This window comes from Stegostoma tigrinum, chromosome 4 (assembly GCF_030684315.1).
Source record: "Stegostoma tigrinum isolate sSteTig4 chromosome 4, sSteTig4.hap1, whole genome shotgun sequence".
Lineage (NCBI taxonomy): Eukaryota > Metazoa > Chordata > Chondrichthyes > Orectolobiformes > Stegostomatidae > Stegostoma > Stegostoma tigrinum.
Genome location: NC_081357.1, coordinates 107,395,250 through 107,509,933, shown reverse-complemented (window position 1 = coordinate 107,509,933; position 114,684 = coordinate 107,395,250). Strand labels below are relative to the sequence as shown.

Here is a 114,684-nt window from a genome sequence, read left to right as displayed (position 1 = left end):
GTCTCCCTCCTAGTATTTGTAAACGCTTGCTTTCATTATCGTATCTTCTTCCTCGATGACTGGCTCTGCTTTACCACCCACTGTTCTAACTGTTTTGAATCCACCAAAGATTATAGGTTATTTTTGATGTACAGTGTTTCTCAGTAAGCTGCTCCCTCATTCTGAGATCCACACTATGTCTTGCAGCAACTCATGTAAACTTGGCTGTGCATGCTCTCTATTCAGTGCTGCTTCACACTATCTCAAAGCTTTGCTGGTCCTTCGTACCATTTCATTATTCTCTTCTTTTGAGATGTTAAGGAACTTGAGCTCTAAAGCCTGGTAGATACTTAAGCCCCTCTAGATTCATCCTTCATGCCCTTTCCCTCTGAATCCATCACTTGTTCTAATCCCACTTCTTGCCACATATTCACCGTACTCTCTGACCTTCCTGTCTTTGCTGAACAGTCTGTGTTCAGCAAAGAACATAGTTTTATTCTTTTACGTTTAATTATAGTTATTTAAGGGAAACAAATATTGCTTTATTCCAAGTGAATTCATGAAGGGAGCAATCAGTTAGGATAGACATACGGTGCCTAATATACTGGCTTTGTAAAACCCGCTCTGATTCTAGCATTTTTTTGTCTGTGTGTATTGCTGGCTTTTATACTGAAGGAATCCCAGTGAATTTCCCTCCAGAAATAACTGTTATAACCCATTGGGTAACTTACTGGAAATCAAGCCTTGCTATTCCACAAGTTTTCAAAATGTGAAAAGATTTTGTTAAACTAAATTTACCTGACTAACAAACTTGGTTGGAAAGAATATACTAGGTTTGTACATTTGACCAGAAGAGGACAATTTATTATGAAATCGCCTTTAACTGATGGAAACAAAAATATGAATTACTAACTGCAAACTCTGCAACTTTACCCCAGTTTAACAGCTGAAGCACACCGACACACACATGGATTTTAAAGGTGAAAGGAAAGGAAAGTACAGTCTATTGTGCCAATCTAGGGTGCAGGATTCAGTGAGAGGTTTTAGTTTGAAGTTGTTCAGTTTCTTTCGATACCTTTTTGGTGCTTGCTGGCAACACGAGATTGTTTACACCAAAGTTCAGTCTTTCAGTTACTGATTTGAATTGACACTTTAAATGGTCTGGAAAGCTTTCCTTTTTACCTTCCTTCAGCAGAAGAATTTTACAGGAAAAAACGTGGATGAGGAAAAACTAGCTGGAGCTGAATTCTGTTACTTTTCACACCCAGGAGGTGGAGGAGGAGCTATATTTTGACGCTTTTCCTTCAGAAGTTAGGTTCTGTTGTGTATTTCCATTAAACCCAAATGCTGTATTAATACCTCAGTTATTTCTGCCTTCCCAGTTCTGGCAGGGAACATCTTTGTGGTTTTTTTTGGTATTGTTGCATTTTCAGGAAGGATATCTTTTCCACTTGTAGGAAAACCTTCATAATTTCTAATGTCACGTTTATATTTTGATATATACCTGGTTTCCTTTTTACCTTTTATCTCTTAGCTTAAACTTTGCAATTCCAAAACCATCTTTTTAAAAAGAAGTTCATAACTCATAGCAAAGATATATCCTAGTGATGAATCAGCATTAGAGGAAGAGAATAGCTCAACCCTGGTTAACCAGGGAAGTTGAATATAGTAGTAGTTTGCCACATGGGAAGAAAAAAAAATTAATGGTAAACCAGAGGATCAGGAATACCACAGAAGGAAAGTTTTTGAAGGCCAAAAAGAATAAAGACACTGATAAACTAACAAGTAATGTGAAAGCTGACAATAAGAACTTTATTGCCTTTTTTTCCCTTTAAATATATTTAATGAACATTGGGCCCTAAGAGAATGTGGCTGGGGTAACCATGATGGGGTACTGGGAAATAGCAGAGGAGTTGAACAAATACTTTGCATCAGTCCTCATGGTAGAGGATACAAGTAGCATTCCAAACAAGTCAAATAATGAAGGGACTAGTGAGAAGGAAACTGCCAACTGCTCCTATTCAAAAATAGAGCGATAGTTACTTGAATATCTGTCATTGGGTCAATGTTAAGAGTTTATTATAACGAATGTGATAGCAGAGCATTTGGAAACTCTTATGATCAAACAGAGTCATTTTAAAAAAATAGTATTCAAGTTCAGAGAGCAATGAGGAAGGCAAATGGAATGTTGGCCTTTATTTCAATGAATGGACTGTAAAAGTAGAAAGGTTTTGAGAAAACTACACAAAGCTCTGGTCAAGTCACAGCTGAAATACTGTGAACAGTTCCAGTCCTCTTGTCCAAAGAAAAATATACTGGCATAGGAGGCAGTCCAGAGAAGGTTCACTAGGTTGACACCTGATATGGTGAAACTGTTTTATGAGGAAAGATTAAGTGGATTGGCCTGTACTCTGTGGAAATTAGTAGAATAGGAGCCAACTTTATTGAAACATTAAGAATTGGGAGAACTTGACAGGGTAGATCCAAAGGGATTCTTTTCCCTTGTAGGAGGTTTGAGGATCAGAGGGCATAATCTCCGAGCAAGGGGTTACCCATTTAAGACAGACTTAGGCAGGATTTTTTAAAATCCCTCCAATGTGGAAACAGGCCCTTTGGCCCAACAAGTCCACACCAAACCTCAGAACAACCCACCCAGACCCATCTCCTATAACCCACCTAATCTACACCTCCTTGAACACTATGAGCAATTTTGCATGGCCAATCCACCTACCCTGCACATCTTTGGACTGTGGGAAGAAACCCACGCAGACACAGGGTGAATGTGCAAACTCCACACAGACAGTCACCCGCGGCTGGAATCAAACCCGGGTCCCTGGCGCTGTGAGGTAGCAGTGCTAACCACTGAGCCACCGTGCCACCCTAATGGTGATGGTGGGGAATCTGTAAAATTCTTTACTACAGAAAGCTGAAAAGGCTGGGTCGTTAAGTGTATATATAAGGCTAAGATTTTTTTTATCAGTAATTGAGTCAAACATTATAATGAAAGGGAAAATGGTGTTGAGCATTGTCGGATCAACCCATGATGTCATCGAATGGCAAAGCAGACTTGATTGGCTGAAATGCCTATTACTACTCATGTCTTATGATATTTTGTTTCCAAACCCATATTCCTGAAGCTTTTGTAAAGATTGATTTTTTTTTAAAGAAAGGAAACACTATGAGCAATATATTGTTATGCATGTTTAGTCTGTGCTTACTAACCATACCAATGTATTTTCCAGCATATTTGGCTATATGCTTGAATAAAAATTAACCTGGTAACTGTTCAGGAAACAGTTTGAGCTGTCTCCGCATTTTCAAATGTTTTTTGATAAATGACAGAATGGACTTGCCTCATGGTCCAGATGGTAAACAAATACTGAAAGAAGGAGCAAATATGGGCCATATGTCCCCTTGAACATGCTCTGTGATTCAGTAAGATCATGACTAAACTTTTGCATTAATTCCATGTACACATATCTCTTAGTGCATAATGGTGTCTGTTTCTGATCTAGAGAATAATAAAAACTGACAACCCTCCTAATAAATAGGTGTCTGCTCATTTCCATGGTAAATGATCAACCTCTTCTATCTTCAGACTGTGACCCCTAGTTCTAAACTTGGAGACAACAGGCTGTCAGCAACAATCAAACCGTGTGAGAGTACTAGAAGAAGTGAAAAGTTACCTATAAACTACATTTAATGAAAGAAAAGCCCAGATTATGTCCTGTTCAGGGACTTTCCCCTGCACTCCAGCAAATTCAGCTTCTTGGCTATCAATAAGTGACGGAAGAGGTTATTGGTGCCAAGAAGCACTTACCCAGGAGCCAGCAGTTCAGTGATGCTCAGTTTGGGCAATTCTATCACAGTTACTCAGCTCATGGCCTTATTACAGTCTTAGTGCAAAGATGAACAAAAGGTCTGAAATCCAGAAGTGAGATGAAAATGACAGACTTAAATCAAGATAGCGTTTGACTATGAAAGTTAGCTGATGGTGAGAATGGGAAGTAATGTTGATGCTTTCCAGTTTAGGGTAAGGTACAGGAAATAAGATCAATGTACTACTCATGGACCAGAAAAAGAGGTGAAGCACGGGATCTAAATAATATTGGAAGAAGGAAAGTTCCACACATCACAAAACGATGGTTATTGCCAGATCCCATTTAGCCCTTTGTTTTTACAAAAGAGTTACACATTTCTGAGGTAATTGACCCTAGATCTCCTTTAGAAATGTGTGGCTGTATTTCTATTCTGATAGCTCTTCTGTTGCACAGAACCGGGGAAAGCATGTCAGGTCCTGGGAGTGTTATGTCTGGTGTTTGAGGGTGTGAGAGATAAATATGGAGTTTTTAATCATTACCCAGGTGTTAGACTATGTACTTAGAGAACTGTTTTAGTTAATTTCATTGGACCATCCAATATCTTTAACTTAAATGGAGACTTTCGGCAGTTTCTTGACATAGAGGAATTGCCCAGAGGAAGATTTAATTTCCGAGGCAATTCCTTTGAGCAACATCCATCTGCACTGAAATAATGGCCGTCTGGCCTGTGGAGAATCCTGTCTCATTATAAACTTTAATCACAGCAATATATTTTAGGTTACGTTTTCTATCGTGACATCTCAGGTTTCTTTGTGTGTATATATTCCTTTGATGCTAAAAGTATCCTTTATCAATTTCAAAGCAACCTAATTTCATATTGCATAAAATCAAAAGGAGTGTTTCTCTTTACCTTATTGAATAGTGATTGATACAGCATGATACTTCAGAGGCCAGTGGTGTATTGTGTAAGATTCTGTTTTTATTTCAACAGCACATGAGCCTGTTTCTGCTGTAGTGATGCTGGTGGATGGAAGATCTGTCTACCAGCACTATGATACCAATTATGTGTACATTGCAAGATCAAATTTAATCATGCACCAAAAGTGCAACTCACGCATAACACTGAGCAGCAGTCTAAATTACTGAGTGGAGATTGTTAAAGGTGAGATTGAGAAGTCAGAAATTATTGCACACATTGGTAGGAATGACATTTTTAGGGAAAAGAGTAAAGCAGTAATGAGTGGTTTTAAGGGGTTAGGTAAAAGATTAAAAAATAGAAGCTTGAAAGTAGTAATTTCTGGCTTACTCCCAACGCCAAACTCAAACGAGGGAAGGAACAAAAGGTTAAAGGAGACAAATCAGTGGCTGAAGAGCTGGTGTAATGTTCAGTGATTCAGGTTTTTGGACAATTGGAATGTCGTTTGGGGTAGAACTGTTCAAAAAGGATGGGTCTAACCTAAGCTGGAAAGGGACTAGTGTCTTAGCAGGGAGTTTTGCTCATTCCACTAAAGGTGACTTTATAATGATAGAGAGGGGAGTGGAGGAATTCTGAGCACCGGTGCAAATGGAATGATTAATTGGGAAGGTCCTGAATGTGAGGAGAGCACATCAATCAGAAAGGAAAGACAACAGCAAGTCAGAGTATGTAGTAACTCTGAAGAACTAAATTGCATTTATTTCAATGCAGGGGGTCTTACAAGTAAGGCTGATGAAGCCAGGGCATGTTAAAGAATGTAAGAATGGGAAATTATGGCTATTACAGAAACTTAGCTGAGAGATGGATAAGACTGACAGCTCAACGTTTTGAGTTTTAGAATCTATAGGAGGGATAAGAAAAGGAAGCAAGAAAGGAGAGGTGGTGTGGTGTTTCTGATTAAGGAATACATTACTACTGTAACTAGGGAAGATATTTATGAAAAATTGTCCCGTGAAAATCTATGGGTAGAAACTACAAATAAGAAAGGAAAGATCACTTGATGGGATTGTATAATAGGATCACTTAATAGTAAAAGGGAAATTGTGAAACAAAAATGTAGGGAGATCTCAGATATATGTAAGCATAATAAGGTTGTAATAATGGGGGATGATTTTAATCTTGCAAACATTGACAGGGGCAACCATAGTGTTAAAGGTTTGGATTGTGAGGAATTTGTCAAATGAGTTCAAGAAAATTTTCTAAATCAATATGTGGATGCTCCGAGTAGAGAAGGATCAAAACCAGACATCTTTTGGGCAACAAGGCAGGGCAAGAGACTGAAGTAAAAGTGGGGCAACACTTTCGGTCTAGTGATCATAATTTATTAGTTTCAAAATGGTTATGGTAAAGGATTGGCCTTCCATAAAAGTTAACAATTTTAATTGGAGTAAGATAAATTTTAATGGTAAGAGAAAAGAATTTTCAGAAGTTGACTGGAGTAGGGAAAAGGACATCTGATAAATGGGATGCATTCAAAGTGTGATGACAAGTTTGGAGGCATTTTGTTCCTGTTAGAGTGAAGGGTAAGGCTGGTAAGCTTAAGGAACAATGGATGAATAAAGATGTTGAGGTTCTAGTCAAGAATAAAAGGCAGTCTTATTTTACACACAGACAACTTGGATCAAATGAATCTCTTAATCAATATAAATAGTGTAGGGACATTCTTGAGAGAAATCAGGAAGGCAAAGAAGGGATATCAGAGAGCATTGGCATATAAGGTTAAGGATAATCCAACAAGATTCTACAAATACATTAAGAGCAACAGGGTAACTAGAGAAAGGGTAAGCCCTCTTAAAGATCAAGGAGGGTGCCTTTGTGTTGAACCCCAGGAGATGGGAGAGATACTAACTGAATATTTTGTGCCAGATTTTACTGTGGAGAAATAAACTTTGATGTTTTAAAAACAGTCCACGTTACAGAGGAGGATGTTCAGGAGGTCTTTGAGGATACAAAGATGGAAAGATCTCTGGGACCTGATCTAATATATCCCAGAAAGTTGTGGGGGAGAAAATTACAAAACACCTTGCAGAAATATTTGCGTCATCTATAACTACAGGTGAGGTGCCTGGTGACTGGAGGGTGGCTATTCTTGTACTTTTGTTTAAGAAAGGATGTAAGGAAACTGGGGAATTACAGACCTGTGAGTCTGACTTCACTTGTGGGTAAATTGTTGGAGGTGATTGTAAAAGATTGGATTTGTGGACACTTAGAGAAGCAAAAATTGATTTGGGATAATCAATATGGTTTTATGTGAGGAAAATTGTACCTCAGTAACTTGATTGTATTTTTTTGAGGAAGTTACCAAAAAGATTGATGATTGCAGAGCAGTAGCTGTTGTTTATTTGGATTTTACTAAAACCTTTTACAGCGTTCTGCATGGTGGATTAATTAGTAAAGTTAGGTCACATGGAATTCAGGGTGAGTTTGCCAATTGGACACAAAATTAGGTTAATGTCAGGAGACAGAGAGTAATGGTAGAGGGTTATTTTTTGGACTGAAGGCCTGTCACTAATGGTGTTCCACAGGGATCAGTTCTGGGTCCTCTTTTGTTTGTCATTTATATAAATGATTCAGATGAGAATATAAAAGGCATGGTTAGTAAGTTTGCAGACAACACCAAAATTGGTGGCACAGTAGACAGTGAAGGAGGTTTGCTAAAATTAGATTAGACTAGATTCCCCACAATGTGGAAACAGGCCCTTCAGCCCAACAAGTCCACACTGCCCCTTGAAGCATCCCACCCAGACCCATCCCCCTATAACCCACACATCCCTGAACACTATGGGCAATTTTAGCATGGCCGATCCACCTAATCTGTACATCTTTGGATTGTGGGAGAAAACTGGAGCACCTGGAGGAAACCCATGCAGACACGGGGAGAACGTGCAAACTCCACACAGACAGTTGACCGAGGCTGGAATCAAACCCAGGTCCCTGGTGCTGTGAGGCTACAGTGCTAACCACTGAGCCACCGTGCCGCCCCAAAGATTACAAAGGAATCTTGATCAAATGGGTCAATAGGCTGAAAATGGCAGATAGAGTTCAATCTGGATAAATGCGAGATATTGCATTTTGGTAAAACAAACGAGGGTTTGGGTAGGGTGTAAGTACATAATTCTTGACTCAGCACAGTGGCTCAGTGGTTAGCACTGCAGCCTCACAGCACCAGGGGACCCAGGTTCAATTCCAGCCTCAGGCAACTGTCTATGCGGAGTTTGCACGTTCTCCCTGTGTCTGCGTGGGTTTTCTCCAGGTGCTCCGGTTTCCTCCCACACTCCAAAGATGTGCAGGCTAGGTGGATTGGCCATGCTAAACTGCCACTAGTGTTCAGGGGCGTGTGGGTTACGGGGGATGGGTCTGGGTGGGACGCTTCAAGGGGCGGTGTGGACTTGTTGGGCCGAAGGGCCTGTTTCCACACTGTAGGGAATCTAATCTGATCATATATAGACAGGACGGTTTACAAAAAAAGCATTTGGCATGCTTGCCTTCATTGCTCAGTCCTTTGAGTTTAGAAGTTGGGCAGTCGTGTAGAGGCCTCTTGTGGAATATTGCGTCCCGTTGTGGTCATCCAGCTATAGGAAGAATATTATGCTGGAGAGGGTTCAGAAGAGATTTACCAGGATGTTACCTGGTACAGAATGTTTGTTATAAAGACAGGCTGAATAGGCTGGGACTTTTTTCACTGCAGCATAGGAGGTTGAGAGGTAACCTTATAGGAATTTAAATGATGAGGGACATAGGTAGAGTTAATGATAGTTGCCTTTTCCTAGGGTGGGGGATTTCAAGACTGGGGGCACATTTTTAAGATGAGAGGAAAGAGATTTAAAAAAAGATGAGGGGCAATTTTTTTACACAGACGATGGTTTGCCTGTGGATAGAACTTCCTGAGGAAGTGGTGGAAATGGGTACAATTACAATATTTAAAAGACATTTGGATAGACACATGAATAGGAAAGGTTTGGAGGAATATGGTCCATGAGCAGGCCAGTGAGACTAGGCTAGTTTGGCATTATGTTTGACATGGAATGGTTGGACCGAAGGGTCTGTTTTAGTGTTGTATGATTCTGTGCCTCTCTTAGATTGGGTTGAGGTTCTGGAATGCTAGTTCAGTGACATTACCACTATGCCACCATCTCACCAAATCAACTTCATTCTCCTGGCCTAATTTCATGTCTTTTGATAATTATCAATATCTGTTGTCTTAGATACGTTAATTGAGTGAGCATCCAAAAACCAAAAATAAAACATCCAAGAATACAAAGCCCAAAATAATTTGTCCACAGCTCAGTTCTGGCAGCCTCAACATTTTAAGTCTATGATCACTATTTTTCACATCTTCAGCCAATGACAGCATCATCTCTGCACCTACCCCTGTCAAACCCTCAGCATTTTATACATTTCAGCAAGATCAGCTTTCATTCTTCTAAATAGTCAATGCCAGTTCTAATTTGTTTCTGGGCTTTCTCATTCTTGGAATCAATCTTGTGCACATTTGATGTACTCTGACCATGCATGTATATTTACCCCATCAAGGAAAGAAAATAAAACAGTCTCACCAAGGTGTTACAGAATCGTAGCAAGACTTTTTACTTTTGTACACCATCCTTGAAATAAAAGTGATATTCCTGGTTGGCATATTTATTTTGGAGCCTGTGCCCACAACTCATTTTCCTTCAGTTTTACAAGTGTTCAATACAAAACACTATACCAAGCTTAGTAAAGAGAATCTTATGACCAATTGGCAAATCCAAAGTTTTCTCAAACAATGGAATAACAGTGAGAAAATTCACAGTCAATATTTTAGGTTTCACTGTCCTTTTTAATTGATAATTTCAATTGTTTGCTTGTGATTCATCTTTGTAGACCTTAAGATTTTTTCCTCTTTCTTGTAGGAAATCTCTCAACTCAAAAGACAGGTTTAATTTTACATATTCAATTTGTTCAATGTTTCTTTTCCAGAATTTTCCACCTTGAGTTTGCTGCAAGTGAAAATTGACAATAACTGTACAATGTTGATTAGAGAGAAGAATTATATTTCAGCATCACCTCCTGGGAGCTTGTTTACATGTATATCAATAAATTTTACATTTCCAAGCAAGTGAAAAGTAAACAAAAAATGTTGTTGTAATAATATTTTATTGATGTAGAGCAGTATTGTCTGGCCAAAAAAATGCATCCAGAGAAAACAAGGTGCCAACTATGAATCAAGTTTCAAATTCAACTCTCAATATGAAATGTCTTCTGCTTTCAGTTTTTAAAGTTACACATCAAAATCAAATGAGAGTACTTATCATTTACCAAGTGAGAAGCCTTGCATTAAATAATATTTTCATGTTCAGATGGAAAATCTCTCATTGGGTCACAAAGATACATTTATAACAACAATGTATTAAAAGAAAATGATTCTCCCACCTTTAAAGTTTAACAAGGCAAATGTCCAAACGATACCACAGGTATTGCATAGTTATATTTATTTATTATGTCTGCCTTTGTTCAGTTTACAAATAAACAGTAAAGTATATAGTATGTATACCAGAAATTTTGATCTGGCAATTAGAAATATATTTCATTTGTGTATTAAATTACTTTGGCAGCATTGTTTGACCTGTAAGCAGACAAAAAGTAACAAAAGTTTGTGTTAGAAAATCAAGCAATGATCTTGCAGAAAACCAAGAATCTTGAAAGGTTTCACACATTGAAATGTTGATCCATCTCGAAGCTTGCACTACCTGATAGCATGTCAAAAGAGTGACCTTTCTAAACATTAAAGTGTATTATCACCCTGAGATGGTATTTAACAAAACAATTTTGTACTCCTATCATCATGTGCCAACTATACTTCACTGAAGAATGGCAAAATTCTGGTAGTTTTTTTCCCCCTCCAGCACAGAATCAGTCTTCCAGCAATATTTTAAGTAGATACTGGGGTAGGGCTAACTTTTTAGCAGTCTTATCAGAGGCAACACCTAATGAATGACTCATTGCTTTAAAATTATTTTCTTACATTCCTTCCTAAATCAAAATCACTACTTGGTTATTTATACTTTAATCGTAATAACATGCTTCTAACTAATGGAGCAATGAACCTTGAAACCTGACCACCCTACATAATAACACAAATAGCAAAACTTCAATGATTAAAGATCTTATTTAAAATGGTCAGATTTCAAAGCTGTAATTGAAACATTAAGAGCTATAACACTTCATTTCTATGTTTTTGCTCATTCATTTTATGAAATTTTGCAAACGATTCAATGAACTACATTTTCTGTAGCATATGCCTGGTTATGCGTTTTTAATTCACGTTTGGAATTTATTTCAATCCATTAGTGAACTAAGATACTCTCCAGCCACTGGTACTTGCATCATATCAGAAATATTTTTTGCAGACAGTACCACAAAGTACACTAGCACCACACAGCTGACATGCAAAAATCTCCTGCTTAAGTCTAATTTAGGAACTATAGCACACTTCCAGAATAATCGACTTGAAAAAAGGCGACCATGAACATCCTCCATTGTTTGGGTGCTTCCTTGTTGGGGTTTGGTTCCATGAGTGTCAGGCCATGCCCAAAATTTGTTACAGAGTATGAGAAGGCTAAGCCAACCTGAAGAGCATTTATCGCAACTGAACCCAGTGTTGTCACTACTTGACACAGGAAACTTACAGCAAAAGCAGCAGATAATTCAATCTCTGTAGCTAATTTAGAACATGGCTGATCTATGCTTCAAACTCAATGTACTCACATTTACATTATAACCTGTAATACCTTAAACTCCAGAAATTTATCAATCTCAAACTGAACATGTTGATTGGCAAAATGAGCACAGATTTATGAGTGATGTGGATGGGGAGAATTGAAAGTGGGAAGAGAAAGGAACTTCCAAGTTTTTAACACCCTTATCATGAGAAACTACTTTTTCACTTCATTCATAAACATTTTCTTTCTAATTTCATAATTAGTTTTACGCAATCCAAATTTAAAAAGGAGAGAGAACCATGAGAAATTTAATACAGTTGACCCTTAATGACGCCTAAAATAGGTGCTGGAATCCTTTCATAAAACTACTTTGTCAGCAGCTTATTACATGAACTATTAGTCTAGTCCAGTGTTTCTCTAATTGTACTTCATTAACAATTTGTACACACAAAACAAATTGTTGGAGATTTTATACAAAAGATTTAAGACAAAATATGAAACAGATTTTCAGTCATAGAAAGGCATGTGTAAACCTGGAGGCACCTATTTATAAAATCTGGTTACAATCTACAGCCGTTAACATATTTTTAAGATGTTTTGGAAAATACCTTGTTTGGAGTACAGTTCAGTTCAGAAACCATCTTTGAACAAATGTCTCCTTTGCACCTTTGCCATATTCACTACCTCAGTACACACTCTGCATTACTGTTCTGTTGCTGTTCTTTATTGAGATGTAATTCAGTGTTATACAATTAGACGCAATGTCTCCAATTGTGATTAAAGAAACAACTTAGCTTTAATTCCTATTCTTTTGTTGGAAGCATGCAAACGTCCTTGGGAGTAGGGATTTGGATTTATAACAATTCTCATGATCAAGAACCCTCATTCTTCACATTCACATCATGAAACTGTATGAAGAACACTACTACTGTATCTAAACAGAAGCTAGTTTCTTCAGGTGAGAGGCTATAAAATTGACATTTGTAAAAATAGAAAAAAGGTATATAACACATAATATCACTGGCCAGGGCTTTTAAAAAAATGCATGTTGGCATCACTGGCTGGTGTCTGTCCTTAAGTACCTGAAGGGCAGTTAAGACTCAGTCACATTGCTGTGGATCTGGAGTCACATGCAGGTCATACCAGTTAAGGATTTACCTTCCCCTAAGGACATTAGAAAACCAGATGGGTTCTATTGACAATACTTACATAGTCATCATTACAGCAGCTTTTAACGCCAGATTTTTATTGCATGCAAATATTACCTGCCATAGTGCGATACAAACCCATGTCCCCAAAACATGGGGGCTCTAGATTACAAGTCCAATGACATTACCAACACAGCACAAATTGAACTGAAGATTTTTGGATTACTCACATGAACTATCTCACACAGTGGTGTCTGTTGTAACTGGGCACTGGGTTGCTCTAGAATGCTTGCCAAAATAAGATAATAATGTGAGGCACATTTGGCCCAGAACGACACCCTGTGCTGGAAAGACACTGGCTTCCATACAAATTCAAGCTGCAACGATCATTTGAATTCAATGACTGAATGGAATTTTATCTCCTCACACAGACTAACAGTTACACTTGGGAAGGAGGAGCAAAAATAGTGGTTTCTTCCTTCAACTAAAGGCAATATCACTTGTACCATTAGTAGTCGTTCCAGCACCTCCTTTACAAGGTACAGAAAGGGTCGTGAGAACTTGTTTTCTTTCGATAAACGTGAGATAAAATATTAATATATATAACTATATTTAGGCACTCAGTTAAGCTGATGTCGGAGAGTCACAAATAATGAATACTAAGGGACCAATTTACTATGAAAGGTCTTCTGAATGAAAATGTGTACTTACATGTATTGGAATAATTATGGCACAAACAGAAAGGAGGTTATCAACTCTTACACTTAATTAAAATGGAATGCTGATCAGACAGCGATTTCTTCACAAGTGCACAAAATCTCTTAGAATTTGAAACAAAATGTTGACTCCGAAAACATTCATAGAAAGCATGACTATAAATACAAGAAGTGAAGAATGGTGCAAACTAAACCTTGGATTAACATTAAGACAGACAACCAAATATCACTCTATCTCTTCCCAGCAGTCAGTCAGATTTCCTTTGCTACGTCTCCTGATTCCGGGCAGCTTCCCTGCTGTCATAATGCTCCATTTGGAGCCACCTGTGTTTGTTTCACTGTCCAGGCTAGTGTATTTGGAACTGCCACAAGTCTCACTTGCCCAGTCAGACCAGGTACTGGAATCAGTCAGACCGCTGCAAGGGTTCTCCACCTTTACCTGTGGATCCCAAACCTCATCCTCTGTGGGAATCTTGCTGGCAGAATTTTGTTTAATTCCTAAACTGTCCCAGAAACTAGATTTCTTCTCCATTTTCACTTCTTCTTTTAGTTTGACTGTGGTCCTGCAAAGATACAAGGGTGAAAAAAGATCATTGCAGCCACTAGTGACACAATCTGCTTCGAGTGCATTTGTTTATACCATTAAACTACTGTTACAATGTGACTAACCCACTTCTAGGATGTGATTGACCATCCTCCATGACCCGCACAGATAACAGTCAACCATTTGCTATCATCCTCAATTAAGGATTGAAGTGGATGAGTTTAAGATAGGCAAGGGAAGGTGCAAGAGGAGAAGCAATAGAAAGTAAGACCAGTTTGTTTGAAACTAAAACTTTCAGTAAACGTACAATGCATGCCTGCAAAGGAAGAAGACAAAAAAAAATTCCACTACTGGTGGCACGATGGTTCAGTGGTTAGCAAAGCTACCTCACAGCGCCAGGGACCCAGGTTCGATTACAACCTCGGGCAACTGTGAGGAGCTTGCACATTCTCCCCATGTCTGCGTGGGTTTCCTCCAGGTGCTCCGGTTTCCTCCTACAGTCCAAAGATATGCAGGCTAGGCAGACTGGTCATGCTAAATTGCCCATAGTGTTCAGCGAGGTGAGATTAGGTGGGTTATAGGGGGATGGGTTTGGTTGGGATGCTCCGAGGTTTAGCGTGGACTTGTTGGGCGAAGGGCCTGTTTCCACACTGTAGGGATTCTACAATTCTATGATTCACTGATCAGAATCAGCAAATTCCACATACAATGTGCAGTTACAGTTCAAAGGAACTGCAACAGCAGAACAGTACATGCTCAGGATCCAAAGCGTGACCTTATGAATTGGGTTATCTGGGAGATGGTATGAATAATGACCCTTTTTATCTCAAGCATGAATGCCAGAAATCTGACGTTCTAGAACTGATGAACAATTGATGAACACCCTGTATATCACAGTACAAATAAAATAAGAGAATGTAATTACACCAGATTGAAATGAAAAGACTTTCACAAATACTGTTAGACCTATTTCAAAATACATGAAAACAATTAACCTCAATTATCTCTTTGATACAAACACTTATAGCTGAAAGCCAAGCTGAGTTCTCCATTTTCCTTGAGCTAAACTGATTACAGAAAAAAAAACCTTTTTGCTTTGACTATTAGAAATTGGAACTGTAGTAGGTCACACAGCCCATCAAACCCACCCCTCTATTTTAACTCCCCTTTTCTGCCTTATCCCTCAATTCCCTTTATTTTGAAACAGTTGTCGATCTATATCTTGAACATTCTCCATGAGTGAGCATCCACAATCTGTAAAGAATTCTGAAGATTCTGAACTCCTTGTGAAGAAACTTACTCTCAACTCATCCCTAAATGGCCAGCATCCTTATCCCGAGTCACTGCCACGAGTTGTAGACCTGCAAGCCAGGGTGACAGCATCTACTGTGTTAAATTGTCCAAGAATCTCCTACATTTTACTGAGATCACCTCTCACTCTTTCTAAAGATAATACTGGTTTACTCTACTCAATCTGGGTTTGAAATTACATTTTCAAACAAGACACAGAGCTGGCTCGCTCTCTTACTTCATATATATATATTTTTTTAAAAATCACCTAATTTGAAAGCCTTATAGTCTTCTTGTAGATAAGTTATAATGCCTTAAAATTTACGGTATAGAAGTTTTTGTGATATTAATCAACATAATTACAGTTGTTTGTAAGCTTTCCTTGTGAGATTGTTAGATGGAACATTTATAATTCTACTGTGTGCTAATTCAGGGTTTAGTATATTAGGGAGATATTGAGGGTTCTTTTCAAATAACAAATAAATTGTACAGGATTGGTTCATCACTCTTACTGGGACATTACACTAAGTTTCAAGCTTGCCACACCATTCCAACTTTAACGATTTGGGAGGGTTTGACAGATATCTTGGAGTTGTCAAATGGATTTCTATGGAAATGTACCAGCATACCTGCCACCTTAGAAGTTTCAGAAGGAAAAATAACTGTTCCAGTTGGCGTATCTGTTTCATTGTATTTTGGCCTTTGCAGTGGGAAAATTCATCACCAAACCTATATATTGACAAGGCTTAATCTGTGTACACAAATTCTGCTCCTGAAACCATGACTGATGCTTTTGTGACCTCAAGTATTCCCTTGCACTCAGTCTCTGAGCAATGCTGAAACCTGCTGCTGTACATCCAGCAGCAAACACCACATCTCCATTTGAAATGGGTGAGTTGAGGTCACAAACTGCTCCGTAAACTTGTGTTACATTACCACATAGCGCCAAATTTACAGGTGCCTAACACCTCTGAGTAAGTTCAAATTATGATAAGAAACAATTAAGACCGAAATTGCATGCTAAAAATCAGACTTTCAAAAGTTTTTCTCCCCCAGGAGGTTGTCTTTTTTGCATAGCATCCATTTGTTGCCTGTTTTCGTCCTTCAACCTCAATATGTTTGTGCATTTCCAAGGCTATTATGAATAATTAGATGGGATTGGATTATTGTTTCCGGTCATCATCGATTTCATTTTGCTGACAAAGCCTTGAGCAACATTTATGTTCTCAACACACCATTGGAGTTAAATCCAAAATTGATTGATTCTGTGAAAGCTACAAGCAGGACATGACATGCCGAGAAAATGTCAAAGCCATTGTAGATAAGACAGTGTTGCTCCAAGTCTCTGCACTTTTTAAACGCCAGAGCTTGTTTCATCTAAAACCAATACTGAAACAAGTGCCAAATGACAATATTCACAAAAAAACCTAACAGTTGTATAAGGAACCTAACCAGGTCGACGGTTGGCTTTATAATGCTAGAGGACGTATATTATTAAGACTCATACAAAAAACATAGGTGTGTACAAAATGTTTAATTCAGAGAGGGAAGCATTCACAATAGCTGCAAAGCAGCCATACACAAGCTCAAACACATTATTATTTGCAACACTCACACCTAAACTAATAAAGTTGTGGACTACAACATGTGGTAGCCCTGAAAAAAAACTCAGAATCTAACAGTTGGAATATAGAATGGAAACACTTCATCGCTGAAGTGTGGAAGCAGGCTATTTGGCCCATCAAGTCCACACCAACCCTCCAAAGAGCATCCCACCTAGAACACCACCACCACCTACACCGATCCCAAACTTGGAACCCTGCATTTCCCATGGCTAATCCAACCAGACTGCATAGCCCTTGGCACTATGGGCAATTTAGCACAGCCAATCCACCAAATCTGAATGTCTGTGGACTGTGGCAGGAAAACACAGTAGCTTGAGGAAACTCAAGCAGACATGGAGAGAATGTCTGCGTGGAGCTTGCACAGTTGCCGGAGGGTGGAATTGAACTCTGGTGCTGTTAGGCAGCAGTACTAGCTACTCAGCCATAGTGAACAAGCATCATAAACTCGATAAACTGAAACTTCAATTGCTGTATGATTAATACATCTCAAGATCGTGCATGAGAGAAGGAAAATAATCGTTCATTTATTTCTGAAATCACTTTGCAGTAGAGACATTGTACTATTTACAGATACACAACCTAACTGTGTAGCAACAGACAAAACTGTGGACAGCCAACTTCATAGACTCAACGCATACTCTATATGCAAGACTAATGACTTGCAAATATGAGCTTCTCAAGACTTTTGTTCATAAGCTTGTGCTAGGGAATAAAGGGATTTTGTTTTGCTGAGTGGTTTACAATCTTTCAACCTGTGTTATATTTAGACAGCTGGATTTGCTTATTTTCATTCCTTTTGCATAATAAACATCTGTTTTACTGTTAAAACCAGATCAGCAGCCTTGGGTGCTTATGTTTCAGTGAAAGACCATCAGTTTTAATTAAAGACAAAAAGATCTATCAGACCAATTTCATTCTGGGATTGGATTTGTACAGCAGCAACAAAAGCTGGAATCAAGACAGTGTACATTCATAAATCAGTTACAGGGGAGGATATGATAAAGGATATCCTGCCAAATAGCCCTCATGTGTTTCCTAAGTAAAATTCAGAGCTATGGCCTGGTCATAATAGATAATACTATATATTTCACTTGAAGGGACGCGAAAAACGATTGAACATTGGGAACTGCAGGTTTTTGTTTTCAAACTTGTGCCTGTAGGTTGCCTTCAATGCAACTTATAATCCCTCAAAGCAAAGGGCATAAATTGTCCTGGAGTATTATTCAGCGGAGATAAAAAGAAATTGCCCAACAGGTTAAAGAATGTCCATAGAAATGTTGGAGTGATGTTCCCTGGTTACTCAAGGCTGTATTGAGGCTCTGAAGCTGCTTAAGCTGAAATGTTTGTTTAGCCCATGTTTCGTGCAAGAAGCCAATTCAGAAAGGAGTTCACATGCACAGCATGAATGCTGCCCAGAAGACTGATACATAGTTTAACAAGTTCCTGCCAACCCTCATTAATAAGACAGTACTGAACTTTGTGGCTAGTACTTGACCTCATGTCCTTTTCTTACGGCTCAGAACTAAATGGAAGAGAACAAGCTGCTGCTGAGGATTCTGAACGCTATAATGACACCTTTTTCTTGCCCTTTGTGATTAAGAGCACTTTTTAAATCGTGCGAGAAGACACTGTACAGCACTTTTCCCAGGCTACAAAGGTCAAGCAACATGTATTTCAGAAATTATCTGAAGACATTGCCTTAAAAGGCTGAGTGTCATGTAAGTTTGCCTTATAAGATACCAGCAAAGGGAGTGTTTGCCACAGGCATATAGGTTTTCCCCTTAATCTTTCGGGAATTGACAGGGTCACAAGACCAAAAAGGTGGTTATAGCAGAGAGATGTATACATTATGGGCCTCTGAGCTATTCAGAAATGAAAGACTAGTTCGTATGTGAGCGAGTTCATGTCTAACAAGTTTTATTCACAGTTATTAAAAATTCCTGCTCCATACTTACAGCTTGTTTCATTTTCTCCAAGGCTACACCCAGTCTTAACTAACCAAGGTAGTGAACATCAACAGTGCACAGGCTCAAATAATCAAACTGAACAACTGGGCATTACAAGAAGGATATAGAGGAAACAGGAGAGAACGTTGAAAGTTTTCTTGAGGATATTCCTCCTCCACCTGGTCATGAAACAAGGGAGCTCTATCACTCACTCCCTCAGTCATCCTGACATAGAAGGTTGTGCATTAACACTGCACTCCGTACCTTTTGTGGAACAGTGAATGGAAGCCACATAACCAGTTCCATCAAAATGGTTTTTAACTGAGTGCTCAACCTGTTGGTACGTGACATAGCACAATAGACAAGTTCAAAATATAGTAATCAGCAATTAAGTCAAAAATTGTACACTAAAACTAGACTATTAAACAGGTATATCTTCCAATCATGGTACCCATTTAGTGGTTTCTGTCTTGCATAAAAATATTTTGCAGATGAATTTTTGACAATTGATCGCGAAATCCAATTTTTGAGTACCTGACTGTGGCACTGAACTTGAAAAGGGACTCAAACGGTTCAGTTGTTCAGGTGTGGATGGAAAAGATCATTTGCAACCAGAAACGAACTTTCAGCATATTGCACAATGAGGTTTGCTCCTCAAAACTGAGCTTACAGACATATTCTTATCCGCATATGAATAAGGGGCAGTAATAGTCCATTTGGGCCCTCATACTTATTCTGTCAGTTGATAAGGTTATAGCTGATCTGATAATAGCCTCATTCAGCTTTTGTCTCTATCACCTTCAATTCCCTTGTTAATCAAGAATCGAACTCAACCTTAAAGTTTTCAATTACCCCACCTCCATTTGACCCTAAATATTTTCCTTAATTCGATTTTGGGGGACCCCTTATGGTTTTAAGCAATGAATTATAGTTCTAGTCTCTCCCACAATTTGGAAACATCCATTCTGCATTCACCTTGTCAAGATTCTGCAGTTCTTGTATGTTTCATTAAGATCACCCCTTCAACCTACTAAACTCTAGGACCGGCATGACCCTTCCTTCTCCATAAGATAAACCCCTGATCCCAAAAAATCAATTTAATACACCTCCTCAGAACTTTTTCTAATGTAATTATGTTCTTTCCTAAATAAGGGGGACAACACTGTGCCCACTGTTCTAACTGTGATTGCAACAGTGTCTGATATAACTGCAGCAAAACATCTTTAATTCTATATTCTATTGATCTCACAGTAACTGATGACATTCTATGTTGCAAGTGAGCTTTCATTAGGTTATGTCTATTGGCCCGAAGTTCAATGAGAGTGCTTGCTTTTTATAATGTTCCAGACCCATCCTCTTTCTCCATTGACTATACAGAACTAAATCATGCAAGGTCAAGCAACCCTCGCATTATTGCATACGTTGATTGCAATGATTGGGCCATCACAAGACCTAGCTTAAGGAAATAAAGAAAAATGGTCATACATTCAAGTCTACTGTAGATTTCTTCTGAGCTAAAGTGACACCACTTGACATCTCTCAGCCTATGACTCACATAGCTCAATATCACTTGTGTGATTGCATCATCTTAACCCTTAGCAACCTGGATCTGAAAATGAAAATTGTTCCTCTTCTAAGTGCATCTTGTTAACCTGGCAGATGAGGAACTGGGCTGCCTCAAGGTCAGGCAAGGCTTGGTTATAATTTTTAAGACAATTAATAGTAAGGCAAGTGCACAGAATAAAAATAACTAATTTCACTTATTTCCATGTACAAAACTTGCTCCTGTTTGAGCAGACTTCATATGCAACAAAAAACTGAGGTAAAACAAGCAATAATTCAGCATTGCCAATTTTAACTTTACGCCAATACTCCTATTAGTACTATCTTATGAGTAAGCGCATTCCTCTTTAATTTTCTCACTTGCAGAGGATAGTACACCATGTATGGGCACAAGTCTAGAAAGGTAGTAATCACCTTGGTTAACACCTCATGAATAGGCACTTGGTATCTTTAACATCTAGAATCTACAACCATTACAACAGAAAGGTGTCAGAAATCAAACATCTTTTAGATGATAAGTTCCTTGTTCACATTGCGTACTCCATGATCCCAGTTGGAATCAGCTACCTCTCAACAATCTAGATTAGGAACCTGGGAGTCTACTGGATTCTTGGACTCAACAATCACAATATGTGGTATACCTAATTAATGGAGTATGGAAGAAATCAATGAGTCATGTTAAACTCAGAGTGACAAGGGGTCAGTATGGGAACATCTAAGTCTTGGCATTACCTACAAACATGAAACAATCTTTGCAAGGAATGATCAGTTGTCAAATCTTCCTAGGAACAAGAACAAACATTATTGCAGAAAGACTGAATTGTGCAGTTTTGGGCATTACTTTGTCTATTACAAATTCATACAAAGATTTTCTTTTTAATTCCTTCATGGGATGAGTGCATCACTGGACGAGCCAGCATTTATTACCTCTCCCTCAATTGTGATCACATGCGGTACAGGGAGAACTAGCCATTTGAAAGCAGGAACAAAAACAGAAGTTGCTGGAAAAGCTCAGCAAGTCTGGGAGCATCTACAAAGAAAATATCAGTTAATGTTTTGGGTCCAGAACTGAAGGAGGGTCACCAGACCTGAAAAGTTAACTGTGAGCTTTTCTTCACAGATGCTGTTAGACCTGCTGAGCTTTTCCGGCAACTTCTGTTTTTGTTCCTGATTTACAGCATCCGCAGTTCTTTTGCTTTCCATTTGGATACGGAACTCGTTTGACACGGTGGGGGGTGGTGGTGGTGGTGGGAGGTGGTGGAAGGTTGCTTTTCAGACTGGAGACATGTCACCAATGGTGTGCCACAAGGGTCAGTGCTGGGTTCACTGCTTTCATCATTTATATAAATGATTTGGATGTGAACATAGGAGGAATGGTTAGTAAGTTTGCAGATGACAGCGAAGGAGGTTACCTCTGGGTACAACGGGATTTTGATGAGATGGGCCACTGGGCCAAGGAGTGGCAGATGGGAGTTTAAATGAGATAAATGTGAGGTGCTACATTTTGGGAAGGCAAATCAGGGCAGGATTCATACACTTAATAGTAAAATCCTGGGGAGTGCTGCTGAACAAAGAGACCCTGCAGTGCAGATTTTGGGTCCAGTGATCCTTCCTCAGTTCCTTGCAAGTGGAGTCACAGGAATACAGGATAACGAAGGAGCCATTTGGTATTCTTACCTTTATTGGTCAGTGCATTGAGTATAGGAGTTGGGAGGTCATGTTGTGGCTGTGTAGGCCATAGTATTCCAAAAATGGCTTAAACAATGTGCAGTTCTTGTCTCCCTGCTAGAGGTAAGATGTTGTGAAATTTGAAAGGGTACAGAAAAGATTTACAAGGATGTTGCCAGGGTTAGAGAGGCTGAATGGGCTGCGGCTGTTTTCCCTGGAGCATCTGAGGCTGAGGGATGACCTTATAGAAGTTTATAAAATCACAAGGGACATGGAGAGGGTGAATAGTCAAGGTCTTTTCCCCTGAGAAGGGGAGTTCAAAACTAGACGGCATAGGTTTAAGGTGAGAAAGAAAAGATTTAAAAGGGAACTATGGGGCAACATTTTCATGCAGAGAGTGGCATGTGTATGAAATGAGGTGCCAGAGAAAGTGGTAGAGGCTGGTACAATTACAAGATTTAAAAGCCACCTGGATGGGCGCATGGATAAGAAGTCTTTAGAGGGATATAGGCCAAATGCTGGCAAATGGAACTAGACTAATGTAGGATATCTGGTCGGCGTGGACCAGTTGGACCAAAGTATCTGTTTCTATGCTGTACAGCTCTATGACGATGAGGACAAGTGGTTATTAAACTAAATTTTAAGCCAGTCAGTCGAACACACATGGCAAAAACCAGTGCAGTGCACGAAAGTTACATTTTTTAAAAACTGTGATAATTAAAATATGATTAAACAAAATGCGCACAATCACAAGGCAAGCATTCCAAAAGCAGGATAACAGTGCACTTATTTTCAGAGATTTCCAGAACCAATAACAGCAAGCTGAATCAGCACAATACAGGAAGTGATCTTCTCCAAACTAATCGGTATTGCTTTTTCACGCATTGTTTGATAAAGCTAAATGGCTGGTTAAATTACTGTGATGGATCCACAAGAAGTTCAAACAAATTAAAAGAAAGATGTCTTTTACAGATTAGCAACATCGTTATTCATACTAGCCAGGCAATAATTAGAGTGTACTCAGAAAGTCTGGCAGTTTTTGTGGAGATACGTTGCCAGAACTGCTGAGTTTCTCCAGCAATGTATTATTATTTCAGATATGAAGCATCCACAGTACTTTGTTTCAATTTGAGGTATAAATGATTTATTGGCAACCGCAATGCAGTAGTGGTGCAAGACGTTACTTGGAACCCATGCTTAAGTGGTGTTTAAGGACATCAGCCAGAATTTCTGCTCCTGAAATCAAACCAGTAACTGCTACAAAGTCTGCATGTGAGTTTTGGATGTGTGTTTACACAAAAAAAATTAGCTTTTCAACAATCAGCATCTAGATTCATTTTGAAGAATAACCACTGTGTCAAGGTGTCAGAAAAATGATTGAAGTCTCAAAGCTGTGTATCAATAAGGTAGCATCAAGGGAAGAGAGAAGGCAGCTAGATACAAGTAAATAACACAAACTTTTTATATTAATATCAATAAAGTAATAGAAACATTAAGATATTCTTACTAACATGTCTGTTACAGAATAGTAGCAGGTACTAAATTACTTGGTTAATAAACTATAAAATTATTATTAGTGGCATAGAGTGAAAGATTAGGAAGGTTATGTTGAATCTTTATCAGGCACTAGTTGGACCTCAAGTGAGGTATGTGTATTTTTCTGGCCACCATGCTTTCGGGAAGATGTGAACAGTTTGGAGAGGGAGTTTTTCAAGAATAGTTCCAGGGAAGAGAAACTTAGAAATGATGCTAGTTTTCAAAAGTTGGATCTGTTTTCTCCTCCAAAGAGGGGAAAGCTGAGGGGAGATTGAGTGTGAATAAATTTAGAGTAATTTTTGAAAGAAGAAAATGTGATGCAAGAGAAAAAAACTTTTTCACACAGTGAGCGATTTGAGTCTGGAATGGATCTGCCAGCAAGGTGTGATGAAGGAAGGTTCAAGTGAATCACTCAGTTAGAAGAGGGAATGCAAAGGGAATGTGCAGAGGGAAAAGGTGGCAGTTGGTCACTCATTAGGGGAGTTGGTACTGCTATGATAGGCTGAATGGTCACCTTCAGCACTGTAACAATTCTGTGATGTACTGGTGCTGAGAGTTGGTTGACACCTCTGCAGTCTTGAACTGGACAGTCAGGGTTCTTGATTGTCCACAGGCTTTGTCCACGGGCTACCTCCTTTCTATAAGTCCACATAATTTAAGGAAATGACTCCAAAAACAGGAACTTAATTAGCAAACGTTATCCTGCAGATTAAGCATCACGTAAGCATTAGCAAGGTGATTCTTTCAATACCTACACTTGTCATTATTGAGATTCTTGTTAAACGGAATTCAACAAATCCATATTCGTCAGTGATTACAGTAAAAAATGACCACCAGCTACTGTACCTCATAATGGAAACTCAATGTTGACATTATAATGAGGTTTTTTTTAACATTTGTGTATCATTGTTTTGATCTCTTTACTACCAGGGCACAAACAGGAAACACACATAGTATAAGCCAACAGTTAAATGATGCAGAAGCTGATGTTAAAAGCTCTGTACCGTCTTTGTTAACGGGGTAATGGGGAAATTGCACAGCCTACATCAGACAGACAGTGAATAACCAGCATAAAGTAGGAATTAAAAGCGAAACTGAGCAGATGGGAGATTAAGACAGAAGCATCTGAAAAGCTATACTTACAAGAAATAATTTACGAATAACAGTGCAGTTGGACAGTACTCACATTAATAAGCAAATGCCTCAAAATTTCTACCCATTCTTGTGAAGTTGTGTTTTGGCAAAATCTGGCTTGTCACTAAGTCTTGAGGCATGAGGAAAAAGCATTACATGCGCAACCACTCTCTCTGCTTCAATGGTTAGAAAATGTAACTAACAGGAGGAGGAGGCTGGTGAGGTTATGATAGCTCCAAGGTCAATAAAAGTCAATATTAACTGATCTCTAGAGAAAAGGGCTTGTTTGATTAATTAGAAATAGATCTAGATTAAAAGCTGTAATGCTGAAAGCACAAATACAATGGAACTTGTATTATTCACCATAATGAAAGTGAGACACCCCACACTTTAGCAGTTGAAGGAAACGTGTGGTTACTCAAGAGTTCCCATATTGCACTATTGATTGATTACCGCTTCAATATTTAATTACTCTCCCACCTGTCCGATTCAATCCTCTACAGCACCAGCCTCTCATTCTTTCTGCTGGCGACAACTGACTGGCACTAGAATGGCTGACCTGCGTGCTTACATTCCCAATTTGGAGCAGTCCACAACTGAAGCCGCCAGTGCTGCTACTGGCTCAGGAGAGCTGACCGAAAACTCTATCCTACTTACGGGGATGCTTGGTTACACAGGAGAATACTTAGCTGAGACAGAAAATTATGGGTGTAAGTCCCTCTCTATGACTTGGGTGCAAAACTCAAAGCTGATCCTCCAGTGCAGAACTGAGGTGATGCTCAATGAGGCATATGGTGGTCATGAAAGGGACCATATAAATGCAAGTCTTTCTTTCCTGAATTGGTCACTTCCAATGTTCTATCTGCAGTCTATACAGTTTTGATTTCAGCAGAGTTGCATACTTAACTCAGTATAAAGCCTTTCTGCTAAAATATATTGTTGTACCAGCGAGTTTGAAGAACATTGGCTGGGCTGAGCTATTAATTCTATCCACAACTGGAAAAGGCTAACAGCAGCATTGACTCTGCTGCCTTTATCAATGAAGGGCAACAATCAGTACCTCAAATATATCTCATTTACCTAACATGTTGAAGTGATTGTCAAATTGAACACTGACAACAATGCCTAAAAAACAAATAATCTAACTGTTCATAGATTCTCTCGAGTGCAGTAAGAAGCCAATCAGTCCACTGAATCTGTACCAACCCTCTGAAGAGCATCCCACCCAAACAAAGCCCCTACCCTATCCCTGTAACTCCGCATTTACCATAGCTCATCCACTTAACCAGCACATCTTTAGACTGTAGGAGGAAACCAAAGCATCTAGTAGGAACCCACACAGACATGGGGAGAATGTGCAAACTCCACACAGACAGTCACCCAGAGCTGGAATTGAACCTAGGTCCCAGACATTATGCCACTCAGTATATTTATGGTAGCACACAATAACTCCGGAGAGGGGCTAAGTTGACTTTAGCTTTGCCTTCAACATTATAACTCCAAACAAGCTCATCTCCAAACGCCAACACCAGGGATTCTGCTCACCACTCTGCAAGAGATGCTCAATTTCCCGATCAGCAGACCACAACCAGTAAGGATAGGTTACAACGTCTCGCCCACAATAATGACGAGGCACAGTACAGGAAAGAGATGGAGAGCTTAGCAGCATGGTGTAAAGACAACAATCTCTCCCTCAATGTCAGCAAAAGGAAGCAGCTGGTCATTGACTTCAGGAAGCAGGCTGAAGAGAACACCCCTGTCTGTATCCTGAGGTGCAGGTGCTCAGGAACTTCCAGTTCCTTGGAGTGAATATCACCAACAATCCATCTTGATCCATCTACATTGACACTACAGTCAAAAAAGCACACGAATGCCTCTATATTCTCAGAAGTCTAAGGAAATTTGCATGTGCACAATTACCAATTTTTAAGCAGTGCACCATAGCAAACCTTCATCCTTTCCTGATGCATCACAGCTTGTTATGGTAACTGTACTGCCCAAGGCAACAAGAAATTACAGAGAGCTATGAACACAGCCCAGTCCTTCACTCAAACCAGGCTTCCCCTTCCAACAAGTTTCAGAGATAATGGGAACTGCAGGTGCTGGAGAATCTGAGATAACAAGGTGTGGAGTTGGATGAACGCAGCCGGTCAAGCAGCATCATAGGAGCAGGAAAGCTTGACGTTTCGGGCCTAGACCCTTCATCAGAAAAATTTTGATCTTTGATCATACTTAAGGTGATAGATTGCTGATGATCATTGGCACGCAAATATACAAGGCTGGGGTGAGTAAAAGGCATCGAAATGATATAGAATGATGGACTGAATGGCATAGTCCACATTCCAGTGCCTAGGCATCAAGGATCACCAAGCCTGAGCACTCCATGGTAAAGTGGTCCTCCTCAGACAGTTTTCATCTCTGCAGTCAATCCAATTTAATTCGCTGTAACGTACCAATTGGGCTCCAGCGACTCAATGTTCAATATCCTCTGGTGCTGTAATGCGCATGAGTCACGTGGAACAGTCCAATTAAATTTGTTGGCTATCAACATGTTAAACACTATTTCATTTCATTACACAAATTGTGCAATTATAATAATAAATATTAATACAAATGTTACTGTCTTAGAACTCCTCAAAATAGCTCTTAGGTAATTTTCTAAAACCAGTCTCAACCTTTGGACAACGAAACACTATCTTGGTCTGACAGATACCTGCTATCAGCTAGGGCAGAATTGAAAACAATTGCTGTTCGTAAAAGCCTGACACTACAATATTGTTTTGCTTTCTTGAAGAAAACTGGTACTGACATCTAACAACATAATTATTCAATTTTCAGATGCTTACTTCAGCGAGATGTGCAGAAAAGAAGGTCTGGATAGCTTAGAAATCCAAGGCTCTGGAAGATGTACACCTTGATAGCTAGGACATGGTCAGACTGGCACAGGACTGGTCACCAAGGGTTGAGCTACAGATGTCATTCATATTAGCCAAATCTCCATGATGCAGTTTGTTAAGGAATACCACATGTGGGCTTGTCCGCAGTTACCACCAGACCTTACAAGAGGCTAGGTACGTTCAAGGAAACTGTGGCCAAGTCCAATATCTTGGAGTGTGCAACTTTGTATAAAATCACTTAACAGAAAACCAGTTCACAAGTAGGTGTGTTGCAACTCCACGAACACCTGAAACAGAGCCTCCTGTGACAAAACTTCCAAGATCAGTGGAAATTCCACTTGGAAATACGATACTCTGCTATAGCGTGTCAACTTTGGATGAAAGGTAGCACTCCGTTTTGAGTCAGGTGGTTGTACATTCATTTCCTACTTGAAATTGGAGCAAATAATCCAAGTTGGCTGTACAGTGTAGTGCCAAGGAGGAATCTTCCTTGACCGCCCTGGAGTAGGACTTGAACCCAGAGCTTCTGGCTTTGAGTAACAGTCTTGGTGTCTATATTAACTTCTTCATACCTTCAGTTACTGTGAAATGTGGCCAACTCAACGGATTTGAAAGTGAAATATTAAATTCCGAAGTCCCATGAGCGATCTATTTCTGATTAAACACCAAATCTAGCAGTAAGCTTGGTTGGTAGAGTGACTTGATAGAGGTGTACAAAATGATCAGAGGTATAGATAGAGTAGACAGCCAAAGACTTTTTCCTAAGGTGGAGGTAGCCATTACGAGGGGGCATAGTTTTAAAGTGAGTGGAGATAGATATCGGAGAGATGTCAGAGGTAGGTTCTTTACTCAGAGAGTGGTAGGGGCATGGAATGCATTGCCAGAGAGGGTAGTGGAGTTAGCCTCATTAGGGGCATTTAAGCGCTATTAGATAGGCATATGGATGATATTATAAAGGTGGGGTGGAGGTTAGATAGACTTTAGGATTAGGGTAAAAGTTCAGCACAACATTGTGGGCCGAAGGGCCTGTACTGTGCTGTGCTGTACTGTTCTATGTTCTATGTTCTAAGCAGTATCACATTAAGAGGCAGCAACTATCGAACGTGTGACCATCTAGACAGGAAGGTGTCAATCCTAATCCTGATATTTCAATGTATACGCCAATATTTCACACAGATTGAGATGGTCAGAGGAAGGAGTGGAGATGTGCACTCTCACTAGAGTTTCTGGTCTCTAATGCTTTTACTGAAGCTCAGTACAACTTGGTTACAAATCATAGGCTGAATGTGCATATTAATTGGTTACTACTGGGTAATGAGAACCTTTCCATTTTAGAACTGAAGGTCAGTATTGTAAAGAGGAACTAAAATTTGTTACCCAGGTGGAAACTTTTGCTTTCGAAGTATATGTGGAGGAAGCCATTTACAACCAACAGCACAGGATGAAGCAAATGTTCGATTCTGCAGACACCTGAGGGAAAATTACGTTGATATTTGCATAACATTGAGATACTGATAAATCTCATACTGGAAATCTGTGATCTATAGACTAAGAAATTGATAATGACAGCATTTCAGGAAATTTGCAGTTTAACCATCACTTAATTATATATGACAATTATAAATAGCAAAATTCTGGGCAACAGCAGTAGTTACAATGTTTCAGTCACTATGAAGGCTACATAGAACTTCGAAATAGCGATGTTATTTTTTATTAGGTAAGCTTACATGTTAAACACAAAAGATCAAAGAGAAAGTTCAAAATTTATGGCTTCAGTGTGGTTGAGTAACTAAAAATTATAAAAGGTTGCATGGGTCAGACGTAAGTACAGTTTTATCCTTTATCATTTGGTGCAAACCATTATTATGTATTGCTACTAGTTGATAGTATGGTGGAGTTTAACATATTTATTATGTACTGTTATTATGGCTGAGAAAAAAGTCGGCACATTAAATTTCATTGATAAGCTTGCAGTTTTAATAGAGTGAGGAGGGCAATATAGTTGTGTATTTAATAGCTATCTACAGAAGATTTCAGGGTATAGTCAGGATGTTTGATTTCCAGATGGTGTTCAGTGCAGCTGGTGTGATCGGTGAGCAGTATTTTGGAGGGTGAGTATCATTCGAATTATTTGTGGATGCTATGTTGAAGTTTGTTCAATGAGGTTGTAGTCATAGGCTTGGGTCAACAGACAGGGAAACATTAATATAGGAAATGAAAGTATGTTGTTGACATTCCATATTCCCTTTAGGTCTCTCAACATCCCAAGGTTTGAAGTTTCACAGCTGCAGGCACTGACTGCTAAATGTTTGTAGTTTCTGGGACACAAGAAAAGTAGGAGAGGTTTCATCATCAATTTGATTATATAACCTTAAATAATTGCAGCATCTTGAAATAAATAGTAAAAGAACTATTTCACTTGCAGACACAATCACAAGCACATCCATGGCTCCAGTTCTCAATTCTTCTTATGATCCCTAACCCTTAATAACTTGGTTAATGCATTACTTTCCATTATACCAAATTCTTTATTGCATCCATTTTTTCCAATTCGCTGAAATCAGTAATAACCATTTTAATTAATTCTTCTAACTAGTTTAGAGAACCATGATGATTTTTGATTTGTATCCCTACATGAAAAGGTGAAGCTACTTACCATTTGGGTTCACTGTCAGTCAGCAGTTTGTGCTCATCATCCTTATTGAAAAGTGAGGTTACTTCTTTCCAACCTTTTAGACTTGCTCCTTGAACCTAAATGATGGGAAGGGTTTATTAATACATGGCTAGTACAAAAAAATGTGTCAAGGAAAAATCATGCCTGGATTCTCTTAATGGCTCTGTTGATAAATGCAATGTCCAGTGTGGAACAGCCATATAGATCAAAATGTCCACAGTGCTGAGTTGACTCCTGCTCTGGGTTGTAAGCCGATTTCAGCCCCATCAATAGTAAAAATGTTGGAACTGATGGTTTTGGAAGAAAGCCAAAATTTTCATGTGTTTATATTCCTCAGTACTAACTATTGAAACATTCTAGAATATATAGGTGTGGACTACTGGATGAGAACGAGCCTAAATCCCGAGCTCACCTGGACTACAAGTAACTCCACTCTTACACAGCATGCTGTGAGGATATAATGGCTTTAAGAGGTGTATTTGTTTTTACTAATGAAGGTCGAGACAAAGGTGTAAAGCAGTCTGCTTCAAAGCCCAGAAAGTAAACAGCTTGTAAGTGCTTGGGGTTCTTTTCCAAAATTGGAAAAATAGAACCAGCCTGAATGGGTGGGGCAAGGCTCCCACGGAACCAGGATTTTTAGTTTTAGTTTTTCATTAGGAGTTATTGGATCTTGAAGCTGGGTTTGGAAGCTACAGTACATCTCTCCCTGATACTTTGAGTTTTCCCTTAATGTTTTTCCTCTTAGACTGGAGAACTGCATGTGGGACAATCTATGTTACCGAAATTGCCTTTACAAAATGTGTTTCTTTTTGTTCATTCACAAGATGAGGGCATCGCTGACAAGGCCAGCATTTACTGTCCATCCCAATTTGCCCAGGGGACAGTTAAGTGTCAACCACATTGCTGTGGGTCTGGAGTCACATGTAGGCCAGACCAAATAGGACGGCAGTTTTATTTTGTAAAGGACAATAGTGAACCAGATGGGTTTTTCCAACAACTGGTAATGGATTCATGGTCATCATTGGACTCTTTATTGAATTCAAATTCCACCATCTGCTGTGGCAGGATTTGAACCTGTGTCCCCAGAATGTTATCTGGGTCTCTGGGTTAAAAAATCCACTGATAATACCATAGGGCGTGCATTTATTGGATATTGCTGTATTGGAACAATTTATTATTCTGTTAAGCTTTCCAATAGAGTTAAGTTATTCCAATTTCTTCTTTCTTTCATTGTATTTTAACCATAGTGTATGAAGAAAGTGTATTTTGCTTCAAGACTGGTAGTTTGACCAATTAAATTGCAACTGGATTGCAAGGACTAGCACTTGTCTTTAAAATAAGAAACAGTTAGGGTCTAGGCTATCTTTTTAATATATTTTCAGGGGGTTTGGTCTGGCCCAAACAATGTTGACTCTCTGAAGTGGCCTGGCAAGGTCACACTGCATGGAAGATAAGCTCCACGGTTTTCAAAAGAACAATTAATGATGGGCAACAACACAGCTTTGTCATTAATATAAAAACAAAATCAGCAGACTGGGGAATTCTGAGCTAAGAACAAAAAAACTGGAGAAACTCACAGTGTCAGGCAGTGTCTGTGGAGAGAAACATTGTTAACATTTCAGGTTGATGACCTTTCATCAGAACTGAATGGAAATAGAAATGTGGAAGTTTTTATGCTTGTGGAAGGAAGCAAAAGGCATAAACGCAAAAGATCTATGAAAACAGATATTAAATATCAAAATATTTAATGATGCAACAGCCAGAATGGTAAGGAATACAGTGAAGAAATAACAAAATGTGAATTTCCCACAACGATTCCATTCTATTCTCCCGGTTTCAAATCCTCATCATATCTTCTTCCAGTGATGCCATCTTTCACCAACTGCTTTTAAAATGCTTTTCTTTTTCCACAGTTGAGGTTTTCTCACTCAGCGCAGTTGAATAGATCCTCCAACATATCTAACCCACTTCATGCTTCTCTGCTTTTACTCTAGCCTTCACCTTCCCCTCCACTAGATTGTACATTCAATGGCTTATCCTTCACTCTTTCAATCAGCAGAATGACACATTCATCACTTCTTCCCTTTTCAGCATTCCCTATGGACTGTTCCCTTTGCAACAATCTAGTCCATAACATTAGGAGACCACAAAAACAGGAACAAGACTAGGCCATTCAGCCCCTTGAGTCTACTCTGCTATTCCACAGGATCATGGCTGACCCGACATTCCTCACCTCCACTTTTCCACCCTTTCCTCATAATGCTACATCCCTGACTGATCAAGGCTCTATCTATATCAGTTTTAAATATACACAAGGACTCTGCATCCACAGCTCTCTGTGGTAAGGAATTCCAAAAGCTCTCAATCCTCAGAAGAAATTCCTCCTCATCTCAGTTTTAAATTGGTATCCCCTAAAAATGTGAAGTGCTGAGCTTTCCCAGGAGCCACCAGGGAAAAACAAGTTTCATGAGCCTTCAAGGACTCTTAGCAGCTAATCACAGAAGTTGTTTCCACTTGCTGCAGAATCTCAAATCTGGGAACAAATGAAAATAGATTATGAATAAAGTGCTGGAAATACTCAGCAGGTGTGGTTACTTATAAATAATATTGTTTGTTAGCAAAGCGAGTACATAACTAAGTCTTACTGAAAAACAGCATTCAATTACAATGTTAAAGCAATTATAATTAAATGTTAATTCACATATTTACTTGCAGAATTATACGACACTATATAGGGCATTTTACTGTCAAAACATTTTTTTATTGCACTGTAAATCAGATATCCAACGTCTGCACAGTAGATATTTGACTTCTGAAAGCTGTAACCTTCACAAATTCGATTGAAGAATTGTCAATGAACAATGTGGACCCTGAACCAAGAAATTGCAAGTTAGAGGAACAAATTCAATGTCAGAGCAGCTACAGAAGGTTAACAAAAAAGGAAAATAAAGATTGAACTGACAGCAAGAGAGAGAGAGGTGGCAGAGATATTTACAAATTGTCTTTTTTTAGAAAGCCTCCACCAAAAATTAGATTTGACAAAATGAGATTCTACGTTCACAAGTATTCATTTTCAGCACCAAAGTAGTTGTTAGTAGTATTTAAAATTTACCACACTCTTGAAGGTTGCACTGCAACTGGCAACACCCAACAATTTGTGGTGAGTTTCAATGGTGAGAGGGGTTGGTTTGACTTAACTTGTTGGATGATACAGAGTGACACCAACAGCATGTGTTCAATTCCCACACCTACTGAGGTTACCATGAAAGATTCTCCTTCTCAATATGCCCCTTGCCTAAGGATGGTGACTCTTAGATTAAACTGCCATTTGTCTATCCCTACTGAGAAAACAGCTATAGAGTCTGTTATAACAATGGTAGCTTTATCTTTACTATTTAAAACACAAACTGTAGATGCAGGGAATCTGAATCAAAATCAGAAAAACAGATCCTCTTGAAAAAGAGTCAGTGGACCTGAAACTCTCTATAAATGTTGCCAGACCTGCCTTGTTCTCCAGCAATTTCTGTTTTTGTTACCTTTACTATTAGTTGGCAACTATGGGGGAAGCATGGCTACGTGGACAGCAACTTTCTGCTTTCCACACTGAACTGTGCATGTGTGGTTTGCACAATGTTGCCCAATTCTCATGAAAAACAGCGAATGCTGTCAGACACACTATCAGTTCTGCTGCAAAATCTGGGCCATTATCTTTGTTTATAATGTCTAACTTGAACATTGAAGACAACAGTGAAAAGCATCCAACCTCCCTCTTTCAGTTACAACAGCGCCCACAGAGAAAACAAAAATGCCTCAGTAGCCATAACAGATAAAACGTCATTCATACGCAGGTGAACTAAATGCTGCTTCCCAAAGATATATACCACTCCTATGTTGGATTATCATGTAAACAATTTGAGCTTTGTCCTCAGCATTTCTGTTATGAATTGAGCCTTCAGTGTGCTCATGCCTGGTAGCACATTTTTTTTCAGTATGGGTTAACATGATTGGCTTGGAACTAATCCCATAGTTTTATCTTAAAAATCACCGTGCATCTTTAAGTTAATGCAAATATTTGTAAGGAGTATATACCAGACTCCATCTTTAATGCAGTGAGGTGATGTTAAATAACATGTATCTATTGATTTTGGTAGCTTTTCATTCTTAACAGCTCAAGTTAAATAGTGCTGGAGCAGCTTTGCAAGTGAAATATCAAACTAACTCCAACAGCATGCAAATATTTCCGTTAATAAGCTGGCAAAGTCTATTGCTTGTGGAGCTAGATCTGGGTGATGAAGGACAAAGGTGGGAGACTGTGAAGGTCACGGTTACAAAAAAAAATGAGTGAGGGAGAGCAGGAATAAAATCAATCAGACAAGGTCCCAATTGTTGCAATCCAACCTCCCACCTGCTACATCAGGCCAACTACACCTTATGTGTGGCCTTCCCTGTGATGAATTGCCTCACCTCCAGTTGGCAAGTCTCCACAAGGCTGCAGTTGAGATCAATGTTGGAATTTGAATCTCCGAGCAGGAAAGCAGCCCAGAGGGCCAGAGGCATCTGTGGGAGGTCCAGCAGATTTCAATGGCTAGGCCTCAAAACCATGTCACTGGCTGACAGCAACCAGAATGCCTGGAGATTTGGCAGAAAGTCAATCAGCTGGAGAACCGGCACAGACACTGAGTGAAGTGTAGCTCTGGGGTGGGCAGCAGCAAGGTACAAAAAGTCATGGGAGCTTGGGAGGTGACGCAGGGAAGCCGAAGCTCATTACACACTGCCTGCCGTGGCTCCTCCTCTTCTTGGTCCCATGAAGGAAATTTTTAATCCATAACCAGTAGTCTTATCAGATACTGATTGCCCCCTTCATTCTCTCCAATTATGATGGTACTGTGATCCCACTGAAGGAAAAGGAACATATAACAGATTAACCTGTCAGAAAAGTGTGTCATACTCCTGAAATAGCAGGCATTTTTAAATTGCTGCCAGTTAGGGACAGAGCAGTTTATTTCTTAAAAAATTCATTCTTTGAATGCAAGTGGTGCAGCAAGGCCAGCAGTGATTACACATCTCATGGTGATGAGCCATCTTCTTGGATGTTTACCAGGGCACAGAAAAGCTTTACCAGGATGTTACTGGGTACGGTGGATTTTGGCTATGAAGAAAGGTTGGATAGACTGGGTTTGTTTTCAGTGGAACGCAGGAGGTTGAGGGGGTGACCCGATAGAAGTTTACAAGATTGTGAATGGCATGGATAGAGTGGAAAGCATGGGGCTTTTCCCCAGCGTGGAACAGTAAATTACTAAGGGACTGAGGTTCAAGGTGGGGGGGTGGGACTGGAGTTTAAAGAGATGTGCAAGCCAATTTTTCACTCAAAAGGTGGTGAGTGTCCGGTACGCGCTGCCAGATGAGGTGGTGAAAGCAGACGCTAGCAGCATTCAAAAAAAAAACTGGAAGAACACATGAAAAGGAAGGGAACAGTGGGATACAGACCGTGTAAGTGAAGACAATTTTATTATGGAAAGGCAAAATGGGTTGGCACAGGCTCAGTGGGCCAAAGGGCCTCTTTCTCTGCTGTACTGTTCTTTGCTCTTGACTGCAGTCCATGTTGTGTAAGGATGCCAACATGTTGTTGGGAAGGCAGTTCCAAGACTTTCACCCCAGCTATGGTGGAGGAATGGCAATAAAGTTACAGGTCAGGGTGGTATGTGACTTCTAGGGGACTTTGCAGGTGGTGAATGCTTCCATGTAACTGCTGTCTTTGTCCATCTTCATCTGCCTACTCCACTGGTTTCTGTCAGATTGGAACAAGCGATATTTCTTTGCTGCCATCATCCACATTCAACATGCATACAGGATAGTCATCCTTCATTTATCACAACATTGTGGAGATGTATAACTAATTCCTCTTCGATTTTCAAACAAAAATAGTCCTGTGTCCATGGGAAAAGGACAGCATCCCATCAAATGTTTGAATTCCCTCCCATTAAAGTGATTAATGGTCAATAATCTGGTTGAAGTGTCACAACAGTGAAGGAACTTTGAACTTTGCTCTGTTGTCACTTGGTAATACAAAATTTGAAGCTTAGAAATGAAACAGATACCTTGTTAATTGCTAAACAAATAAAAAAGGACAACAGTTGCTGGAAATCAGTTACCAAATTGCTGGAAGAGACTCTGCACGTCTGGCAGCATCTGTGGAGAGACAGCAATGTTAACCTTCCAGGTCCAGTGGCAGTTCTTCAGAAACGACTGTAGCTAGGAAGGTGGGGTGGGGTGGGGTAGGGGGGGAAAGTAAAAAATAGTTGGAGATGGAGCCCGGAGATACAGAAAAACAATTGGGCAGAAAAAGGAATTGGTAAAGGTCAGCCTGGGAAAATTAACAGCTGCTAATGCCAGATGTAAAGCGCTCATTTCAATTTGCTCATGCTTCTCAAACATTGGTCAATCTGTTCTTATTCTTGCAATATATTTAATGCACACCCAAACAATTTACAAACCACACACAGGGCCTGATCTATCCGAATCACTTCAATGTCCTAATTAGCTGAAATGAAATGCCATGTTGCAATGATAGGAATTGTAATGCAGGCAGCATGACTTGAGGGGAGAGCAAGAAAATACAGTCACTATGTGCTATCACATTACTTGAGAACTATTTTACCTGCCAAAATGTAAGGTAGGATTAAAAAGATAGGTTTAGTACTAGATTGATACCATAAATTGTGTGTAGGCTGCAAGCCAGTCCAGGCACTGCCGGAACTCCATATTTGAAGTGCTGAGAATTGAGATAGTTAACAAGGTCACAAAAACAGAAATTGATGGAAAAACTCAGCAGGTCCGGCAGCAGCTATGGAGAGAAACCCAAGTTAATTTCTCAGGTCCTGTGACCCTTCTTTCAAACCTGACTGTAGCTAGGAAAACTTTGGTGTATATGTGAAAGATGGGATGGGGAGGAACAGGAGAGCAGCAGATAACAGGTGGAGATGGAGCCCAGAGAGAAAAGCAATCATTTCTGCCGCTCCAATTTTTTTGGAGTTTCTCAATTGTCCCGATGGGTTCATGCACTTCTTATGCACAAGGATGCCTTCTCACAATGCCAGAGGAAATCTTACCTAAACCAAAGGTGTGATGGCACCAGATCCAAAGGGGAAACAACTCTCCAAAAGGAGATTACAATGAAATATTCCTTCAGCCCTCACCCCTCTATGTGCCCTATACCCATCCCTTGTAGCCCGCTCATATACTAAAAGGAAAGATTATATTACACCAGATTATCAAACAGTGAAGCAGTTTGAAGGGTCAAATATTCCACGTCTGCTAAAAAAAATCCCATGTTACAATATGGCACTGAAAATACAAACAAGTTTGCTAATCTATTCTTTTGAATGGTTTGGTTGATATTGGAACAAGTGAGTTTACCTACTAGGGATTGCACTAAATAATTGAAGGGGAATACAATGCCTCCAATCAAAACTCAAATTTCAGGGATTAAAACAAATCAAACCTCTAAGATTGGCAAGTTAATCAAAAATTATACATGATATGAACGAGAATTTTGAATGTGTATAAATTCGAGATGATCTAATGAATCCAAGCTTGATTTGCTTGTGGAATTCATTGCCGCAGAGTGCAGTGGAGGCCGGGACGTTGGATGCCTTCAAGGCAGAGATCAACAAATTCTTGATCTCAGAAGGAATCAAGGGCTACGGGGAGAGTGCAGGGAAGTGGTATTGAAATGCCCATTAGCCATGATTTAAATGGCGGAGTGTGCTTGATGGGCCAAATGGCCTTACTTCCACTCCTATGTCTTATGGTCTTATGGATTCACCCTCAGGCAACTGTCTGTGTGGAGTTTGCACATTTTCCCATGTCTGTGAGGGTTTCCTCCAGATGCTCCAGTTTCCACCCACAGTGCAAAGATGTGAGGTTAGGTAGATTAGCTAATGCTAAACTGCTCTGTAGTGCCCTGGAATATGCAGGCAAGGTGGATTAGCCATTGTAAGTATAGGGATAGAGTGGTGTTTGGATCTGGGTGGGAGGGATGCTGCAGACCCGATGGGCCAAGTGGCCTCTATCTGCACTGTACAAATCCTATGAAATTGACTTGTTCTTAGTCAGATGGGTGTGCTACAGTCTTAATTTCCTGACACATATCACCTTTTCCAGCTACCCCATGATGCGAATACAGGCCAGAAACAGAGGTCAGTGGGTGTTTTTGTGTTCCAATCAACCAATACCTATGGTTACATTTTATGCAGGGGTGAAAGATATAGGACAGATGTCAGAGGTAGTTTCTTTACTCAGAGAGTAGTAAGGGAATGGAATGCTTTGCCTGCAACGGTAGTAGATTCGCCAACTTTAAGTACATTTAAGTCGTCATTGGACAAGCATATGGACGTACATGGAATAGTGTAGGTTAGACGGGCTTCAGATTGGTATGGCAGGTCGACACAACATCGAGGGCCGAAGGACCTGTACTGTGCTGTAATGTTCTATGTTCTATATAATGTGGAATGCAAACACAGCCTTGGAGACACAGGCATTTGTTCCAGCATATTAGAAATTGTTTTTCTCTGATTTTATGCTGAAGGCATGAAATTGGATAGCTTGCACTATTAAAATAATTATACAGTGAATCTCAGGAATTTCTTTTTGAAGTTTGCTTCAGTGCCAAAGTCTCCTGGATATCATCCCCAACTCAGCCCATGATGAATTCACTTAACTATACTGAGGTCAGTTTTATTTAATTAGAGCTGTTACTTAGATGACACTTAATAATATTTTGTTGCAACAGCCATTGTGCTCAAAAAAGACTGCATGACAAAAACAACTAACGTTTATTTTTATTTCACAGTAAACAGCAAGCATAAAATTGCAGTAGCACAAGGGAACCTTCAAACAAGTGAAGGGAGGAGGAACTTATTATATTTAATACAAATAGAACTAACAGTAATGGAGAATCTAATGGAGCTAAAGAAAGATAATTCTCCCAGACCCAACAGTTTCTACCTTAAATATATTGAACAAAAAAATTGGAAAATTGCCAATACAAGTAAGTTTCTAATCCTCTCAAGATTCGGACTGGAAAGCTATAGCTTCACTATTTATTGAGGAAGTATGAAGAGAAACAAGGAAACTGCCACAAATTAGTCTAATATACATCATAGAGAAGTTGTTAGAGTTGATCATCAATATACAAATGAAAGAATACTTGAACAACTATGACCTAAGCAAAGGCAGTCAGCATGATTATCTCTTAGTCATCACATATAAGCAAAAAATACTGGATATACTCATAGTTTAGGCTACATCTGTGAAAACAGAAACAGAGTTAATAATTTAGGTTTCAGAGACAGTAGGAACTGCAAATGCTGGAGAATCTGAGATAACAAGGTGTAGAGCTGGATGAAAACAGCAGGCCAAGCAGCATCAGTGGAGCAGGAAAGCTGACGTTTCGGGCCTAGTTTAGGATTATGCATTTAGCCAGAACTGGAAAACATTTATTAATATAACATGATCTTAAAGGGATCAAAGGGTACAGGGAGAAAGCAGGAGCAGGGCACTAGGTTGGACAATTAGCCACAATTATATTGAATGGCACAGCAGGCTCAAAGGGCTGAATGACCTACTCTTGCTCATCTTTTCTATGTGTCATGCAAGTGCAGAGGTAAGGAAGGCGCGAATAAGGTGAAAATAGGACAGATTAAATGGCAGGGAGACTGACAGTCCCAAGACAAAAAGAGATGGTAATGGGACAAGTAAAGAGACAGATAATTTTGAGGAGGTGTAAAGGGAACTAGGAAAATTCCAATGAACTTCCCTGGAAACAGAGAAGGCTTTGCAACACTGTTTCAAATAAGCTCAGGACACGCTTAGAAGGGCAGCATCTCATCTTTCAAATAGACATTCTATAACATTCTAAACTCAATGAGTTCAACATTGTCAGCCTCTGTCCTGAGCTATCAGTAATGAATCTGTATCATTCCTATATACATTCACTGCAGCCATTTTGCTTCTTTATTTGTCCCATATCATCTCCTTCTGCCTTGCAACTTTCATCCCTTTCTAATTATTTCCTCCCTTCCACAAGCCTTGCCTTCCAGAATCAGTGCTGTGATGAGATTATGGCTTTAAGAGATGTATTTTGTTCTGTTTCATTTTTTGAGGAGATGTTTGGAGCCACAGGTGCTAAGCTGTCTATTCCAAGGCAATAAAGTTAACAGCTTGTGAGATACTAAATAAAAATCAAAAGAACTCCAGGTGCTGTAAAAAGCAGAGTTAATGTTTCAGGTCCGGTCACTGATTTCTCTTCACAGATGCTGCCAGACATGCTGACCTTTCACAGCAACTTCAGTTTTTGTAACAGCTTGTGAGGCCTTGTTTTTATTCAGTTGGAACAAAAGAAGCAGCATGAATGAGTGCAATTCAGGCTCCCACAGAACCAGAGTTTTAGTTTAGCTTTCTGTCGACGTTCGGTTTTTTTGGAAGCTGGTTGTAAAAGCTGCAAAATCTCACTCTCTTTGCTACAAAAGATTGGAGGTTTCTATCTCTCTCTCTCTCTGCCAGAATTTTGTCTTGATATTCTTTCCTCCTGGACTGGACAAACATTGCACATAAGACAATCAACTTTGCTGAATGTGCCTTTGCAAAGCGTGTGTTTATGGGATGTTACTGTATTGGAACAGTTGCTGTTTCCTGGTTAAATAATCTATTATTCTGTTAGGTTTTCCTATAGAGTTAAAGTCATATCATCAATTCTTCTTTCTTTTGCTCGTATTTTATCTGCAGCACATGTTTGGCTTAAAGCCAAGTAGGGAAGCAAATCAAATTATATTTGGAACACAGGGCGTTACACTTGCCTTTAAGCAAGTAAAAGTTAGGGTCTAAGCTTATCGCCTTGATATATTTGAAGCGGATCTCGTCTAGTCCATAACAGACGCTGCCAGACCTGCTCAGCTCTTCCAGCAACTTCTGTTTTGGTTCCTGATTTACAGCATCCAAAGTTCTTTCAGTTTTTATTTGGATGTTGAATTTATGTGTACTGTACAGGTATAAAACTTAATCAAAAACACTTATGAAATGTGGCCCTGTATCTCATCAGGGCTGGAACACAAAGGCAAGAAACATTAAAAAAAACATAAATTTATCGTCAGACTCCTGTCAAATAGTGTTCAGTCTTAAACATCATACTTCAGGAAGGCTATTTGGCCTTGGTAGGCAGGTTCATATGAATCTGAAAGAACTATACTACAGCTTAGAAGGCTGCCGTGTGACGACGATGGCATACATTTGGTAAAATTCCAATGTAGATCGAAAGAAAAAAAGATTTATACTTCCATGACACTTTCTACAGTCCATAACATGCCAAGGCACTTTACAGCAGATGAAGTACCTTTGAATTGTTTTAACGTAGAAGATGGAGAGTTGATCTAATTGAAGTGCCTCAAGTTATAATAAACATAGTGAAGCTATTTTCGTGGCATCCAGAAATGGATGCTGGAATGTCACAGTTAGAGCTTGATTATTAAAGAGAAATCTGGAAAGCTATCCACAAAAGGCCGTAGAGACTGAACAACTTCAAATGTTCAAGAATGAGACAGACAGATTTTTATCATCAAGCAAGGGGAACAAACACTATGGACTAAAGACTGTCAAACACGTTTTAGAAGTACAGATCAGCCATTATTAACGGAATTACCAAAATAGCTTATAAGATTGGCTCCTATTCATATATTTCTACAAGAAAATCACCAACCTCTGGATACAACGCATCATCCTCCGACACTTCCGCCATCTACAATCCGACCCCACCACCCAAGACATTTTTCCATCCCCACCCCTGTCTGCTTTCCGGAGAGACCACTCTCTCCATGACTCTCTTGTTCGCTCCACACTGCCCTCCAACCCCACCACACCCGGCACCTTCCCCTGCAACCGCAGGAAGTGCTACACTTGCCCCCACACCTCCTCCCTCACCCCTATCCCAGGCCCCAAGATGACATTCCACATTAAGCAGAGGTTCACCTGCACATCTGCCAATGTGGTATACTGTATCCATTGTACCCGGTGTGGCTTCCTCTACATTGGGGAAACTAAGAGGAGGCTTGGGGACCGCTTTGCAGAATACCTCCGCTCGGTTCGCAATAAACCACTGCACCTCCCAGTCACAAACCATTTCCACTCCCCCTCCCATTCTTTAGATGACATGTCCATCATGGGCCTCCTGCAGTGCCACAATGATGCCACCCGAAGGTTGCAGGAACAACAACTCATATTCCACTTGGGAACCCGGCAGCCCAATGGTATCAATGTGGACTTCACCAGCTTCAAAATCTCCCCTTCACCCACCGCATCCCAAAACCAGCCCAGTTCGTCCCCTCCCCCCACTGCACCCAAAACCAGCCCAGCTCATCCACTCTCCCCACTGCATCCCAAAAACCAGTCCAGCCTGTCTCTGCCTCCCTAACCTGTTCTTCCTCTCCCCCATCCCTTCCTCCCACGCCAAGCCGCACCTCCATCTCCTACCTACTAACCTCATCCCACCTCCTTGACCTGTCTGTCTTCCCTGGACTGACCTATCCCCTCCCTACCTATACTCTCCTCTGCACCTATCTTCTTTTCTCTCTATCTTCGGTCTGCCTCCCCCTTTCCCTATTTATTCCAGAACCCTCACCCATCCAGCTCTATGATGAAGGGTCCAGGCCCGAAACATCAGCTTCTGTGCTCCTGAGATGCTTCTTGGCCTGCTGTGTTCATCCTGCCTCACATTTGATTATCTTGGACTCTCCAGCATCTGCAGTTCCCATTATCTCTCATTGTTTACAAGTAGTTAGGTTGTGAATTGTATCATACACAGAAAGTCAAACCTGTGGTCTTAGTTTTCAATAACATAGGTTTGCATATTGTAGGCAATACTGACATTTTTCCCAAGGTTTGGATAACATAAGCATAGATCAGCATTGTTTTTTGCCTTTTTCTTCTTTTAGAGGACCATAGGATCCCTACAGTGTGGAAACAGGCCCTTCGGTCCAACCAGTCCACACTGATCCTCAGAGCACCCCACCCAGACCCAACCCCCTCTAGCCCACCCAAGCTACACTACACTAAGCACTACGGGCAATTTAGCGTGGCCAATCCACCTAGCCTGCACATCTTTGGACTGTGGAAGGAAACCGGAGCACCCGGAGGAAACCCAAGCAGGCAATCAATTCACTTGTTTTGAGCAATTTATTAATGTGCAGAACACGAGTCATTCTGATCCTTCACTCAACTTGAAATTAAACAACAAGGTTTCATTTTAAAAAACAGACGAGAGATGCACTTCATGAAAAAGTACTTGCCAAACAATTTTTTAAAATGGTACATGGAGAGAGAAAACCTTTGCATCATTTATTACAAGATCGCATACACACAAGTTACATATTTCCACTTGATTTAGGTCACTGCGTCATATTTGTAAATGAGCCAACCGCTTGCACTCATTAAATGTGTGCCTTTTAACAATTAATGTACCTTGGCAATAATAACATTCCTTTTTTTAAAAACTTTAGCAGCAACCTTGTTGCGGAGATACGTGTCCTTCCACTTTCTGATGTCCCCACCCCATGCTGTGTTGGCAGACAGAGAAAATGTATTTCCCCACAGGGCAGTGAAAAAATATAATCAAATGGCCAGGTCACCTACAGCTGCTCCTATGTAGCTCCTAGCAACCCAGACCTAGATTAAATGGCATGTTGTGTTTCGCGCTACCATACATGACCGTTTGTTTAACATTACACCGCACAGATGGCTTCATGTTTTGATAGCTGTAATAATCAGCACAGAAGTAAATTCCCCCCCAATTTGTTTAAGTGCTCATCTCATAGCAGTGTTAGTAACAGGCACATCAACGATGCTTCATTACCAGTGAAGACTGAGAGCATAACACTGCAGAATGATGACTTCTGAGGCATGTGCATCACTAAATATGTCACCAGAAATAAACTTAGAAATAATGAAGTTGCTGTTGTGAAGCAGATCTCTTGCCTCACCAGGACTAAATTAGACGGCTCTCAAATACAGAGTGAAGAAACACCCTGCAGTCATAAAACTGCCCCTCGATTTCAATGGAGGCAGATGGCCGCACTTGTGCTGCCTAATGATTTGAATGACTTTTGTATGCTACCAGCACTAGCCACCCTGCTCAGTGGCCGCACACATCAAGGAGAGGTCCTGATTTGCATCAGTTCAAAATAGTGTGAACTGCTTTAAAAAAAAGTTGCATTATGGTGGACCAAATGCTGACACTTATACAAAAGGGGACTTCAGCTTGCCTCCAACACGATGGGCTCTTGTCTTATTTAGCAGCTTCCTGAGCAGCACCTTGTCAAAGGCCTTATGGAAATCCAAGTAGATTATGTCCACTGGCTCTCCTTTGTCTAACTTGCTCATTATCTCTTCAAAGAATCCTAATAGATTTTTCAAGCATGACTTCTCCTTTATGAAGCCATGGAGTCATACAGCACAAAAACATACCCTTCGGTCCAACTCATCCATGCTGACCAGGTTTCCCAAACTAAACAAAGTCCCATTTGCCTGCATTTGGCCCATATCCCTTCAAACCTTTCTTAATCATGTCCCTATCCAAATATCTTTTAAATGTCTTAACTCTCTCTGCATCAATTACTTTCTCTGGCAGTTCATTCCAGATACGAACCACCTTTTATGTGGAAAAGGTGTCCTTCAGGTCCCTTTTCAATCTTTCTCCTCTCATCTTGAAAATATGCCCTCTGGTTATGAACTCCCCTACTCGAGGGAAAAGACCCTTCCTATTCACCTCATCTGTGCCTCTAATGATTTTATAAATCTCTAAGGTCATCTTTCAACTGGCCACGCTCCACTGAAAAATCTCCCAGCCTATCCAACCTTTCTTTATAACTTAAACCCTCCAGTCTCAACAACATCCTCATAAATGTCTCTGCACCCTCTTTGACTTAATAATATCCTTCCTATAACAAAACAACCTGAACTATCCGCAGTGCTCCAAAAGTGGCCTCCCTAACATCCTGTACAACCGCTAACATCCTGTACAACCACAACATGACAGCCCAACTCCTATACTCAGTGGTCTGAGCAATGAAGGCAAACATGCTAAACACTTTCTTAACTACCTTGTCTACCTGTGATGCGACTTTCAAAGTACTATGTACCTGAACCCCTCAATCTTTCTTTTCATCATATCAAATTGCAATATCTTGCATTTATCCAAATTAAACTCCATCTACCACTGTTCATCCCACTTGCCCAATTGATCAAGATCCCTTTGTAATCTTAAATAACCTTCTTCACTGTCAACTGTACCACCAATTTTGCTGTGATCGGTAAACTTAGTAAGCATGTCTCCCTAAATTCTCATCCAAATCATTTATATAAATGACAAATAAGTGACCCAAACCTATTTTGCCATGCACTTCACAACATCATCCTTAATATCAGAATAATATCTAAAATCTTACCAATTACAGAGACAGATTGAATTGCAATCTCTTCAACCCCCCTCTGCTATCTACTCCAGACCTCTGGGGAGTAGTCCTTCCGGCCTGGGTGGTTTATCCACCTTCAGACCTTTCAGCTTCCCCAGCACCTTCCGCTTAGTGATGGCCACATCTGCCCCTGTCTCTCTTGATCTTCTGATATACTGCTGGTGTTTTCCACTGTGAAAACTGAGGCAAGTGCCTCTTCAGTTCCTCTGCCATTTCTATGTTCCTTATTACTACTTCTCCAGCCTCATTTTCCAGTGGTACAATGTCCTCACTTGCCTTTTTCTTTTCTTTTATACATTGGAAAGAAAACTTCGAATCTGCTTTTTATTTCGAGCTAACAAATCCTCAAATTTCATCTTCTCCCCCTTCCTGCTTTTCTGGTTACCCTCCGCTCATTTGTAAAGGCTTCGCAAACCTCTGGTTTCCCACAAATCTTGACCACACTGTACATTTTTTCATTTGTTTTTACACTGTTCCTGACTTCCCTGGTCAGCCATGGTTGCTCTGTCCTCTTTTTAGTATGATTCCTCTTCTTCTGGATGAATTTACTTCCAAATTACTTCCAGAAACTCTCAGAAGATGATTGCTGCTTCATCACCTTCCCTGCTAAGCTCCCCTTCCAATCAATTCTGGCCAACTCCTCCCTCATGTCTTTGTAGTTACCTTTACTCAATTGTAACACTGTTACATCTGATTCAAGCCTCTCCCCCTTCAAACTGCAGTGTGAATTCTATCATATTATGGTCACTGCCGACTAAGTGTTCCTTCACTTAAGCTCCCCAATCAAGTCTACCTCTACCAGCAGATTCACTACCAACCTGATTCTCCCAGTCCATCAGCACATTGAAGTCCCCCACAATTAATGTAATAGTGCCCTTCTTACATGCCTTTTGTATCACCTGACATTTCTTCCCTCGTCCTGGCCACTGTAAGGACCTCCGTGCATAACTCACATCAGGGTTTTTGTTTCTTTGCAGTTCCTCAACTTTATCCACAGATTCCATGTCTTCCAACTCTATATCATGTATTGTTATTGATTCAATTTCACTTCTTACAAACAGTTGTAAGTTACCTGCCCGCTCTATCCAAATAATACCTGTCCTTAGTTCCCAGCCCTTGCAGCTGTGTGTGGTAATTTCAATCTGTGCTACAAGCTCATGTGCCTTATTCCGTACACTGTTTGCATCTAAATACAATACGCACAGTCCTGCATTGACTGCCCTCCATCTCGTTGTTGTTCCTTTATCGGCTGTGCCTGAAATTAGATTCTTCATGCTTTTCCATACTCTCTGACCTATTATTTGCCTGGAAATTTTAATAACCTCTTCTGAGCCCTCCCCTTTCTTTAATTTTTCTATAATTTTCCGAACAAGGGAACCAACTCTCCCCAGCGTTTAGTGTAAAGTCTTATCCACAGCCCTAGTTATGCACTTTGCCAGGACTTTTCAGGTACAGCCCATTGCATTGGATCAGCTCCCTCTCACTCCAGTACTGTTGCCAATGTCTCCTTATATTTGAACATTAACCTCCCAGATTAATCTTTGAGCCACACGTTTTTAACTCTTTAATTTTATTTGCTTTGGCTCAGAAATCCAGAGATTACAACCTTTTTGGTTCTACTTTATAATTCAGCATTTAGCTGCTCTTATTCCCTCAGCAGAACCTCTTTCTTCTTTCGACCTCTATCACTGGTACCCACAAGTGAATATTTTCCCTTCAACTCCAAATTCCTCTAAGCCCAGATGAGATATCCTGAATAGGAGCCACCAGGTTTTCCAATTGCCTGCTGCTCAGCCATGTCTGGAAGCATCTAGACTGAGCAGAAACCCTAACAGCAGTAAAAAAAAAATCCTTCAGCATTTCCTACACAGTTGAAATTTGCAATATATTAGCGACAGCCTGATGAAATCAACCAGCAACTAATTTGCAAGTCTTTAATACTCCCTTTCATTTCCACTGGAAGGGTGCTTCTTGCTGTTAAACACAAGTTCAGCTGTGACAGATAAAAAGTTAGCAGGGTACATGTGCTTAATAAAGGCAGCACTGGAATTACATCAATCAGCACCGTTTGATGTCATAATCGAGTGGTGCTGTATATTTTTGTATCTCCTGACATATTTTCTTCCGTGTATCCTAATTACTGCTAGAAGGCTTGTTCAAAATGCCACAAAAAATTGCCAAGCCTTTAATAGTTGTACCAGGATACAATTTGCCCCACAGTTGCACATACAACCAGTTTGCAGCTCTCTGCATCCAAGGACAAATACTAATGACAGCTCAATTCCTTAACAACCCCCACACTGTCAATTACCTAAACAAATCTTATATAGAACATTGTTTGGCTATGGCAGATCAGGAAAGAAAGATTTACTATAGATAAGTTAATTTGGGTGCATGTGCTTTTGGTTCAAATGAAGAATACCTAGCTAATTACTGCTACAGTGTTCAGCTTTTCACATAACTAAAAACAGGTTAGCATATAACAAATAAAACATTTCTCAAGAATTATCATATTACTTTTGTTCTTCTTTGGATTGCAATATCATTTCTCATAAAATGACTTTTTATCATCTCACCTGAGATACAATGAGTAATCTACGAAAATCTTCGCAATATTTTCCATGAAACGTACAGTTGTTTTACCAACATCCCACGAAGTAAACATAGCATTAGGGAATGTTAGCCAAGCAACTAAATGCATTTCTATCTTTTATGCAGCGTCATTGACCCCAGACAGGCAGGTCTCAGGTTGTTGACAATACTGGCAAGTATACAGTTTCTGTCGTCCAAACGTCTAGCAGCAGTAGATAATTAGTTTATCTATGGGTGCTTTGTATTGAACTCAAGATTTCCCTTCATGGTTTACAGATGTACTGAACAGGATCACAATATAGCCTATCACAAGAAAAGTACATTAATGCAATTTAATACTTACATTTCCAGGTTTCTCCCCAGCTACTTTCCCTCTTCTCCCTCCAGCTTTCTGCAACAGGGCATATTCAAAATCAGGAAATTTATGAGTTTTATGAAGATGCAAAAGATGTAGGTCTGCTCTTGGTATGTAGCAGGAGTTTACTTTGAAAACTAGACACCAGTCTTATGCACATCTGCTCCCCATTACCTATTATCAGCCTCCACATGAACTACAGCAGAGTAGCACTGAGAGGTGGCATTGCCATCAATCTCTCAGGACCAAAGTTCAATTTAAAGTTGTTTTAAACTTCCCAACATCTCCTCTAAAGAATAGTGACGTTTCTTCAACCAAAGGTAAAGGTTTATTTAGTACAGAGTTTATCAAGTACCGAGTACTTAACAACCACAACGGGTGTTTCAACAGGCATCTCTTAAGAAATAAAGAAATCTTTAACAGCAGAATTCCTATTTTAAAATGCATAAAAACTTTTGCAACATTACAGCACTGAAAATGCAAAAGATGCTGCACAGGGCAATATATATTTTGTTTTCTTTAGAAAGACATAGTGATATTAGGGCAAATGGCCAAAAGCTTGGACAAACAGCTCGGTTTAAAGATGGACCTTAATGGAGGAGGCCCTCAGCAATTGAAGGTATGCCCAGTAACACTGTAGCGGATAAACTCAAAATCGTTAAATTTCAGGATTGTAGCAATCTCAAAGGCCCGTAGGATTGATTGGGATGACAGAGAGATGAGATGGTCTGTTAGGACCATAAGAGTAGTTGAAAATAGAGATCAAGAGGAACTTGAGGCATCGCCAGGCCAGAAGCCAATACAGGTCAACAAGCATTGGGGTAATGGTGAACAGGATTTGCTGCAAATGAGAAAATGGACTGCAAAACTTTTACTGGGCTCCATTTGATGGAGGGAGCAAGATGAAAGGCTGGCCAAGATTCCAGTGGAGTGTCAAGTTACAGATACCAAGGCCTAAAGAGGATTTCATGAATACATACGTTGGGAGGGGACAGAGTTAGCAATGTTACAGAGGTGGAAACTGGCTGTCTTGATGTTGAAGTGGATGGGTGTCTAGAAGCTCATCCGCGCATCAAATGCAACACCAAGTTTGCAAACAGCCCATTTTAGGCAGAGGGGTGACATCAGTTACGAAAGAATGGAGCTTGTAGCCAGACCAAAGACAATGATGTTCTTGAAAGTTTTACTCTTACAATACCGCATGCTGGACAAGCAGATAGGCAATCAAGAGATTGCAGAGAAATACATGTGCACATGTGCAACACAAGTGTAAATCTGGATTACTTCAGTAAGTAAATGACAAAATATAAAAACTGAAAGAACAGCGGATGCTGTGAACCAGGAATAAAAACAAAGATGCCAGAAAAGCTCAGCTGGCCTGGCAGTATCTGTGAAGGAAAAAAATAGTTAACGTTTTGAGTCCAGTGACCCATCCTCAGAACTAATACATAAGTCTTGATCCAAAACTAGATCTTGAATCCCTTAAGTCGATCCCTCTGTGGCCATAGCTGTGTCAGGCTGATGGAAACTCCAGCCACAGGTAGGAAACTGTGGGGGAGATGGCATCAGTTCTTTGGGAAACATCAAACAGAATTATGTGCCTTCCCAGCCTATTATCTGCCCACTGCGTGACCTCCTTTGCGACGGAAACCATAGGCAGTGGAAGTCCTCCCTCCCATATGCTGCCAGCTAGAGACCAACAGTTCCTCTTGCCACCAGCATCAGGGAGGCTAGGGGCTGCCGAAGGAACTGGACTCCCCAGAGACCCAGAACCATTGTGAGACCTCAGAGGCGAAGGGTGGATGTGCGTCAAGGGGAAGGAGGCAAGCGGAATCAAAAGCAATGTACAGGATGGCTTTCAGCATCCAATGCCAGTTCAAGAGCTGGGTCCCTCAATTAGGCAGATTCGCCAGATAGAGGGGGATCCGTCCCCCCCTCTACTGACAGATTACAGCAGAAGACTTTCCAGAGGCTTAAAAAGCCATAAAGCCTCCATTTAAGGGGTCTCACAGTACAGTTTTGCCATCCCTACCTCTGTGTCGTCAGGTCTGGGTTCAAGTCCCACCTGTTCCAGAGGTGTGTACGAATCTGAAATTTAAAAAAAAAATCTCTAATCAACCTTTCCAGAGATGTTATTGCACACCTCTGGAGCTGGTGGGACTTGAACAGTGGCCTCCTGCCTCAGAGGTAGGGACACTTCCACAAGACTCCACCACATCGCTGAACAGACTGTCGATATTTTCCAATCAGCCTCAATTTAATCCCTGAGTGACCAATAAATTGTAATGGACTCAGATAATGGGTGACATTTGGCTTCTTCGAAAGTCTAACTATCATCCTGTTACTTGAATGGGAATCCCACATCAGCCTTGTGCATCCTCCATCTGAACTGGAGGAGGTTCTCCCACCATTGGGAGACTGATCGGGACATCTCTCATGATTTATTATGTTTCCTGATGCTGTGAAAGAGTGCTCTGTGGGCACTGGCATGGCCTGCTTTAAGGGAAGATGTACTTCCACATCTAATTAAGCTGCAGATATGTCTTTTTTGAAATTCATGTTTCAATTTCCCAAATGCCATTTTCCACCATTAAAGAAAAACATATTTGAAAATCATCCAGTTCAAGTGATTGTTTGATGTGTTATCAAGTGAGTTCAGGCCAAAGTGCATGAAAATATTGTGCAATACTGAGCAAAATCTGCAATTCAAAATGAAAGATCTTACAGGGCTAATATTCCAAGATTACAGCTTGTGTCTTGTACAGCTCCAACTATATATGCAGTAGAAAATTACAGACACATTCCTCATGCGTGCTGATGCATTAATTTCAATTAGTGAAGAAGCATTGGTCGTGTACTAATGATAGCCATGTCAGTGCATGCCATTTTTTATTAGGTTACCATGCTTGCATTGCTATTCTGGTTATTGGAGGAAGATAGGACTTAATATGATGCCTTCCTTCCAGTCTCCTACGGACGTTTGCCCAGTTAGATAGTGGACCCAAAAGAATTCCTCCTCACCCTGGCTCTACAACAACTCAGCAACACCATTCAACCTTGCTTCTCAGTAAGCATTCTTCACTCACCGGATCCGGCTTACTGCATACCTTCTGTGTGCAGCTGTACACATTTTATTTTAGGTTAATGCCAAGATCGATAAAATGGTTATTCTCTGGCACTTCCTCAAGAATGCTATGCTGCTTCCTTCTTTTAATATGTTCTCAAAATCTATCTCTTAGCTCCTGTATTACCATTACAGCCCAATTCTCGCAATGATACCCCTGAGGGTGTTTTGTATGATTAAGCTACAATATGAATATGGCCTGTTTAGAATGGCCACAAGTGAAGCTGCAGATAGTAACTGGCACCCTCAGAACCATATCTGAACAGGAATAACAGACTTCCAAGGAAAGGAGAATATTGGAAAAATCATATTTTTGATGTATTGTCAAATAGTATTAAAATTAATGACTTAGAGTTACATGGACTTTTTAAACCACAACTTGAAGCTTTCTTTCCGTCTTAACTGGTAACAAAGATAAAAGACATCCTACATACTACAAGAAAATGTGCAAGCAGTATGTCTAGTAAATTAGGCAGAATTTCCCTAGCACAGGTTGCTATGTTTGAAATGACTGTCAAATAACAGTCTTGCAGTATGAATGTTCCAATAATGCATGGGACTTCCCATTAACTGTTTAGTATCTTCTACCTTATATTTTAGTTACCAAATGTTGCAAAAGGTTAAGTAAAGCAACGTCAAGTGGAAAGACATGGCAAAATCTAGTTTTGCAAAGTTTAGAAGTGATTGCTTCAAAGTAGAGATGCTTAAATGATGATGGAGGAACATAGCAGGCCAGGCAGCATCGGAGGAGGAGGAACATTGATGTTTTGGGTCAGGACCCTTCTTCAAGACCTCTTCTGAAATAGGGTCCCAACCCGAAATGTCAACGTTCCTGCTTCTCCGTTGCTGCCTGGCCTGCTGTGTTCCTGCAGCTCCACATTGTGTTATCTCTGACTCCAGCATCTGCAGTTCTTCCTATCTCCCATTAAATGATGGTGGGTGTGACTGATTTGATTTACTATCCTGGAAAACTGAAGAGTAGCAGGTCAGAGGAAATCAAAATTTAACCTTTTGAATCATTTTATCTCATTTGTTAAAATTCCTTGCAGCATTAACATCATCTAATTCTTACATTTAGATGCTCAGTAACATTTTCAAAAAATTCCTTAAAATTAAGAAATGCCTGATTGAAAGATTATTTCTGTAATTAACTTAAATAACCCCATCTTGAAATTGTTCAGTAACTTTCTCGAGAGGCCAAATCTAAAGTAATTCAAAAGAACAATAGACAAAGCCAAAAACGTGCAAGAGAAACCTCAATTTTTGAAACAATTTTTGCAGAAGGTAAATCTACTGATGAATGAATGTGGGTAGAAGAGACAAGGAGGGATGCAAAGTTTGACACATTATGTTCCTTGTATTTTGTGGTTAGCAAATAGTTAGCAAGATACGCCGCCATTCATTATACTTCTGTGGGATTTTGTAAGGTGGTAATTGAACATTTCAGCACAGTACCTTCTTCGTGGGATTTAGAACCTGAGCAAGGAATGCTGCATTACCTTTGCCAATCAGATCAAGGAGGCCTCATTGTGACACACAGATTCTAAACCAGGAAGTGCAACTTGGAATATTTACATCAAACGTTAAGTAATGTGCAAAAATTAAAATAAAAGGCACTGATAAACAGTTTTGGAGATAGCACATGTGGGCCAGCAAAATTAAGTAAAAATCCATCAACATTTAACATCTCAATGAAAGAAACTCTGCATTTCTAATTGTAAATTTTCAACGCAACGAATGCTACATAAGATAATGATTCTGAAACGGTTAATGATGGAAGATCTTCAGATGGCTAATTTTTCTTATTTCAACAGATGTAAAATTTATAATTTGAACCACCCAAAAAAAGGCTTCTCATGTTTTGCCATAATTTGTATAATTATGATTTTCATTTTGTGCTACAGTAATATAATCTATATATTTCTCCCAAATTATTATTGTGGAAATAGCAGATCACAGTTTCAATAAACAACCAAGAGTTTTCCATGAACTGAAACCTACATCTTTATTCTCGACTACTGTTGGATTTATTTGGCCTAAGTATGTTGAAGCACTGACTGGAGAATGTGAAAAATGAAGACAACACTTCTGAATTCATTTACAAATGGACTACGCAGAAACAGAAAGAGATAGGTAAAACAAAGCTATTTTTATGTGAAAACAACCATCCTTTTTTCAAGAAACTATCTATTTATAATCTCTTGAAATGTAACAGCTCCTTTAGGCAAATCAGTCAAACCCTTATTTTCAGTGAATGAGATGCTACTCTTAGACTCTAGAGTCAGAAGTGCCCCATGAAGCCTGGGTGTCTTTGGCATTATCAAGAGATAAGAACCAGAAGGAGAGTATTTATTCCATCTGCTTTTATGTCAAGCAGTCTACTGTACTTTGAAATGAACAATTAACATTCTTATATTTTATATCTAGAAAAGAGAATAACCTTCATTTTTAACCCGAGCAATGTGAAAGTGCTCTTAACCCAAAGATAAAAACATTAGCTTGTGCTATTCTTGGATGAAGAAGTTAGCAAGAGTGTGCCAGGTATAAACTACAGGGTCATGAAAACATTAAATTAAGCAGCTATACAAAAGCTCAGAGCCACCAAAAATACTGCATCATAACTAGTGCACTCAAGGCTGACTTCAGTGAACTACACAGTCATAAACCCAGACAACCTAATATTTGGAACACAATCATGCATATCATGTGCATTGTTTAAAAATAGGATGAATGGAACATTGAGTTTAGTTTTATAACTGAAATGTCTTTAGGAAAAACTGACAGTCAAACATCTTTAACAACATAGAATAACATTATTTACAATGTAGTTTACTGTTATTCATACAGAAGTATGGCTATGATAAATTATCACACTGGTGAATTTATTTTCTCTAGCTTTAAATGATTTAATAGTTCAAAGCACCTGCAACCCCAAGTGTTCATAAATTTCAAACACCTCTCACTCTTGTTTCTCCTTTCCTGACTCTGATCTTGCTTTATTCCTTCTCCTGCTTCACATCAGTTTATTAAGTAAAGGAATACATTACTTGATTTTTAAAAAAAGTTAACTTGTTAATTAAAATAAAGCACGTAGTAGGAAGCCAAGCAGAAAAAAAAAGTACACCATTTGGTCAATTCTTATAATTATTACCTTGTCTTGGAGTTGAAAAATAACTGATTAAAATTGCGACAATATCAAAGTGCATATTTTGCAACATACCAGACTGTTCTGACATTGCAGCAATAACTAGACATATATTAAGCTTTTGGACTGTAGCTCTGCAATCATTTCTTCCCATAAGTACACTGAAAGGTCGTGAATGCCACACTTACATCAATGGTAACTGAATATTACAGTTTTCATTTAGATATTTTTTCAGATATTTTTCAGCAAGCTTACTTTAATCTTGCTTCCTGGACAGAATCATGGTATATCATGGTTGTATCTATCAAATTCTGGCATGTATCCCAGCATCCTAACATTTGACATTCATTTGCTTTCTGAGCTTTTAGCCCAGTCATTATTTACAATTGACCACTTACTGAGTTACTTAGCTTTTTCAACCTTGTCCAATATTAGGAGATAGATATGCATTTTGAAAATAAAAATAATATAAAAAACAGATCCTTGGCAGGTCTCTATTTCCATCTTGGCCAAAGGAAGAATATAGAATTAGACAGGCTCAAGCACTGCATGTCTATGTTCAACTAGTTCCCTTTTGAGCACTGGGAAGAAAAGAAATGTTACCTCCATTTTATTTTAATAATTGAGGATATGCATGGGCATTAAAGATGGCTATTTGTCAATGTCCTCTACAAGATGACTGCAACAGATGTATGCAAGGCTAGATTTTTCTATATGACAGCATTAATACAAACAGCACACAGGAACTTGTAGCATTACATTTTGATTCCAATTCCCTGGCTCAGTTTAAATACAATCGCAAAGGTAGGACCCCATTTTCAGCTCCAGCCGTTGGTGAGGGCTCAAATCTTGGGAAGTGACACAATTGGCAGAGGGAAACCTGGCACTACAGTCTCCTTACCTGCTAGCAGCAGCATGTCCAGCCCAATTATGTTCAGTGTGTCATTTCACAAATGTTCTCCACTTCACTCTTCATTACCTGCATTGAGGTCTTTCAGCTAACTCCAGCATAACCTGCAATGCGCGATTCCCAAAAAAGATGATCGGGCAACAGTAAAGCATTCTAGCATTGAAGTGGTGACAGATGCAAAAGACGGATTGGGTGGTGGAGTGGAAAGGGACATCTCCTTTGGTTTCCTGAGAAAGTAGGCATTACACTAGAGATCTCTTAGTTTCAATGAGCTGATTAGTATCATTGTCTTGGAGACAATAAATACTGTAGATGCTGGAAGCTAGAGTCAATAAAAAGGATGCTGGAAAAGCACAGCAGGTCAGACAGCATCCGAGGAGCAGGAAAGTCAATGTCTCATGCTGAAATCCTTCATCAGGGCTGGGGAGAGGGAGGGGAACCCAGAAATAAATAGAGGCGTGGGGGGGGGGGGGGGGGGGTAGAGCTGGAGGGAGGGTAAATGAGACGGAGATAGGTGGATGCAGATTATTACATCATCTTCTCACATTTCCACCACCTACAATCAGACCTCACCACCAAAAATATATTTCCTTCCTGATCCTTATATGCTTTCAGCAGGGTCCATTTGCTCCAAAACTCCCTTGTCAGATCCACACTCCCCGCTAACATCCCCCTATATCTCCCCCCTCGCCTCTGTCCAAGGCCCCAGGAAATCCTTCAAAATCTGGCAAAGATTCATCTGCTCTTGATGTAACATCATCTACTTTATCCCATGCTCCTGACATAATCTCCTCTACATCGGGGAGACCAAACACAGACTCAGGGGCCAGTTTGTGGAGCATCTGCGTTCTGCACACACCAACCAACCCAGCCTTCTGGTTGTCATTCACTTTAACTCCCTCTCCCAATCCCACTCCCTTGGCCTCCTCCACCATTCAGAATGAGGCCAAACGTAAACTGGAGGCACAACACCTCATATTTTGCTTTTTATACTTACAGTCCAATGGCCTGAACACTGACTTCATTAACTTTGAAATCTCTCCTCCGCTAATCTGTCCATTTTCCAACTTATCCATCCGTATCACCCTTCCTATTGACCAACCACAACAACCCCCACCTGTACCACCAGCTTCAAAATCTCTCCACCCCCAACCCTGTCCATTTTTCCACTCATTTATCTGCACCAGCCTTCCTATTGATCAACCACAATAACTCTCTACCTGCATCCACTGATCTCTATCTCACCTACCCTCCCTCCAGCTCCAACCCATTTCCCCTATATTTTTCTGGGCTCCCCTCCCCTCCCCAGTATTGGCGAAGGGTTTTCATCTGAAACATTGGCTTTCCTGCTCTTTGGATGCTGTCTGACCAGCTGTGCTTTTCCAGATCCACATTTATTGAATAGTATAATTTCTTGCCCATTACTGATCAAACTGAGCAAAGCCTAATCATGGTGGTTCTAACAAATGTGTCCTTCCTTGATGCTGCTGTCTCAGAAAAATCCAAGGCTGCATCACCCATGATTTCTTAATATGTAGCACACATATGATTTGCTGACATTACACTGTTATCCTCACTAAAATCCCGTGACATGAAAGCTGCAGTCTGTGGGAACTCACACAGGCAATATCTATGTCCCTGATAAAAATGGACTGCAAGTTCAGCACAATTTCTGCACACTCACATATATTGATCATTACTCAAGTCAACATAAGAATATGTTTGCAAACTGCCATCAGCTTCCTCTCCTGGCTTCCTTTTGAATTGACTTCTTGCGCGCTTCGTGTCAAAAATGAAATTCCCGAGTGAAACTACCCTGCATCATGTGCTGAATTCTTAAGGATGGTCTAAAAATGAAAGGATAGCAAGAAGGAAAACAGTTGCATCAAATTCAAAACGTTGACAACATTGCCTGCACAGGAGAGGGAAATCAATGCTGGTGGTTCATGGAAACCATACAGACACTGTAGTCTCGGTTTTGTTGGGCAGAGCCAGCTGCTAACATTGGAGGGGATGGAACATCAACTGATGGTGGAATTTGAATTCAATAAATGTCTAAATTAAGAGTCTAATGATGACCACGAAACAACGGTCAATTTTTGGAAAAACCCATCTGGTTCACTCATGTCTTTTGGAGACGAAAACTGCATCCTTACCTAGACTGGCCCACGTGTAACTCCAGACCCACAGTTTGTGGGTAACTCTTAACTGCCCTCTGGACAATTAGGGATGGGTAATAAATGCCGGCCTAGTCAGTGACACCCTCTTCCAGTGAATGAATTTTTTTTTAAAATGGCATGAGAAAGAACATTTTAATTGATGCTATTGTTCAAGGATTTGTATTGGGACCAAGGCCTCCACAGCTCATTGTCCTCTTTCAGGTGCTCTGAGAGATGGATTTTGATGCAGCCATTACCCCTGACTCACAAATACAGAGTCCATACTTTTTCCTCCTGCTATCCTCCAATATTTCACTCAAAGAATTGTCAACATTCTCCACTATTAGCCCACAGTCTCATGATATCTCAACCAGAGCGGTGGAGCTTCTAGTGAAAAGGAAGAAGGTAGCTTACATAAGGTGGAGGAAGCTAGGGTCAAGTTCAGCTAGAGAGGATTACATGCAGGCAAGGAAGGAGCTCAAAAATGGTCTGAGGAGAGCCAGGAGGGGGCACGAGAAAGGCTTGGCAGAAGGAATCCGGGAAAACACAAAGGCATTTTACACTTACGTGAGGAATAAGAGAATGGTCAAAGAAAGAGTAGGGCCGATCAGGGATAGCATAGGGAACTTGTGTGTGGAGCCTGAGGAGGTAGGGGAAGCCCTAAATGAGTTTTTTGCTTCTGTCTTTACGAAAGAAACGAACTTTGTAGTGAATGAAACCTTTGAAGAGCAGGTGTGCATGCTGGAATGGATAGAGATAGACGAAGCTGATGTGCTGAAAATTTTGTCAAACATTAAGATTGACAAGTCGCCAGGCCCAGATCAGATTTGTCCTCGGCTGCTTTGGGAAGCGAGAAATGCAATTGCTTCGCCACTTGCGAAGATCTTTGCATCCTCGCTCTCCACTGGAGTCGTACCTGAGGACTGGAGAGAGGCAAATGTAATTCCTCTCTTCAAGAAAGGAAATAGGGAAATCCCCGGCAATTATAGACCGGTAAGTCTCACGTCTGTCGTCTGCAAGGTGTTAGAAAGGATTCTGAGGGATAAGATTTATGACCATCTGGAAGAGCATGGCTTGATCAAATACAGTCAATACGGTTTTGTGAGGGGTAGGTCATGCCTTACAAACCTTATCGAGTTTTTTGAGGATGTGACTAGAAAGGTTGATGAGGGTCGAGCTGTGGATGTGGTGTATATGAACTTCAGTAAGGCATTTGATAAGGTTCCCCATGGTAGGCTCATTCAGAAGGTCAGGAGGAATGGGATACAGGGGAACTTAGCTGCTTGGATACAGAATTGGCTGGCCAACAGAAGACAGCGAGTGGTAGTAGAAGGAAAATATTCTGCCTGGAAGTCAGTGGTGAGTGGAGTTCCACAGGGCTCTGTCCTTGGGCCTCTACTGTTTGTAATTTTTATTAATGACTTGGACGAGGGGATTGAAGGATGGGTCAGCAAGTTTGCAGACGGCACAAAGGTCGGAGGCGTCGTTGACAGTGTAGAGGGCTGTTGTAGGCTGCAGCGGGACATTGACAGGATGCAGAGATGGGCTGAGAGGTGGCAGATGGAGTTCAACCTGGATAAATGCGAGGTGATGCATTTTGGAAGGTCGAATTTGAAAGCTGAGTACAGGAATAAGGATAGGATTCTTGGCAGCGTGGAGGAACAGAGGGATCTTGGTGTGCAGATACATAGATCCCTTAAAATGGCCACCCAAGTGGACAGGGTTGTTAAGAAAGCATATGGTGTTTTGGCTTTCATTAACAGGGGGATTGAGTTTAAGAGTCGTGAGATCTTGTTGCAGCTCTATAAAACTTTGGTTAGACCGCACTTGGAATACTGCGTCCAGTTCTGGGCGCCCTATTATAGGAAAGATGTGGATGCTTTGGAGAGAGTTCAGAGGAGGTTTACCAGGATGCTGCCTGGACTGGAGGGCTTATCTTATGAAGAGAGGTTGACTGAGCTCGGTCTCTTTTCATTGGAGAAAAGGAGGAGGAGAGGGGACCTAATTGAGGTATACAAGATAATGAGAGGCATAGATAGAGTTGATAGCCAGAGACTATTTCCCAGGGCAGAAATGGCTAGCACGAGGGGTCATAGTTTTAAGCTGGTTGGTGGAAAGTATCGAGGGGATGTCAGAGGCAGGTTCTTTACGCAGAGAGTTGTGAGAGCATGGAATGCGTTGCCAGCAGCAGTTGTGGAAGCAAGGTCATTGGGGTCATTTAAGAGACTGCTGGACATGTATATGGTCACAGAAATTTGAGGGTGCATACATGAGGATCAATGGTTGGCACAACATTGTGGGCTGAAGGGCCTGTTCTGTGCTGTACTGTTCTATGTTCTATGTTCTATGTTCTATTATAAGATGGTGGCAGAGAATCAGTGCAATGGGAGGGTTGCTTAGCCTAGGAGCCCAAAGCTTGTGTGCTTTTACTTTTCTTTTCCTTCTTTCATCTTTTCATTCTCATTTTTCTTCATCTTCTGATGTCACGAGGAAGCAGGAGTGTTGTCAGTTGGCTGCAGTGATGGTGATGCCTGGAATGAAAATTCCTGACTGCCATAGGCCCGGAGCCTGGACTCGGAGAGACATTGGGTTGTTGGCTGAGGCAGTGCTTGGTGCCCCAGACCAGGACTGTGGTAAGCCCTGAGCAGGGACTTGGGAACCCAGCGGGACATCGGCTGTAGCAGTGGCAGTGCCCAGAAGAGGACTCCTGGGTGCAGTAGGCCCACACTGGGGGACAGACTTGGGGGTCTTTGACTGCAGCAGTGGCTGAAGCTTAGACTCGGATGCCCAGAGGAGGACTTCTTGCTGCGGGACCTTACAAAAGCCCTCTATTTGTGTTTGTAGACCCCTTGTTCAGAAGATGATTTATGTATTTCCTTTTTATTCCTTTGCATGCATAAGTGGCAGCATGGACTGGGGTGGATGGACTGTAATTCTGAAATTTTTATTCCTTTATTTTTCTATTTCATTCCTATGGTTTTGTACTTTCCTAATTTATTACTAAGAATCTGTACTTAAAAACCTGTACCTAGGTATCTTTTGTACCTAAGATGGCACTGCAGGGGCAATTTGTGAACTTTTCATTGTACTCATGTGAGTACATGTAACAATAAAGCTAATTCTAATTCTGATTCCATCTCTCATCCCATCCTGGTACCAACAGTTAATGTTTGAGCCTGTAGTTCCAAGACAGCCAAATCCCCCCTCTTTTCTGGTGCACAAGTATCTACATTCCCATACTGCTCACTATTTCCAGGCTGTTCACCCTTGCCACCTTCCTAACCCTGTCCAGTCCCCCAGATACACAGACTTTATGACAGTAAAATGGGGAATCTTTACAATATGCACCCCTTGGTCACCTAAATGCGTATGACGTGAAGATGACACTTGCTCTCATCGATCAGTTTTAGATGCCAGATGTAGCCTGCACAATTTTGCTCCAAAAGGTAAATCATTTTACGTTGAAACAATTGCAACATCCCTTGTTTCAATGCATTTTAAAACGTTGCTGCTGCTTGCATTCAGAAACCTTACTTCTCTAATTTCCTTCATGTTGACAACCTTCCTGCCCCAAGCAAAGCTCTACTTCACCCACCCATAACCTGAATGAGTTTCACCAGACGCCAGCACAGTGATAGCAGCAACAGACATGCTGCCACATCCGGAAAGATGTGGTGCAGTGGTCTGTGCATGTTTGATTTTGAGCAAAGTACTCTTTTGGAGAAATGAGATGCATTGTTATTTAAAAATAAATGTATGACAAAATTCTATTTCCACTTTTGTAGCTTCAGCACACCGCATGCACACAAACACACACAGACACAAGATAAAATAGCAGTCAGATAGGAGGAATGTTTGCTCTTGTTCATAGTACTGAGCGTGTCTAAGGAGGGGGGGGCCGCCCTAGTAGGCAGATGCTTATTTTATATGCAAAAAGCATGGTTCAGTGAAGTCAACGTTGTGACAAAAACTGGGAGGTCCATACATTTTAAACTTGTATTTGAAACCAGGGAATAAACATGTTATGATCTGCACAAAGACCAATAACGTTTAAAAAGGTACATGACACTAATGAGAAATATCAAATGACACGAGTTCAGGAACATAAAACACAGAACAGTACAGCACAGTACAGGCCCTTCAGCCCACAATGCTGGGTCGGCCTATTATCCTACTCAAAGGTCAAACTACCCTGCATATCCTACAATTTACTATCATCTATGTGCCCATCCATGAGTCGCTTAATGTCCCCAATGTATCTGACTCCACTACTACTGCCAGCAGCACATTCCACGTACCCACGCTCTCTGTGTAGAGAACCTACATCTGACATCTCCCCAAAACTTCCCTCTAATCACCTTAAAATTATTCTCCCTTGTAATAGTCATTTCCGCCCTGGGAAAAAGTCTCTGCCTATCCATTCTATACCTCTCATCATTTCGTACACCTCTATCATGTCACCTCTTATCCTTCTTCACTCCAATGAGAAAAGCCTTAGCTCCCTCAACCTTACCTCATTGGACCTGCCCTCCAGACCAGGCAGCATCCTGGTAAAAGTCCAGACAGTATCCTGATAAAGTTAAAAGATTTTTACTGCTGCAAACTAAAAGCAACATTGTCAAAATACTATTCTAGTATGCAGCTTATGGATCACTAAAGGATTTAACTTTTGAAACCCTTACACAGTTATACTTTATATTGCCTCTTACTATTTTCACTTCATACTGCAGGGGCCAGATTCTCTGTTCTCGATGCATTCCTTCTTTTTGTATTTTCCATCCAGATAACTTCTAACACCTGAACTGACTTTCCCAGTTACCCTAAGAGATTCTGATCTAACCAAATTCAGTGAATCTGGGATCATTTAAATCCTCACAAATTTGTTCCATTCAGTTCAGACATGAGCTTTCTGCATGGGGAACATGACACTGGATGCCTCTATTCCCTTCTGCTCTCTCCCAGAATTGTGCAAATCAATCAATTTGTGAAGATTAGAAATATTGCAAGAAAACATTGGAAGTGGATATAAATGGTTTTCTTTTGCCTTCTCAGCTTTCAAGGCCCTTTTCCATGACAATGTGAATCACATGGATCTTGTATCCAGGTAGGAATGCTACTTAACTGTTCTTGAACTCCCACCCCAAACTCCATTCTAACCCAGAATCAAGGATACAGATCAAGGTATAACTGTTTATAAAAGTCATATCTCCCTGTAACTTGAAAACTATCAGAATTTGAAAGCTGTCTGAACAACTCTCCTGGCCATTGTTTATAGTTGTAAATATCTCATACTTGCTATTGTCTACTCCCCCTCCTCCCATTCCTCTGCAGTGAAACTCCCTGGCCCTTCTTTCACCTTTAATAATGAAGTCCCCTTGGCTTTTATGGGCAGAATTTAGAACAGTTGACATGAACCTTTCATTCTTCCACTCAGAATTAAAGGGCCAATCTGAAAGCACAACCATCTTACAAATCTCAAAATTTATAACAAGCCACACTGCAAAGAGATACAGAAATCTTAGGTTTAAATCACTCAGGTTAGTTGCATACTGTAGATATTGACCAAAGTATAACAGTACATTCCCATTTAAGGTTCAGTTTAACAAAAATGACCAAGAATAATAAGCAATTGTTAAAGGGATACCAATTAGTATTAATGCCCTTTGACTTCGATAAGCTGCAGAGCATGATCCATTTCACTCCAAGTAAAGAGATATTTAACAGGCATCAAAAGTTAAAGGTTTATTAGACAGAGTTCAGGCATGTACTTTCAGTCAACATATTTTATTCCAACTCTCACATCACAAAAACTCCCATACACTAACTGCTTGTTTCCCATGTGTCAAATATGCACAAATAACTTTCCCTCAATTATCCCAACATTTAACCATCACGTGTTCCTTAGTTCCATTTGATCTCTGGCATACCTACCTGCACACACACACACACACACACACACACACACACACACACACACGAATATTTAACCTAACAGCTCTGCGCTACAGTTGTTGAAGAAGGTAACTCATCATCACCTTCTCAAGGTCAATTAATAAATGTTTGCCTAGCCAGTGACTCCCACATCCCTTTAATGAATAAAAATCAATGCTGTAAAGAAACAAAATATTTGTTTGGCTTAGAAATGTATAAACACATACGTATATAAACTACACCGTTGATTAATTCAACACCACCATGAAACTAAACAATATTTTAACGTATACAATAATTTTTAGTATAATTTAGTGGTTACCACACAGAAGTCATTTGATTCCATCATGTTTCTTTCAACCTTTGCTAACACAATCCAAAGCTAACCCAACAAGCATTCTCACTCTCCACTGCCTTTCATCTGCCTCAAAAATGTGTTCAATCTGCTCAAAAAGGATCAATGACCTTTGCAGATGACATAAAGCTGTGTGGGAGATTGAGCTGTGAGGAGGATGCAGAGATGCTTCAGTGTGATTTGAACAAGTTGGATGAGTGGGCAAATGAGCGGCAGATGAAATATAATGTGGATAAATGTGAGGCTGGCAGCAAAGACGGGGAGTAGACTATCTGAATGGCAATAAATCAGGAAAGTGGAATGTGCAACAAGTCCTGAGTGTTCTTCTAAACCAGTTGCTAAAAGTAAGGATGGCAGAGGTGAAGAAGGCTAATGGTATTTTGGCCTTCATAGTAAGAAATTAGAGTACAGAAGCAGGGACATCTTGCTGCAATTGTACAGGGTCTTGGTGAGCTCATACCTGGAGAGCTGTCTACAGTTTTGGTCTCCTTGTCAGAGGATGGGTATTCTGGATATGAAGGAAGTATAACAATGATTTATCAGATTGATTCCTGAGATAGAAGGGCTTTTGAATGAAGTAAGATAGATCACTTGGAGTTTGGATGTTACAGAAATCCATAAAATTATAGTTAGATTAGACAGGTTAAACACAGGACGTACGTTCGAGATCACCAGAGAGTCCAGAACCGGAAAGGTTGGTCATTTCAGATTGAAATGCGGAGAAATTTCTTCTCTCAAACATTGGTAAGCCTGTGGAATTTTCTGCCACAGAAAACACTGAGGTCAAAACATTGAATGTTTTCACGCAGTTAATATTGTTCTTAGGGATCAAACAATACAGGAAGAATGCACAACAGGATACTGAGTTGGATGATCAGTCATGATAATACTGAATGGCAGAGCAGTCTCAAAAGGACAAATGGCCTACTCCTATTTTCCATGTTTCTATGCCCAGTACTCCCTGTGGAAATGCAAGCAATTTGACTGTGTAGAGGCGTATTTAGTGTATGTTTTAAATGAGTAGGAAGTTGAAAATAAGAGATGAAACTGATTGTTGACGATAGTATAAATTAGCAAATGGTGATCAACAGCCCACAGCATACAGGTTCTTGACAGTCTGTTTTGCCTTAACTCCAAAGACTAATTCCATTTCCAGAATTTAAAAAGCATTCAGTTTTAAAACCTCAGTCCCATCCTCTGTTGGCCTCCACTCCTGCAGTGGAAAATATTAACTACATTCTTTTATCATGATCTTGATGGCTCTACACTCTCTGCTCAGGACACTTTCTATAATGGCATCTTGAAATTGCACAAACGGTTCTAACTGGGATCTAACCAGTTACTTGAGCTGATATTTCCAAAGTTCCTGGCTCTTGTTCTTCACGTTCTTATTTTAAAGATATTCTTCATCAGGTTTCCAATTTCATTACAGAACAGAAAAATCTTGTCCCCATGAGTTTAGAACACGATAATTCTTCAAATAGGATATATGAAAGCAATCAACATAAATTTTCCACATTTTAGGTTCAGTCCCTGATCATTTATATTTGGTGAACTGAATTTGGGATAGAGAGAATATGAGTGAGACATTCTAATATCTAGTAGTGTTCTCACTGATTATATCAATAACTGAAATAGGGTGTGTGGAACATAATTTCAAATCTATTAGATGACAATATATTCAGCAAGGTGGAGAGCCGTAATAACAACATCAGCAGGGCATGGACAAATTGAGGAAATGGGAAAACCCACATTAAGTTAGCAAAGATATATGAAAGGATTCATTTTAGTGGTAAGAAAAAGGAGAGCATTAAAACTTTAAGAATTAAATTCCAGAATTTTAACAGGACTACAGAAACAGCAGAAGACCATGCACAAATCATTGAAGGCCCAGGAGAAGTTGAAAAGACTGTTTGGAAAAAACAAATGCACACAGGATCCTTGGTTTTATTAATTCAGACAGAGATTTTGTTTACAGTTCATTGGATATTGGCATCACTGACCATCTCAATTTATCGTCTAGAAAGTATTGATGAGCTCCCTTCTTAAACCAGTGCAGTGAATGTGAAATAAATACACCTGCATGAATATTGGAGAATTACAAAATTTGACCATGTGATGAAGGAACAGCAATATAATATCAAGTCAGGATGTCGAATAACTTAGAATCCCTAGAGGGCAGATCATTTGGCCCTCTGAAGGGTATCCCACCCAGACCTAGCCCCTAATCCTATTTCCATAACCCATATTTCCCATGGCTAATTTACCTAGTGTGCACATCCCTGGACATTAAGGGGTAATTTACCATGGCTAATCCACCTAACCTGCACACCCTTGGACAGTGGGAGGAAACCAGAGCACTCCGATGAAACTCACAGACATGGAGAGAACATGCAAACCTCACACAGACAATCACCTCGGCTGGAATCGAACCCGGTGTTACGAGGCAACAGTGCTGACCACTGAGCCACTACACTGCCCTGATGGGAACTCGGAAACATAAATGCCTACATAATCCCTTCCACTCTTCTCTTGTCTTTGACTTTCTAAAAAGGTAGGCATTTGAAAGTCTGGATTGGGCCATTGAGAGTTCTGCAACGTGTTTTGTACGTATGACACACTGCAGCCAAAATACATCAGTTAACAAAGATGGGGAATGAATTCATTTGGTCATAACAGTTTGCAGCAGAGTCTGGAATCTGAGGGAAGGTTTAAAAAAAATTGGCAAATGAATCAGCGGCAACATGAGACAAAATGTTTCACACTACCTTTAATCTGAAAACCACTGCCTGAGAGGTAATATGGGCAGATTAACTTCACCAAAAGAATCTGAATAACTCTCTAATAAGGTAAAGGGCTATGAAGAGAGAACGATAAAGTGAAATTAATTGGATACCTGTTTTAAAGAGCTGCTCCAAGTATGGTGGACCGAATGACCACTTCTATCCTGTATCATTTTATGATTCTATAATCAGTTAAAGAGGCGGACGAGTATTATGCAAGTTATCACAAAAAAAATCTCTAATATAGGCAATGCAAGTGTAAAATGGTTTCTCATCCTGAGCCTTCAAAATCAGAGTTCAATTTGAATCCCGTTGAGATGCAATCAAATCACAGGTGGCTGTTAAGGAGTCACCTTCAGCTTGCAACTAATTTAGAAGGATCAGAAGCCATAGCTGAAGTACTATTGGCCCAAAATTTAATATGTTCCCACAAAAAAGCAGTAGAGAATATCTTCAGTCCACCCATGTCTAGAGTGCTGGGATCCAGTTCAATTCATGAGAATGGGATCCTGAGCTGGACTCACACCAGCTCTCCCAGAAATACTTCCACCGGTCCCCCATTCATTTGGAAGAAGTCCAACACACTAAAACTGGAACTGATTCAGCTGTAGAAAGGTGACAGGATCCTAATGGAAATGGGATCTACCTCACTTTCCCATCATCTTGTATGTTTTTGCCAAAGGCCCCAGAATATGAGGAGCCATCCTTAGAAGAAAATTCACAAATGGGCATTCTGGGAAATTAAAATTCTCAGGATGGTAGTCTGAAATTGGTGCAGTTTTGAAATTGAATACAAGACTTGTTACTGGGGCAAATCAGTAACAATTTCCCTCTGCACTTGGAGTGCATTTTACCTGATCTAGATTGCATGACAAAAATTGGAAATAGTATTATATTTCTCATTCTCAACATCCACCCAAGCGGATAAAATTCTTTCCCAAAAAGGAGGGGCACACGATATGATAGCTGAACTGAACTGAACTGATCCTGAAAGAAATATAATCTAAAAGATGCACCAGTGAGTTATCAGACAGCAAATGTATTAGCGGTGGGCCAAACCACATTTCTCCAACCAATAGTGTGTAAATTTACAAATATAGAAACATCAGGAAATTCCCTCTATCATGGATGGTGGAAAAAAAGTAATGAAGATTTCATTAGAGCTGATATACTGCATTGACTTTTACCCAGAAAGTGACTGTCCCATTCAGAATCATCACTACATCTGGACAGTGATATACAATGCTCGAAAATCAATGTAAATGAACTGGCAGTCAATTCCTGTACAATGACAAATGCTCATGCAAAAAGCATAATATGTTAGCTGGGTGTCTTTTGGCCACAGCTGATCCATTCTATTATTAATTTATGATATTGCTCCCATCATTATTAATTTATAATATTGTTCCCATCAAAAGCACATTTAACTGGACAAAAGCAGCATTGTTGCATGTATTGATCAAATATTGATTAATATAGTGGCGTCATTAGAAAGTAATGTTTGCTCGAATCGCAAAACAAAAATGCATAAACTTTTTGATAAAAACAAGTGTGGAAATTTTCAGTACAATCCATCAAAGCAGACTAGGGAATCTGAGTGAAAACAGACACCTACCTTCGTAGCAAGCTGAGACACAGAACTCGTAGTCTCTTCTGGAAGCAAAGGGTCCTTGCTCTGAAACAAGTCATGAAACAGACATTCCAAATATGTTACTGCTCAGATAGAAGGCAATGCAATCTCATGAGAACTTAAAACTCCTGTGAACTCAGACCTTAAAAGGCAATGCAGTATTGCGCCAACCTTGTGAAACCTTTATTCTGTTATAGTTTACTCTTCATTTTGAGGTGCACCGTTGAGGCAACGTGAAAGTACAGACGCTATCATTATTAGCTTGTGTGGTATCTGAAAGATAATCGCCTAGATGGTTCCTGCACCCCGAGGAAACGGGCGTTTAAAAACCTTCGCACGTTGTGACACATGTTAGAAAAGGAAGAAAACATTTCTCCAATTGCCGGCCGCTCCAGATTTGTTTGCCCCCGCACCCCCCGCCCCCCCACGCCCGCAGCCAGAGCCTGGTTCGCCTCCCCCCACCCCGCCACCAACGCCAACATCCCATCTCAGTGAGATAGTGGAAGCTGCAGTAGGCTCCCTCGCTGAGATACGCTGTTAGCAGTCTCGCCTGCACCAGAGCTGCTCTCCAGCGGCCCTATCGCCGGCAGGCGAGTGAAGCTTATCCCCGGGGTGAACACATCGGAACCATCCCAGCCTGAGATCCGCGCTCAATCCGACCTAAAAAGAATCCGCCATCCTTTACTGTCATTAAAGGAACGTCAATAATACATACTCCCGGCGGAAGGCCAGGTTACGTGAAGTTAAAAGGACACTTACGGACAGCATACACCCTTTTGCGTCGGACATAACGGGCTGGGAGCCTGGCGTGTGCGAGAGAAACCTGAGCGAGTGTAGCAAAGCATTTGGACCTCCTCCCGCAGCTACTGAAATAAAAGATATCTGCTTGGAATTAATGGGGATCGTACCTTCGACACTTCCTGCGGCTTGTCATCCTCCGAGTCAGAATCTTTTAGTCCTTTATGCTTATTTCTCCACATTCTTCAGTCTGCTTGTGAGCAAAATGTTGAAGATTTGGTTTGTATTTTTTGTTGTCTTTAATTTGCCCTCCTGCCTTCTCCTTCTGTCTGTCTCCCTCTGACCCAAACGCCGAAGGCTACATTCGATTTGAAACTCCTGAACACTGCAGGAGGCCAGCGGCGAGAGAACAGCAACACAATCCCCAGCTGGAGCCTGTCCAGCACAACCCCACGGTCTAATCTGTTCACATGGTTAACGGCTGACAGTGCTCAGGAGGATTAGTCTGACCAATCGCTAAGGAACAGTGTTGTTTCCCCAGCCTAATAAGAAGGAAAGATCAAAAGGCTAACTAAGGCTTACAACCAGCAAAGATTCTTCCCCTCCCCCCTCACCTGTGTGACTGACACATGCAAAACCTACACACAAACAAAAAAAATCTTAAGTACTGTACTGAGGGGAGGTGGGGTCATTTATTACCTCGCTTGTTGCCATGGTATTCCCAGAACTCTTCCACATTGCTTGAGAGTTTTGATCAAAATGCGAAAGAGGATTTTTTTTCAGCTTAAAAGTGTCAATGCTAGCGCAAACTGGCCATTTTAATCTTTCCAGTACTCCCAAGAACCACAGCAGTATGCAGACAATATCAAATTGGGACATTCATTCTCGCATTTCTAACTAAGCGCACGCATCTTTCCTCATTGTGAACTTGTGAGTTCAAATCTGAGAATTTGCATTAATTTACCCAAGCATGAAAGCCGGAACAATTTGTACTGACCTTCCAGGTTGAGTCGACGTCTTTTTGCAGCAAAGTGCGCAGACCAGAGTTCATCCATAAAACTTATTTTGATGGCCTGCGTGCCAGGAAGGGGTGTATTGAAGGGTTGTAGGGGACTGGGGGTGGAGAGGGGTTGCTATAGAGACTTAGGCTTAATCTTGATCATTTCCACAACAGCCGTGTAGAAAATAGGTTGAGCATACAAGTTAGCAGCTTCAGGATATCCGAACAGGATGAAGATAAGATCAGAGAACTATGGAGTCAGATCAAATGATCGGAATCTACCTTTGACTCAATAAATGTGTGGAGTGAAGGGGTCTCATTTTAAACAAAAACATAAAACGTCAGTTAACCTCCCCACCCATAAAATACAAGCACCACAAACATTGTACGGTCCGATTTGCACTTATTGTGACCCACATGCTAAAACTTTTTAAATAGGGACGGACAGTCTATGTAAAGTAAACCTGCCCACGCCAAGGGAATTTACTTACAAACAATTTGATTACAGATAGATTCTGGCTTTTTTTCCCTCTATTGTGCAATTGGCTTTCCAACACAAGAGTTGCAGTCCCTTTGAATTCAAACAATGTAACAAAATCCGTTATGAAAAAGGTCATCGGACGCGAAATGTTATCTCTGGTGTTTCTCCACAGACGCTGCCTGACCTGCTGAGTTTTTCCAGCGATTTCTGTTTCCGTTTCTGATTTCCAGCATTCGTAGTTTTCAGTGTTTTTTGTTGTAACAAAATTGTTTATACCACTTTCAAAGTCTATGTCTCAAAGTGAACGAATCTGTCAACTGAGCAAGACTGACGTTTTAAATAAAGGAATTTTCACTTCCAATCTAATTTTAATATTTAATTATAATGTTAGTGTAATCTACCGAAAAATGCTGCCGTAACTTTTCCCCCATGTTGGTTAACCGGAATATTTAGAAACGACGCGGGCATTTTTTTTCGAACCGTTATCAATCATTTAAGACAGTTTGCCGGTGAAGAATCCACGATTTTCTTTTTCAGAAGTCTCGATACAACTATCAAGTTAGTTGCTTGCTGGAATTACTGGAGCTGACAGTTTGCCTCAGTCCAGTCTGCTTAAAACCTGGCAAAAAGCTTTTGCATTTGAATCGATCTAATTATCCCTAAATTATGTTCTCCAATATCCAACCAACAATCACAGACTGCTGCATCTTCCCATGTTCCAGCATTTCTCTGCCTTACGTCAATATTACTTCCCTCAATCACATGGGAAAATATCCATTAGTGATATTTTTGTGCTTGGAGTAATGATACGTTGTTGCTCCTGGCTTCAGGGTGACAGCAGACCTTTCCTTTTAGATGTGTTTGCCTTCCTAGTTCAAGTTTCACATTAGATGTTTGGACAAGTGGACATTCTGGAGCTACCATCTGCTTCAGGGTGAACTGCATTACTCCAAACCTCAGCATCAGGATATTGTCAATGCCGACTAAAGCCTGACAATATTGGGCACTATTTTCAATGCCAGTACATGTATATTTCCAGTTAAATATTCAAAACTGTTGCCTCTAGCTTTGGGCATAAGCTCTATTCCATGCAATCAATTCCTGACAGCCGCTTGAGGCTGGACTAGTCTATTCACAGTCTCTTCGACCTATTTAACCCTAAACTATGTCCCCTATTCCATATCTTCTCCACCACAAAAGTGATATACTTTCATCTCCATTATACTTCCTGCCTCCTGCCTATCTCTGCTTACTCTCATGCCTTTGTCATCTTCAGACTCAATCATTTCAACATTGTCCCATCCTCTGCCCTCCATAAATGTGAGCTCTTTCAAATTCTGCAGCAATATCATACCAGCACTGTTCACTCAGCTGCCCCTTGTTCACTCACCTAGAATGCTCTTGCAGTCTATGATATTTTTCTCATACATGTGCTCAAATATCTTTGTGACCCCAGTCTGTCTTATCTCTGTCACTTTCTCCAGCATTACAACCTAGTAGGAAGCTTTTGCATTCATCACATATTTCATTCACCTTGACAGTGATCGCAAACCATTTCACCATGGCTCTAGACTTCTATGTTCTCTCCAACTATCTACCACCCCAATACTCTTCCCTGCTTTAAAATCTGCCTTAAAGTATATGTCTTTAATCCAGCTTCAATCATGTCCAAGGTAACAAAATGTGAAGCTGGATGAACACAGCAGGCCAAACAGCATCTCAGGAGCGCAAAAACTAACGTTTCAATCATGTCCACCCAGGTTTCTCATTAAAATCACAGAGTCATATTGTCCTACACCATGGAGACAGGCCCTTCAGCCTAAACTGGTCCATACTGACCAAAGTATCTGTCCACACTAACCCTACTTCCCTACACTTGCCCCGTGTCTTTCTAAACCTTTGCCATCTATGTATTCATCCAAATGAATGTTGTTAAATGTACCCACCTCAACCACTTCCACTGGCAGATCATTCCATATGCGTACCACCTATCTGTGTAAAAAAAAGTTGCCCCTTAGGTTCCCATGTATTCTTTCCCCTCTTACCTTAACTGATGCCTCTAGTCTTCCATTTTCCAACCCTGGGTAAAAATATTGATTGCATTCACCCTATAAAAGCCTCTCATGATTTTATCCACTTCTATGATATCCCCCCTCACTCTTCTATGCTCTGATGGAAAATGTCCAAGCTTGTCCACCCACTCTGTATAACTCAGTCCCTTAAGTTCTGGCAACATCCTTGTAAATTTCTTCTGCACTCTGTCTGGTTTAATAACATCCTTCCTATAGCAAGGTGACCAAAACAGAACAAAATACTGCAGGTGCAGCCTTACCAAAGCCCTTTACAACTGCAACAAAACTTCCCAACTCTTATAATCAATGCAACTTCTATACTCAGTGCCCTGACTGATGAAGGCCTGAGTTCCAAAAGCCTTCTTCAGTGCCCTGCCTGCCTGTGACCCCACTTTCTTCACTCTCGAGGTAGCAGCATCCTCCACTTCATGTCCTATCCCAGCTTCTCCTTCCCACTGATGCTGTATACATCATCCATAGGATCCTCATAATGTGGAAGTAGGCCATTTGGCCTATTGGGCTTATGCCAACAATCCAAAGAGCATCACACCCAGTCCCACTCCCCCACTCTACCCCTGTAACCCTATATTTCTCATGACTAACCCACCTCTTCCACACATCCCTGAACACATTGGGTTATTTAGCATGCCCATGCCACCTAATTTTCATATCTTTGGACTGTAGGAAGAAACCGGCGCACCCAAAGAAAACCCACGCAGACATGGGTTGAATGTGCGAACTCTACACAGATAGTCACCTGAGGCTGGAAGTGAACCCAGGTCCTGGTGCTGTGAGGCATCAGTACTAACCACTGAGCCACCGTGCCACCCACCATCAAGCGCGCTCCTTTCTGCATGCCTGAAATGGTAAATATCATGGTGGCGTAGTAGTTAAGTACCTGCAATGGGACTTCCTTAACATGACCAGCATATTACGGTGGCAACAGTGGTTAAGTATTGTTCAAACGTTTTGAACAAAATCCCCAATTATATGAAGGTAAAATTTTAAGTAATCACTTTAAGCCGCCAAGGTACATTTGGATCAAGTTGTTGCCTATTTTCATCACTGTGGTTGTTAGCTTATTTTACAAAATATATTAGCCAATGGTCACAATTGTTTCCCTCAATAAACAGCAGTTTGGTTTGGGATTATGGTCAGCATAGACTGGGTGGACTGAAGGGTGTGTTTTCATGCTGTATGTCTCCATGAATGTAGAACATTACAAAAGCAGATCACATACCCCTGTGAGAGCTTGCTGTGCAAGATTTATATTAAAACAATGATAACAATTCCAGATGTACCTTCCTGGCTGTAAAGTGCTTTGTGCTACCAGGTTGCCATTGAAGAAATCCAAACCTTTCTTTTTTGTTTTACAGGGAGAAAATCATAGAGTTGAAGACTCAAGGAATAGAAGATACTGCTGCCAATGGTGATGCAATGAAAATCAGGGATGTACAAGTGACTCCAAGTTTTAACAAAACACAGCAGAAAGTTGATGGACTGGGACAATATGCCAAAATAGGAAGGGTGGATCTTGGCAGCATTTGAAAACTGGATTGGTAATTTTAAAATCAGACATTGTTAGTTTAAAGCCAATGAATATCAGTGAGCGCAAGTATTATAGGTAAATGAGACATAGTGCAAGTTAGGATGTGCTCAACCTTTTCAAGGAGGCAAAGCGTGATGGAGGCCAGTTAAGCCAGGTCGAGTACGAGAATAATCAGTCCTGGGGTAACAATGGTATGAAGGACAGTTTCAGCATCGTATGAGCTGAGACAGTGATGGAAGTAGAAATGCTATGGATGTGGAAGAAGGTGTTCTTGGTGATGGAGACTTGAAGTTGGAAACTGAGCTTGGAGTCAAGTATAATAAGAAGGTTATGAATAGAGAGAAATGGAGCAAAATAAGGAATTAGAGTTTCTCATTTGCAAAAGGAATTTTAAGAGGATGGCTTTTATCTTCCCAATATTGTCATTCTGATTTTGGCTGATGGCACTGACAGACATCATAGAGATTAAAGAAAGGAGGGGACGAGGATAGATCCTGTTGGAACTCCAGTGGTAACAGTGAGGGAGCAGGAAGAGATGCCATGACTGGCAATTCTCTGGTAAAGAGTGGTAGATAATAATGGAGTCAAGTGAATACAGCTGCACCCATCTGGACAATGGATGAAAGACACCAAAGGAGGTTAGAATGATCAATAACACCAGAGACTGTGGATAGATCAAGAAGGGCAAGCACTGAGAGTTTATTACTCGTATAGGATGTCAATTGGTGTAGCAGAGCATAAACCCGACACATGGGTTTCAAAATTCAGTGTGCAAGGAAGATGGCTGCAGATGTGAATGATATGTTCAAGAACTTTGCAGAGGAAAGGGTAGATTACAAAGGGACAGTAATTTGGGAGAACAAAGGGATTAAGGGTTCTTGAGATGTCAGTGATAACAGTAGACTTTAAAGGCAGGAAGACTGTATTTGAGGAGAGGGTACACAGTTTGTTGGAAATATGGGCAAGAGAGCACGAGTGGATCTCATGGGTGGGTTAAACTTGGAATTAGCAAGATGGGAGTTAGGAGAGAAAGAAGGAAATTCATGACTAGAGTAGGGGGAACCATAGGAAATAGTACATTTGCTGTACTGCAGGAGGGAGGGAAATGGCAGAAGTAGTTGAATGGATTGTCATAAGATTAATGACAAAGCCCATGAACTTGTCATTTGTTGTTGAAGGAGAAGTTGGAGAGACTGGAGAACTAGTGTTTAAATGCCAATTTATGGTGCAAGGAATTAGCCACGAAAGCCAGGAATTAATTTTGCACTCAAGGATGATGCTGACATAATGAAGATATTTGACAAGACGAAAGCTAGCATTTTGTGGTATAGCCAGATCGCTTGAATAGCTAAACTGATGGACTATCATAAACAATAAGTCCCTTGAACAAAAGGGAAGTGGCACTCTATCATAATGAGGGAGTAAACATTTTATGTCAAATGTTGAGGCAAGGATATGATTGAGCAGATCAGTAGTCACAGGAAGACTGCCAAAGGAAGTGTACTGACATTTTCCATATGACTAGACTTTGAAAAATACACAGAATGACAGGATATAGCTCTGCAAGCTTTCCAGCAGGGCTTCCACCAGTTCAGTGCACAACTTGTTTGCAAACTCAAACAAGAAGCAGTGGTGAGTGGAGTTCCACAGGGCTCTGTCCTTGGGCCTCTACTGTTTGTAATTTTTATTAATGACTTGGACGAGGGAATTGAAGGATGGGTCAGCAAGTTTGCAGACGACACAAAGGTTGGAGGTGTCGTTGACAGTGTAGAGGGCTGTTGTAGGCTGCAGCGGGACATTGACAGGATGCAGAGATGGGCTGAGAGGTGGCAGATGGAGTTCAACCTGGATAAATGCGAGGTGATGCATTTTGGAAGGTCGAATTTGAAAGCTGAGTACAGGATTAAGGATAGGATTCTTGGCAGCGTGGAGGAACAGAGGGATCTTGGTGTGCAGATACATAGATCCCTTAAAATGGCCACCCAAGTGGACAGGGTTGTTAAGAAAGCATATGGTGTTTTGGCTTTCATTAACAGGGGGATTGAGTTTAAGAGTCGTGAGATCTTGTTGCAGCTCTATAAAACTTTGGTTAGACCGCACTTGGAATACTGCGTCCAGTTCTGGGCGCCCTATTATAGGAAAGATGTGGATGCTTTGGAGAGGGTTCAGAGGAGGTTTACCAGGATGCTGCCTGGACTGGAGGGCTTATCTTATGAAGAGAGGTTGACTGAGCTCGGTCTCTTTTCATTGGAGAAAAGGAGGAGGAGAGGGGACCTAATTGAGGTATACAAGATAATGAGAGGCATAGATAGAGTTGATAGCCAGAGACTATTTCCCAGGGCAGAAATGGCTAGCACGAGGGGTCATAGTTTTAAGCTGGTTGGTGGAAAATATCGAGGGGATGTCAGAGGCAGGTTCTTTACGCAGAGAGTTGTGAGAGCATGGAATGCGTTGCCAGCAGCAGTTGTGGAAGCAAGGTCATTGGGGTCATTTAAGAGACTGCTGGACATGTATATGGTCACAGAAATTTGAGGGTGCATACATGAGGATCAATGGTCGGCACAACATTGTGGGCTGAAGGGCCTGTTCTGTGCTGTACTGTTCTATCTATGAAAAGAAGCTCTGTGCCATTTCTTGAGGATAGCCATAATATTTCCTCAATGTGATAGTCCTCAATAGTTCCTTTTTTCCCCTTCGACCTTTATGGGCTAGGCTGATTTCCAAGAATAAAAGGAATGCCCTCACCAACTGATTTATATATTTTATCAGGATCAGAGGCACAGACCGTGTGCTGTGACATAATGAGAACCATGCAACAATGGAATTTCTCCTGTATGCACAGTGCTGGGTGAATCTCCACATTTAGACAACTCAAACCTACATATTGAAAACATGCAGAGCTAGTCTCTAATACTTCTATTGCTGGTGAACTTTCAGATGGGAAGGGTATGGAATGGTGTTGTACCTAAATCCTGATGACTTCCTGCCTCCACTGAAGTTTAATTCTGGGAGGGAAGACCAACAGCCAACATTTCCACCAATTGAGGCCCTGAATTGGCCAATTAATAACATTGTCACGGTCTCATCCTACTGCGACACAGGGCCAGTTTGTTGCCTCTGGAGGAAGCAGGAGGGTCACCCAATGCCTATTTAAGAGACTGAACATCAAGAAGGATGCCGTCTTACTGAGTTCAGCTCTTCTGTGCTTGCTGCTGAATCCCCTGAATTTTTCTCCCAACAACTCCTACCCCACAAACCAACCCCTTACATTAGTTATAATGGGAACTGCAGATGCTGGAGAATCCAAGATACAAAGTGTGAAGCTGGATGAACACAGCAGGCCAAGCAGCATCTCAGGAGCACAAAAGTTGAAGTTTCGGGCCTAGACCCTTCATCAGAGAGGGGGATGCGGAGAGGGTTCTGGAATAAATAGGGAGAGACGGGGAGGTGGACCGAAGATGGAAAGAAAAGAAGATAGGTGGAGAGGAGAGTATAGGTGGGGAGGTAGGGAGGAGATAGGTCAGTCCAGGGAAGATGGACAGGTCAAGGAGGCGGGATGAGGTAGTAGATAGGAAATGGAGGTGCGGCTTGAGGTGGGAGGAAGGGATGGGTGAGAGGAAGAACAGGTCAGGGAAGCGGAGACAGGCTGGGCTGGTTTTGGGATGCAGTGGGGGGGAGGAGACGAACTGGTCTGGTTTTGTGATGCGGTGGGGGGAGGGGAAGAACTGGGCTGGTTTTGGGATATCCCCACCCTTGTATGCCTTCCAGAGAGGCCACTCTCTCCGTGACTCCCTTGTTCTCTCCACATTCCCCTCCAACCCCACCACACCCGGCACCTTCCCTTGCAACCGCAGGAAGTGCTACACTTGCCCCCACACATCCTCCCTCACCCCTATCCCAGGCCCCAAGATGACTTTCCATGTTAAGCAGAGGTTCACCTGCACATCTGCCAATGTGGTATACTGTCTCCATTGTATCTGGTGTGGCTCCCTCTACATTGGGGAAACCAAGCGGAGGGTTGGGGACCGTTTTGCAGAACACCTCCATTCGGTTCGCAATAAACAACTCCACCTCCCAGTCACGAACCATTTTAACTCCCCCTCCCATTCCTCAGATGACATGTCCATCATGGGCCTCTTGCATTGCCACAATGAAGCCACCCGAAGGTTGCAGGAACAGCAACTCGTATTCCGCTTGGGAACCCTGCAGCCCAATGATATCAATGTGGACTTCACAAGCTTCAAAATCTCCCCTTCCCCCGCTGCATCCCAAAACCAGCCCAGCTCGCCCCCTCCCCCCACTGCATCCCAAAACCAGCCCAGCCTGTCTCCGCCTCCCTAACCTGTTCTTCCTCTCGCCCATCCCTTCCTCCCACCACAAGCCGCATCTCCATTTCCGACCTACAACCTCATCCGCCTCCTTGACCTGTCCGTCTTCCCTGGACTGACCTATCCCCTCCCTACCTCCCCACCTATACTCTCTCCACCTATCTTCTTTTCTCTCCATCTTCAGTCCACCTCCCCCTCTCTCCCTATTTGTTTCAGAACCCTTGCCCCATCCCCCTCCCTGATGAAGGGTCTAGGCCCGAAACAGCAGCTTTTGTGCTCCTGAGATGCTGCTTGGCCTGCTCCCTTACATTAGTTACCTATATCTTGAGCCACTCCACAAACCTGGGACTTCAAGGCCCTTCATTCTGGAAGCAGAATGGTCACCTCATTAATATTGCTGAGTCCAAAAGCCACTAGCCTCTGTTCCATTGGCAACTCTCAGGAGGTGAGACTTCCAACCATGAACTCTTGTTCCTAGGTGTAGGCCCACCAATGACCTCACCACTACCTGCTCGATTGTGATCTGACAGACCTTCCTGAAAAGATACAAAGTATTTCATTAGGTTTCCAGCTAGCCTGATGCCACAACAGTGTTGAAACTTTTTAAGGCAGAGAGAGACAGATTTTTGACTAACAAGTGAGTTAGAGACTGACAAATTTCTCAATACTGGTGTAATGAAGGGACATGAGGATAATGGGATAATAGCCATTGAATTGGAAGATTGGCCATGATTGTATTGAATGGCAGAGTAGGCTCAAGGGGTTGAATGGGATTAACTGGATATGGCTCCACCCCAGCCTGGGGTCTCCTGGCGAGCGAGAAGCAGCAGTAATGGACTCAGCAACATTCTTTTTCTCTCCCTCTCTTCTTCATCTTTCTTTTTCTTCATCTTTCTAATGTTATGAGGAGGCTAGAGTGATGTCAGTGGGGATTCCTGGCTTGATAGGCCTGATGCGTGGACTCCTGGAATAGCAACGGACTGTTGGCTGCAGTGATGGCAGAGTGGGGACTCCCGGCTTTATATGCCCAGGGTGTGGACTCTCGGAGGCAGTGGCAGTGGTGGGGCTATCGGCTGCAGTGGTGTCAGTGCCTGGAGCGGAGACCTTACGGGAGACCTGGATCCATGTTTGGGACCCCTGCTGATGAAGATGAACTCTTTTTTATTCTTCTTGGACCTCAAAATGGCACCAGATTGTGGCAACAAAATACTTTTCTCTCTAGGTATATGTGACAATAAATAAATCATTCAGTCATCATTCATTCAATGTTTTTAACATGATTCTGTTTGGTATCAGCAATTGTATGGTCGAGTAAAACATCCTGTTTATGAACAACATTCCCACTAATTACTTTTTCTCTTACATGAGCTTCTGAGGTGTGTGCACATTTCCTTTTCTTATCCTCCCTATTCCCAGTGGTCAGCGCACAGCTCTGAACCTGAATTTATTTTGGAAATAGGAGAAGAACGTTTAGATTTTAATAGTATGATTAGATTCTGTAAAGGCAAATGAGTAACTAATGAAAACAGTTGCAATTTGAAATATATCATTTTTTAAAAAGTTCATTCACGGGATGTGGAGTTTGCTGGCTAGGCTAACAATATTTGCCTAGAAAATGATTTCATAGGGAAGAGGGGAAAAAAGAGAAAATGATAAAGAAAAACCCTGCATATCCTGTCCCCCGAACTCACTAGATACCACATTCTTGAAACATCCACCACTCCTAATGGATATGTCCTACTTTTCAAATGGTGATAGCACATGGATGAAGCAAAGCCCTTCCTCTGTGGTTTCCTGCACCTTAAAGTTAGATTAGTGGGAAGTTTGAAATTGTCAAATTAGAGATGCAATAGTGTTGTTACTGTTTCCACAATAGAAGGGGTGTGAAGATGAAAAGAGGATGACCAAATGTCTCAGTTCTGCTGTGATAGCCAGGGTTTTCGTTAATTGTCCCAGTGACCCAACAACTTCCTACAAATAGTTCAAATAGCCTGGTCATCACCTTTTCCATTTTCATCAAATATAAAGTTGGTTTAGGGGGAGGAAATTTTTGTGAAATTTCGTCCTCCTTTCAGTGAAAACACATTACATTACATTGCGTGGCCTGTACAGCCTCATAGCCCCAACACCCCTTTAACAACTTGAAAGCAGACTGTCTTTGTGGTGCTGAAGACTCTATTGCTAATGACACCTTTTAAATGATCAGCAGAAAAGTGTTATCAGTTCTAACTGGACATATTCCAATAAATGGCATCACATGAGCTCCAAACGTCAATTGCTCTTTACCCAGATTCTTGGTTTTGATCACCTAACATATACATCATCACAAAGCTCCATCTCCCATAGCTTCTTAATGCATCCTCAGGAGCAAATCTAGAATCCTGATAGGGACAGTGAAGGGAAGTGCGTTACAGTGATTGCAGGATATTATTGGTAATCAGTAAGTGTATTGGGCTCTTGGGTAATGTAAAATCCCTCAAAACATAATGATCAATATGAATTTGGAATCTTACATTAGCTTTCTTTATGAAGGCTTTGTACTCTTCCCGCATTGCGTGTGCCTCCTGAAGTGATACTTCTTTTCCTGATCTGGTCTGCCTGGATGTCTTCAATTAATACTTCGAATGGAAGGATGTTTTGATGGTTATGTGAAATTGCTCACTGGTCTGGAAACAAGAGCTTGATTTTCATCATTCTTTTCCCTGATTCTTCTTCTTTGGACCAAGAGGAACAAGAAAAGAATTATAATGGGATATGAACTGCAGAGTTTACCTGCCACTCTCAGTTATAGAAGTGTAATGGGGGTTTCATGGCATACTTTGCTTGCAGCGATTGGGGCTGTACAAAAGCCTGAAAAGGAAAGAAGTACGGCACAGTGTTTAATAGAAGGGTCATCACAAACCTTCAAGTGGCAACCTCCATCCCACATCTCTATTCCCGTACATTTGCATTTGCCCCAATTCACTCTCCCTGTTAATACTGTTCACTCCCTGGGAGCATCAATTCTCCTAGTAATGGGTGAAAGGAGAGGATTGAGGTCTATTCGCTATTCCTAATTTCTCCTATCATGTTTTGTCTTATTTCAATAAAGGAAAGATGCAAGGACGAAATCAACTTTTGTAATGTTGAAGTGTGGTTAAACTTGTGTATCTGCATGCAGGCAGTAAAGATTATTAGCACAACCAGTAACAGCAGCTCATGTGATTTTTTTTTGTTCTAATTGCATGTAAACAATTGCACAGGAAAGTTGCAGATATAAAGAGTGCAATGGATGTTAATGGTCAGCTCTCTCAGCATTGTAGCACAGTGAGGGAGAGATCTGTTTAGTGACAGTACTGAATTCTTTAACATATGATTAACTTCTCTTACCTTGCTTGACCTGGTTCAGTCTTTTTTTTATGACTTTGTGTAATGTTGGATCTTAGAATTGGCATTCACCAGTCTGGCAACCTGCTTTCATTTTTCCATTATTGCTTTCCTAGGAGGCCTCTGTCAGCCAATCCAAAATATTACCTTGTCCTGGACCTAGTACAGTAATAGTTCTATTTGATATTTTCCTGGCGATAGGGTTATGGTTAGGTTTTTCTGACCTAAACGTGAATTCATTTGGCTATAGGTAGATTGTTGCCTAAGAGGTGGGAATTAGATTGAAGAGGGCTGATCCACCCACACACGGATGGCCATCGTCATACTTCTATGATTTGTTCCATGATGCAGTTATAAAGTGGAAGGTTATACATCAGATTTTCCATTACTGACACCATAGCAGCACTGCACACGGGCTGTAACCATGTTGCTAGCAGCCAGAAAAGTGATAGTTTACAAAGGAGGATTACTATGTTAAAATACTTCATTAAGGACTGCAATCAATCACCAAGTTAAAAACTGTGCACTATCTGCCACAATAGTTTATTATCACTGCTTAAAAATTGGCCTCTTTACAGCTTTTCCACTGGTGGCTGGCCTCTCTCTGCTCATGGAAGCATTTCCAATGACAGGCACTTTCAATGTTTGGGACACACCCAGAAGGGCCAAGTTAACATGACCTTGAAAAATATGTCAGCTAAACTCTCCTGCAGTTGACAAAATTGCAAAGTTAGTCAATTTGGACTGCCTTGTGCTTTTTAAAACTAAAATAGCCAAATTAATGCACAAACTGTGGTCCTAATACAACTTGAATCACTTACTAGTCTGACAGGTCAATCAACCTTAGATAAGCACTGCTTTGGTAATATGTTGAAGAAAGTTCATGGTTTAACTTTTGCAATTGATTCGTTCCACGTCCTCTGATGCAGCAATTTTCTTTTTGGTGGAAAATTAAAGCTCATCCCCCATGGTGTGCTGTTGGCTCAATCTTTGTGTTTTTGGTGCCTTGGAATTGATGAAATATTGAGAGCTGTTCTGATAGTAATAAAGATGCCATAGCAGCAGCTAAGTACTGTAACTCTAGTAGCCATGGTTACAATTACTTGCACGTCCTAAGTATACATTTGAAAGAACATTTTACATGGCTAATTATTGAGTTTTTCATGGAGGTCCAGCCAGTGCCTCAGGGTGCTTTGAAAAGACATGAAGCCGGATAGATACTAGATGTTGCTTTCTGACTTTCCCCACATTTCATTCTATAGACATTATGAAAAGTTACTGTCTCCGTATTGAATAAAAATGAATAAATAGTTAGCGTCAGTGATACTTCCCTCCCATATCAAGCTGACACAAATGCAATCCCAGCTACCAGCTTACAATGGCATTGACTTGTACTGGAGAATCCAGATAACTGAATCTTTCCATTTAGCATTACATCCAAGAGCGATCGTTATGGCCCATGCTACTTCAGCCAAAATTAAGTAAGGTTTCAGTGAGGTATTGCAATTAACCTCAACATCCTTGATTTGGGGAAAGGTGGTGGGGAATGGACTGGATCTCCTGCTTCTGATTACTGTAAAGTGATCCAATTGCAAAACACACATCGATAGATATCAGATGAGATAAACATGGCTGTAATGTCATCCAGAGCAAATATTTTGGCATGATGCCGGAGGGCTGCTGTTGCTAATGGAGTTATGTCCCAGCATTCATGTTGGCCTCTACAAAAGAAGACAAGGAAGAAAAGGAAGTCACATTACAAGACACTAAAGTTTGCTTAGCAATTCCCCTGCGCTTATTCTAATGGGACCGGCTTAGTTTCACTTTATGCTGTGCAGATCATGGAATTTGCCTTACATTTTACTGAAACTGTCATATTTCTGTTCTCTAATTCTGCCTAAGCCACATTATAGCTGTCAGATTTCCAACATTTTAATTAAAATCTAGACTAGGGATCACTGTACTTCATTGGCACATTAGATGCAAACTATTGAAAGCATATTACGCATATGCTTTGGCATTTATGTATTTTCTTTCATCACACATTGAAATAAGCTGTTATACTGATGAAGAATACAATGAATCATTTGAATGCTATGTTTTTCACTTACAAATTAGCTTTAAGCTTTTAAATCACCAAACAGTGCACAGAAAACATGTTAGTTTAGTTAGTTTTAGATTGTACAAACAGGTTTTGAAATAAAGAAGTGCATGCATTTTGGTTTAGTAATTAGGCAAGTTCGCCATGGCATACAACATAATGAGAAAACGACCATACGTAAGTGATTCTTTTGATTTGCAACCAGCACCTGCTGAGTAGTTTTGATGTGAATGCAGCAAACTGAACAAAGGATTCTGGTGATTGATCATTACTTTCTATTACTTTTTATTGTCATGTTTCCATTTGTGGAAAAAAGGCTAATGCTGAGTCAATATGAGCTAACTGTTCAGGTGAACAACCTGTCAGTTTTGAATAACAATGAACATGTTCCATTTCCTTACAGAAGAAATTGGGTTGCGATGAACTTCACATGATCAAGTCCCAGAATTTGCAAAGTAACTCAGAGAGAGCTACTGCTTCTCATCATATTCTAATAGAAAGTAGTTAGAACTCTGACAATCTGCTCTCATCTGACTTTTTCACAGTAAGGTTGCTAAGAGTAATAAACAGCAGGAACTATTCATTGATTTTAACCCCCCCTGACAGTAGGATGTTATGGCCATTTGTGGTGTTATGTTGCAAACACACATGCAATCAGTTAATTCAGAAGAGAGCAGCAAGCAATCCTGAGAACTTCACGAGTTGTGTATTGACAGAAAACAATGAAAGAAGCTAATCGTTCGGACAGGCAAGATGTCTTAAATGCTGAAAATGAGTATGCATAAGTTTCAAGAGTTGGAGTGCAATTAAGGTTTAAAAGTACTTTTTTTCCACTCACTGATAGTGGGCATATGAAACAAATTTCAGAAGAGGCTGCTAGAAGAGTTGAATTGAGTCAACTGCCATCTATAAAAAAGTACTTGAACCATCGTCTTTTAAGAAGGCTTAAGTATTGGATGTGTGTTTAGCCTTAGTACAAATTAATTTTTTTCTTTTCCAGGATGGCAAAGGAGACAACTGACACCAGAATTTTCAAATGCTCCATTCTATGCTTGGGACAGGCCTGGTTCAGAAAATTGGTAGATTTAACTAATTACATTTTGCTCTAAGTATTATGTGATTATGTTTGCAGGTGCTCCATTTTTATCTTTTTTTTTATCTTTACTTGGCAATTTTTTTGCCCTACCATTTTTGTTTGCTGCTAGTTGTGAATGAAGAGCAATGTATTCCTGCAGGGTTTGAGTGCTCTGAATTTTTTTAATTCACTCATTGGATATGGAAGATGGGTGTTGCTGGTTGGCAAGCATTTACTGGCTGACCCTAGCTGCTCTTGAGAAGGTGATGGTGAGCTGCCATATTAAACTGCTACAGTCTACATGCTGTAGGTAGACCCGCAATGCCATTGGGGAGAGATTTTCAAGATTTTAACCCAGTGACAGTGAAGGAACGATGATATATTTCTAAGTCAAGCTGGTTAGTGGTTTGGAGGGGAACTTGAATATTCCCATGTATTTGTTGCTCTTGTCCTTCTAGGTAGAAGTGGTCATGGGTTTGGAATGTACTATCTAAGGATTCTTGGTGAAACTGTACAGAGGGTCTTGGAGATAGTACACACTGCAGCTACTGAGAGTTAGTGGTGGAGGGGATGGACTTTTAAAAGAGATGTGAGCGCCTCTGGCTAGGCAGCATTTATTGCCCATTCCTAAATGCCCAGAGGGCAGTTAAGGGTCAATCACATTGCACAGGGTCTCAAGTCACATGTAGGCCAGACCAGGTAAAGATGACTGATTTCTCTCCTTAAAGGACATTAGTGAGCCAGATGGGCTTTTCTTATAGCTGGCAATGGCTTCGTGGCAGCTGTGTCCTCAATGTTACTGGGTTGTTATTGGAGCTGGGCCAAACCAGGAAAGCGGAGAGGTTTCCATCACATTCCTGACTTGTACCTTGTAGATGGTGGACAGAATTTAGGGATTCAGGAAGTGAATTAACCACTATAGTATTCATAGAATGATAGAAAGCCCACATTGCAGAAAGAGGGCATTTGGCCCATTGAGTCTGCACAAATCCTCTGAAGGGCATGTTATCCACACCCACCACCCCACCCCCATAACTCTGCATGGGGTTTTCTTTATCATGGCTGCACATCCCTGGACTCTATGGGACAAGTTTTCTTTTAACACAGCTAGCCCACCTAACCTGCACCTCTTTAGACATCATTCCTAGCCACTGAGCTGCTGTTGTTGCCACTGTATTTATGCTGCAAATCAAGTTGAGTTTCGATCAATGCTATCCCCCAGGATGTTAATATGGGAGGCGGGGTGGGGGGGGGGGTTAGTGATGGTAATACCATTGAATATCAAGGGCAGTAGTTAGATTGTCTGTTGTTGGAGATGGTCATTGCCTGGCATTTGTTTGGCATGAATATTACTTGCCACTTATCAGCCCATGCCTGGATATTGTCCAGATTTTTTTTGCATTCAACCATGGACTGCTTCAGTGTCTAAGGAGTTCCGAATGGTGCTGAACATTGTGCAATCAGTGGCGAACATCCCCACTTCTGACCATTTCATGGAGAGCAGGTCATTGATGAAGCAGCTGAAGAAGGTTGGGCCGAGAACACTACCCTGAGAAACTCCTGCAGTTTGTCCTGGAGATTAAATGACTGATCTCCAATATCACAGTCACCTTAGGGGCAGCACAGTGGCACAGTAGCACAGTGGTTAGCACTGCTGCCTCACAGCACCAGGGACCCAGGTTCGATCTTGGCCTCGGGTGTCTGTCTGTGTGGAGTTTGCACATTCCCCCTGTGTGTGCATGGGTTTCCTCCAGGTGCTCCAGTTTCCTCCCACAGTCCAAAGATGTGCAGGCTAGGTGGACTGGCCATGCTAAATTGCCCGTAGTGTTCAGGATGTGTAGCTTAGGTGGGTTAAAGTGGGAATGGGTCTGGGTGGGATGCACTGAGGTTCTGTGTGGACTTGTTGGGTCGAAGGGCCTGTTTCCACACTGTAGAGATTGTACTTGAAATCTTCTTATGTGCTAAGTATGCCTCCCACCACTGGAGACTTTTTCCCCGGATTCCCAATGGTTTCAGATTTGCTAGGGTTTCTTGATGCCATACCCAGTTGACTGCATCATTGGTGTCAAGGAGTGTTCTCTCTGGAACTACTTGTAATTGTGCTGGAACAGCTTGGCAAGAGGAGCGTCAAGTTCAGGAGCACAAGTCTTCAGTACTATTGCTGGAATGTTGTCATGGTCCATAGCCTTTGTATTATCCAGTGTCTGTAACCATCTCTTGATAATGTGTAGTGAATTGAATTGGCTGAAGACTGACATTTGTGATGCTGGGGATCCCTGGAGGGACGTCAAGATGGATCATCGATTTGTCACTTCTGGACTGACGATTGCTGCAAATTCTTCAGCCTTATCTTTTGATGTTTTAGGGTCTTCCATCATTGATGATAGAGATATTTATGGAGCCTCCTCCTCCAGTGAGTTAATAGTTCGTCATCAGCATGACTAAATATAGTAGGACTGCAGAGCTTGTCAGGTTGCTTAGCTCTGTCCATCATTTGCACGCTCAGTACTTTCCAGTGCTTATGTACACCTCCACTCACACAGAAACAAAACAGTGAAGAGATCCGTCTTTATTAACTCCTTACTGCAAAATGGGCAATGATTGCATTTTATTGACTCTTGCATGGTGATCTGCAAAAATGACATTTGCAACAGGGATACCTCAAATCCTTGAGATTACTGAACCCTACAAAGTCAACTGAAGAACATTAGTCTACAGTGCGGATTAAATCTAACAAGGAACAAACAGTCTGTCAGAGAGTGTATCATTTCCTTTTGAAAGGAACCATTTGCTAAATCGGGCATAGGGTTTACATCAAATTGAAGGCTTCTGTTGAATTTAAAGTGTCAATTATATGAACATCAGGTTTTACATCAACTCCACGGCCTAATAAACATAAAGAGATTGTGGTCAACAATTGTACAGTTGGTACCTCATCACACAAATCTCTTTGTGAGTACTGATGCATGTTATCCAGGAAGCAGCCATGATACCTTCATGTTGTCACAACAACGGGTTGAAACCCTGAAGTATTATAGGTGTTTTTGGCGCATTTTTTCCAAAATGGGTTCTTAAAAAAGGGGGCTGCTACAAAAAAAATCTGGAGATGTAAATTTAGTGCTGGTTGTCAAAAATTCTGAGTGGGAGCAATGAAATGAAACACTTAGATAAGGATAAAGTCATCATAGTCTTACCAGACCATAGGGATGCTCTCTCATTAGAGAGAGATGAGTGGTGGTGGTTTAACCTGAGGGGCAAGGTTGAAGAGGAGAGTCTTTCATGGTGACATCAGACTGTAAAGGATTTGACCCCACACCGTTGGCATCACTCTGCATTACAAACCAGCTCTACAGCCAACTGAACTACCCAACCTCTAGAGTAGTTCCTGATGGTGTCAAGGATAGACTGACCTATGATCTCCCGTGACAGGAAAATATATGAAAGGTTGACAGACCCCTTCTCAATTGTAAGCCAACATCTGTAGGTTATGTCCCTTATTGCAGACACCATTTCATGTTTTTCCCTTTGAAGAATACATAAGGACCAATGTTAAAAAGCTAGTATCTACTCTACTGCAGTATATCATTCTCATATGCATCAGTCCTCATTCAAATATTAATGCGCTGTGAGAGTCACAGTCTGAGAGATAAACCCTAGTCTCCTCTGCATCTTAGATTTTGGAAGAACTTCTCTCACTCTAAGTGCTGCAAAACAGGTAAAAGGAAACAGGGCAACAACTGTCTCTTACTCACACTGAATGCTGGAATTCAATTATGTTTCAAAGGTATGAGGACTACAGAACCTCAATTCATAAACTCAGGATCTATTTGATTACCAACATAAATGCTCCCATAAACCTTTACTGCAACAGCTGTAAAATCCGATTATCCCCTCTTTGTGAACAATTCAGAGACTAATCTTAAATCTTTCTAAATTAACTTCCATGTTTTTGGATACACACCTTTTATTTTTAATCTATATGTGTGTTATTTTACTCATTCTTCTGATATATCATATTGAATAAACTCACTATTTTTGATAACAAATTAAAGCCTTGTTAAATGAGCTTCTTTTAAAATATAAGTTCATTTGGGTCTTGCTAAAAAAAATCGAACAGGATCTTTATGTAAGATTTACTGCCATAAGTAATGTATGCTGAATGGGGAGTTGGTGATATGTGGGAAGGAGGTGCTTTATTTTATCTTAGTAAGTTCATTGGTTAATAAAAGAAAACTGCACCAAGAATAAAGGAAGATCAAGGACTTTGTAATAAAGTGATATAGGTAATCCAAAACAGAATAATGTTAATCGAAGGAAATTAAGTTAAGACATGGCAGGACAGCTTATTGATCAGAATTTGTAGCCTGCAATATATTGGAAGCTATGAACATGACTGGTGTCCTAGATAATCAGACGTGTGGGCAGAGCTGCCAGCCGCAGAAAGTGGAGCTCTGGTATTTGGAGTGTGAGCAGCAGCTGAAGTCACATTTTCTGAAGAAGGGTCCAGACCCGAAACGTCAGCTTTCCTGCCCCTCTGATGCTGCTTGGCCTGCTGTGTTCATTCAGTTCTACACCTTGTTATCTCCTACTGTCTCTGAAGTCACAATGTTGTCTGCGCAATGCTGAGAATTAAATGGTTAGCATGTTATCCATGTCAAACTGGAGATGCACAGCTAAAGGGCATAAGGAATAAAGAGAATCATTGACCACCAGGTAGTCAAAGAGAAACATATTGTAGTGAAAGGCCATCCCAATAAATTGGCTTTCCATTTTGGAATTTGATGAGGGCACCAGTACCTCAAGAGCGTGCATGAGCCATATTTGTGGCACCATGAGCAGCTCAGCAGTACGAGAGGAGAAGAAGAAGAATGTAAGAGCCATATTAACAGAGGATTTATTACTTGGGGGGAAAGGACAGCCGTGTCCTTGGTCAGTGATATGACACCAGGATGAGATGTTGCCTTGCTGGTGTCAGGGTCCAGGACATTGGATTTGAGGAGGGTGAAGACCATAAAAACAGTCAGAAATTTGGATAGTACAGGTATCAATGACATAAATTGAAAGGGGAACTGTGGTCCTGCAATCAGAATTTAGGGAGTTCAACCAAAAGTTAGCAATTAGGACCTCAAACTGATTAATCTCCAGGGAGATGATGGCCTGGTGATGTTATCATTAGACTATTAACCCAGTGACTCAGGTCATGTTCTGGAACCTGGGTTCAAATCCTGCCATGGCAGATATTAGAATTTGAATTCAATAAAGAAAAATCTAGTATTGAGAGTCTGATGATGATCATGCTTTTGGAAAAGTCTGCCTAATGGTCTTTGGGAAGGAAATCTGCCACCCTTACCTGATCTGGCCTACACATGACTTCAGCCCCACAACAAAATAAATGTCTTTTCACTGGCCTCTGGTTAGGGATGGATAATAAATGTTTGCCTAGCCAACGACTTCCACATCCCATGGATGAATAATAAAAAAAAGTGCAGCGTGAAAGTGAAGGCATAAATATGGGAAAAGGTCGATGAGCGAGTGAGTAACAGGATACAGGAGGGAGGGTTTAAATTCCTTGAACATTGTAACCGTCTCTGGGGAAGGTGTCATGTGTATAAGCTGGACATTTTGATTCTGTTTATTGATGGGACTGAGTTTCTTGATGGACAATTTGCTGGTCCCGTTGGGAAGGCTTTAAGTCAACTTGGCAGGGATATGGGAGCCAAGACAGAATAATACAGACCAATACTAGGGCTCACAAAATACTTTTTACAAATTATAAGACTATAAGATGTAGAAGCAGAAGTAGGCCATTAGACTCATTGAATCTCTTCTGCCATTCAATGAGACCATGCCTGGCTGATCTAATAATACTCGGCTGCAATCTCCTGCCTCATCCCCACAACCCTTGATTCCCTTATCAAAAATAAACCATTCCTATCTCAGTCTTGAATATATTTAATCAACTAGCCCTGCCAGCCCTCTGTAATGAACAACTCCATAGGTTCACTAAGATAAAACAAAGAACAATGGATGCTAGAAATCTGAAACAAAAGGAGAAGTTGATGAAGAAACTCAGGCAAGTCTGCCAGCATCTGTAGAGCAAAAAATATAGTTAATGGTTTGGGTCCAGTGATCCTTCTGCAGAGTAGAAAGGCCACTGGACTCAAAATATTAATTCTGTTTTTGCTCCACAGATACTGCCAGGCATGCTGAGTTTTCTTCAGCAATTTTTATGTTTGGTCCATGATTCACTACCAGCTGATAGAAAAAATTCTCCTCGTCAGCACTTCTCGATTGGCCAACCCTTTATTCTGAGTTGAAACCTTCCAAACTTAAATTGTCCCTTGGGGCAACAACACCTCTGCATCTAACTCGTCAAGCCCCTTAAGAATTTATATTTCAATAAAATCACCCACCATTCTTCTAAATTCCAGTGAGTATAGGCCAAAGCGACTCAACCTCTCCTCATTAGAACCTTCATTCATACCTGAATCAGCCTAGTGAAACAAATAGTCCTCTGTTCATTGTGTGTTCACTCAAGGGACACCTGAGAACAAACATGCTATAGAAAGGAGGCAGGTGTCATGTCTGTTATGCCGAATGACACCCTCAACTGCCTGCATTGTGGACCTATTAATGACTTTTTAAGACCATAAGAGAATAATAAAAAAAATACCATGGCTCACAATATAATTCGAGAAACAAATCATAAGACCTTAAGATGTGGGAGCAGAATTAGGCCATTTGGCCAATCAAATCTGCTCACCATTCAATCAGATCATGAGTTGATAATCCTTGTTTTCACTTTCCTGTCTTTTGCCCATAGCCTTTGATTCCATTACTGATTAAAATCTGTCCATCACAGCCTTAACTATAGTGAACAAAATCACCTCAACTGGCCTCTGCTTTAACAAACACTACAGATTGACGACTCTCTGCAAGTAGAAATTCCTCTTCATCTCTGTCTTAAATGGATGATCCCTTTCTCAGACATCATACTGCCTGTTCCCAGACATTTCCAAAGGGTAAAAAAAACTCTGCATCCACACTAACAACCACACTAAGAGTTCAATGTTTCAGTAAGGTCACCTATCATTCTTCTAAACTCCAAAGAATACAAATTCATCTCCTCACAAGAAAATTCCTCCATTCTCAGAATCAACTTTCTCTGGACTGCTTCGAATGTCAATATATCTTTTTCAGATAAGGAGACCAAAACCGTTCATAGTGTTCCAGATGCAGTCACTTTGTATGGTTTCAGCAAGACCTTCCTATTTTGAGAGTCAAAGAAGCCTACAGTATAGAAAAAAGCCCTTTGGGCCATTGGGCCTGTACTAGTCAAAAACAATGACTGAACTATTCTAACCAGATATTCCAGCACTTGGCCCATAGCCATGTATGCCTTGGCATCTCAAGTGAACATTAAAATACTTTTTAAATGCTATGAGGGTTTCTTCCTGTAAAACCTGATTTCAAAGTTCTCACCACTCTCTAGGTCAAAAATGTTTTGCTCACAGCCCCTCTAAACTGCCTGCCCTTTATCTTAAATTTATGACGCCTGTTCATTAATTCCTCCACCCAGGGGAAAGTCCCATACCGTGTACTCCATATACTCTATTTTCTTTGAAGTTAAGGCCTACACTCCTTCTCCTTTCTCTATTACTTGCTGAACATGGATGCTAACATTTTGAGGTTCATTTCCTCAAATTCCTTTGTGATGTGGCTTTCTCCATTTTCCCTCCATTCAACCAATATTTTCAGCTCTTCTATTCTTCTTGCCAAAATACATAATTGTTTCCAATACTATATTCCACCTACCACATACTTGCCTACTCACAATTTGTCTCTGTTTTATCCTCAATGCTTGCCTTCCCACCTATTTTATGTCTTGACTATGGTATGTTCATTTCCCTCATCCAAGCTATAGATTACGATGGCCCCAGCATTGATCACTGTGATATTCTAATAGTCACAGATTGCCATCCTAAAGATGAAGCCTTTATCTCAACTCTCTGTCTCCTATTAGTTAGTCAATCCTCAGTCCATGCTAATACAATACCACTAACACATTGGACTTTTAACTTATTAAGTAGCTTTAGGTGCAGTATTAGATGCCTTTTGGAAATCCAATGGATTATTTACCAGTTCCCTTTAATCCATCCAGCTTGCTATGTCCTCAAAAAACTCGAATAACTTTGTCAGACATCGTTTGTCCTTAGTGAAGCCATGCTGACTTTACTTGAAAATATATGCATTGCTAAAAATTGTATGATTACATATTTTATAACAGACTTAAGTATTTTCCTAATGTTAGATGTCAAGCTAACTGGCCTACTGTTACCTTTTTTGTCTCTTACTCTTTTTGAATAAGGGTGATGCATTAACAATTTTCCAATCCTCTGAGATTTTTCTGGAATCTAAAGATTTTTGGATGATCACTAAGCGTACGTCCAATTATTTCTGAAGTTAATTTCTTTAAAATCCTTGGATACGATCCGTTATGTCAAGGGGATGTCTCGGCGTTCAGTTACATCAGTTTCCCTGCAACTTTCTCTCTAGTGAGTTATTCTGTTTATTTCCTCCCCTCCTCTAGCCTTTTGATTATTTAATGTTTTCTAAATGCTACTTCTATCTTCTACCATGAAGTATTTATGTATTTATTCAACTCCTCTGCTACTTTCTGCTTCCAAATTATTATTTTCGCAGCCTTGTTCTCTCTTCTTGTGCTCCTAAGATGCTGCTTGGCCTGCTGTGTTCATCCAGATCCACACTTTGTTATCTCTAAGGGAAGGCTGGCCTCTTTCTTCCTTCTGAATGATTTGCATATGCTCTTAATGTCAGATTTTATATTACTTTCTAGTTAGCTTTCATAGTTTATTTTCTCCCTCTTCATTCTTCTTTGGTAATCTTCTGTTGACCTTTAAAACTTCCAACCCTCTGATTTACCGTATTTTATGCTATTTCTTTCAATTTGCTACTTCTTTTACACTCCTTGGTTAACTATGGCTGGTACAGGGACTTGGTATCCTTCTTCCTCACTGGGATATATCTTTCTTGTGAGTCAGAAACTATGTTCTCAAATGACTGCCACACTCATGACACTCTCACTTATTCTTGCTTCCCCTCACCACCCACCCCACACACCACCCCCAACCTCAAGTAGTGGACAATTGCACTTGCTCTTTTTGCAGGTAATTGAATAATTTTGGATAATTGCCATAACAAAGTACATTAAAATGGCAATTCAAAAGATGTGGTGAATAGATTGAAGCATCTTCTGTTTATGTGAATTGAATTTAGCAACAAAGTGGAATGTGTAAATTTAATGTGAAGTGATAATAATTGTACAGAATGATGGAAATGAAATTTAAATGGCTAATAGGAAAGATGCTGGAATGTTTGATTCATTGTGTTTTGGACATATGCTGAGAACATTAGGTGAAAAAGAATGAGTAATGACAATTGTTTGAAGTTAGTGTAAGAAAATAGAAATGATTATGATAATGACTTCCATTGAGGATATTATTCTGAACTCTCAAGAAAATGTGTTGCCATTCTTTCTGTTCTTTCTGCTGTGATTAATTGATGGAAATAGATGGTGCATCAGATGCACAAGGATCTGCTCACGATAACACAATGAATTGACCAGTTGCTGAGATAATTCATCGCATCTAGATAAAAAGTGTGAAGTACATTGGGCCATCAGCTTCCAAAGTGCGGAAGACACAGAATGAGAGGGAGGAGTCAAGAGAAAAGAAGTCAGATGAAGACTCATTACCAAAAAGGAAACCTGTCACTCATTTTCAGGGTGCAGCACAGTATTCTGTGAATATGAGATAATAAAATGTGAGGCTGGATGAACACAGCAGGCCAAGCAGCATCTCAGGAGCACAAAAGCTGACGTTTCGGGCCTAGACCCTTCATCAGAACTCTATCAAGTATATTGAATTGTGAGGGGCATAGCATAGTTGAAGCAACGTATAGCCTCACCTGAGTGCTTTTTTGCATATAATTTGAATATAATTATCATCTTCTCACTATCTTAATTAACACACAATTCAGTGGATTGGGCTCAAAGATCAGAGCAAGCTATGTCACTTGAATTCATGTGCATGTGTACTGTTGTCATGAGAGTAATAAATGTTTTCTATCATGGGACATTTTCTCCTCAAGCTAATGAAATTAAGTTACCAAACATGTGTAGGCATGCAAATATTTCTTTCATGTACCCACAATTTTTTTTTCCCTTTGGAACGTAGGAGGGAAGTTGGAAGTATTAGCGGGCTGATTAACAAACCATTACACTGCATTATGGATGCTTCTTTGGACAACAGGTCTGGAGTAGGAACTAGGCATTTCTAGTCTTGCACATCAGCATGTCACATTTTGTCCTTTAATTCAATGTAATATCGCTTTCAATGGCATCTCCTCTAGTGTTAGATAGCTGGAAGTGTTGAGAATCACTGGTCGTGATTAGAAAGACAAAGGCCTAGAATTGCAATGAAATTAAAGGTAAGACTATCAGCACTTGTGCATTTGTGCAGTTAAACCTGACACTCCAGAGGGCGCTGTCAGAGCTACTCTGCTTCCCCACAAAAAGCGCATTTGCAATCTGATATTCCGAGAATTGAAATGAATGCAACAGTGTAAACTTGAGATACTTGCCCACTAATTCCATGCTAAAAGTAACTGAAAATGTTAGACCGCAAGCATTTAGAAAAAAGCTTGTTTTTTTTTGTAGTTGTAATTATAATTACTGATTAGCATTTTTGGTCCTGAAAAAATATTTTTACCGTTGTGGAATATCATTCCATAAAAGAAATTTAGTACTGGAGGTTATTTTAAGATTGTGCATGATTTAAAAATACATTTTATATATTTTTTCTGTCATTCAGATTTTGCTTGCTGCACAATGTTTAAAACAAATGAATGCTTTGTCCTTTAAGTTTATTGTTTTGAACTATCCATGTTATCCATGAGAATTCTTCATTCTGGTTACTTGTCTTTTACACACACAACAAAGATCTCTTGTAGCATTTTCCATTTTGGAAAGAACAACTGAACAGATTATTGATGGGAAAATAAAAACAAATGCTGTTCTTTTGATACCGAGACAAAAATCCAGGCTATACAGGATTGTGTTTTCCTATTGCATTGTCTGGCATTCATAGTTTAAGTGCGCTTATTATAGAACATGTGTCTATTTCTTGCATTACTTTGTGTTGATTCTGCAATAACATAATAAAAATACTAATAGTCTAAAAATAAAGAAAGTTCTCTGAGCATTTACTGGACAGGTTACAGATTGGTTTGAAACAAAGAGACAGGAATTAAAAATATTTCAGTTATGGATTCACATGCTGTGACTGCCCTTGTGTTATACTTGTACATTCATTGACAATGTGTTGCCTTACAATTGAAATGTAGGCCAACCAATCTGGATAAATGCAAGTAAAGCTAAAATTATAGATTTTGACTGCGATGCCAAGTTGCTACCTTCGAACTAGTGTGCAGCACCCAGGATAGAAATCTTGTACCCTATTGTTTACTTCTGTTGTGGAGCCCCTAAATCTCCATCAAACATCTGTGTTACTGCATTAGAGAGAGAATTGAGAATTGTCGTGATGACACTTCCACGCATCAAACTTCAAAATCATGCATCCTTTAATTTTGAAATTCCGCAAGTAGATTGTCAATTGTAATGAGAATAATCTAAGCCAAATTCATTGATAACCAAAAAAAAAACCCCAAAGAACTTCAGATGTTGGAAATCAGAAACAACAACGCATTCTGAAGAAGGGTCACTGGACCCAAAACATTAACTCTGCTTTCTTTACACTGATGCTGTCAGACCCACTGAATTTTTCCAGCAATTTCTGTTTTTGTTTCAAGAATAACTGTGCAGGATATATTCATCTGGCATTTGGTAAACGGAGACAGAGTCTGGATTTTTGGAGGGTGGAATTTTCTGAGAGAGAGAAAGCACACAAAGAGAAAGAGAAAAATCTTTATTTTGCTTTGTCTGTCTCCCCCCAACCCCCTTCCCCTGACTGCAGTGGTATGTGTTGCTCTGCCATCCTGCGTATAATGTGAGAGCTTAATATAGGAAAGTCTTAAAGATCATAAAGCGGGGATTCCACTAGTATTGGGTCATTACAAACATAAGAAAAAACCAGGGTAAACAAGCAAGTATTTTCATCAATTGAACAAAAGTGCTGGGCCATCTCAGCAGGTTTGGCAGCATCTATGGAGAGAGAAATAGAGTTATTCTTTCATGTCTGGTGCACAAAACATTAACTCTTTTTCACTCTCCACAGATGGTCAAATGATCAATTGGACCAAGTGTAGCATCAAGGAGCCTTAGTAAAACTGGAGTCAATGGGAGTCAAGAGGAAAGTGCCCTGCAGTCAAACAAAATTTCAATTCATAGTTTCTATGCCAGCTCTTTTCTGGAGCATTTCAAAGCCTTTCTTCTGATATGACTAGAATAAGTATTTTTTCATACGATCCTAAACATTGGAATCCTACATCAATCTACAGTGGATGGAACTATTGGCTTGCCGAAATTGTATTGTAAACATAATCTGTAAAAATCATCTACCTACTATGTGAAGTGTTTTTTTCCACCAGTGTTCTCTGTGACAACATCAATATTATCATGAAATATGCAAGAGATAGGGAGGTAAATACATCTTCATCAAAGCAACAAATTATTACTTCATCTTGCACTTACACGACTCTAACTCATAACATAACTTCATAAAACAATTATGCAAGAAGTAACCAATGGGCAACATAGAACAGGTTGAGTTTTAGTCTTGAGATTAATGATACTATCTGAACTACTGGACTAAGTGAATTTCCTAAATCACCCACATGCCCATTTTCCTGTATTTATTACTTTGTGCCAATGAACAAAGTGTTAGGAGAAGATTTATTGCATACAAAATATCTCAAGTGAAAACATTAGTGAAATTTTTGAAAAGCATCAAGGTTAAGTATGATTGCAAGGCTATAAGCTAATGACCTTTAGCAAAATTAATTGTCACTTGAATATTTAAGCATGAGTTAATATTAAAAATAGAATTAAACTGAGGATATCACACCTTCCCTTCTGTAAGTGGAAAATCTATTCCTTTATTAATTGATTTTCACTGACTGTATTTGGACTAGTCCTACAGATAGTTGTCACTCCATCTAATAGTGACACTGTATAATAGTACTGAATTAAATTTATTACACAAATATTGTAGGAAATGTTTTGTAAGAATGGTATAAAGCATGCATAATATTGTAATATCTTTTGAACAGCAGATGTATGGATCTGAACAATATTGAGCATTGATCAGTAAACCTAAGCATTTTGGCTATTGGACACTAAAGAACTGTATTTTCTGCCAATTGTCTACAAGTAGATGGAGAACCCAGTCCTGTGTGCTGATTACTGGCACTCTGCAATTCCATGGACTAACACCATGTGGGTCTAAAGCCCATTAATAATAGAAAACAAAAGCCATAAAATGAAAAAAAAATCAATATTAAGCCTCAGACACATTTTATCGGCATCCCCAGGGAAACCAGCCATTCGATCGCAGGGTGTTATCAAAGCACTGAATAGCACTGCTACTAGGAAATCAATCAGTTTGGAAAATGTTTGCCAAGATCTACATCAACTGAAAGCCTTCAGTAATGGTGAAATAGTGGATGTCAAGGGAAATGCTGATTATGTTCATGTTCTCTGTTATAACAATTGTAAATCTCATAAGCAGTTAAAAAACTGGGTAACTTAATTAATTTCACCAAACAGAGAAAATTGAGTGAAGAGTCACGAGACTCTGTCTTCCACAGATGTTGCCAGTGAACCAATATATGAACAAGCAACGTTAAGGACTTATTTTTCATTATTTCAGAAGGCAATCAGTTTCATGTTTTTCCACCACGGGGTTATTTTTATTTTTCTGAGGGTGATACATGAGTGCTCTACTAATGGATTCAAGAAACAGTCATTTTTGTAATAAGGTTAATCCTTTGCTGGCTTGTTTTTTTTATCTCAAGCAGTACCTCCTTTGTACTTTCATTTAACTAAATTCATGCCAGTGATCGAAATGATGAAGCTATCAGAATTGTATTTCTTGTCTCAAAACGATAAAGGGCCAGAATTTAACAGTAGCTACATCAACCATTGCAAAAGTAAATGGCAATCATCGGCTTAGGAAATTTAATATAAGAACAGTATGTTCTGAAAATGCACAGGAGATCCCTTAGTGTCTGCAACAAAAAGGATAGGCCAATTAGCTTAGCTACTAATCTTGCTTTTCCAGATAATACTTAAATGCTGCACAATTACTGAATTACTAGAATTATCAGATTGTTCCATTGTTAGAAAAAAACACTACTGCTTTCATTACTGGCATTTACAGAATGTTTTTTGGAATAATATTGTATCAAATATCACAGGCATGACTTTTATTCTGCTTGATGGTCATTAGTATAAGTCTATAGGAGGGGTAGTAATTGTTTATTCTGACATTTTAGCAGTTTGTAATATGACGACAGATGAGATTAAACAAAAGGCAAGTCACATGGAGGTGGTCTTGTGGTGTGATAGGTGGCATTACCCATGAGACAATAGCTCCAGATTCAAGTCCAATGGCCAGACCGGATGATGTATAACATCACACAGCATAACAACAGGTTGAAAAGCAACTTGTAAATTCTTCCCAACTTCCAGGGAGAGAGAGACTCTCCTTCAGCCATGTGATGGAATGAATTTAGAGTCTTTTTCATCACTATCCATTGCTCCAGGCTACAACATACATACAAAAATGCATGTTGCTATAACAACTTGGACGAAGGGAGATGTTGGATGGCCAGCTGGCATGTATCAGATTGGAGCCAACATGCTAACACCATAGGTTTGATCCCCGTTCTGGTTGGGATATGTTTGGGATCTGCCTCCTTGCTTTACCAGTGATGAAGGTGTGATTTCATTGTTTGGTCTATCTTCCGGCAGAAATTGAAGAAGCGAGTTGCGCTTCAATGTTATCTCTTAGCTACTTGCAAATCTCAGTAGATTTATTAAATTATTTTTAAGAATGTGAGTGGTATGGAATAAATTAACACATCAATATGTAGTTCCATCAAAATCAGGTCAGAATCATACAACATATTCTTTGATAACTGAGTAGTGATTGAAGCTTTTTTTTGAAAGTAGTGACACCTTCTGGTGGATTTTTGCTGTTCCAAACAAGTATACCTTTTCTAATTCTGGATTATTCTATGAGATTGTACCTCCAAAAGAGTAGAAATTCCTCATAATTATGTTATTGTGTTAGCCTGGGTTATGTTAATTCTTGCAGAACAAGATGGCACCCAACTCAGTATCCCACTTTTTCCATGATTTATGATAATTACATATATGCACTGTGCCCCATTAGAACATATATCTTAGAGATGTTTTCCCATTCTCGCTTAATTTACCTCACCTCAGGCCTATTTCCAAATTCAGATGCAAAATAAAAGTTAATTATAAAATAAATCGCTATCAGATAGACAGGACTAACCTTAACAAATAAGATTGCTGACCTTTGTATCACAAGGATCAATAAATTGTTATATTATTAACACACATTATGAGCAACTTTTATTTCCTGGAATCTGCTGGAATGTACAAGTTGCAAATCCGGCAGCCAAATTGCAAAATTCAATCATTTTTGCGTATTGTGGGCAATTGGAAGGTCAGGTATGCCATAATAAGCTTGGAATTTTGATTAACAATACTGATTAGAGAAAGCTTTCTCTGTGAGAGAAAGTGGCAACATTCCTAAACAGTCCCTGACATCATAAGGACCCTCCTCGACTTTTACAGAAGCAACAAGAAAGCATTCTATCTGGACGCATCACAGCTCAGTACAACAATTGCTATGCCTAAGACCCTATGAAACTACCGAAAGTTGTGAACACAGCCCAGGCCTTCATGCAAGCCCACCTTCCATCCATTGACTCCATCTACGTTTCTTGTTGCCATGAAAAGGCAGCCAGTATCATCAAAGATCCTTCACCCCCACCTCCTCCGACCCTTATCCTAGTCATAATCTCTCCCATTCTCTTCCATTAGGCAGAAGATACAGAAGTTTAAATATATGTACCAACAGGCTGCACATTCTTTCCATGTCAGCATGGGTTTCTGCTAGGTGCTCCGGTTTCCTCTCACAGTCCAAACATGTGCTGACTCGGTGGATTGGCTATGCTAAATTCCCCTTAGTGTCAGGGATGTGTAGATTAGGTGGGCTATAGTGGGATAGGTCAGGGTGTGATGCTCTGAGGGTTGGTGTGGGTTTGTTGGGCAAAGGGCCTGTTTCCACACTCAAGGGATTCTCAATGATTCTAAGGTTCAAGAACAGCTTCTTCCCTGCTGTTATTAGACTTCTGAATGGACTTGTCAAATTTCAAATCAGACATTGATCTTGCTTTTTATACGCCTTGTTTGTAGCAGTAACTTTGTACTCCTCACCCTGTTCAATCACGTTATGATCCAAATGTCTTAGTATGTTATGATCTGTCTATCCTGCACACAAAACAAAACTTTTCACTGTACCTATGTACATATGATAGTAATAAAATATCAAACCATAAACTTCTAAGTAATTTGCAGATATCTGAATAGATATATAAAATTCGTCACGTTATATAATTTCACACAGGGTATATGCTTTTGCTCCATTAAATTTTGACCTTTCAGTCAAGATGTTTTTGACTCCCCTATCAAGTAAATTCCACTTGGATCTTTTAATAATTATAAATGGGATAATGGGAATGGGGACAAAAGGAACTCTCCTCATGCTACTTCATCTAGGAAGGCAATGGCCTAGTGGTATCATCACTGGACAGGTAATTCAAAGACCCAGATAATGTTTTGGGGGCTCGGGTTTGAATCTCGCCATGGCAGATGGTCAGATTTGAATTCAATAAAATATCTGGAATTAAGAATCTAATGATGACCTTGAATCCATTGCTGATTGTCGGAAAAATCCATCTGGTTCACTGAAGTTGTTCAGGGAAGGAAACTGCCAATCTCACCTGGTGTGGCCTACATGTGACTCCAGACCCCCAGTGATGTGGTTGACCTTTAGCTGCCCCTCCAGGCAATTAGGGATGGACAATAAATGCTGTCCAGCCAGCAGACCTCTCATCCGGTGAATGAATAAAGAAAAGAAAGAATTCCTACATGCTTCAGGGTATGTAATAATATCTCTGAATGGGCTGATCAGAACCATTCTATATGAGATGTGGGTGCCACTGGCTAGGCCAACATTTAGTGATCGTCACTATTGGTCCTTGAGAGGTTCACAGTAAGCTGTCTTCTTGCTCCTGCACTCCATGAGGAGTAGGGAGACATAGAGTGCAGTTAGGGAGAGAGCTCCAGGCCTTTAATACGGCCACAGTAAAGGAATGGCAATATGCTTCCATGTGCTTTGTTTCAAATCTGGTAGTTTGACCAGTCATTTCGCATCCAGAACGCAATGCCTAGTACTTGCCTTCAAAATAAGAAAAGCTTTGGATCTCGGCTATCTTCTTAATATATTTTGAGAATTTGTTCTGGTCCATTACAAATGTCAGGATGATCTGTGTCTTCACAGGGAACTTGAATATGGTGGTGCTCCCATTTGCTGCCCTTGTCTTTCTAAATGGTAGAGGCAATGGGTTTGGAAGGAGCCTCTGTAAGTTACATCAGTGCATCTTGGAGACAGCAGACATTACTGCAACCGTGCATTGGTGGGGAAAGGAGTGAATGTTGAAGGTGGTAGCTGGTGCGGCAATCATGCGGGTTGCTTAGTCCTGGGTAGTTTCAAGTTTTGTGCCTTGTTGGAGACAACTAACACTGGCGAGACAACAGGTGAGATACTTGCTGCAGAATTCCTAGTCTCTGACCTGTTATGACTGCCATTGTATATAAATGGCTTGCCTAATTCATTTTGCGACCAACGGTAACCAACAGGATGCTAATAGTGAAGGAATGATGGTAATGCTATTGAATGTCAAGGGGCAATGTTTAGATTCTCTCTTGTTGGAGATGGTCATTGACTTGCACAAGTATTACTTTCCACTAATCAGCCCAAACTTAGACCTTGTCCAGATTTTGCTCTATTTGGACATGTATTACTTCAGTATGTGAGGAGTCCTGAATAGTGCTGAACATTGCACAATTCATCCCCACTTCTGACCTTATACTGGAGGGAGGTCATTGAGGATGTTGTTGAAGATGGTGGGCCAAGGCACTACTCTGAGAAAGTACTGCAATGATGCCTTGTGGCTGGAATGATTGAACTGAACAAGATATGACTCCAAGATATTTCCCTTAATTCCAATTATCTCCAGTTTTACTCCAGCTCCTTGATGCCACGCTTTGTTGAATAAAACCTTCATGTTAAGGTCCCTCTTACATCAAAACTGGAATTCAGCTCTTTTGTATACATTTGGACCAATGGTATAACGAGTTCAGGAGTGAAGTGGCCTTGGTAAAATCTAAACTGAACATCAACGAAATTATTCCTTTGCAGGTACTGCTTGTTAGTGGTGCTTGTCACTTTTGTATAACCTTGCTGATGGTTGCAGTTAGACTAACGTGGTGGCAACTGGCCAGTTGGGATTGACTCTTATTCACAGAATGCACCTGGGCAATTTTCCATTTTGTTAAGTAGATGCACCAGTGCCGTAGTATACTGCAACAGTAGCTAATGGCATAGGATGGTTTGGAGCTCAAGTGTTCAGTTATTTTGCTGGAATGTTTTCAGTATCCATGCCTTCACAGCATCCAGTGTCTTTATCCATTCCTCAATATCAAGTAGAGTCAAATTGCCTTAAGACTGGCATCTGTGATGCTGGGGAATTCAGGAAGAGGACAAGACCTGGCATCCACTTGGCATTTCTGGCTGAAGATGCTTGCAAATGTATTAACCTTGTTTTTTATAGCATGGTATTAGGCTTCCCCAACAATCAAGGATAGGGATATTCGTGGAACTTCTTCCTCCTGTTAGTTAATGCATTATCCACCACCATTCATGACTGGATGTGGTAGGGGCAGGGCTTGGATCTGGTCTGTCAGCTGTGAGATTGTTTAAAAATAGCCCTTGTAGTATAGCTTCACCAAGTGGACACCTCATTTTTAAGTATGCCTGCTGCTGTTCCTGGTATGCTCTCCTACACAATCGAACCGTAGATAATCTCCCAGCTTGATGGAAATGGTACTGTGGTGAAATAGCAGGCCATGAGGTTACTAACTGCATACCATTGTGCGCTGCTGATGCTCCACAGTGCCTCATTGTTGCCCGATCTTGAGTCGCTAGATGTACTTGGAACCCATCTGATTCAGCATAATGGCAGTGCACAATGGAGGTTGTTTTAAATTTAAAAAGGAGCTTTGACTTCACATTGATGTGTGGTATTCGCTTCTACTAATAACGTTATTGGCAGAAGTACCTGCAACAGGTACACTGTTGAGGAAAAAATCAAGTAGGTTTGGCCCTGATAATAGGAACTGCAGATGCTGGAGAATCTGAGATAACAAAGTGTAGAGCTGGATAAAGACAGCAGGCCAAGCAGCATTATAGGAGCAGGAAGGCTGATGTTTCGGGCCTAGACACTTTTTCAGAATTTCAGAAATGTCAGCCTTCCTGCTCCTCTGTAGTTGCTTGGCCTGCTAGGTTTTTCCCCTTTGGTTCCCTCACCACCTGCTGCAAACCCAGTCTAGCAGTTATGTCCTTCAGATCTTGACCAGCTTGTTCAGTATTTGGCCAATGATCCAGTATTGGTTATTGAAGTTCTCCACCTAAAATACATTCTATGCCCTTGTATCTCTCTGTGATTTCTCCATGTGGTGTTCAACATGGAGGAGTATTGATTTCATCAGCTGAGGGGAGGCATTTAGGGTTTCCTCGCCCATGTTTGACCTGATGCCATGAGATTTCATGAGGTCCAATGTCAATACTGGGGACTCCCAGAACAACTTACTTCTTTCTGATTGCATACCACTCTTGCAACATCTGTAGGGGGAGAAGGGGTCAGAATCAAATGCTGCCAGTGGGATTGGACATTCCCTAGGATCGTGATGGTTGTGTCTGGAACATTGTCTACAAATTATGAATCCAGGATTATAACTATGTCAGGTTGTTTCTTAATTCTTTTATGGAACAGCTGTCCCAGTTTTGGCTCAAGATGTTGGGAGGGAGAGTGTTGTAAGGTTGACAAGGTATATATTTGCTGTTGTCGCTTCCAGTGCCTAGGTCAATGCCAGGTGTTCTGCTATGTTTCCCTCTTTTGTTCAGACTTTGTCACAGTTTGACACAATTGAGTGGTTTGCTAGGCCATTTCAGAACACAACTCAGAGGCAGCCACACTGCTGTTGATCTAAATTCATGTGCAGGTCAGACCACGTAAGGCTGGCAGATTTGCTTCCCTGAAGGATTTTAGTGAATCGCATGGGTTTTGTAAAAATAATAAATCACTGATGCTCACCATTAGACTGACTTTTGATTCCAGTTTTTATTGAATTCAAATTTCATCATCTACAATGGTGGGATTCAAATCTATGTCTCTATAACATTAGACTGGTGTTCTAGATTACTCGTCCAATGACATTACCATTACATTGGAAGGAGCAACAATGACTCATTGTTGAGCATTATAGAATTGTGAAATATTTCAGACTGCATCACCAAATAATATAAATTTTAGAGCCCAGCAATGCGTTATAAAGACATAATATGAAGAATATAATTACAAACAAGTAACAAAAGCGGAAACAAAACAAAGAACTCCAGCCTAAGGAGTTTGCAGATTCTCCTCGTGTCTGTGTGGGTTTCCTCCGGGTGCTCCAATTTCCTCCCACAGTCCAAAGATGTGCAGGCTCGGTGGATTGGTTATGCTAAATTGCCCATGATGTCTAAGGTGTGAAATGCAGGGCTAGGTTAGGGGGTGGAGTCAATAAACGTGGAGCTGGAAAAGCACAGCAGGTCAGACAACATACGAGGAGCAAAAAATGTCAACATTTTGGGCCAAAACCCTTCATCAGGACTCGTGGTGGGGGATGGGGGAAGTTGGGGGATGGTAGTGGATGCAGTGGGAGAGTGGTTCAGTGGCCAGCATGCTGCCTCACAGTGCCAGGGAGTTTGTATATTCTCCCCGTATCCGAATGGGTTTCCTCCAGGTGTTCTGGTTTCCTCCCACAGTCAAAAGATGTGCAGGTTAGGTAGATTGGCTATGTTAAATTGCCCGTAGTATCTAGGGTGGGAAATGCAAGGACAGGATAGGGGATGGGCCTGGTTGGGATGCTGTTTGGAGAATCAGTGCGGACTCAATGAGCCCATGGCCCTCTTCCACACTGTAGGGATTCTATGAACTATGATTGCTGGAGATCGGAAACAAACAAAGATGGAAGTTGCCAGAGAAATTCAAGAAATTGAAAGGGTCAGTCTGTTTTCTCTTCACAGATGCTGTCTAACAAAAGCAAGAATGGAGCATATTAAGTTGGGACGGTTGCGTGTATAGTCATCCAACTTAGGACCAAGTGGTTTGGCCAGAGAGTCTATTAAGTTATAAGATGTTATGACAGACCATAGCAACTTGCAAGTCCATCTACAGAAATTCTCTTTAATTCCTGTAATGGGACATCCTAATTTTAGAAATTAGAAACATTTTAACTAGACTACTAAGGACTGGTGTTAGGAAGGACTTCTTCAAAGGACCTATACCACCACTGTTGAGGCTTGGTCAGTTGAAAATTTCAAAACTGAGATTGAAAGATTTTTGTTAAGTAAGTAACAAAGACAGGTAAATGGAAAAATGATGTAAATCACACTTGGTTACATTAAATGGCAGATTACACTTGATAGATCTGAATGGCCTTCTCCTTACTGTGTTCCTTTTCAACCAAAGAATTTAGACATGTAAATTCATGAACAAAATAAATATGTAAAATAAAACTAGTTGTAGATCAATGTAAATGGGAGTAAGCCATCAAAGAATGAGTGTGTCTTCGTGAAAGTGTTACAGCCTGCTAGTGAAGAAAGCAAGTAAATTTATGAAACAGTCAACACAGTATTCAGTTGTATGACAACAATGTCTATTAATTATAGGGCATTACTGATGAAATAGAAAATAAATCTAAGAGATCCTTTTAGATTTCTCGTCAATCACTGGGTTTGAAATGTGGGACTCCTACAGCAAACAATTCCAACAAGTTGTGTTGCAAGTACATATTAGACCACTGAAAAAGTGGACTTTTCTGGTTGTCACCAGTATTGTTGAGTCTAGTAAATGTACTATTCCACCACCAGGTACGCCATTAAGGTAATGACAGCATGGTGTAGCACTATGCTATCATGCACTATATTTTCAAATAATTTTCATAGCAGAACATTGACAAAATATTGTGATACAAGTCCGTGCACACCTAGTGGTGAAAAATCCACAATTAGCCTGCGTCTTACCTGGATTATTGAGAACTCACTTTGCAACCAGTTCACAGGAAGACATGTTACAGATTGTAAAATAAATGGATGGCATGGTGGCTCAATGGTTAGCTTTACTGCCTCACAGCTCCTCATGAAGACCCAGGTTTGATCCACCCTTGGGAGGTAGTCTGTTTGGAGTTTGTATATTCTCCCCATGTCTGTGTGGGTTTCCTCCCACTGTTCAAAAATGTGCAGGGAAGGTGGATTTGTCACACTAAATTGCCAATAGTGTCCAGGGATGTGCAAGCAATGTGGATTAGCAATGGGAAATGCAGGGCTGCAGGGATAGGGTAGGGGTCGGTGTCTGGGTTGGATACTCTTTGGAGGGTCAGTGTGGATCTTATGGGCAAATGGCCTGCTTCTGCACTGTAGAGATTCCATGAAAAATGTAAGCAAATATATGATTCCACCTGAAGTACTGTGTGCATTTCTGGTAATCTAATCATTTGAAGGAAATTACTGCTTTTCAGAAGATACCAAAATTATCAGGAAAACTTCAGAAGTAGGGCCTGTTTCCTTGGAAAATTAGGGATTTTATTTTAACCAATTTGCAATTTTCAAGACTATGGTAAAGAATTAACAAAGTACATTGTTTATGATGACTCAAAATGAAGAAAGAATGTGAAGGGACATCAAGTGTGGGATTTCACTCCAAATCTGCAATGGAAATGAGAAATGTCCACTGAAAGACATGAGACAAAATTTCAAAATTAAGACATGGGTGTTTAGAGATGGGTGAATAGGTTAATACATCAGGATAACTTCAGTTGGTAGGGCCCACAATGTTTTCCTCTGAGCTGAAAAATCATTACAGTCTGGTTACATTATTTATGACATTGACAGGTAAATAAGCCAGACTTAGATTCACCGGTGATTATCTTTTCACAGTATTTATTCATTAGTAAGGTTAATTTAGATTTTAACTGTTTGCCAACTATTTTAGTCACTGTAAGAGTTGGTTAACTTAATTGGCTAGACAGCGAGTTTACAGCATACAATGATGGGGTTCAATTCTTATACCGGCTGATGTTACCACGAAAGACTCTCTTTCTCAACTTCCCCCCTTTCCTGAGGCACCGCAACACTCAGGTTAAACTGTGTGGAAATTTCTTAGTTACATCTAACAAATTTGATAAGTGGTAATGAAATTGTAGGCTCCATTTTAAAATATTACTTTTTTTACGCATTGGCAGCTCATAAACATAAAGAAACAACTAAAGTCATGCAAAATAAATGATCTGTCATAATTTCAGTTTTATTTAAGAATGAAGTGAATTCCTTTCAATGAAATGAAGTTGGAAATGGGACCTGCACAATAATAGTGCCACCTAGTGATAGGTGCACATGGTTTCATGAGCACTCAGTCACAGGTAGAGAAAGCATTTAATAGCGGTCATACAAAGATGCATTGAGACATAGCATGCTCGCAGTTCTGAAACCTCATATATATTTACAATCTTATTCTTTGATGCGTACCAAGCATTTATATTTTCATGTACATTTTCAAGTTCCAGCCATTTACGAAGATGTATTTAAAGCATTGAACATATACTACAAAAAATTGTTGAGTATGGCATTGAAGGCCATAATTCAATCAAAGGGCTTCATACTGAGCTATGTATTATAGAATCATTGCTTTTGTGGTTTATTCTGAGAAATCCCAAACTAAATTACAGCCATGCAACTCCTGTTGAAGCAATTTTTTTTGAACAGCACATGCATAGGTATGAAACTTGAAAATAATGTTTTTACAAATCCAAAGGTACAAAGCTGTAAAATAGTGGAAGAAACACAGAAAGTTTTGGAGAAATGCAGCAAGTCTGGCAGCATCAATGGAAACCGAACAAAAACGAGTTAACATTTCAAGTTTCTGGAGGAGTCATATTGGACTCAAAACCAGCATTTATATATTTTTAATAAATTTCACAGACAAACTAAAAATATATAAATGTACAAGCCAAATGTAACAATGGCATAATCCAGTAATAGTAGCATCTGATGAATGGAACATTATTTTGTTACTCATGCATGAAATATGAATAAAATAAAATACCTCATTGTCACTTATTAAAGAATGCCTCATTAGACAGGAGCAATTCTGTTGTCATCAGGAATTCCTAGACTTTATGACACAAACATGTCTCTTAAAATAACTTTAAAATGGAAATGTAGCCAATAATCAATCAAAATTCGTGTGTCTGATGATGGAAAGCAGAAATTATATCTTGGTCAAATTAAATCAAAGATGGGTGGAATTTCTCATATGTCTCCCAACCCGAATAGTCCATGTCTACCTCCTTCTCAAGGTTTAAAACCGGGAATCTACTGCCTCATGGAACTTATTTCCTCCAACGGACTCTGCTTTCTCTCTCTTTGTCCCAGGTTTTCCCAGCTGCATCCTTTACTTTTCTAGCATGCTGGGAAGACTCTAGAAAAAAATCTTCCAATTTAACAGTTTTCAGTTGTGTGGCACTAATGTATATGTGTACAAATTAGGAGTACAAGTAAGCCATTTGCTTCCTCAAGCCTACTCTGTTATTCAACAAGATCATGGCCAAATTGTTTGTGTTTCAAATTCCACTTTCTTCTAATCCTGACGATTGATTCCCCAGTCTAACTACCGCCTATCTACTGACACCTTAAAAATATTCAATGATCCATTACTTCCATGTTGTTCTGAGGCAGAAAGTTCCATAGTTGCACAAGCCACTGAGAGATAAAAATTGTCTCCATTCTTTTTTCATTATGGTTATCCAATTACCAGTGAAGTCTGAAAGGTTTCTGTTTCTTCCTTGTAAAGAATCCCAATTAGACTCCGTTGGCTATCCCCATCCTCTGTCAGAGTAAATTTATTCTTACATTTGAACAATTTTTCCTTTACCTTCATTCATTATTTTTAAACAAAAGTTATTGCTATAGGATCTAAAACAACAACTTACATTTATAGGTCTTACCAACGCACTTCACAGGTACATTATGAAACAAAATATAACATCAAACTGTGTAAAGCAATATTAAGTCAAAGACATAGGTTTTAATAAGTATTTTAAATGTCAGAAGTAAGGTAGGTAAGTAGAGAAATGCAGGAATGGTCTTCCAGATTTTGGGGCTCAGGCAACTGAAGATATAGCCACCAATGATGGATTAAAATCATGGATCCCTCAAGAGACAAGATTAGAGGAACACAGATATCTAAGAACACTGTAGAGCTGGAATCAAATTCAGAGATAGGAAGGGGTTTTAAAACAAGAATAATATTTTTTAAAATTAAGACTTTGCGTAATTGGGAGCCGACGTTGGCCAGCAGGCACACGGGTGATGGGGAATGTGATGGTGCAAGTTAAGAAATAGCCAACAGAGTGTTAAATGATCTTATGGAAGTAGAATGTGGAACAAGAGCCAGGAGTGTCTTGGAAATGTTGAGTCTTTAAGTAACAAAGGTTTGAAGAAGGGTTTCAAACAGATGATCTGAGATACAGGTGAAGTTGGATGAAATAATAGAGGTGGAAATAAATGGTCTTACAGTGTGAATATGAGGCACATCTTAGAGTCAATTGTGACAGAAGGCTGTGAACAGACTGGCTTATCTCAGATTGCTTAAAAGGACAGAGATGGAGTTGGTAGTGTGGTATTGGAAAAGGTTTGGTGTCAACACATTGTCTCAGACAACCCTCGGTGCAAGAGTGGTCATCTGGGAAAATACCACAGAAAATAGGGTCTTTTTTTTGAGGAAAGAGGTAATGATTAAGTGGGGCCTATTTTTCTTTTCATAGAACATATTATGTTGCAGTGCTGCCCAGGTGCCTTCCTAACCATGTTTTACAACATGATAGTGATATAATCTTTGCTTCTAGCTTCAACCCTTGCCTCCGTTGTTCATGATCCATCTCCAAATCTTATTTTCCTTCTTCAACTACTCTGTCTCCATTTCTGGATATAGGCTATCAACCAATATCCACCGTAAGCCCACTGACTTCAATAGCTACTTTGACTACACTTTCAACCGATCATATCTTGAAGGATTCTAATCCATTTTCATTGTTCCTCCTTCTCCAGTACATGTGATCCATCTTGTGCCTTCTTTATACCTCATTTGGGGAAACAATATTGTTGACGAGATCTTCAAGCAGATTATTCCATTCCATTTCTTGCATGTCAGTTCTCAAACCTTCACCTTCCTCTACGAATCAAAACATGGTTCTTCTCAACTTCCTTTCCACCCCACCAGCCTCCACATTCAATGGATCATCCTCCACCATTCTGTCATCTTACCCAAGTCCACGAACATTCCTTTTATGTGAAACAGTGATTTCATTCTTTCGTAGACATGGTGCTCTTCCACACTGGAAAGACAATAAGCAGATTTAGGGACTGCTTTGTAGAACACCTAATTTCAGACTGCAAGCATAACTCAAAGCTTCGTTTTAATTCTCCTTCATCGCCACCTCTACTCTACTGTCTGTTCTGGACCTCCTACACAGTTCGAATAATGTTCAACATAAGTTTGAGAAATGAGGCTTCTCCTTTAGATTCGGGACATCACAGCCTTGCTAACTTATCATTGAGTTCAATAACAATGAATCTTAAGTTGCTTTTGGATGGCTATTGTTGTTAATGCCATGTCCATTCACATCTTTGCAGTTCCATGTTTTGTTTCTTTAATGCCCTACTGTCATCTTTTGCTTTGTGCCATGCATTCTTTAGTCATTAAATTCATTTGCCTTTAATTTTGCCTGAACATAGTGCAATACAAACATGGACATTTTGGGCAGTCCCTTTCAGGATAAAGTTACCTAAAATAAAAAGGAGTAGATAGAACTGGGATGGCAGGGAATAAGGATTCTTCTGTTTCCTGAGTTCTCTGGTGGAGTTTGCTTTCAACATTATGGAACTAACTACAACTAAGCACATGTCATCTGATGTCATTGAGAATATTGAGGATGGTTGTATGCTCCAGCTTTATGACCCTTCTGAACTGTCAGCTTGCCCTGATTCTCCTAACATACTGAGCAAACTGCTGATAGTGTGATCATTGATCATTTACTTCTTGTGTCAATCACCTTCCCTGACTTCTATCCTTTCTTTTAATTGCCACCAGTCCAGTCGGAAAAGTCCAGTTGAGGCCCAGAAGGCATCGATTGGAGTTTTGACGGTGGCAGAAAGTCACTGGCTCAGTACTGCTGATCGTTGTTGCAGAAGTGACTCTCCGAAACAATGGAGATTGGCTCAGTATCCCTCGTGAACTGGAATAGTGCCCATGAGTCGATGTTGGAATGTAAACCTTGAGAATCCAGAATAGCATGGCCTTAGGAGATGAGATCAAGCCACCCAGAAGGGAGGAATCTTTGAGGAAGTCCAAGTCAGTGTGGCTTTTGAGGGAAGTTGTGTCTTCGAAGGTAAAGAGTTGAAACCCCTCAGGAGGAAGAGAGAGTGATATGAGATGTTGGTGATTCAGTGGTAGTGAAATTGATGGAAGTATATTAGAAAGGGTGATAGGAGTGGGCGACTTAACAGTTTGAGGGACAAGCTGTCTAGTTTGCAGCCAAGATTTTGAGTCCTCGAGTATAGTTTGTAGCCTCTGGGATGCAAGTGTTTGGGAGGGCTGAATAAACTTCTGGAAATGGAGGATGCACGATCAGTGGTTGTGGTTCATGTGGGAATCATCAACATTTTCAGGACAGCTTGAAGATCTTGCAAGATCATTCCAGGAGTTAGGGAAAATGTTAAAACAAAGGATCTCCAGGATGGTAATCTCAGAAATTCTATCTGTGCCACAACCTTCACAATTTAGGCAAAGTCAGATCAGGGAGGTAAAAGTATGGTTTAAGGGATGGTCTAATAGGGAAGGATTATGATTTTAAGAAAATTGGGATCACTTTTGGGAAAGGAGAAAGCTGTTCAGAAGAGATGGTCTTCACCTGAGCAGAAATGGAAATAATTATCTGGCTGAGAGATTAAATATCGTAGTGGAGATAGATTTAAACTTGTACGCCAGGTGGGTCAGCCGATGAATAAGCCTAGATTGAGAAGAACCTGCGAGGGCAAAAGAGAGGAAATGGTGAACAGGGAAAAGGAAGTGAGGGAAGGCTTGAATGTCGGCAGTGAGCAAAGAAATGGTCACATCCCAATGGGCAAGAAAGAGATAAGGGCAGCGTTAAATTCTATGCATAGAATGTAGTCAACAATTTGAGGAACAAGAAACAGAAATTGCTTTAGGAGGATATGACAAAGCAGCATTGACAGAAACATGGCCCAAGCCAGAAAGGACTGGATACTTAACATTCCGGTTTATAAGGTTATTAGTAGAAACTGGATGGGTAAAAAGAGAAGATGTGTAATGGTTTTGGTCAAAGATAATGTCATTACCCTTGAATCAGATGCAGTTCTTGAATTAGAATCTATTTGATTGGAGGTAAGAATCAGGAAGGGAGCGGTGACCTTAATGGATATTTATTACAAACGTCCAAACAGTGGGGAGGAAGCAGAAGTGGCCATTGTCGGCATGTTATGGAAATCTGCAGGACAGATAGGTTTGTGATAGTTGGAGATTTCAATTTCCTTCGGTAATTGGGAAAAAGGTAGATTATGAGGCACAGAAGGGGAGAAATTCCTACAATGAGACAGGAGAAATTTCTGGAACTGTACACTTCCAGTCTACTACCGACAGAGCTGTGTGAAATAAGGCAAGCCAAGTAGAGAACGTCAGAGTGAGGAAGCATTGGAAATGGCAATTATAATATGATAAG

The 114,684-nt window shown here is 40.4% G+C and overlaps 2 protein-coding genes across 17 annotated transcripts in view; both read right to left on the bottom strand.

Moving 5' to 3' along the window:
* Nucleotides 1–9,893: 9,893 nt before the first annotated feature.
* LOC125452409 (testis development-related protein-like) lies at nucleotides 9,894–71,212 on the bottom strand. 14 transcript variants are annotated; one of them, XM_048530747.2, is made up of 8 exons: nucleotides 71,124–71,212; nucleotides 69,629–69,708; nucleotides 68,706–68,765; nucleotides 67,204–67,272; nucleotides 48,672–48,719; nucleotides 30,201–30,295; nucleotides 28,922–29,014; nucleotides 9,894–13,904 (listed from the first exon to the last, which is right to left on the bottom strand). In XM_048530747.2, the coding sequence occupies exons 2-8, from the start codon at nucleotides 69,698–69,700 to the stop codon at nucleotides 13,568–13,570; spliced, it is 774 nt and encodes a 257-aa protein (XP_048386704.1). In that variant the 5' UTR covers nucleotides 69,701–69,708; nucleotides 71,124–71,212; the 3' UTR covers nucleotides 9,894–13,567. The 14 variants fall into 14 exon arrangements, with proteins under 14 accessions (XP_048386704.1, XP_048386702.1, XP_048386701.1 ...); XM_048530745.2 differs by lacking the exon at nucleotides 71,124–71,212 and adding an exon at nucleotides 70,456–70,790; XM_048530744.2 differs by lacking the exon at nucleotides 71,124–71,212 and adding an exon at nucleotides 70,158–70,394.
* A 37,960-nt stretch (nucleotides 71,213–109,172) lies between these two features.
* LOC125452858 (glutamate-rich protein 1) overlaps nucleotides 109,173–114,684 on the bottom strand; it is a 62,532-nt gene continuing 57,020 nt past the window's right edge. For all 3 annotated transcript variants that reach the window (XR_009445704.1, XR_007247612.2, XR_007247611.2), the window contains one exon: nucleotides 109,173–114,684. This exon is cut by the window's right edge and continues 3,606 nt beyond it. The gene's annotated coding sequence lies outside the window, so the exon portion shown is untranslated.

Excerpts from the sequence above, each read along its gene's own strand:
- LOC125452409 (XM_048530747.2), bottom strand. The coding sequence starts at position 69,700 with ATGTGGAGAAATAAGCATAAAGGACTAAAAGATTCTGACTCGGAGGAT. Across the intron at positions 68,766-69,628 it reads AGCCGCAGGAAGTGTCGAAG|AGCAAGGACCCTTTGCTTCC; the intron begins GTACGATCCCCA and ends GACTTGTTTCAG. Across the intron at positions 30,296-48,671 it reads CTGGGGAGAAACCTGGAAAT|GTTCAAGGAGCAAGTCTAAA; the intron begins GTAAGTATTAAA and ends CCCATCATTTAG.